The sequence below is a fragment of the Streptopelia decaocto genome (assembly GCF_964273445.1).
Source record: "Streptopelia decaocto genome assembly, chromosome: 3".
NCBI classification, from domain to species: domain Eukaryota; kingdom Metazoa; phylum Chordata; class Aves; order Columbiformes; family Columbidae; genus Streptopelia; species Streptopelia decaocto.
This window is the reverse complement of record NC_138656.1, coordinates 110,615,852-110,760,030: the sequence shown is the minus strand read 5'-3', so window position 1 is coordinate 110,760,030 and position 144,179 is coordinate 110,615,852. Positions and strand designations below refer to the sequence as shown.

The 144,179-nt window shown below is 42.2% G+C and overlaps 3 protein-coding genes across 8 annotated transcripts; 1 reads left to right on the top strand and 2 right to left on the bottom strand.

The window, feature by feature from the left end:
* Positions 1–13,358: 13,358 nt before the first annotated feature.
* RHOB (ras homolog family member B) lies at positions 13,359–15,753 on the bottom strand. Its single transcript, XM_082048469.1, has one exon. It carries the CDS (start codon positions 15,455–15,457, stop codon positions 14,867–14,869), a length of 591 nt encoding a protein of 196 aa, XP_081904595.1. The 5' UTR covers positions 15,458–15,753; the 3' UTR covers positions 13,359–14,866.
* A 26,592-nt stretch (positions 15,754–42,345) lies between these two features.
* LOC309437253 (b(0,+)-type amino acid transporter 1-like) lies at positions 42,346–53,608 on the bottom strand (the record flags this gene model as incomplete). The annotated part of the gene is made up of 6 exons (XM_082047426.1): positions 42,346–42,958; positions 45,097–45,184; positions 45,610–45,734; positions 47,902–48,031; positions 51,158–51,291; positions 52,865–53,608. The coding sequence occupies 6 exons, from the start codon at positions 53,606–53,608 to the stop codon at positions 42,725–42,727; spliced, it is 1,455 nt and encodes a 484-aa protein (XP_081903552.1). The 3' UTR covers positions 42,346–42,724.
* A 15,478-nt stretch (positions 53,609–69,086) lies between these two features.
* PUM2 (pumilio RNA binding family member 2) lies at positions 69,087–136,210 on the top strand. Of its 6 annotated transcripts, none has more exons than XM_082049555.1 (21): positions 69,087–69,174; positions 90,722–90,790; positions 95,684–95,789; positions 96,094–96,281; positions 96,921–97,093; positions 100,334–100,604; positions 100,882–100,975; positions 102,829–102,954; positions 104,139–104,278; positions 106,058–106,196; positions 113,502–113,645; positions 114,735–115,016; positions 119,792–120,028; positions 126,395–126,662; positions 127,218–127,347; positions 129,060–129,194; positions 129,451–129,588; positions 131,020–131,145; positions 132,073–132,194; positions 133,431–133,623; positions 134,317–136,210. In XM_082049555.1, exons 2-21 carry the CDS (start codon positions 90,740–90,742, stop codon positions 134,446–134,448), a joined length of 3,195 nt encoding a protein of 1,064 aa, XP_081905681.1. In that variant the 5' UTR covers positions 69,087–69,174; positions 90,722–90,739; the 3' UTR covers positions 134,449–136,210. The 6 variants fall into 6 exon arrangements, with proteins under 6 accessions (XP_081905681.1, XP_081905680.1, XP_081905679.1 ...); XM_082049554.1 differs by lacking the exon at positions 69,087–69,174 and adding an exon at positions 69,420–69,440 and having other exon boundaries at positions 129,060–129,188; XM_082049553.1 differs by lacking the exon at positions 69,087–69,174 and adding an exon at positions 69,420–69,440.
* The last annotated feature ends 7,969 nt before the right edge of the window (positions 136,211–144,179 follow it).

Sequence of the window (144,179 nt, the reverse complement as noted above, 5' to 3'; positions counted from 1 at the left end):
GATCACAGATCTGCTACTTTGCATTAGCACCTAAAGCCTCTCAGATTCACTTCCAAGGAATGTTCAGGGCCTAGTACAGTTCTAGCTAAATGCACAAAAATGGGGTGAAATCCAAAATGAAGGGCCAGATTCTGTCTTCCTTGTATCAGGTCGGGTTTCAGCACTGAATTAAGGGGTCCGAATCTGGCCCTGAGATCCCACAGATATTGCGAGCCAAGGCAGAAGAGGCTGCGCTGGCTGTACCCACTGCTAGTTTCCTTCTCATGCATCTCCAGTCATGCAGTGTTCCCCAAATAGAAGTTCATACCTTTTCACCTTCAGAGCTGGCCTATTTCTGCTCTCTGGTATTCAGAAATAAATCTCCTTCCTTCCTAGGAAGGAGCCACTCTATAAATACCTCCATGCGAGTTTCCTGAGTCCTAATGTTTCTTGCAGAAGAGTGGGGCTCCCTGTCCAGCAGTGACAAGCATGGCTGGATTCTGTAATGCCTTTAATAATGTCAGTGTACTGCTACAGGACAAGGGGTAATAGTTTTAAGTTAAAAGATCATAGAGACAGGCTAGACAAAAAGAATTTTTTTTTACAATGAGGGTGGTGGAACACTGGCTCAGGTTGCCCAGAGAGGTGGTGGATGCCCCATCCCTGGAGACATTCAAGGCCAGGCTGGACGGGGCTCTGAGAAACCTGAACTAGTTGAAGATGTCCCTGCTCATTGCAGGGGGGTTGGACCTTTGAAGGTCCCTTCCAACCAAAACTATTCTATGATTTTGTGAACAGCAAGCCCAGGAGCAGAGCAGAGGGCTCCTGACACCATACAGCAATGCACTAGAAGGCCACACTTTTCCTGCCTGAAAGGAGCTTTTTAAAAACATTAGGCAATAGCAAACTGCAGGGTTTTGGCTGCCTTACAGTGCCTGCTTAGCAGGTGCAGCTGTTGCTTAAACACAACTTCAGGCTGGCAGTTTGCAGTGCAGCATCCTGGCAGATGTTGGCAGAGCCAAATTTTGCTTTTAGGAAAAGAAAAAGACAAGGCTTGGTCTGTCACTGCCAGGGAAAGGGAAGAAGATAGAGAGAGACCTGTGGGGAAGCCCTGCAGTATCAGGGAGCATCGAAGTGAGGATGATCCTGGGGTGCTGCTGGTGCTGGCTCTGACCATCTTCTGCTCCCCAGCTAAAACCTCTTGGCTTTCTTGGGCTGGAGTTTGTGGAAGGGAGGCAGCTTGTGGTGGTGGCTATTCTTTGCCCCACAGCCACTGCCCCAGGTGCCTCTGCCTGCAGGCAGCCCTTGCTGGCAACCTCTGGTCCCCATCCAGAGCCAGGAGCTGAGCAGCAGCTGCCATGGCACCTGTTAAACTCTTGGGACACAGAAGCAAGAGGTGCAGAGGGGATGGGGAGGAGCAAATGCTTTCTACATCATGTGTAATTAACTCATTGCTACAAGCATCTTGGAGTCAGGCCCTCCGCCTTGTCTCCATGCAAAAATTGGCTCTCCAAAAGAAATATAAACCCCGTGCCGTAGAAGCAGTGACACAGGCATAAATGTGTTGTAGCTAGTCTCATATGGGAGGAAGACGAGCTGATGGGTGTATAGCAGCTCCGCACTCTGCGCTGCACTGATAGTGCTATTTCAGGGGGTTTCTAAATCACATCCTTGTCCTGAGCAGGTTTCACATGAAGCTAATCCCAGAAGTGGGTGCCAGCCAGGGCTGCCGAGGGGGATGAGGAAAAAAGCAGATGTTCAGGGTGGCTGAGGGTGTTGGGCACTTGGTTGTAATTGAGAAACATTTATAAGGAACATCAGCCCTCCAGCCTCACGGTGTGAAAATACTGAGGGGGCATCACCTGCCCAGCTTCTTTCTCCTAAGAAAAAGGTTTCTTCAAAAAAACCCCTTCTGAAGTGTCAAACTCTCCCACTGACAGCCCAATGTGAGCCGCCATGGCAGAGCCTGTGACTCACTGTCAGCATCAGAGACCCCAAAACCAGCTGCTGGATTAAATGGACTGTGTAGAAACCCCAAGTTTGGGTAATCCCAAGAAATATAAGCTAAAAAAGACTAAAAAAGATGCTGTCAGACTGTCAAATATTTAGCTGCCAGCTGGGGTTACTAAGGAGAGAGATGGCTCTGTATGTGTTGTGTATGGCAAGGAACACTAAGGGCATGATTTAAAGAGTCTGAAAGGAAGAAAAGCAGTCAGGGTGACAACACATGTAAGTATCAGGTGGACAGACACAAGTCCAACACCTTTCAGGCTGTTCACTTGATGCCATGGTGGTATCTCCTTTGCCTCACATTTTCTGGGTCTTCTAAACAGCAGGCACTTGGCCATCAAAAGGAGGGGAAGAAATACTGAGAGGGGAAAAAAAATCCTTTGTGAGTCAGCTATAAATGAACATGAGGAGAGGCAGGTGCCCCTGGAACCTCCTCGACCTCATTTACTTCTTATCTACAAGGGAGAAGATATGAAGAGGGAGAGCTGAGAGTTTCCTCAGCCGTAAAAAAATGACGCTAGTGAGGGACAAACATGGTGCAGTTATTGTCTGAGGCCAGATAAGAGCTGTGCAGAGATGCAGATAGAGGTGGCATTTCTTACCCAGTTATCAGGTGGTTTGGGATTTTGTCAGGCATGCCACGTGCTTGATGTGAAGGGAGGGCACTCTCCATATCCCCTCCACACCGGCTGCTCGCTGCAGGCCCAGCAGTGCTCGATAATCCTCCCCAGCCTGGGAAGAGTACTGCCGGCTTGGGAGGGGATGAATATTTCCCTCTGCTGAAAAAAATATATATATAAAAATAATAATAATAATAATAAAGCTCATACAAACTGTTTCCAGGCTGATTGAACCATTGAGCAAGCTTGAAAAGCAAGCAGTGCTCTACACACACGTAATCCATGAACTCATCTAGGAAGCATCTCTTCATCTCTTCATTACACCAGTGACTACAGCCTGAACGGGGAGAGGACACACACCTCGGGCTTGACGGCACAGTTTTGTAAGAATAATGTGTTGATCTCGCAGTATGAAGCTGAGCTACTGAGGGTGTAGGAGGAATAAATGTTCTGCAGGCAGTCTAGCTCCATCAGTGCTAATCACTAATAGGCAGTTGGAGGCTTTCACTGCTGTTTTCCCTTGTTTAAAGCAGAAAAACAAAGCTGCTTTCCATTGACTGACAGCTATGGGAAATAAAATCAGTTGTTTTGGCCACAAAAACGGGCAAAGCATGAGCATTGGCAGTGACTCAGCTCCCCCTCAGCTTCCCTACTTCTGGTTTGGGCTTGCTGTGCTGCAGACACCTCAGTTGTCCCCCAAAACTGTGGCTGAGCCTGGTTGCCTTTCCTGGTGGTGGGGCACTGTGCTTTATTTGTGTCTGTACTGTTCCCTGTGACAAAAGCTGTGTCAAATGCAGGTAAGATGGTTCTGTGCAAAGCCAAAAGAAAGGCTGGGGGCAGCAATCAAAATTCATAGTCCTTCCTTGCTCGTACTTACACTGGGAATTGTGGTACACATGCTGCTGCACCACAGGGATGATGAATTTCCCCTAGAGATGCTCAGGGGAAAAACAGAGATTGAAACATCTCCATAGGAGAGGTCCAGCTGAAAACTTTCCATCTCTCAAGGAGGGACCATCCATCAAGCCCCAGTTCTTCTAAGAACATTTACGAACAGATCAAAACAAGGTGCTTGCCAGGACAAAGGACATTTACCTTCTCTCTGAAAAAAATCAGACTCCTTTATGAAGAGTGGGCTGAGGGACAACAGTCAGGATCAGACAGGAATGACTGGGAAGTGCACAAGCAAGACACAAATCCCAGTGACCAGCACAACCTTCTCAGCACGGAGTCTTAAATGCTTCCCAATTAAGGACTGATTTGATCCAACAGCTCCTCTTGGTTTGTACAGACAGGAAATATATGTATGCAGTAATTTAGCAATATGGTTTTCCTATTCCAGGGAAAAGCTTCATTAATTTTGGCATATTAATAAATGGGCATCACTTAGCAAGAAACAAGCTGGAGATCAGACTAAAATGCAGGGAGGTGATGCTCTGAGTAGCTTTCTGATGCGAGAAGGAGAGATCAGGGAAGAAAAATATTAAAATCGGACTGACTTCCAGAGAGATTTTGATAATATGGGAAAATCACAGGGTATTTGATAATAGGGGAAAAATCACAGGTGGAGAGAGCACACAGATACCCCGGTCAGGATCCAGCCAGGGTCTGCAGCCAGGACTGGGGCTCTCGGGTGCAGCACTGCCCGTGAATGCCCCTGCAAAGGGGCAGCGCCTGGGACACCGGGGTCAGCCGTGGCAGGATGGGAAGGGGCTGCCGGGCTGGGGGCAGTCCCGGCCTCCATGTCTGCTGAATGGCCATTAGCCTGCCTGATCCCATCCTTCCCAGGGAATGGGAGATGCAGCTTGAACACATGGATCCCCGTCCAGACACTTGTGATGCTGTCAGCACTGTGTGTTGTGCAGGGAAAACGTGAGGAAAACAATATTACCTGGCAAAGCAGCAATCAAGTGAGATTTTGCTGGGTGTTTGTCTTCCATCCAGAAGACGAAAGCATCGTGCAGCGCATCTCAGTTTGTCAGCAATCAAAGCTGTATTTACACATTGGTAATGGGAAGTCACCCAGGCTCTGCTTACACCAGAAATCATAGAATTATACAATCATTTTTGTTGGAAAAGGCCCTCAAGATCATCGAGTCCAACCATAAACCTAACACTGGCACTGAACCATGTCCCTAAGAACCTCATCTACTTGTCTTTTAAACACCTCCAGGGATGGTGACTCCACCACTTCCCTGGGCAGCCTGTTCCAATGCTTGACAACCTTTTATGTGATGAAATTGTTCCCAAGATCCAATCTGAACCTTCCCTGGTGTGACTTGAGGCCATTTCCTCTCATCCTATCACTTATTATTGCGAGAAGAGACCAACCCCCTCCATGCTACAACCTCCTTTCAGGTAGTTGTAGACAGTGATAAGGTTTCCCCTCAGCCTCCTTTTCTCCAGGATAAACAGCCCCAGTTCCCTCAGCCGCTCCTCATCACACTTGTGCTCCAGACCCCTCACCAGCTCGTGTCCTTTCTCTGAAATGGACACGCTGCTGCCTGCTGTGAGGGCTCTGAGCAACTCGGTGTGTCCCTGACCACTGGCAGGGCGCTGTCAGCTGCACGGGCTGTGGAAGAGGCTCCAGCCATAGACATGGGCCTTCCTGCTTCACCTCTCCTGCAAATGCTGCCTGTTGTGACACGGAAGCACATGAGGTCCTTGGAAGAGCTGTATAGAAATAGGTGCAAGAGCATATGCTGTGGAACCATCTCAGTTTCAAATCCCAACAGTCAGTAAGGAAATGTCCTCCCAGTGCAGGACACAGCTGCAGGTCTGGAGAAACCCTGATCAGTGTACTGACCAAGCTGGGTGAAGGTCCTCTGCTCCGCACTAACACCTCAGTTCACTCATCTCCTGTCCCACGTGCGTGAGGACTGGATACTTTGGTCCTTGTTTCACCTGTGAAACTCACTTATCATCCCTCAATTTAAATAATGCCCTCAGAGTTTAGCAGGATGGAAAGACGTCACTTTTGATCATGTGGGCTTGGTGACTACCTGCATAAGCTGTAGCGTGGTGGGTAGGACAGTCACCATGACATCAAAGCTGTCCCTCAAAGAGGAATGATACATGAACACAGGCCTACCCAGGGAATAACAGGTGAAAGACAAGCCTGACCCCCTCCCAACTTTGTGAGTGACAGCTAACCCTCGATGTACAGAACCAGTGTAATTTAGGTTGGGAGGACCTCAGGAGGGCAACTGGTCCAAGAGTGGGCTACCATTGACCTTAGTTCAGGTGAAATACTGGTGTGAGTTTCTTCTGAATTCACAGGCAGCTTCTGGTTGATCCAGCCTCTGCTGGGTGGCAAATAACACACCCAGCAAAGAAAAAAGAACAACAACCACCCTGGCTCTAACCACGGGCTGGGCTTTGCTATTCAGTGCTCTGCTCCCCAGAGACACAGCCCACCGTCTCAGTATAGGAGCTTTGGGTCACAAGGAAGGGAAGGGGTTAACAAACCCCTCAGCAAATGAAGCATCATTAGAAAAAGCAGGACTGCTACTTTCTAGGATCTGCAACCCTTAGCCAAGGGATTCAGCTTGCTGGGAATCGGTCCCAGAACACCAGGGTAGCCAGGACTCAGTGATGATGTGATGCCTGTCACACCGGGAGATTTTTGCTGAAAACATCTAATGATTTCTTGAGAACTGCTGGGTTTTGTGGGTTGTTTGGATTTTTTTTTAAATTATTTTTATTGGATCATTTTAAAGCACAACAGGAGTTGTCTAATCCGAGTTGTTTAAAATATAAAAAAGGCTAATGAGAGATGTCGGGAAATTCTGCAGAACGGTCATGAAAGTCACAAATCCTGGAAAATTTAAATCCTGCTGATATTATGCATGAAATGCCATTAACACAGCTATTTGCATAGGATTTTGCGGACCTGCCTTTTGTCCAGAAAAATATCACCCATTTATGTTATCTACAGTGTTGCTGAGACACCTCGATCACCCTATTTGCAACAGCTCTCTTGCCCAGAAATACACATTACAGACGGTCTCAAATGCACCCAGGCTTTACTCTGGGTGGACAAAGACTTAAAATATTATTAGGTTGTATCTGTCCAACAACAATAGCAGACACCGGCTGTAAGGGCAATATTATTACAATTCCATAAATACTCAAATTAATACATCATCTAACAAGTGTTCCTGGAGAAGAAAGTGATCTTTTCGCCACCTTTGCTTGAATTTGCCTCAGTTTGTTGGTAGTATGTTTGAGAAGCTGGTGTTGTTAATTTTTAAAGCATGGCCACTGGATTGCCTTGCAAAATTAACATGTAAGAATGCATATTTTTCTTGGGTTTATTAAAACCATTCATGTACAAAATTAGCATGTTCTGACAGTGAAAGAGCTGCAAGTTCTGAGACCGGTGTGTGACTACTTTATGAAATAGCCATCTGGGAATGACTGAGAAACAATCACTTTTAATTTTAAACATTTGTTTCTAACAATAAGAGCAGCTGATGTGGCCCTCAGTCCTGAGCTCAAGCTTTGGTTGAGTAAGGACCGGCTGCAGCCTGAAACCTATCTTGTCTCGCCCTGCTTCTTTGCGTGCCAGTAATTCTAGCCCTCTGTGGCTTGTTCTGGCTGATTTTTCCCTGAAACTTGATCCTTTTTGCAATGGATCAAAGGAGCAAAATGAGAAACGAGAAACTTTTGCAGTGAAATTTCAGCCACTGCAGCTTGATCTGTGTCTCCAGTTTAATCATCGCTCCTGGCCAGCCGGCTGCTGCGTGCGGAGGAGCGTCCTGGTGTTTCCACTGTCCGGTCCTCATCCTGCTGGCACAGCTCGCTCCATGGACACTCCTACTGGGACGGGACTGCAAAAGGGCAGTGTTGCTCCTAATCGCACAGGGAATCTCACCAGTGCAACAACAGCCATACAATTACAGAATCATGGAATATTTTGGGTTGGAAGGGACCTTCAAAGCTCATCTAGTCCAACCCCTTGCAGGGACATCTTCAACTAGGTCAGAGCCTTGTCCAGCTTGGCTTTGAATGTCTCTAGGGATGGGGCATTTAGCACTTCTCTGGGCAACCTGGGCCAGTGTTTTACCACCCTCATTGCAAAAAATTCCTTCCTCATGTCTGGCATGAATCTCCCCTCTTTTAGTTTAAGACCATCACCCCTTGTCTTGTTACAACAGGCCCTCCTAAAAAGTCTGTCCCCATCTGTTTATATTATATTATATTATATTATATTATATTATATTATATTATATTATATTATATTATATTATATTATATTATATTATATTATATTATATTATATTTATTATCATCTTTTAAGTACTGAAAGACTGTCTCATAATACATAGTACCACTGCCATATGCATGTCAGTCTAAGCATCCAGGTGAAGCATCCTGTCATCCTTAGCTGCTTCCCTAGCACGAGGAAGAATCAGGAACATTCTTGGATGAAGAATGTGCAGATGTGCAGAGAAGGAATGGCTTTTTATTAAACAGCTAGATTATGGTACAGCTAGAAAATACAGAGAAGCCTTCAGGCACCAAAGATCTTCTTCCAGTCTGAAATCTTCCCTGCTAAATACAGGCTGAGAACTGCTGCTCTGAATTTCACACGACAGTGTTAAATCAGTGAGGCCACCCAAGAGAAGAGGCCACCGGTGTGTGGGAGCCCAGGCGAGCTGTTAGCAAGCAGCCCAAGCATTAGGCACACCTTTGCTAAATTCCTAGCTGCAAGGTAATTACTACGATTTGCTTCCCTTGTTACCATTTTACCTAGTGTGTCTTTGTCATGCCAGCATCTCGTTCTTGTAAATCCTTAAGAGTGTTTTGAGTGAAATGCAGAAATCGCCATCAATGCAAAGTGTCCTATTTCCATCAGGAAGAACTGAGCTCCTTTCTGTCCCTAGCTGAAGGGCACCCTGTTTGGGAATGCTTTGATAAGAGCAAACATGGGACTGACATGCATCCTCCTGCCCATCGTCTCACCATGCGGACACAGGTTGGTACAAGGCTGGTTTGACACAGGCTCCCTCTGGTCCATTCTCCTTGGTCCTCTAAATGTTGGCAGCCTTATTGTTCATCCCACCTGACTGTCAGAGAAAAATCAAAAGAAATTATGAGTACTTTTAGAGTAGCGTGAAACATGGAGTTCCTTCTAGATGCTCATGAGGGCATGGTTGGTTTAAGTCCAAAACATACAGATTATTTTTCCCCCAGGATTAAATATATATATGTGTGTGTGTGTGTATATATATATATATATGTATGAATATGTATATATTCATCTTTCAAGGTGGCTGTATAATTTCTACCACTGACATTCAGCTACGCTTGCACGGCAGGCAGTGATGTTCCTTGTTATCTTCAGGGATGAGGAAGCTGAAAGTACAAAGCACCCAGTTACTGCTGTAAGAATCTCGAATGCAGAAGGCTGGATTTTCATCTTTTTTGATTTTTACACAGATAGTGTGACTACATCTAACTATGCACATACATTGTGAAAAGCCCTGGTCTAAAACTCACCCTGCTCTCATGGGCAGAGAAAAATCAGCTGTCACCAGGAAGGGCCAGACTGCGGCCATCAAACCCCAGAGAATCCTGCAAAGCAGGACCCGATTCTGCTTGTTCTGCTGAGGTCAGAGGGAAGAGCCCCACTGAGCAAGGACTTTAGTGTCATATATATTTTTTATAAAAAAAACCACACCTACTGCACAGAAGCTCAGGAGCAGGAGAAAAGGCTTTTCCAGGGCTGTCCCCTGCCAGCCCCTCGGTCCCCACCTCCCTGGAGCCCTCGGTGGCTCCGAGCTGCCACCACTCTTCCCTTGCTGGAGGGAAGGGGACATTATCATGCAAATGAGCCCACCAGGAAATGCACTGTGTTTCCAAATTCCTATCTCCAGCCCTTTGAATGCAGAAGAGGATGAATGGCCTAAAAGCAATGGAATTAAGCATTTAGGGCAAAATCCCACCCACTGGTCCCCTTTACTTGGAAGCAAGATTAGCACACACACAAAAACCGCACAGACCAGCAGACAAGGCAGAAATGTACTCACACATTTAATACATGTTGTAGGCGCCTGTCCTGCTATGCCGCTCCAGTTCAGTATACGTATCACACCAATGCCTCCAGTTTTCCCCCCCCACTCCTACATCCCACCTTTTAGCGTGAGTTTGGTGTTTCAATCATGTAAGAAAAGCAGCTATGCCCATAGCTGTTATTCTGCTTGCTGCTGAATTATGGATGGATAATACGCTGCTGACACATATAGGCACCTCTTAGAGGTAACCGCAAAGCCTCTCGCTTCATGGACCCTCTGGAGAACTGGAGTGAGGTTTGTCCTTCTGCATAGGGCATGAGGGTCTGGCCACAAAACTTAACGTACCTGGCTGTCGCTTATCACAGACTGTAGCTTCCCATTGTCACTGGGAGTAAACTTGAAGACAACTCTTTGCTCTCAGCATGAACTTGGAAAAATTCAGTGGGGTGGGGGAGAAGAAGGAAGAGCAACTCATTCCCTTCCTGAAAAAATTGTTCATTCATTACATCAGGCTACTCAAATCTTAAAGACACAGAATCACATAATGATTTGGATTGAAAGGGAATTCCAAAGATCATCTAGTGCAAGCCCCTTACCACAGGCAGGGGCATCTTTCACTAGACCAAGTTGCTCAAAGCTCCATCCAACCAGTCCTTGAACACTTCCAGGGACGGGGCATCCACAGCTTCTCTGGGCAGCTGTTCCAGTGTCTCTCATGTAGTTCACACAGGTACATACACATGGTCTCCAGATCCTAGGTGTGATGATGTTGAGGCTAAAACCTTTCTCATGAACTATCTCACCCTAATCTGTCCTCTCTGGAGTTGCTTACCCTCTCTGCCCTAAACGCTTAATCCCATTGCTTTTAGACCATTCATCCTCTTCTGCATTCAAAGGGCTGGAGACAGGAATTTGGAAACACCTCCCTGCCCCAGCCTGATGCCAGCACCGGTGCTGGATGAGCCCCCACTGATCCAGCCCAGCCCACCAGCCCAGCAGAGAAACCTCTGCATCCCTGCAGGAGCACCTGGATGTGCCCAGCCAAACATGGGACCCAACACTGCTCTTCCTGCCAACTGACCAGGACATGGAAACAGCGTGTGTAGCCTGGACACCTCCTTTTTAGCCAGGTAAAATGGCATGAAAGCTCCCAGTGGGAATAGACCTGCAGGGCTGTGAGCCAGGCTGGTGGAAGGTGAGCGGGTGGTGTTGGCAAAGCCTGTATTACACGGCTCCACCTGCAAGCCCTTCCGGAGGGAGAGGATGTCCCTTCTCTGGCAGTGGAGAGAGGTCCCCTGGAGCTGCCTGTTTCTGCCTGCTGATGGTAAAGGGACCTTGGACAATTATCTTACATGAGATACATAACTTTGAGACTGCTGAGGTGAGCTGAAATCCTTCCTTCCCTTGGACTTGGCATCTAAAGATGTCCAGAAGGAGTTCCACAAGGTTTCAGAGAGACTCCTCCAGCAATTGATCTAAAGCCTCTCTTCAAAAGCTTCCTTGAAGTAGGTGCTTATCAGCTCCCTCCACGCCACCATTTCTGCTGGCTGCCTATCCGTGAAGAAGGCTTTGAGCTGCTGACCTGGAGCATCTGTACCTTCACACACAGACCGGGTTAGCCAGACCTGCAGACAGTTCTTTAGACCTGCAGGGGCGAATGGGGCAGGCACATTAAAGTGGGGCAGATGCGGTGGTGGGGTGGAGTTGCTCAGTGTGACATCCTCACACCACAGCTGGTGTGGCCTCGGCACAGCTGAGTCAAGGAGGGTGGGACAAGCCACTAAGTCATGTCCCCCTCCACCAAAGTGGTGACGCTAACACGCAATGAGGCACAGAGCAAAATGGCTCTGATCCCACTGTCTGACCCCGACGAGTGATCTCACTCTGTCGGCTTACTCACAGCTTCACAAGTAGCAGAGAAAGGTCACGCTCAGTTAAAACTGAAATGTGTTTTCTTACAGTTTTTTCCCCCTTGGGCCAGATGCTGTAGCCCTGACTTGGGCAAAGGTCCAACTGGAAATAATGAATGTAATTACCTTCCAAGCACCTTAGTGGAAAATATTGGTATAGTTAATTATGCGGGGGTGCAATGCTAACACATTTCCCAATGTTTAAAATACAAATATTAATGCTTTCTCCTTTGGGGCTTTAGGAAGATTAGTATTGCTGCAGTGTAACAGAATTTGTAAGTTTTGCAGCTATTGCAATCAGTTTAAGGAAAAGTTTCCAATGCTGATTTTAACATCACCTGCTGGCACTGCACAGAACCGGCCTTCTGAGTGTCTGCGCAAGAGTGAGATCTTTACCCGTGGCCCTTTAAACATTGGATTTTTTTCAAAAGATATTTTAGTACCAAAAAAGTTATTTTAGTATTCTCAAATTGAAGAGAAACTCATCTTTTGAGTGTCAGGAAAAATCCTTGGAGACCAAGGAATCCAAAACATGGGGCCTGGGGTACCTTTTAGGAAATCCTGGCTAAATTGTCTAACTGAAAATGCTACTATCTTCCATTAAGGATCATGGGAAACAACACAACAAACTCACAGCAAGGGCTGAGCACATACTCTAGTATTTGAAGTCTTCAAAATGCAAACCCAGGTTTTTCCACACTATTTGTAATGGGCTTTCCAGTTGTCAGATAAGAAGCCTGCTATTTCTATGTTAATCTGTTGAAAAAGCCCCGTTGCTCTCAGTCGGAGGCTGGCAGAGCCCTCTGCGAACAAACAAGCTGCTAAATGTGTTTTGCTTGCCTTGATGTTTGTTAACATCTCTGAACAATCCAGCACACCCCAGCAGATAGGCCAGAAAAAACAAAAGCCTCGACTCCTTTCTCGCATCTCTGCAAAAGGAGTGGAGAGGATTTACAAAAATATAAAACTGTCCTGAGATTTCCCCTTATAGGTATTGTGGGGAGTTTTTCAGGGGGGAAAAAAAGGGAGACTTCAGCACTTTGGGCATAGACCTTATCGTTCAGCAAAATAACATGCAATGTATTTTGCAGCAGGTTGCCTGCACCTGCCCAGGCGCTTGGTCAGTGGCCGGGAGCATCCTCAGAGCCCAGCAATGGCATCTGCTGGGGACCCCCGGGAATGGGGGACAGGCCAAGGCTTCTTACATTGCTATGGGAATTAACCAGGCCAGCAATTAGAAAATCCAGCCACGTACCTTAAGAGACATTTGCAGTGCAAGGGTAGCCTCCTGCTTCTGATTCAGCAGCCTGTCCCTACCTTGAGTATTCACTTCAGACAAAGGTCGCTAATAAAAACTGATTCAATCTAAATATTTTGTTTGGGGAAAAAAAAAAAGCAGCAGCACCCTATTGCCTGTGCTGCTTTTCAGTGTTCTGCCTGTTTTGTTGCTACATAAGCCCAAACCTCACTCCAGCCATCAACAAGCAGCAGGTGAAGGAGCATCAGGAGCCTGAGCCCAAACTCACCCTGCACAAGGCATGGAGGCTTCTGTGCTTAGCAGCAACAAGAGTGGATTAGTCACCACCTCGAATTTCGAATGTGCTTCCACATGCCATCTGTACAGACAAATAAAGAAAGCAGCTCCCCCAAAGGAAAGTACAGCCACCCTTCCTCTGAAAGCTGCCAGACAGGTAATTCAGCCAGCGGAGAAAACACAAACAGGACCAGGCAGTGGGCAAACTGCTGGAGTTCAACACCGTCCTGGGGTATTATTGCAAGCTGAGGACAGTCTCTGTAAATCACAACACCGCTCTCACAAATGTCAGCATAGAATCTTTTAATACTTTACATAAAAAACTGCATACACAGTTCATAATTTTTTTTGTAAACATCATGTACATCTCAGTTTTTGCCATGTCAGTTTATTAAAAACAAAATCAGAAACAGTCTCAGTACCACTGTTGAGGGAAGGAGAAAAGTAAACAAACATAAATGGATACATTTGTTCTCTGAACCAGAGAAACACAAGATTATTTTCACCCGGGTTTGCTGCCCTGTGAAAATAAAGTTTTAAATAAATCTAGATTCTTTAAATTGCCCCTTAGTATTAATGTCTGATGTACTCACTGCATAAGGAACAGCGCTTTCACACTTTTTTTTTCCAAGGCAGAGACAGTGGTTTTATTTCATCTTGTGTTGAAGTCACATTTTAAAACAAGACCCAGATGAGGTTACCAAGTAAGAATGCTTCCAATGCTAAAGCGTTGTATGCAGATGACAAGTGCATTGAGTGTTTAATTCAAAAAAACCCAAAAAATCCACCAAGTTGTGCAAAGAAATTTCTTTTTAAAATAAAACTTTTAAATAAACCCAAATCAACATACTTGCAGAAGACAACATTAAAGGAAGGAGCAGGCACCAAGATCATAATATGGCAATATCATCCCCTTCCCCCTTGCTCATGCTGCCTCATCCATGAGGAGATGTCCAGCAAGGAGGACAGAGCAGGTCAGCTTTACTTCCCAGTCTGGTGGCTTCTGCAGCTGGAGTCAGTTCAAGGCTCATGTTACCAGCAGGCATTAGTCACTCAGGGAAAGTTCCTTTGCACAACACAAGTCCCAGCTGGGCACCCCCTCCCCACCTCACTTTAAATAAGCACCCCCTGCACTACTCCCCGTTTGCACAAGACAGAAAAGGTAAGATATATACAGACTTCACTTGGGATGACCCTCCTCTCCCAGTCTCAGTCTTCAGGGCACTAACTTCCACAGCAGGTCAGGCTCAGGCCAAAACATCTGCAGGAGAGGCGAGGGTGCTGCGGGCAGTCCAGGGGTGCAGCCCCTTCCCCAACCTGCCCGGGGGGAGGCACATGCAGGCAGGAGGCAGAAGTCCCTTCCAGCATCTCAGCTCCACCGCTCTCCTCTTGCAAAAGAGAGGAGGCTGGCTGGGAGCTGGAAGCAGCAGGTGGTGGGCAAAGGGGAAGAACCAGCTGCAATGTTTGCTCAGTCCAGTCCTCAGCAGCTTTTTTGTTGTTGAGAGTTCGCAATTAACTCGCAGGGGCCGGTGGCAGGAGAAGGCTTCTCCCCACTTTAATCCCAAGACTCAGGGCATGCAATCCCACCCTCCCTCTGTCCCCACAGCTGAGCCAGCACAACCCCTTTTGGCCAGGGCTGAGGGAGCGCACTCCCGCCCTTAGCCCCCACCCCGATTCATCGCCAGCCCCAGCGGGGGGGACAGGCAGATGCCGTGTGCGTGCATAACCCAGCTCCTCTCCGCCTGCCAAGGGGTGACCCAGGCGCTGTGCCCAGCGCCGCGCTCCAGCCGCACCCTATAGGACTTTGCAGCAGTTGATGCAGCCGTTCTGGGTGCCGTAGCGCTTCTGCAAGGCTGCCCGGGTGGCGGTCTCGAAGACCTCCCGGACACCCTCCTTGGTCTTGGCCGAGCACTCCAGGTAGTCGTAGGCCTGGATGCGGATGGCCATGGCGCGGCCGTCCTCGGTGCGCACCGGCTCCTGCTTCATGCGGGCCAGCTCGTTGCGCACATGCTCGTCGTTGCGCAGGTCTTTCTTGTTGGCCACCAGGATGATGGGGACGTTGGGGCAGAAGTGCTTAACTTCAGGCACCCACTTCTCCGGGATGTTCTCCAGCGAGTCCGGGCTGTCCACAGAGAAGCACATGAGGATCACGTCAGTGTCCGGGTAGGAGAGGGGTCGCAGTCGGTCATAGTCCTCCTGGCCGGCCGTGTCCCACAGGGCCAGCTCCACCTGTTTGCCGTCCACCTCGATGTCAGCCACGTAGTTCTCGAAGACAGTGGGCACGTACACCTCGGGGAACTCATCCTTGCTGAAGACGATGAGGAGGCAAGTCTTACCACAGGCACCGTCCCCCACCACCACCAGCTTCTTGCGGATGGCGGCCATGGCCAGGCTCGCCAAGCTGGCCTTGCCGTGCAGCAGGACGATGGCAGCGCCCTCCTCCCCGCGGCCGCCGCCTCCCCCTTCCTCTCGCTTCTCACAGGGCACCGTGGCGAGCCGGGCCCGCGCAGGCAGGCGGGCGCGCTGTCCTCTCTCCTCGCACCGGCACCGCGCACTCCGTCCCCCGCCTCAGGGGAGCTCTACGGCCGCAGCAAGCGCCGCCGGTCCCGCCCGGCTCAGCCCTTCGCAGGGGAAGCACAACCTCCACTCCTCCCGCTCCGCGCCGCCACTGCCGCAAGCTGCGGGCCGGCGCCGCTATTTAAAGGCGCTCGCGACTTTCTTAATATAGCCGGCCAATGGGAAAGCAAAGAGTGAGGTCATCCCCGGCGGAGAGAGCCGCGATTGGCGGGGTGCTGCGGGAGGGAGGCGGGGCGCGGGGAGGCGGGGGAGCGGGGAGTGAGCGGCGGCGGCGGGGACAGGAACGGGGGCTGGGGACCGGGGCTGGTGACCGGGGTTGAACAGAGCCGGGCAGGGACATCGGGGCGGCTGGAGCCGGGCGGGGCGGCTGGAGCCGGGCTGGGCGGCGGCGGGACAGGGCCGTGAGGCGGCAGGCGGGGCTGAGAGGTGAGCGGGGCCGGTCTCCGCACGCCCGGAGGACCCGGGGCAGGGCTCCGGGCTGCGCCGTGCAGCCGGCGAGGAGCTTTCCCCCGCAGCGCGGCTCCAGCCGCCCTCCCGGCCCCGGGGCGGCGGCTTTGCGGCCGGTCCGGTCCCCGCCGTGCTCCCCGGCGCTCGGGGTGACCAGTCGTAAGACGCTGGGCGAGCAACCGAGACAGAGGGAAAATCTCCTTGTCCCGGGCGCCGTCTGTAAATCCCAGGCAAAGTGGAACTGAGGTTATTGCAGGCGGTTAAATAAAACAAAAGCTTTCGGTGGATATTACTGGAAAAAACCGCAGGACTTGACCCCTTCCTTAAGCGAAAAAATTCATCGTGTTTGAGCCTCTCTCCTGCCAGGTTTTGGCCAAAAGGGAACAGAGGAATTATAAAGCGAGAGAAGTAGCAGACTTGAACTGAAATGCCCTTTTGATCTCAATTCACAGAGACATCGGAAGTCACAGCCATGAAAAAATAAACGCGGAAAATAAATCAGTGCAAAAGACCGGAGTTTCAGACTGCTTCAAGTACCTTAAAATAAAAGCAATGGCTCACGCTGGGTGCGTTGATAAACCTGTGTATTGCGAAGCCTCTCCCTGCGAAATTACCGGGAGTGATTCGCTGTGTCGCTGTTGCAGCGATCGCTGTTTAACTGGGTGTTGTCTCAAGCTTTTTCCCTGCAAACATTTTCACCTCAGCCATGTCCTGTGGCTACTGCCTCCCAGCAGCACTGGCATTGGTAAACAGAGCAAAAACGAGTGATTTGAACAACGTCATTGTTATTAAAAACTGTATTTAAAAATATCCACTTGAAGACCAAATGCACCACTGAGTGTATCAAATTACCTGGCAAGTTATTATTACTTGCAGCAGACTGTTACACAACCGTGTGTCAATAGGGCGAATGGTTCACTTAAACCTAGACACTGAAATGTAATTTTCGGTGGGATTTTTGTAATTCCCACTTCTCCCTGTCAAAGCAGCATGTCCCTGGATGGTGATGGATGGGTTCGTATCTTCATCTTGCATAGTTTGTAATGCAAATTTTATGTGAACTGAACGTGATAAATTCAAACTAATGTTCAAAAAAAACCCACAAAGAACCAAAACAAAACAAAAACAGGAAAAAACAACAACAACAAACAAACAACAACAAAAACAACAAACAAAAAACCAGAAAAACACAAACAACAACAATAAAACCCAAACAAACAAAACCCAAACAAACAACCAAACAAACAAACCAAAACAGAAGTAAAATGTAGTCATAGGCACCGTGTTCTTCAGTAGCTTTGGCCTTTTAACGGGCTAATTTTCTGACTTTCATTGCCCCTTCACATCCTGATGTCATTGCTCACAGTTTCAAATTCTTCATGAAACAACAACAACAAAGTTACCTATGTGGAAGCCTTCTCCAAGCTATTTTGTTGAGCATGTAGACCTATTCTGATGGGCGGATAGAGTTAACTTGCTATATAAAGAAAGTCCTCTAAACAAATTCTCTGAGCTGGGTCTCTCAGCGGTGCTGGACCGGTGGTGGGTTTTTCCCTGGAGTTCAGAGCCACCTCGCGGTGGCCCCGCCGGTTTGGGCACCACCATCCCCACGGCTCCAGAAGAGCTGCCGGTGCTTCAGAGAGGGTGGGAGGTGCTGCTCCAACACGCTTTGGAATCCCTTTTTTATTTGGCTTTTCGGTGGCGCGAAGAATCATGCCTGGATATTTGCTTTTGCTTTTTCATGAGCAAAACACTTCCTTAAATGGAAAGAAAGAATCATCTGAATGAGCGATTGTGTTCACCATCTCATCTGTGCTGTGCCATGGATGCCGGGGAAATCTGCAGCTTATTCATTTCAAAGCGCATGGCTCTGTTGTTCACCCAGGGTGCTGCTGGCAATTACCTGTGTGCCTTGGCACAGAGAAAGCAAAGTACATGGCCCACATTCACACTTTTTAAGAGTTTGTAGCAGGGTGGCCTCGTCTAAACGCTCTACTGGTCCCAACTTCCAAATTGTGCTAAGGAAATAACTCTGCACTCCAACTAACCCAAGTCAAATCCATAGCAGGGGCTCTTCTTGTGATTGAACAGATATAGTTCCATCTCCCACTTACCATCTGAGCCAGAACCGCTTAATTTTCTAGCAAAGTCTTGCATCTGTAGTCTTCCACATAGTTACACTGAAGGCAAAGAGTCTGATGTTTCATGTCTCACCTTGCAAGAAAGACTGCAGCAAAGTCTATGTAATTGCTTGACCCAGGATTCCAAATGCTTTATATTTATTTTGGAGGCTTTATATTAGAAGACTGTCCTAGGGTACACTCCACCAATGGACTCTATAGGGAACATCTAAGTCACTGTGCTTATCACAAATTATACCTAAATGTGTAATTGGCCTGGGTTTCATACTTGATGTAAATCTGTTACATGCTACCTTTCTCCTGCAGTGGATTTAACCCATAAATATCAGTGCACTGTGTGGTACTTGCCCTAAGATGTCTAAGTGGAGGTGAAGAAGCCCTTAATGAATATTATATTTTACCTCTCTTCTCTGGAGCATTGTTTCTTCAGCCCATACATGAAAGCATGAAGTAAGCCAGTTTCAAGAGCAGTGGAAACCAGGAGTAGAGTTGTTCACAGGATCCTTTTCCTGCTTGAATCAATGCATCAGGGAAAATGGGAACCTGACCAGCAGTGCTGTAAATGAGCACGGTGGATAATCAGCTATGGAAGTGCTGAAGCTTCCTTCTCAGGGTGGAAAACCTGGAAAGAAAATAGTGAAAATAGTCTCTGGGATGAGGTGGCTTTTTCTCTCCTTAGGGGCTTTTGTACAGTATTCAAGCACAGTTTTGGTCTGGAACGTACCAGGGAATGCAGCCAGCTCACATATTTGAGGGTTGAATTTGAAATTTATGTTGTAATTTTTATATTTTCTGATCAAATTTGCATGCTACACTAAACTATACTTCTTCAAACAAGATGAAACTTCACTTCCAGTAACCCCTACATGTGCACTCTTGAAGCAGAGCATTAGTCCTGCTGCACCACATACATCTGTATGATTGATGAAGAAAGTATGAAGCAGGAGAAAGAAGATACCACTTCTGTGCTTTGATTGCTTCTGCTGGTGGTTTTGAGATTAAAACTCAGCCTTTTGTTTTTCACTTGATTTAATCCAATTGGCATTTTTTGTTGCTGAGAAGACAATTCCAGTCACTTACTGGAGATTGTTTCCAGATTATATTCCCCCCCGCCACCCTGCTCCTTTTCGTTAAACAGATTTTCTAAAGGGCACGTCTGTAACTCAGATAATTTGTGTTCAAGAACAAATCTGTGCTAGAAGCGTGAAAGCTCAGTGGGGAAGGTAATCTTTCTCCGTTTTGTCAATAAGTAGGCAAGTAAGTACATTGCCTGCTGTGGCATAATGTGCTGAGGGAGCCATATGTGCCAGTGCTGTATCCTGAGTCCTGCACGCTGACTTGTCCTGTAACACCAGCAGTAGCATCCTGCCATCCTCACACAGGCAAAGCTGAAGGAAAGTGAAGGAAAGTAAAAGCTAACTAAATATGAACAGTTCACAGGTTAGTGCTAAAAGGCTCTGAGTAGACAGAATCAGAGAATCACAAAATAGTTTGGGTTGGAAGGGACCTTCAAAGATCATCCAGTCCAAGTCCCTGCCATGAGCAGCGACATCTTCAACTAGATCAGGTTGCTCAGAGCCCCATCCAGCCTGGCCTGGGATGTCTCCTGAGATGGGGCATCCACCACTTCTCTGGGCAACCTGGGCCAGTGTTTCACCACCCTCATTGTAAAAAATTTCTTCCTCATCTGTAGCCTGAATCTGAACCCTCCTTTAGTTTAAAACCATCATCCCTTGTCTTGTCATAATAGGCCCTGCTAAAAAGTCTGTCCCCATCTTTCTTATAGGCCCCTTCTAAGTCCTGAAAGGCCACAATAAGGTCTCCCTGGAGCCTTCTCTTCTCCAGGCTGAACAACCCCAACTCTCTCAGCCTGTCCTCACAGCAGAGCTGTTCCAGCCTCTGATCATCTTGGTGGCCTCCACTGGCCCCTCTCCAGCAGGTCCATGTCTTTCCTGTACTGAGGGCATGGGAGGAGAAGCAGAAATGCTGAGTGTTTCTCTAAGCTGCTAAGAGTTTCTGGCACATATAGGAACCAGACCACTTGTTGGGTGTCACAGCAGGCCCATTGCTTTCCAGTGTCCCCAAAGAAAAACAGAATTTAACTCTCGCATCCCCTTGCGATCAGTGTTCTCAGCAGAGAAGCCACACTGATCTACCTAGAAATTGGAATGCCAAGGCACATAAAGAGAAGGTCAAAAAGACCTGGGTATTTTCATACAGAGGTTGATGCTAAGCACAGCACATATAAAAGCACACCATCACAAACAAGAAATGCCTTCATGATCCTAAAGGGCTGTATGGGACCCACTGGCATTGCTCTTCCAAGGACTAAGTGAGGCAAGTCAGAAGCTGATGACTTTCCTTTTGTCAAGCTCCTATGACAAGACTGTCAGACTCATATGGAACAGGACTCAGGAAATATGGTCCGGCAGAGTAAAATCAGACCACCACAGAAAAATAAAGTGGCCTTAGGTCTCCAGATGACTTCAAATTAAACAAGTTCCTCACCCTTAGTCTAAAATTTTTAGACCTAAAAATCCTCATGTCTGCTGAAGAACTTTTCTGTAGTTGTATGAAATAGGTGGGCTGACTACATAACTATACTAATCAGCAGTTACATATCTGCATCACTGATAATGCTTTTGGAAACAGTTCTCTCTACAGAGACCAAATTAATCCACCTTTGTTTCCCTCTCTTCTCAGGTTTTAGTGATTGCAGACACCTTGCAGTCTCTGTCTACCAGGAAAACTGAGGCAGAGAGAGGAGGATTTGTCCAATGACAAAAAGATACCAAGGAATTCAGTCTTCACCTCTGGAGTTCAAGATACTATCCGTAACACTGGACAGTTCTTTGTCCTTATACTCTCCAGTTGATAGACTACATCTCACTACTTTGTGGATGATCAAACGCTGGAAAAGATTGGTCGGAGAGGCTGTTGAGACTCCATCCTTGGAGTTACTCAAAACCCAGCTGGACACTGTCCTGAGCAGCCTGCTGTAGTTGATCATGCTCTCAGCAGGGCAGGATGGACTAGATGATCTCTTCCCACCGCATCCACTCTTTGATACTGCAATTCATTTCTCTATGATGCTTCAGAAGATCTGGGAAGGAGTGTCTTGTGGATCTGTCTGGCAGGTCTACTGCTGTTTTTCACTCTAGTGCTGTCAGCACCCCACACAAAAGTAGTTTGGCACACTCACTACTGAAATGCTCACTCAAGATGAGACTTTTGCAATAGGAAGAAGGACATTTCTAAAGTAAACATGCTGTGATTTGTCAATGAATTGTCTAACTTTCACTTTATTACCAGTAAAATAGGTTTCTTAAAAAAAACGTTAAGCCATCAGGTTCTCTTTGTAGATTGGTTGGCTATATTAAGAAACATCAACCTATTCCTTTAAATACTATAGTCATCATTATAGTCTTTGAAGAGTGGTGGTAAGTTCTCCTTGCAGGGGCACCAGTGACCTAAGGAAGCTGAGCTGGGAACAATATTAGAAGAAACCAATCTAATACTGAACATCAAGGAAGAGAAGAAAGTAGACGCTGGAAACTACTATCCTGTAAGTTTAACAAACTTTAATCTCATATAAGTTAACTGTGACTATGTATGAAGACTGAGAACACTTTCTTAACACCTGGCTGACAGCAGATCTATGAATGAAAGCAGCATGGACTTACACAGGATAGCTATCACCATTGGTAGAATTCTACCAGCAGACCACGGCAGGAAAATGTTGTCAATAAAACTGATTTGGATAGTTGCTCAGTACAGTGTTTTATACTCCATCTCACTCACGAAATTAAGTCATTCAATCTAGAAAATGAAATCTGTTATGGACTGAACACTGACCATAAACAACATCTGAGATGATAAAACAGAAATATAGAGCACTGCAGGAATATTGGTTATATCCAGACTTGGTTTATGCCTTCATTTTTTGATCTATAATAACAGTTAAGAGCAAAGTACTCACAATTTCAGAAGATTCTGATACCAGAGAAATTCAAAGGGGAAAAACATACGGAATGAAGGTAAGATAAGCATATGGAGAGAAAAAAAATATGAGTGGAAGAATTCCAAACTAACGGGATTTCCCTCCTCTTCTCCTTCTACCCTCCACAAGAAAAGAAAAAAAATAATCCCAGTGTGGGAATAATCCATTTTGTTCTTCATCTTGTTTTTCGAGGGATGGCTGCTCTTAGGAGAAAGGTAACCATAGTTGGAGACAACCACTGGGGTAAGATGTGCCTCCTCTTTGCATCGGGAACAGCTTCCCAAGTCTTGCAAGCCAAGTCTGTTTGACACTTATGCCACTGACACAGAGGTAGATGGGAAGGAGATGGAACTAATTCTCTTCAATGTGGCAGGAAAGAGTGAATTCAGTTACCGAAATCTCCGCTCAGTGTTCTACAGGGACACTGATGTTATTTTAATGTGCTTCTCCGTGGACAGGCCTGACTCACAGCAGAACATCCTTGATTTTGGGGTTCCAGAAATCAAACTGTTCTGCCCTGCAGTTCCTATTATTCTGTTGGCTACCAAGACAGAACTATAGGGTGATGAAGTTATTAAGAAGAAACTAACTTCTTCAGGCAATGAGCCAATTAACACTACAGAAGGAAACGCTCTAGCTGCCAGCGTTGGGGCACATGAGGCACACCTGGAGTGTTCTGCCAAGACAAAAGGTGTTGATACAGCCCCGGAGATTATTAGTCACTGTGCATTAAATGGGAAAAGGAGGAAAAAGAGACATGACAGACACTACCAAATTTTGTAAGAGAAGTGAACATTATTTTGTTGTTGGATTCCATGATGTGGAAAGGTAAGTAGATATCAATATGTGGGTGCTACAGGAGCTGCTTTTGTGTTATAGGAGGATAGAAATTCCTTATTTCTGCAAAGTGTCACACTAGAAAAGTTGGATTGGCTTCCTTCTCCATCTCCAGCACAGGCTGAAGAGCACAATTCCAGATTCAAGCTGAGTGCTGGTCTTGAGAAATAGAAATGACCAAGCTATTAATACATACAGTTCTTCCACAGAATTGTTTTGGTCGAGAAGTGCACAAACTAGGACGGGAACCTAAACCAGAACTATTGGCACAAGCACATGAGCATGTTTTTCAGTTAATCTAATCCCAGCCTTCCCAGCTGCATGGCTCAGTGGCTGGCAGCTCTGCTGACGAGGTTTCCCAGTATGCGCTCCCTTCCACAGGCTTCCTTGCAGGATGTCCTTGGGGAAGGGAGTCACCACACACCTATCCAGTAGTCTGCTCTGCTAACAGCAGTGGGTTTCTGACTGGCAGAACAGGTCTGGCTTTCTCTAGGATTCATTCAGCATAAATGCATCAGGAAAGCAATGTATAGCATAGGGTACAATGAAGGCAGTGCCATCTCCACTTCTTCAGGCACAGGTAAATAAACTCAGGTAAAACAGCCTGGCTTTGGGGTAGGATAATCCAGTTCTTGATAGAATTCCTGCCTTAAAAGGAGAGAAGCGAAAAGACGAGACATCCGTCTCTAAATCTCTTTGTCCTTATGGTCTGAATGTATCTTAAAGCTTTCTGTCTTTACTTAGCACCTGCAGGCAGAAGACATGAAGTAAAGGGAATGCCAAGAACCAGGCTCTCAGCTTTGTGAGTCGTTAACAATCTAGAAGGAGACTGAGACATGCTGTCAACCAAAGCAGAAAATCTGAGAGAGGCACAAGGATGGACCAAAACTGAAAGACTTGGAGTGCATCTCCATACTCCTCCCTTCTCTGAAGCACTGATTGCTGGCAGCCCAAGGAACTGGGTTATGGACTGACATTAAAGATGCAAGTCTGGGAGCAGGCAAATAATGTGACTGCAGGACTGGAAGGCACATGCTGTAACACAGTAAGTGGACAGCAAAACATTTTAAGGTAAACTCCTTTTGATCCTGAAGTAAAGGTACAGGGCTAATTGAGCGTAACTCTGATGAACTAGAACGTGGGAGTCTATCACTTTCTTTTGCAGACTTCCTCGGTGGTGGTTTCATTACACTGGCAGCTTGGTTACAGCTTCCCAGGGGAAACAAAATGAGAGTAAACACAATTTTCTGAACTGATTAAGCTACCTGGAGCTGCACACGTAGTAAACTAGGTTTTCCAGGTGAGAGACCTAGTAAAATACACATGAAAGATTTTTGCTTACCCATTCTTCCCAGCAGTATTTGTCTATTGATATTACCATGAGTAGAAATACTGAGATGGGCCAAGTATTTATTATTGGAGGGGTTTCTGCTCTCCTTTTACTTCATTTTTTAGCAGCAGTTTTGAAGTCCACAATCACACTGCAGCACAATAACAAACACTTCAAGGATGACACTTTACATTTCCAAAAGTACCTTTTTTCCAAGAATCTCTGAGCACTTTTCAACACGAATTACCAACTCATCTCTTGGTGACAAGTACGTGTTATTTCCATTTTAAAAACTGAGAAACTGAAACTGCTGCATAAAGTAACTGTGAAACATCTACTTCTTGGAGCTTTCTTGACTTGTTTTCCATGCCCTTTTCTCTTTTCCCTCTTGGACCATTCTTAAACTCAGTTTCCTCTCCACTCGCTCTATAATAATCCCCTCGATACAACCTGATATTGTACCCAAACGTGAAAACCCTTCTCTCCTGCATCTTGGACGTAAGTGTTCTCCTGATTCGATTCAGGTAATAACATTAATGCATTTCAAAGAGCTGTATTTATGTAGATAGTTTTAAATTGTTATTTCCATTTTATATGTGTATGTGTGGGTGGGGAGGATTAGACTGCAGATAAGTTAAAGAACAGAGGTGTCTCAGGTGCCTCTGATGTGGGGTATTGAATGGGAGGAAGGCAGTTTTGCAAAGATGCTAAACACTGACTGTTCCCACTGCTTGGAAAGTTCAGACCACTTTGGCAATTCTGGGCTTACACCGCCTGGTGCTTAGTAGGACACTGGTCAGCGTGTTGACTGGTGTCTGTTTTCAATCTAAATAAACAAGTATTTTCCTCCAGAAGGGTGCTTTGTTCAAGATAAGGGCAACTGGTTTCACTGTACATATGTCTGAATTAAACCGCTGCTACACTAATCTTAGTTTCTGTTTCTTAACATTAACCTTGTTATTGTATTTATGTGAAATAAAAAGTTGGCAGTCTGTTTCCACTGTATACTCCTCTGCAACTGGAAAAGAAAAACCCGTGGGAGGTTTTTCATCCTCTTTTTGTTAAAACTGTATAAATTATCTTTTTGCCACTTTTGCCAAAAAAATCCAAATGTTCTTTCTCTTTATTTGCCTCAGAGCACTTTTGCAAGAGCAGGTTGTTATGTGGCTGTTGAAGAAATCCATTGGACAGCTGTCCCCGTTTTAGGGCATCTGGGTCCCATGAGAAAACCACAGACTGGATAACTTCCTTTTTTTTTTTTTGTATTTTAGCATCAGCCTGTGGTTCAGAAAGCAGGGGATATAGCCCAGCAGTCAGGGTATTAGCCTAAGACATACGTGTCTGTGATTTGCTTCCCTATTCCACCACAAGCTACAGTTTGTATGACCATACAGGAGAGACTCTGCACATCTGCACTGTGGAGCAACTGGAAGGACACAGTCCCCCCCAAAACAGCATGGAGCTCAATGTCTGCTGCTTCATCCTTCCCACTGAAGATTGTGTATGCCAGCTATAGAAAAATGTCAGTCATTTATACGAAAATGCTATCAGTACATACATGCCCACAGGGCAGTCCTGTAGGGCTGATTAGTTACAATATTTGCATACAAGTTATATAACAATATTCTTACTAATGCTCAGTGACTAGGGGTCTTCTCCTGGAGCTGGGTGGCCTTCGACGAGCAGGTGTGTTTTTGTATTAAAATGATATTATAAAGAACAAACTATACTTTAGGTTGAGCGTGCCCACAAAATTTAGAATCATAGAATAGTTTGGGTTGGAAGGGACCTTCAAAGCTCATCCAGTCCAACCCCCTGCAATGAGCAGGAACATCTTCAACTATATCAGGTTGCTCAGAGCCCTGTCCAGCCTGGCCTTGAATGTCTCCAGGGATGGGGCATCCACCAGCTCTCTGGGCAACCTGGGCCAGTGTTTTACCACTCTCATTTAAAAAAAATTCTTCCTCATGTCTGGCCTGAATCTCCCCTCCTTTAATTCAAAACCACCACCCCTTGTCCTGTTGTAACACGTCTTTCTAAAAAGTCTGTCCCCATTATGTGGCAATAATCACTAGATGATCAACTGTCTGTGTTTGACTTCTCAGTTCCAGGATAGGTTTAGTTCTACAAATGGAAGTTAATTACTCCTAGACATCTCATTTGTCATTAGTATAATACTAGCTTTCTAGTAGGCCTCATGGTCAAGTCTTTTGGCCTATCTTAGCCACAGGCCTGCAGGGTTGTTGTACTCAAGCATGTGAAGAGCTTCAGATATTGGCCATGGCAGAGCAAGAAAGAATGAATGAGACTGGCATGCGGAAAGTGATGGATGGCCCTATCTCAAACCAGGAACAAAAATCAATAGCGATAAATCCATATAGAAGAAAGCTGCCAGAAGTCAATATCCAGGCTAGACTTGAGCCAGAAGAGCTCTCCTCCAATGCAAGTCTTTCTGTCAGTATCAAAGGAGAGAGGAGGGGAGAAAAAGAGGGATAGGGAGAGGCATGTCTCCAGGGATGGGGCATCCACCACCCCTCTGGGCAACCTGGGCCACTGTTTCACCACCCTCATTTTTAAAAAGAAGAGGGAGACAAAAGGAGAATCGCAAATGGTTTTATTAACCTTTTTTTTTTTTTTTTTTTTTTTTTGCTTTTGTGACTTTAAATATTAAATAGGACTTTTTATTAAGGAAAATAAGAAGCAAAGAAAAGGAGTACTGTGAGAGAGAAGATGGAAATTAACCGAACATTCACGGGACCATATCTAAGATTAAAGACACTGTTTAGTAAAAACATACCCGGACAGCACACAACACAGGGCTTTGGAAAGAAGAGAAGTTTGAAACTAAAAAAATCCCCATGGGTTATTTCCATTTCATTGCCTGTTTCACAAACGGAGTGGAGAGAGGATAATTCTTCATTTTGTATTAGTTTTCTATGTAAATATATCTTTCTAGTGGACAATCTATCAGTCTACTTACTAATTCGTCTGTTTACTCAAAATTATCATCAGACAGGAAGCATTCTATATTTTATGAAAATAGATTCTCTTAGGCTTTTGTCTCAGCTTTCTTCATAATATCTTGCCACTTAATCAAATTCGTTTTGTGAAATGTACTGAATCGGTTTTAAATAATTCATCATCTTAGAGTGTATCTCTGCCATCACTCAGAGAATGACAAAGTGATACAAGAGCTTGCAGCTCGTTGTTATGTTTGGATGGAAATAAGGAGCTGGATCATGGTATTCCTTCACAGCAGCTCAGAGCAGCATATGAAAAGGGAGAAGGACTGCAACTTTGTTTACCAAAACTAAATTTTAGGTGTCCCTCAGGCCTTGAAAGCCTCTTTGTTCAGCTCCATCTCTGCTAGTGGACATGTCTATCATTAAAACTACCTCCACACTGTTGATGTGTTCACATCTCAATCTGCTTGGTTCCCGAATACGCGCTTTATGCCAGCTACCTCCTGTGTCAGGATGAGACAGCTTTTGGGGACAACTTCCCTCAGCACGTCCCTTGGGCTGTGCCTGTTGAGCAGACAGACTGGTAGAGGAACATTCGATTCATGAATCACACCAATGACTGGCTTCTGAGCAGTTCCATGCTGTTGGAAGCCACTTTGTCACCTCAGGTATGTTTGACCCAAGCAGTTTTGCAAGGTGGATGTGTCCAGGTGCTGGGAGTAGGGGTTTTATTAAATAGCTGCCTGTTCTCATCCAGCTTTGGTTGAGAGGGAATTTGCAAGCTCAAAGGGACTAAAAAGATGCATCTTCTCCCTTTCAATCCTTTTGCTCAGGCGGTAGGTTAGTCTTTGCAGAGGCTATCCTTGGCTTAAACCCAACTGCTAGCCCAAGGGCACAGGTCATTGTCACCAAACTGTCAAATCCAATGGCCCAGTAGAGGCAAGGCTATTTACCCACAGGTTCATCTGGCAGCAGGGCTGAGCATGTATTCCCAGTAGGTGCATGAGCACAAACACACATATTCAACACATATCTACATATATACATGGCCAGCAACACAGAAACGCTCAACACACGGAAACACAACAGCACGAAGGGCCTCATCCTGCTCTGGTCTCTGGCTGATTAAGATGAAAGCCATTTAATGGAATATATACATATACATATACATATACATATACATATACATATACATATACATACACATACACATACACACATATATATATATATATATATATTTGTACCGCCACATATACAACATGGATCCCTCTAGCCACTGTCCCAAGACATTCAACCTACCCAGTATCTGGCCCCTGGATCTCCGGTTGACTCTTGCACAAACACACAGAACCAGGTCTCTCAGTTGACTTCCAGACCCATGATCTCCCCAGTAGGTGGCCAAGTCCTTCCAATAGCCAACGCACAGACCTCTGGTGGCCCCAGCACGGAGCCCAGGCTTATGGTTGCTTCAATACCTGGTTCCCAAAGCTTCTTATCCTATTCGCCAGCTAGTCCAGCTTGACATTCACCAGTGATTCACCCAGACCCCAAACACGTGTGTACACAGAGTAGAGAGTCCCTCAGCCCAAAAAAATATCTGAAATGGAATTCAGTGAGAAGACAGGCCCTGCTGACCAGGCACAGGACATGGCCAGACAGACATCCTGATCAGCCAACTCTTCACAAACCACTGGCCCCTTTTATCCCCTTGTCACTCAGTTTTCCCACACTTGTCCCTTCCCAAACCACACAGATCCCTCCATTTCCCCAGCCTTGGTCCCTCTCCTAAACATCCCGTAGTAAGTCCTCTGCAATCTCAGGATGCTCCTCCGTAACGTTTCCCACACCTCCAAGGCATTAACTTATGCCCCTCAGTCTGTAAGAGCCTTTCCCCTTAGCTCAGGGTGCTGAGTGTCCCCCTGGACCTTGCTCTGAGGCTCCTTTGGGACAACCCTGGGAGGGGCTGCATCAGGGGCTCATGTGGATTATTTGTGTTCCTCATCCTGCCTCTGAGCTACTTTGTGTTGGTGGGATGAGGCTTCAGTCACACCCCCCAGCCACCATGGGAAGACACCTTTGGGTTTGCCTGCTGCTGCCTGGCCCATCATTGACCGCTGTTTACCACCACTTACCCCTGGAAGGAGATGAAATGTGACTGTGATGAAGGCCTTTGGCAGGGTAAGTCTAAGTAAATATTTATCAACAGCCAAATGTAGAAAAGAGAGCTAATAAAAATGCATCTTTTGGAAGGCTCCCTGTGCAGCAGTTTTCTGCAGGAAGGTAAATTTAAATTAATGTTGCGCTAAAGCACTGCTTTGCTATTAAAAACAATGAATGGGTCCAGGTACATTTCCAGTGACCTGCTATAAATATAGTGTGTGCTGCATTAGTAGTAAACTGCCAATAGATGATGGTGCTCTGAAACAGGATGTAGGCAGCTCAGACCTTTGCTTCTCTTCATCCCAGTCTCGTTGAAAAGGGTACATGGTTTTGCCCAACAACTGGAGCTCAAGGCCCACCATACTCGGTCCTGCCATGGCTGTCAGAGCATCACCGTGCTCCCCTTCGCTGAGCCGATGCTTCAGCCTCCAGCAGGGCCATGGAGGGAATGCTGAGGGCTTGGGAACAAACAGCATCCAATGTCTCAAAACCAAACTTGTTATTTTCCTCTGCTTCTACCCAGAGAGCTGGGTTCCCATCACAAGACAGACTCGGCTTTATAATTAGACGGTACAGGGAAGTCTTATGGTAATATGCATCAGACTTTTCTGACACATTTGTGTGATAATAGCCACCCCAATCAAGAGGTAGGATTGCAAACTCAGCACCATCTTGTTGTTATGTGTTTTACGGTGCCTAACATGAGGGGCTGAACCACCCCAGAGAAGATGGAGGAGCTCCCACGGCGGCAGGGTTTCATGAGGTCCCTTGCTGCTGCCTGGCCACAACCCAAATGCTTCAAAACAAGTGCAAACCATCATGTCTGGTAAACTCTGCTTAACCGGAGATCTTCCCAGATTCTCCATCTGTCGGGAAAAGAGGTTAATCCAGTGCCAGCACCACAGTCGCTTCTCTACACAGTCATACACCCCATCTCAGAGACCCCTGGGGAGAGGAAGAGCCCAGGGACAGTCCTTACTCGCTGTGACTCATCGGGAAGCCGGTCCTGGTACTCAACCTGCTGCCCTAATTCAGCTACAAATTGGTGTTAGACATAAATGTTATTTACCTCTAATTAATTACTAAGGCAGTGTGTAACAGTACTCAAGAAATATCATATTGTTATGTGTCTGGATGCAACGCAGCTCTCCCTAAATCATGCTGAAAGCTCTATTTCCCTCCTGCTATAGAGCAGATTACTTCAGTCTCAGTGCTGGTACATAAGGAGAAAATTTGTTACCCTTCTGGAAAATCAATAGGCTCCTGGCAAACTAGCTTCGGTGCTGTTAATCATCTTGATGGCACCATCTGCCTACGTACCAAAGCACAGCAGGAAAACCACCCCACTGCCTGTTAGAAGGCCCTGCCACAGGCAGCAGCACTAGGACCTGCTCTGTGGCTGCAAAGCCCCAGCACAGCCGGACTTGCCCCGCTCCTGCAGCTGAAACGCTTCCAAACCCAGCTGAAGTGGCAGGAGGATCAGCGGACTGCAAGTACAGAGCTTGCTGGCAAATCCGCCATGTCCCTCCCAGGACTTCCATCCATGGCCTCTGCCCGATGTCCAAAAAGCAGCTGAATTCCCAGAAGAAAAGCAGAGGAGTCAAAAATGCTGAAAAAAGATCCAGCCACCTGCGTCATTGCTGCTGGTGTGTGTAATTCCTCAGCGCCTCACCAGCATGTGAAGGACGTGAGAAATCCCATGGCAGAGCTCACCAGCTATAGACCATCAGAGGCTGTTGCAACAGAACAAGGGGTGATGGTTTTAAACTAAAGGAGGGGAGATTCAGGCCAGACATGAGGAAGAAATTTTTTACACTGCGGGTGGTGAAACACTGGCCCAGGTTGCCCAGAGAGGTGGTGGATGCTCCATCCCTGGAGACATTCAAGGCCAGGCTGGACGGAGCTCTGAGCAACCTGATCTAGTTGAAGATGTTCTTGCTCATTGCAGGGGGTTGGAATATATGAGCTTTGAAGGTCTCTTCCAACCCAAAATATTCACTGATTCTATGATCACTTATTGCCATCTGAGGCTCCAGTATGGGGCATCCCCAGCAAGGCAGGGTCTCCTCCCTCCTAACGGAGCTCAGTGCTTCTCCGGCAGATAAAAGCAAAAAGTCACAGGAGGACCTTCCCTGCAGGGCCAGGATGGTCTGGTGAAGCTGGAGCCAAACCCAAGGGAAGGATGAAGCTGGTGACACACTGCAGCACGAGCAAAGGAGCACTGGCCAGGCTTACAGCGGACAGAGCTGTGGCAGAAGTCCTGGCTGCTGCCTCTGGAGATGTGTTCCCCACCAGCTGCTGCTTGGATGGGGAAGGGACCCTCACGCCATTGTGTGCAGCTTTCCCATCCCAGCTGCCAGGTCTCTGCCTTCCCCCAGCACCGCATGGGATCTGCAGAGAGCCAGGCTGGCTCCAGCAAGCTGAGGGGACACAGGCAGGAGCAAACGGCCGTGCCTGGCTTACCCTCGCCCGGTATTCATCAGTGCTTTTCTGAATCACAGACATGGCTTTGTCTGTGGGATATCAACTATGAGATTCAGAAATTAATTCAGCTTGGGAGCTTTGGATGACTCAGGCTGCTGTGAAAACACCCCAGGGCAGAAATGAGATGTAGGGCAAATTCACCCTAGGGGTACCTCTCAAGGGACTTTAACTGAGGATAAATTTAATTTGCAGAACTGAAGCATACTTTATTTACCCATTCTAAGTAGTATTTTAAATTGAAATATTCAACTAGACAATCAAGAGGCTCTTAATGGGTTGCATTTATTGAGAGTTTGATTTAATTTCCTCAACCGTGGAGTCCCAGGCATATTTTTTTTCCCCCCAAGTAAATTATCTGCTGAATTTCTCTGTTGTACTAATGTATGAAAATCTGAATTCATCAAATAAACAGACAAGATGGCACAGCGCTGATATTAGGTTTTCCGCAAACCACCCAGTGACCCTGCTGAAAGAAAAGCAGGATACAGTCATCATACGTGCTTTTCGGTCTTTGCAAAGACAGAGCTCTTTCTCATCCACCACTGTGCTCCCGAAGATGGGTCTAAGGTATAACAGCCCTCAGGGTTCATTCAAGTCTGCTACCAAATGTCTACCTGGGAGAAAAAAAAATACATTTCGGTGGTTGGAAAAATATTGAGGCAAAGGATTTGCAACACTGAGCCACATGGGCTCCTGCCTTAGCGCTTTCAGTGCAGCAATACTTCCCTGCAATCAATAAGCATTTCATCATCATTTCTGACACAGAGCAGGAAGGCTGTAAGGAGCCCAGGCTCAATTCTTGGCTCCACTCTCTCTGTGTGCTTTGAAGCATCATTTCAGGTCAATACAGAAGGACCTCAGTGCCGTGTCTTCTTCACAACAGGCAGGCTGTGTGCTGGGGGCTCCCAAGGAGGAATCACAGGATCATAAAACAGTTTGGGTGGGAAGGGACCTTCAAAGCTCATCCAGTCCAAGCCCTGCCATGAGCAGGGACACCTTCACCCAGATCAGGTTGCTCAGAGCCCCGTCCAGCCTGGCCTTGATGACTGCAGGGATGGGGCATCCACCACCTCTCTGGGCAACCTGGGCCAGGGTTTCACCACCCTCAGTGTAAAAAATTTCTTCCTCATGTCTGGCCTGAATCTCCCCTCCTTTAATCTAAAACCATCACCCCTTTTCCTGTCATAACATGCCCTTCTAGAAAGTCTGTCACCACCCTTCTTACAGGGTCCTTTTAAGTACTGAAAGGCCGCAATAAGGTCTCCCTGGAGCCTTCTCTTCTCCAGTCCAAACAACCCCAACTCTCTCAGCTGGTCCTCACAGCTGTTCCAGCCCTCTGATCATCTTGTTGGCCTCCTCTGGCCCCTCTCCAACAGGTCCATGTCTGTCCTGTGCTGAGGGCTCCAGAGCTGGACACAGAACTCCAGGTGGGGTCTCACCAGATTGGAGCAGAGGGGCAGAATCACCTCCCTGACCTGCTGGCCACGCTCCTTGTGGTGCAGCCCAGGATACGGTTGGCTTTCTCAAGTTGGGTGTGGGGCCGGTGGGGGGGTCCGGAGCAACTCAGAGTGTCTGAGAGGACCAGCCCTCCTCTCCCTGAGCATGGGGGACTGACAGGCAGCAGTCTGTGGCAATGGAGGGGAGCAGACCGTATTTTGGCTGTACCTTCTCCCCCTGGGAAGTCTATGCTGACGGCCAGGAGCTGACCGGAAACCAGGCAGCCGGCCGTCACGAGAGAAACCCCGACAGCAAAATCTGTGGAAAGGTCTGGGAAAATTCCTTCTGAAAGAAAAGCCTCATGTTGGAGGACACATCTGGATCCCATTTGCTCTCCGCCGTCTCTGGCGATGCATCAGACTGTTTGAAAGCTTCCCCTGGCCCACTCAGCCCATGAGAGACAGGGAGCTGCTCTGGCTGCATTTTCATAGACTGAAGTCTGGGACAGGACCAGGGTCTGAAACGCACTTGGGGGGAAGAAGTTCAGAGAGACCTCTGAGTCCCTCTGAGGGAGCTGCACTGGCCTTCAGAAGAAGCTCAGCAGTAAATGAAGGGCAATTTGGCCACGTCTGCCCCCAAAATGGCACTGCTGAAGCAGAGGAGTGGTTTTAAGGCTTGATGATTAAAATTATGCAGGTTTTATATCAGGTTCTATTTTCTTGCACTACTGATGGTTGTGCCTGTTCCTCCCCTGTAGTCCCCAGCCAGGGACAATGCAGCACGTGGCTGCACTGAGGGAACCAGACCAGGTGGCAGAGAGGACAACACAAACCCACAGGCCACAATCCTGCAGGAAAACAAGGGACGTGCAACATTCGCGATGCTCAGCGGAGATGCATGAACTGAGCCTGTGCAGGGTCCGCTGCAGCACCAAGCACAGGGCTCTGTGGGGGCCAGCAGGTGCACAGGGAGCACTCGAGGGACTGTGACATCCTCCCGCTGAGAAGTGACAGCGTGGCTCAGGTCACCTAAGCACATCCCCACACTCAGCACCCATCCCTAGCAGCATCCACCGTCTACCTGGGGACCTCAATAACGAACAACACGGCTATGAGGAGGAGGAAGAGGAGGGTCCAGAAGGTCCACTTGGAGCTCCCCAGGGGACCTCTTCAGTGTCATGGTAGAGAGCAGAAGTGAGATTTCCACCCCTGAAGCAGCAGATCACCGGGCCAGGACTGTTTGCTCCCTGTCTCATCACTTTGGAGGCTGCAGGCACTTTGGGGCACAAGTCCCATCACGGTGCCTGACTTCACACAGCAGCTCCAGCCTCAAGTGCCACATCTAGATGCTGCTTGCCAAGCATATAAGAAATCATGCTAAATACCACAGTGCTGGGCGGGAAAATGTCTGTATTCTTTGGTTCATCATACATAGAGGCAAAAGACTGCATCTCATTTGTACATCGAGTTGATCTTTCCCCTTTATTCCACTACTTCACCTTTTTTTCCAAAAAAATCCTTTTTCTGCTTCTATCTGGTAGCTCCAAAACCGAGTTCTCCCCAGCTAGCGGCATTGTAGGCTGTGGAGTTGTCCCTGGTTCAACAAACTTCTGGCTCTTCCATCTTTTGGTCTGCCTCTCACAGTGACCCCAAAAAGCCATCCAGGTTCACCCTCCTCCTGTGTTTCCATTTCTCCCTTCTTCTCCTGACCATTTCTTTGGGATATGCATTCACCACCAGCAAAAATCCCTTTGTTTTTTTCAACAAACCTCAAGACAGAACCCAAGTCTAAGCCAAAGCCACCCCCACAAAATGTTGGAATAATGCGCTGCACGGTGTGGATCCTCCCATGGAAAGATGCTCAGTGTCCTGGGGCAACAGGGGTCCTAGGGCAGTGGCTTGAGACAAGCCAGATAATGCATCATAACCCTGGAGAATTTGCTGCTCAGAGTAGCAACAAAGAAACATCATCATTACCATGTTGAAGTAACCTGCTAATATTCAAAGTGCTTTTAGCAAATTTGTTAGCTATAGCTAATACCTTTCATGGCTGGCCACTACATCTGCTGGGGACATTTTCAGAGCAGACAGCCAAAGTTTTTGCCCTTTCTGCACTTTATTTCTAGGTACTCTTACAAAAGAAAGCAAGTATATTGTTTTTATATGTATTTGCTTTGCAAACAGTATGATGTGGGTTACGTATCTCCATTTCCACATGAATCAGACATCTCTGTGGCTGCTGACATCTCATGAGTATGGACCCAGGGATTTCCTACAGGAGAGGCAGGGGAGGGAGATATGTCCTTGCAGATAAGCGGAGCTGGTGGGCTGATAACCCTGTTTTTCTTCTGCCCCAGGAGGAGTGTTCTCCCTCACCGTTCTACCTGAGGGAACGCTGGCAAAGGAAAACTGAGCTTGTTTGCCAGTCCTACCTCTTCTAAGAAAATGCTCCTGGAGGAAATTTCCATGGGTTATGCTTTGCACATGTGATGCAAAGTGCATTGAATTGCACAATAATTGGGGATCCAGAATATAAACTGCATCCACTGAAAACACAAGAGTGTTTCTTCTGTATAGTTCAGGCATTGTATGGTACAGGTATGCTGAGATGGTCTCTAGCAAAAGGCTTCATTTTTGAGAAGTCTTTGCATATGTACAGCACCTAGCAAAATGCAGGTCCTAATTCACAGCTACACCTTCTCTGTTATGGACCAACACATCACAAATCAATGTTTTCTTCCACCAAAGCACCGAGCTACAGAAAATTTATGTCTAATTGACCATTTGGCATTGTCCCATGTGTTTATCTGTTTGCGCCCACCTTGGACAGTGAAATGAAAAAATCAGATTCACTTTGTGCACAGTTACACAACTTGAGTCTTAAGTTTTACCCTGTGGGTTTACAGCAAGCCCTGAGTTCAGTTGGGCAGGGTCTTGCATGATCTGGGAGGCAGCTCCTGCTTTCCAACAGCTTTGATCCCAAGGCAAGACAGAGATGGGTTTTTTAAGTGCACTATAAAAGTATCTCTGGGGTTATCCAGCTCCAGCACGAAAGCATTTCATCTGGATTTCCAACATGGCAGGGGAATGGTTATGTTTCGAATACAGCCATGAATAATTCAGTTGTCATGAATCTGCCTGACTTCATGAGTACTCATACTGATTTAAGTCTGATAAGCTGTCTTCCTTTCTAATCACTACTGCTTTAAGCAAAAAAGCAACAGCCCTCAGGAGAATCCCCTGTCCCGGGGCAGGGAGAGGTTGCTGCAGGGCAATAGTTGCAGCCCAAGAGAAGTCTCCTTGATGCTGTTCAGGGGGTGGCTCTGGTGGCAGCTTGATCGTGGGTGCCCAGAGTGTCACCAAAGGGACAGATGGGTGCAGGGACCAGGAGGCCACTGCTGAGGAGGGCAGGACTTGTCCCCTCTCCCCATCTCACCTCCAGCCACAGGATACCGCTCTGTCTCACACCAGAGCTGACCATGAGCAAAGTTGACTGATCTCATCCACCTGGCCCCAAAATGAGCTTTTCTGCTCTTTCAGTGAATCGAACTGCTCTGTGATACCGCAGAGCGGGCTCAGGGTAAGCAGGGGGCTGCAGGCTGGCTGGCTGCGGCTGCACCATGCAACAATTTCCTTGGCGTGACAGCTGATCCCTTCCTTGGCCTCTTCTGCACACCCCAGCACAGCTTTGCTGTTTGTCCTGCTTTGCTGTTTGTCCTGCTTCACCTCTGTCTGCCACACGCACAGGGGAGAGGTTGATGCTACCGAGCTCTTCATCAGGCGGCTGCCACTGCCATCTGCCGACACCTATCGCCTCTGCAAAGCCATCTCCATGGCCCGGAGCTGCCAGACTGGTGCCCTGAGCTCCAGCAGCTGCCTCTGGGCAGTGGGATCCTTGCCCACACCTTGGGGACAACAGCACACCGGCTTGTCTGAGCTAACTAAGCTGAGGTTTCAGCCCAAGGCTGAGCAATGCCCACCCTTCCCACCTCCCTCCCCATCAGCCTCAGCTGTGTCATGGGTATCACCAACCACCAGACACCTGTCCTTAGCCCAAGTTCAGGTGTCCTGAAAAAAGTGGTTTGGTGTTGCCTGGGGGATCTTTTGCACTGAAAATCTGAGGAATGGAGAGACCTTATCGTGGCTTTTCAGTACTTAAAATGGGCCCATAAGAAAAATAGGGATAGACTTTTTAGAAGGGCCTGTTACGACAGGACAAGGGGTGATGGTTTTAAACTAAAAGAGAGGAGATTCAGGGTACAGATGAGGAAGAAATTTTTTATAATGAGGGTGGTGAAACACTGACCCAGGTTGCCCAGAGAGGTGGTGGATGCCCCATCCCTGGAGACATCCCAGGCCAGGCTGGACGGGGCTCTGAGCAACCTAATCTGCTGAAGATGTCCCTGCTCATGGCAGGGGTGGCACTGGATGAGCTTTGAAGGTCCCTTCCAGCTCAAACTGTTCTATGTTTTTATGATTTTTGCACGAAGTAAACTAAGTGAGAGTGGCAAAACAGGCAGGGTGTTGCTGGGCAGGGTGGTGGCACAGCCCTTGGGGCAGGGGCCTCGATGCTGGGGAAGGATGGGGTGAGACAACCCACTGCAGAGCTGATGAAGGCTGCAGGGGATGTTTTTTAAGCACCATTTCTTATCCCACAGCGGCTCTCTGTACAGGGATCACCAAGGGGATGAAAAGCCACCTTACACTCCCTCACCCACAATCACTCTTGTGCCTGCTACGTAGTGAGACTGACGCGAACACCCAACAGGATCCGGCCCAAACTCTTCAGCTCCCTCCAAGGAGTACAGCTCCCTGCAGGCATTGGGGATCCCAGGGATCTCAATCCGTGGGACATTTTGCAGCATCACCTGGGCACGTTCATGTGCATTCTCCACAGCCACCCTTGCTGCACTGTCTTGCTGTGCATGAGGCATGGCTCCTGTCTGCAAAGTGCCTCTGCTGCCCACATGGCCCTGATGGACTGGTGTCCATCCACGGACACAGCTCAGCTGGGGATGAATTACAGGAGTGGCCCTTCAGCCAGAATGAAACAGTGTGTATTTTCTACAGGCTCTTTGCGCTTAATACAGATTGTAGGTTAAAGAGGTTGCTTAGCCTAGGGAGAAAGACTATGGGCATTATTTGAACCTCCTGCTTCCTCTTGAGTAAAGTGCTTTCCTTTTATTTACAAACATGAGTGAATTAAGCTTCACAACAGCCCAGCAAGGCTTAAGTCTCATTAGTCTCCTTTTAAACAGGGTGGGTTGCAAGTGGAAGGGTGAGCACAAAGAGCCCTGGAGTGAGGCCACAGCCAAGGGAGGAGGACAGTAGGACCAAATACTCTGAGAGATGCCCAGGGCAGTTCTGAATCCTTAATTCAGCAACCGGGAGCAATGGGGCTGTGTGATGCCCCTTGTGCCAGGGCTCGTACCTTTGCTGAAAATCTGTATTCATTCTGGAGCTGTCTCTTCAGTGACAGTGACCTAATCTAGTGTGGAGAATAATGCTGCTCCAAGCAGGGAGTTAGACTAGAGCCTCCAGAGGTCAGTTCTAACCCACACTTCAATGGTCTGTGATTCCCTGAGTTGGTTGTATTCATTCCACCTTTGAAAACAGAAGCTCTACCATCCCCTCAGCGTGATGACCTGGAGAGCATGTTAGCACTGCTGACAGGGTCCAGTGAGGTCTTGGCTGCTCCCTGTGTCCCAGGAAAGAGCAGGAGAGACTGAACACCAAACCCTCTGCTCTGCACAGGCAGTGGACTGATAAGATAAACCCAGCCAACGCAAGCAACTGAGCTGTGTTTCTGCAATAGAGGAAAATTAAAGTTGTTATAGATTCTGCTCTGTCTCACCCAAGGGGAAATTTCTCTTAAACCACAGATGATAGCAGCAACTTGAACTTGGGCATGCGAGCAAGGCTTATCAGAAAATCACCAAAGGAGGATTTTCTGCACCCTCTCACATACTGGACCATCTTCGACTGTCCCCAGGTGTAGCCCATCTGTGATGCTTCTGAGGAAGTCAGGAAAAGACCCAGAATACACTCAGCTTTGTGGCCCACGGTAGAACTCCCAACTGGTGGTTGCAGACTGCCAGCTGGAGCATGGGATCCAGTTATACCCAGGGTCTTCCAGTGAAGGACAGATTTTATTATTACCCTGAGGGCAATGCTGATAGTCCAGTTTTCCACAGTGCCCATGAAGGAAGGGACTAAGCACAGGTCACAGGGATCTGGAGCTTGGGAGACAGACAGGACCAACAGTGAGGGCTGTACACACAAAAGCAGTCGTGGAGCTCTGCCTGCCATCACATTTGTTACCATGCTGTAGTAATGAACACGCTGCCTCTTCCTGACACTTCTATTGCAGATGTCTGACAAAGGAAAGAGATATTCTGATTTGCATGTGCTGGGGTTGAAATAGATAAGCAATCATTTTGAAAAATTAGTGTACGCGCATATAAGCACCCACACATGCAGTTAAAACCTTCCATCCATGGAGAGACGAGCCTGACGCTGATTGTTTATGTTCATGCAGTAAAATTTCTATGGAATCGTTTTTCTTGGATGAAAAACAGAAACAAGCACATCAAGTCACTTCATTTTAATGTCCATTTTATTATAATTATCTTGCCGTTCTCTGAGCTTTCAGTGTGTTATTTTGGCATTATAAATACCTGTGCACGCAAACCCTATGCAACATAAATAAAAATAACATCTTGTTACAACAATATCTATAGAAAATGTGATTGGTGCAAAATAGAATACTTGCAGACTTTCAGCTCCCCTATTTCCGTACACAAACCAATAACATATAAAGGCTACTTATCCAAAGTGTTAAGACTTTTTGTGTTCATTATTATTGTTCGTATGTCACAGGTGCACAGAGAGAAAGGATGCGCTACATGATAGGATGCTTGACTGGACCTTGGGAGAAAGAGTCACATTTTCCACACATTTCCTGTGTGACTTTAAACAAGCCACTTAATCCTTTAATCTTCTCATTATCTGTAATACACTAGACCCATAATACAAAACAGTGACAATAACTCCTGTTCCACAAGAATTATGTGCAGACAATATCAACCCTGATTGTATTTAGGTACACAAGAATTGGTGACTAAAGCCACAAATATTGTGCAAGTCTAACCTTTAAATAGCTTTTACATTCCCACTTTTTGGATATGGACTGTAGATCTTCAAAAGAGTGGAGTCCTATGTGGTAGGCTCCATAAACATGTGTAGAAAACCGAGATTGTTTTCATAAAATATAATCAGAGAAATATTATCCTTATTTTTAGATAAGTAGCTGAGATGCAGCTCCTTTAAGAAGCTTACCTGACATCAGATGAAGAGCCTAGAGCAGTGGTGGGAAGTTAACCCAGAGCTCCTGAGCTCATCAGTCCTTTAAGTACACACTCTCCACTGGTTTACAGGGAGGGAAGACCAGGTGGCATCCCAAGAATTTTCCATTGTCATGGGATTCAGGAGGGCAAACTGTTCCTTCATTGGCCTTTGTTGACAACTCCAGTAAAAAGCAGTGGAAATAAACCCTCCTAGACACTGTTTAAGCTAAGGATTTAGAAGATGAGCAACAACTAGCTGATCCCATTACCATACCTAACACTTGGAAAAGAAGACTGTAGTGACTGGTATCACCACTCAGAGGAACAGAAGGGGTGGCATTGCAGAATGGGATTGTTATCAGATACACAGTTCTGAGATCGGCGGGAATTGTCCCGGAGGATCAAGTGACCCTATTCCAGGAAAGCAGTGTTAGGTACCGATCTGCAGAAGAAATGCTGACAGAAAGTTAACCTGGGTAATACTTAGTACTTTGAGACACAACAAGACACTTTAGGGACTAACATCTAGACCTTTTCAGCCTATGACAGGGTACGTCCCATCCAGGAACAATCTGGACAAATGGAAAGAAAGCAGCATATAATGTCTCTACTCTAGAACAAAAGAAAAAAGGTTGAATCTTAGGGTAATGGGAAACAACAGTGACTACAGTGTGTTAGCTGTGGATGAAAGCACAGCCCCTTACTTTTTTGTGCTATGCCTTTAGAGTCATGGAAATTGGTGGAAATGGCTGTGGTGGAAAGTGTACAAGAACTGAGATCTCACCACCTTCCTGCACGCTGCTCCAAGGTTGCACAGCCCTCACAGTGAAGAAACTTTCCAGAATTCCAGCCTGCACATCTCAAGCCACAGCTTGTGACTGCTGCCCTTTGTTGCCACTACCAAGAAGAACCTGGTTCTGTTGTCTTCACAGCCCCCTCTTGAACAGCAGGGCCCAATACTGGACACAGTATTTCAGGCGTGTCCTCACGGTGTTGAGTCCAAAGGGACTCAATCTACTCAGTCCTCAATCTGCTGGCCACACTTCTCCTAGCATAACCCAGTATGTGGTTTCTTTAATTTACAAGGAGAATATCTCACAGGCACATACGCTGTAGATGATGGGGTTTTTTTGCTCACTTGTCACAGGATGAATTATTTATCTTTGGGGGAATTACAGGAGGAGTATTGGGTGATTGTTGGTACTTAAGTGATGTTGCCTGTGTCCTCACCATGAATGGGTGGATCCCATATGACAAGTGCATTCTCAACTGAGTAAACTGGCAGAGCTTTAAAGTACTTCTCATCTCATGTCGGAGATCTTTCTATTGAGGCTGAAATGTATTTGAACCATGTACTGAGACAGAGGAAGGACTGTTGTGACTGTGCACCTGGGGCTGGAAGGAACAAGGGAAAAGCAGGCTCCTAGAGCAAATTCCTGAGTGGAAAAGGTTTTTTTTTGTTGTTGTGAACATGGTATGCCCATGCTTTTATTTATTTGAGAAACTCTGAGGTCACAGTGCGCAGAACTAGGTGGAAATAATTAAAAGCATTGCTAGGAATGGCTTAGAGCCATATCCTGACATAGGAATAATATTTCATTGGCAGCCTTTTGTTGCCTGTTGCCTTGAAATATAAGAGCTAAGATTTTGATCAACAGCTCTTCTTGGGATGGAAAATGCAAAAGCAGCCATTCCTTTTGAATCTGCATGTAATCTGCCAAGTCAGAGCTGATAATGGGAAAAACATGTCCCCAAAGTTTTAAGTAAACATGAGGAGTCATGGCTCTAGTCCCTCTCAGCTACACATTTTAGTGACACTTTCATTCTACTCATTCTCCTTTACAGCAAAATACTTTCTGGGCCTTGAAAACCATGGTACTGGGATAAACCATGAGGGGCAGGCAGCCATACACCAAGAGGATGTTATCTCAGTTTGCATCCCTGGTGGTTGGAGCAACTTCCAGGAACAACTGGAGATGTAAAGTGACTCTCTGTAAAAAGCGAGGGTGGTACTTGAAGTGAACCAGTGGGAAATAAAGAATGATGCCACTGAAAATGAACAGGACGATGTAGAGGATCTCAATTTGGGGCTGATCAATGATGGGAGCTACCACCAGGTACACAGCTGCCACCAGCACAATTATAGGGATGACAATTGGGACCTGCAAATGCAAAATATCAACGTAAAGTTTAACGCAATCCTCGGTTACTGTGGGCCTGAACAACCCTGACATTTGTGAAGAAGGCTTTGTAGATTAAACCCTGCTACCTCCTGAGGTTTTACCCAGAAATCTGAATTAATCCAGACATCCTGCTTCCCAGCCCACCTCCACTCCAAGGCTTGAACATCACTGCAAGAGCTACATCATAGAATCATTTTGGTTGGAAGAGACCCTCAGGATCATCAAGTCCAACCATAACCTAACTCTAGCACTAAACCCTGTCCTAAGAAACTAATCTATACACCTTTTAAACACCTCCCGGGGTGGTGACTCCACCATCTTCTGCCATATCACTGCCACACATCCTTACCCCTTGGTCTTCCCTGCCATCCTAGACCTGAAGATGAAAACTGCTGATTTTAGTGCCAGGTCTTTTCTCGCTCTCTCTACTACCTTACATCTGAAAGCTGAGCTGTAGACAAAACACACAGCAACGTGCACAAATCACAGAACTCGACCTGAACACCTTTGGGCAAAAAGGTTTATTCCTGTCTTGACAGATATGTGGACAGGCACCTCAGAGGCTATTTCTATGAGTCTGGTCATAAAGCACTTATATTTGAAGCTAAACTCTCTCGAAGGCTAGCAAATGCACAACACAAAACGATTTCAAAACAAAACTGAACATTCTAGCTGGGATTTTTCAAATGTTACTTTTGTGCCTTTTGTCCAACACAAGGCCACTGACATAGATCAAAGGAAATGTTGTTCATGGTTAATTGGAGAAGACGTTGGTTTCACGTGCCTTAGTGGGATGCTCCATTCTGCTCCCTCCCCCCAGTTTCTAACAGTTTTGGCACAATGATAATAAAGATATTTTCAAACCAAGGGAAATCTTACCATAAATATGAACCTGAAACATGCATACAGATTCTGCAGAACATCAGCCATACATTGTCAGTTGACCTGGAACCTTCAGCTGCTTCTAGTTAAGAGTGAAGCCATGAAGCCAAAGGCTGCAGCAGGCTGACATCCTCAGGCAACTGACGGGGAATTTTATACAGTGTATAAAACACTATTTCAGAAACACAGCTTCTAGATATTAGGAAAAAATTCTGCACGGAGAGGGTTGTGAAGCAGGCTGCCCAGGGAAGTGGTGGAGTCACCATGCCTGGAGGGGTTTATTTATATGAGATTCTCAGGGACATGGTTTAGGTGCTAGAGTTAGGTTGTAGTTGGACTCGATGATCTTAAGGGTCTCTTCCAACCAAAATGATTCTGTGCTTCTTTAAAGCTCATTCAGCCAATGAGTTGGGTGAATGTCTTCATCCAACATCCTAACTTCAGGACAGAGCCATAGAAGCCAGTGACTGGAAGAGCGAATAGAGCAGTGTTCTTCTCCTCTATGCTAAGCCCCATATGACACTTGATATTGCTTCTCACAGCCTGGCAGTGTCAGCCTGTCATCTGTCTCCTGGAGAAACCCCATGAAAACCAGGATGTTCAGCTTGTCTCAGAGAAAAGTCACTGTTGTATATTCATGACCTCATGATCCTCTTGTCCTTAGGATTTCTTTCTGTAAAAATATTTCCCTCAGTCTCTGAGGAAGCACTGCAGTTCAACTCACTCCTGGCTCCAGAGGGACGAACAGGTAACTCCTGATTTCCTTCCATTCAGCTGTTTTGTGGGGAACAAACATGTCCCCTGGCCATCTCAAAGGATATGGGCCGTTCTGGGTGAGTTTTCTGTCCTCTGCAAGGCTCTTACGCCTGGGCTGCCCTCGGAGGAGTGTGACTGAGCTCTGAGAGCATCAACAGGCAGATGTGTTGTTGATCAGAATCACCCTTCATTTTCCTCTTACTTCTCTAAGAGGATATGGTAGATATATTTTCCACAGTGTGGGGGCAGTGCATCATTAGCTTATCAAGACAGAGAATTCAACCTTGACTTGCCTGTATATTCACACTATCTTGCCCCTCGTTGACTTTGCTGAGTCAAAACATGAAATTAAAAAAGGAAAGAGAACCACTCTAAACCTGTAAGCACCCAACCCCACTGCTCCCTTTTTCTCATAATGCTCTTTTTGTCATTTAGGCAATAAAGGAGAAGACATTGAGGTTTTTACATTATTACTTCACCTTGTAAGATCTTGGCAACTCGGGTTTCTTGATTTTTAAATACAGGAGACCAGAAATGGTCATGCCATAGCAAAGCCATGCTATAAAGCTGGAAAGAAAAAAAAAGACAGCATGAAATTTGGGGTGAGATCATCCAGGAATGCCAGTCCTGCCTTGCAGATCCCAGATATTCGTATCACCAATTAAAAAGTAGAATATTGATATGAATGTAGTAGTTCTTCCATTCATTTCCTTTCCAGCTCAAATGATGAGAACTTTAGAATGATCTGAGTATCACAGATTCATTTCAACATGAGGATGAATGGCATCCAGTTAAGCATACAGTGACAGAAGCACTCCTGCACTGCAGTGATGCTGGTTCTGAAGCTCTTTCTTTCCTTTCTCTCCACTCCTCCTCTCCACAATATTGGTTAGAAAGCAATAGCCCAGGCTCAAAAAAAAAAAAACCCAAAAATTAAATACTTCTAAAGCAACGTCAAAAACCAGGAGCATAGAAACGCTACACATACATACCTGAAAAAGTTCACGATACTGGTGAAGGTTCCTGGTATTATCATTATTAAAGCCATAGCAGATGTGAACAGCAGAGCAGGGGAGGGCGTGAGGCATCGCACATGAGCCATGGACAGAATGTCTGGCTGAAAGCCAAAGGACAACAACAAACCATCATCTCACGTATGGCGAGATCCTCATTCATCCCCTCAGCTGCTGGTGGGAGTTCTGCCTGCAGCCAGAGCCACTCTTAATTCAAAAAATAAGCATCATAATACAAAAGCAGTTCAACTCTGAAGAGTGCAAACATGGACACCCCCCCTTCCCCCCCGCAAGGATATTTTTATTGTGTCTCACTGATTTCATATCATATGTGCGCAGTTTAGGCAGACAAGATGAGGTTTTCAAACTGCCAGTGTGATTGACTAAGGCTGTGCGAAACCAGAGCTTTCCTGACCATCAGCGGGACCTTGTGAATGGTCCCGCTCTGCCCTCTGTCACGTCTCCCTGGGACTCGACTTCTCTTGGGCTGTCTGGAAAATGAGACGAGGGCTACTCCTGAAACATTTATGCAACCAACCACAAAGTAAACCAGGATTTGTTCCAGAACACAGAGAGAATTATTAGCCTCTTCATTGCTTGGTTCATTGGGAAAGTTTAATGAGAAAGGCTTTTTTTTTTTCTTTACAACCAAAATAGCATGCAAGCACTTCTGCTAGAGCTGAGGGTCTGAGAAATGGTACAAACATCCAGCCCTTATTCTGGTATGGTCAAATTCAGACCATCTGTGAACTGCTCAGCACAGAGTTTGCCACAATACAGCAGATGCTGTCATCAGTAAGAAACGTTGTGGAACTACCCTGCTTCCCTGAAAATAAATTCTACCCCAAAAATAAGCCCCAGCATGATTTTTCAGGATTTTTGAGGATGCTCAAAATATAAGCCCCACTCCACAAACAAACCCTAGTTACAGCTCATTTAAAAAGTCAATTTAAATAGTGTCCAGACATCTATACGTGTAAAAAAGTAATTAGTCTTGGAGCAAAAATTAGTATAAGACCTTGTCTTATTTTCAGGAAACAGAGTAGGAACCACCAAAACCAGTGGCCACCAGCCCAGTAATCTCCACAAACCTGGTCATTCAGATACATAAAAGATTCCCTCCCATGTAGAAGGAGTGGAACTAGTGTGGACTGGTGTCCTTCGCACTGAGAGCAGAAATGCCAGATGGTGCGGGGAGGAAAGACCAGAGCAGCAGAGAGGTCCAGGAGGAACACAACATGCCCCCTCAAAACAGAGGAGGACAAACGTTGAAGCACTGAGAGGGGGGAGAAGTGTGGGTTGGTGTGGCAGTCTGTGTCTGGGCAGGGGGGGTGTCTGTACCAGCATTTGGAGTGGAGAAGCAGCCTCAGGGGCTTGTATGCACAGGTACCAGCAACTGGTGAGACTGGGGTCGAGGCACAGCTGTCTGCCCCCGGCTGCTGGAAGGACCCACACTGTACATATGTTTATACATATATTTCCCACTAACTGACCACTGATCAGCCATAGACGGGAACAACATAAGGCTCTTGATGCTGTTTGTGTTTGTGTGAGCATTCACTGTGTCTGTATGTGTAGGTCTGTGTGGCCTGCTGTCTGTATATGTATATATACATGTGTATGTGTGTATATTTATGTGTGTTTGCCTACTGGGAACACTTGCTGAACTTACCATTTGGACCACGGAGCACAGGGCTGCAGCAGCCTGACCTCCGCTGGCCTACCAGATTTGGCCCCACCTAACAAAACCAATTAAAAACCCCAGCTAGGGCAGATGTAAGGCTCGGTGTCACCTTGTATTTGTTATGAATCTTGAAGAGCAGAGATATCCTACTCTGTATCTGAACTGGACTACCCCATGGGAAGGCTGGAACACCCCTGAGAGCAGCTTGAGCAGTCAGCATTGCCTGCAAAGGCAGCTCACCAGTGCTGGGCTACCTTCCCAGTGGGAGCAAGGGTGCCTGACAAGATGCAAGCACGGTCAGATTTATTGGCTAATACTTCAGTATTTCAGCTGTCCCTTTCAAAACTGTTCTTAACATTCAGGCTAGGTGTATCTTTCTGAAATTACCTGGTTGAAGAAGAAAATCTGGAGACAACACATACATTGCATTTGAAAAGATGGGAAAGAAACTCTTTGAGCAAGAAACAAACCACCGAAGAGCTACCACCCTGTCAGTTGAATATACACAGTGTTTTCCTCTCTGCTTTAATGTCACAAGAAGGTAAAGTTGCTCAAAAGAAGCCAGACCCATTGTCTTCTGTCCTTACCATATGGCCTTCCCTTGCAGCAATGTAGCACACGCGGCCTCCGCTAAAGAAGGTGCCGTTCGATGAACCAAACGTAGACAGCGCCACCGCCAGGGACATGAGCCATGCCCAGCTGCCCAGGACTTTGTCCCTGAGGTGGGAAAGAGTTCACAGCACAACATCCAGCTCACATATGTACCAAATACTCATCGTGAGACCAGACAGGTTTCTTCCCTCCATTATTCCCACTGTTTTTTTTTTTTTTTCCCAGAGGCTTTCTAATGATTTAAAGCCACCTTCCAGTTGCTTTTATTTAGTCACTGGTAACTTTGCCTTTGTCCTGCCTGGTGTATATATATCTACATCCGTCTACACTGCAATGGTGGACAAAGCTCTAACAACAGGCAAAATCCCCTTTTTCATGTACAGATGCTGTGGTGCGAATCCTGAAGATATTGCTATTACAGCCAACGATATTAGCTTGGAAATTGAAGAAGAGCTGTTCCCATCAGACCTGAAAAAATATCCTATGTTATAACCTCTTTTCCAATATGCATAAGAATGTAACTCTTTTGCCCCATATGCACATGCTTCTGCTGCTCTGTGAATCAGGCTTAAGCCAAAGCAACTGTTTGAATTCCAGAAATTGGTGGTACAAGATGTTCAGATATTTATGGTTTGCTTTCTCCATAATAGAAGAAGTAGCAAGGTTACAAACAGATTTTGAGGTAAATATCTGGAAAATAAGATAATATTCTCACCTAAAAGTGGAGCTTGTCTTCTGGAATGAAGCAGCATGAACAATATTAACTGACTAATAAATACTGATGTTTGTGATAATTATCACATACTTGGACACACACAGACGGAAACAAACACACTGTTCATCTAATTGGCAAAATCCAAAATTCAAAAGTTTTTTAGAGCACTTTCTATTTCCATTTGAATTATACGGCTTTAAGCCATATGTACTCTTTTTTTTTTTTTTTTTTAAGTATCACCTCTCCCAAATGTTCAAAAATTAAGAGTTGAGCTTTCCAAAGTCATGGCAGGAGCTTATCTACCCCAATACTATGATAAATGTAGTTGAGAAGCTTAATATCTGGGTTACTGTCTTACAAGCTTCCAGTTACTAAGCTACTTGCAATAACCAGAACTAATTCTTTTCCATTTTTCAAAATGGTGGAATCTGAGCATCTCCTCTGATCGTGTGACTCCATAACCACGAGATCTCAAGGGAAAACAAAATATATCACAAAATCAATCATAAAATCTTTAGCAATTGTGTATTTTGGATTTATGAGATTGGTGCTTTGCTGTTTGGACTTTGAAAATGAGCTACAGGGGTTATTGCGAATAACTTCTTACAGCAAACTGAGACCCGCAGTTGCTGTTAAATCACTGGTATCAAAAGAACACTGGGGATTGTTTCAAGAGCTCCTTTTGTGGCTGCATCTCTCACCACTGAACTACGTGTCTCTCTGGCACTTTTCTTCTTATATGGGAAATAAATGCATTTAAATGTGATGTGTCCTCCTCTGGCTTCTTTATACACCTCCTGTCCTTCCTTAATGGCCTAAATAGCTGCATCTCTTGCTCATGAACCACAGCCCTTGCACCCTCCTGGGCCTGCGGCTATCAACCTGTCCGCCAGGCTTTGCAGTGTCCATCTTTTGGGTTGCTAGTTCATTGCTTCTTCCTGAATTGCACTCTCCGGGTGAAAAGGCTAATCAGGCAGGAAAAGGAGATGTGTTAAAAGGGAGGAAGCTCAGAAATAGCTTGTTAATCAGGAATGATGGAAAAGGAAGTGCAGGGAAAGTTCATGATGCTGCAGCTTAGTGAAGCTTTGTAACCTGTTCAAAGAAAGCACGAGACCTCTAAAATCTCCTGCTTTTAATGACATGAAAGGCTATTAGAGAACGCATCTAGCAAGAGGTCAGTCAGGACTTCACACTGGAGATCCAGCAAAAGGCACCCAGAGGCAAAGCTGCTCCTGACTTTTGAGGAAGAGGATGAGCAGCAACAAAATCTCTGGACATGCTGTGTCATTATTTCTGCCAGGTGACTCATTTAGGACTGTCATGATTTCTGTGTCTTTGGAAATATTTAGATTGAGGTTGGATGACCTGGTGGAAGATCATCTGGTTAGAAGTCACTGTTCCCTACATCTATCATAACGGTCCCTTACTTCTCTTCCTAAAATCCTTGTCCTGAACAGGGGCTGTTTGATATCACCAAACACTTCAAGATGATGGAAGGTACAAATAGTTTCTGTGCAACTCTGGAAAAGCACAAGCCAACTTAGAGATACAACTACCAAAGTCTACCCAACTCGTGTATAACACTTCTCCTCAAAACGTGTGCTAGAGATCAGTCTCATTTCCCGTTTTCCACTATTCTGGAAATACCTAAAGCATGGGACACCTCCCAGTCCTCATGTCTGGATATGAACCCTCACTGCATCCTCACTGGCTGGGGGGGGATGCTCCCAGTGGGTGCTTCAGTCCCTCTTTAGGACACTTTCCATGGGGAAAAACATGGACTGGTAGGGAGCCACAGGTTCCCAGTGGGAATGAATCATAGAACAGTTTGGGTTGGAAGGGACCTTCAAAGGTCATCTAGTCCAGCCCCTGCCATGAGCAGGGACATCTTCACCCAGATCAGGTTGCTCAGAGCCCCGTCCAGCCTGGCCTTGAATGTCTCCAGGAATGGGGCATCCACCACCTCTCTGGGCAACCTGGGACACCACCCTCATTGTAAACAATTTCTTCACGTCTAGCCTGAATCTCCCTTCCTTTAGTTTAAAACCATCGCCCCTTTTCCTATTGCAACAGGTCTTGCTAAAAATCTGTCCCCATCTTTCTTATAGGCTCCTTTTAAGTACCAAAAGGCCGCAATAAGGTCTCCCTTTCTTCTCCAGGCTGAACAACCCCAAGTCTCTCAGCCTTTCAATAGGAACAGGGAGTAAGGGGTGTGCTGCAGAGCACCCTGTCTTGGCAGCCTAGGTGCACCTTGGAGACTGTGGGCCAGACGGGGCTGGTCAGCCTTGGGCTTTGGTGGGGGAAGGCTACACATTGCTCTGAAGATAAGAGACTGGGGACACATTGCTCTGAAGATAAGAGACTGGGGACCAGCAGCAGTTTTCTGTAACATGACCTGACAGGTCTTCCTGGCCTAACCAATGCTGTCACTCCCACTGGGAACAGCACCTACATCTCCTGGAACTCAGGAGGGAACTTGTGTTTCACTGCACTGTGGTGCCACCAGCAGAGCTCACCCCCAAGTGACGGCCACAGCTCCTGAAGACAGCAGTTCAGCTGGAGTCATGGCTGCCAAGTAGCTCACGTTTACCAGCAAATACAGGCAGGTAACCAAGGGAATGGCAATCATCACCGCTCTGGGAAGGGTCACCTGGAAAAGGGATGACAAGAGTGTTATGTGCAGCATATTTGTGCCTGCACTGGGCTCTTTCTGTTTGTTTTTTCTTTGCCACCACCCACATCTCTCAGTCAAACTCCTCCACTTGCTAAGCTTTTCCACAGAACAAGACTTAGACCCAGATTCACATGGCAGTTTTTACACCAATCCTCCAAAGATGTCAGGCAAACAGGAAGGCTGTACATTTCAAAAGCTAGTCTTAAAAAACAAAACAAAACAAAAAAACTACAACCAAATCTTATTAAAAATATTTTGGTTCAGAGCTGCCCAAGATGTCTGCTGCGTTCTTCTTTATTACTTTAGCACTGATTTGTTACTATTGTGTTATGTCTTGTAGTGTGCTGCATCATCCCATGAACATCTCACCATCACTCAAGGAGTACCAGTGTGTGTTGCATCACATTTAATCCTCTACAGGCTAAATCAAACAGAGCAGCACAAACAAGATTTTCTCTGGGTAGGAACTATTTTTCTTTTTCTAGTGGCATGGTGCTATCTTGGAACACCACACATCATTTTAAGGCTCAGTAAAATCAAAAAACACTACCATATGCAACTGAAATCTCTGGAAAAAAAAAGCAGCTAGTAGGGTGATCACAGAGCAACTGTGTACATCTAAAAACCTGGAATATCAATTTTTGCATTCCCCATTCCCACTGTATGACAAGATACAGCAAGTCCTTACATTGTTGCCTCCAGTCTGCAAGGGTGTGAACATCAGTGCTCATGGTCTTGTGGGAGACAGCACCATATGACCCTAAGATCTTTGCTGCCTGCCATTTAGGTTAATATTTAACTGTGTATTTTCATTTAAGCTGTAAAATATTGTGTGCTGCACACTCTAAACACTCTAAACACTCTAGACACTCTGTACCCATAGAGCTCTTTCTAAAAAAGGGCTGCCTGCTCCTGTAGTATCTGATCTGTGAAAAGAGGTAACATGGCACAGAGAAGGCTGGTGTGAGATGCAAGTGAGCTACCTCAGTGCCTATAGCATGGGCAGAACGATGCCTGAAAAGCAGATGTTTAAAGACATCTGGGTCACTCCGAGTTAGATTCCCTCCCCAGTGGGCCTTGGCTTGCTCTGAAGCTCCCCCTCCAGGCATTGGGGAGAGAAAAACTGGTTTTTTGATGCATACGTTATGGATCAAGCCTTTTAGGGAATACATGGTGTTAAGAAACCTTTATGGATTATAGCAGAGAGTGTTTTTCTCCATAAACCTAAGAGTCTACAGTGAGATCCTCTGAACACTAAGGCAAAACTTTATCTCCAAAGCATCCAAGTGCTGCCTAATAGCTTTTATTTTTTTCCCAGTCAAGGGGGTATTTCAGTGCTTTCTTGTAGGCAGGCTGTTATTTTGTTTAGAGATCTATTTTTATCCTTTCTGCACACATCCGTAGGTGTCTTGCCCCAGAAGACAGAACAAACCAGGAGGAAAGCTCAGTTGCCTTTTCTCAATGCTCTAATCTCTTGATTACTGCTCTTAACACAATCATACGTATTAGTAGCAGGATTAAGGAAGTAAAACCCAGCTCAGTCACTCACCTCAGGCTTCTTCAGCTCCTCGGTCACATAGTTCAGGTTGTTCCAGCCATCATAGGACCAGAGTCCCTGGTAAAACGCCACTCCAACTGCCCCGATACCTGCAGTCGTGTTTTGGAAGGCGTTTTGAAAACTCTGAGTTTGTCCCTTGGCAAGCAGCACCAATCCACCCACCACGATCACCAGCAAAGCCAAGAGTTTGGCAGCTGTGAAAATGTTCATGATAGACGTTGCCAGCCTCACGTTGAGACAGTTGATGATCGTTAAAAGCAGGATGCAGGCAGCAGCTGCACATTTGACGACAACCTGTGGGGATGAGCATCCTGGGTAGAAGGGCGCAACGGCGTATTCGGCAAAGCTCAGACAGACAGCTGCCAAACTAGCTGGTCTCACCAGGATAACAGAGGTGTAGGCGAAAAGGAACGCAGGAAAAGAACCAAAAATCCTCAAGATGTAAATATATTCTCCTCCAGACTCCTTAATTATGGTTCCAAGCTCAGCGTATGACAAGGCTCCAAACGTGGCCAGGAGACCACAGGCTGCCCAGATGAGCAGGCTGCTGGCGGGGCTCCCCATATGATGTAGCACCCACTCAGGGGACATAAAGATCCCTGAGCCTATCATGGTACCTGCAATTAATGACACTCCGCTAATCAGGCCCACCTCTTGCTTCAGTCTTAATTTCTCCTTCCCTTCACCCAGATCTGAGGACGTATGAGGTGAATCCACTGTCTTCCTTTTCCTCATTGTGGAAATGTTAGGAGATGTTGTCAGGAGAAAATATGGAATGACACTGCAGCATTTGAATAAGGGCTATCTCAGGCTTTTAGGGTTAAGTTAATAATTACAAAAGTCATGCTGAACACTTTCAAGAAACACAAACCTACCTTCAGTGTTTTGCATTCTTTCACTACCCGTGTTATCTCGATAATTTATTACGGTTCAGATTCTGCCAAGACTGATTATCTTGGACTCTCATTGCAAGCAATGGAAATAGCATTCAGCTCCACCTCAGAATCACTCAATACCTTACTAGACTGTGTCCCTGATTACCCTTCCTTTAAATTATGCTTCAAAGGGCATCTGAAATAAGGATCAGGTAAGCAAAATCCCTATGCAAACCTGTACTTTATTCTTTGATTAAATGTGAATGCTCGAGCACCTGCTTTAGAGCTCAGTCATATTTTCTTTCCCCACTATAAAGGATCAAACAAGCTTGTCACCCAACACGCTATGGCTTTGCTCAACAAGGAACATTTCCTGTGTCTTAATCAAAGACAGAAAAATGTTCTGCTAAAAACAGTCCAGAAACTGTTTTTCTGCTCAACAGTAGGGGGCAATTCCGGCTTTTTCAAATTTTAGAAAGTGCAGGAGAGGAATAAAAAGGCTTGAATTACATTTCAATGGCCCCTTTTTGCCAAGGTACCTGAGATATGCACATTCTTACCAGACTATGATCTTCAAGAGCACTTTCTCACTGCTCATCATATACATGTTTCAGTGCACACCCAGGAGAAATAGAGACTCACAAGCTTTTGGAAATGCCACTGACCCCTTCTTAGATACCTAATACACAAAATTTCAGACCTTGGGGCAGATTCTGCCATAAATCCAAATATTGTTACAGTGCACGAGGGTGTATTTTGTGTTCTGTAATACATACGAAGTATTAAGCAGAAGGGAATGTCCGTATGGATTCCTTTGAACTTAAAGTAAACTTCACTGATTGCAACTGCAAAGAAGGAGAGTTTCTGTCCCTGGTGGTCTCTTGCAGACTCCTGCTGTGATAAGTACCAGAAAACAGGAGCGAGACCTTCCTCAGCCCTTCATGCAAACAGCAGACCTCGAATTTTTAAAACTATCTGTCTTACTCGACCATCTGAGCTAAAAAAAAGCATGAATATAAACAGAAAAGTATTTTTACTGTTGGTCTAAAATTTCCTTATCTTCTAAATAATTTAGCTTTCTCTTTCCTTGCCTTTTTTTTTTTTTTTTTTTTAATAATCTCACTAAGCTTTGCCGTTTTCTGCAAGAAGGGTCCATGGTAATGCTTGGACTCTTACCAAAACTCATGGGCCCATAAGAAAAACAACATATACAACTCATGTAATTTCTCACACTAAGACAAATAATGTTGCACAGATTTTAGCACTGGGCTGAAAGCCTTAAATTTCTTTAAAGAAGCAAAAAAGGACTGAAATCTCATTAAATAGCTGGGGTTTTTTAACAGTATAAATCTTACTAGATGAGGAAATAAAGAGAAAAGCTGGGGGGGGGGGATTGTAAGGGATACTAGAATATGAGCTATTCCTAATGCCAACTCACTTGTATTCAGTAGGAAATGCATGGCAACTGGAATTCTCCTAATTTTAAAGTCACCAAGAAAAAATCACAGCTGACCAAGCCACAGCTTTAACAAGAGCAAAATGTTACTTTATCTATATCAAGCAGGTTTTTTAAGTCTTACTTGCAAAGATGTGAGTTCTGAGAACGAACATCTGCACCTTCTACTGCAAGGATGCAAGTTAACGCGTTCCAAGTTAATGGTTTGCGAAGTGCTTGAGAACTTCGAGGGAGACATCTCGGTAATGCAGAATGTTTTGTTTTACTTCTACCAAGGAACAGTGCTCTTCTTGTCAGCTGGTTTAGCTATTTGTAGTGTATTCTTTTTTAAATTGCTAATCACAGTGTTAGGCAACGCTGGAATCCTTCAGAGATCTGAAGGTCTGGATTTTTTCTGCACTATAGATACCCCTGTGTGCATCCATACACATGTTATTTGCACCAATCCTAACTGAAAATGTTTTCACAAAATACAGTTAAATCAATGCTAAAGGAAAAACTAATATCACTACAGGTAATTAAGTGTCCTTCTAGTAAGGTTATAGATATTTCCAGAACTATTATCCTATTTTAATGAAGGAGCTTCTTTTCTAAAGCATAAATGCAAGGTTCTTGGAGGGCATGAGAGGATCTTTTCAAAGCTTTACAGTTCCTGCTCCAAGAAATTAAGAACTTTCAATCTAATGTTGTAGAAAGAATCAGAATTTCTTCAAAGTTGATCATGTAAAAAGAAATTCTGTAAGACCACTCAGATAACAAGGATTAATTAACTGTACATCAATAGCTCCAGGCAGTTCCTAAAGGAAGATCTATTTCCAATCCCAGGATCATTGTTACTCAGTTCTAACTGCTTCTACCTAAAGTAATAACGAATCAGATTAATCATGATAAGAACTTCAGGCTATTCCTGTGTAAGCTAAGACAGAGTGATTACTTTAGAATTCTTTTTTCCATTGACTTGTTCTTCTTTTGACTGGTATCGTAAGATATTTTAATCAAATGAGTTGTCACAGTTATAATTTGTCAATACTGGCTTGGCAAAAGGGCAGCTCACTGCTCTCCTTCAAAAGATGTGTATGAGCAGAAGTAAAAATAAGGTACTGCTTTGTTCTTATGTCAAAGCAAAGCTTTGTTGCTCGGGCTGTCATAATAAATCCCTTGCCTAAGCAACTCTCCCTTTTCATTTACCTTTGACATTGCAATGAGTGGTTGCCATCTACTGGTCTCAAAACAATAAGGCAGCTTTGTCCAGTGAAACACGGCGCACCCTGCATTTGGTTTTGATATTTTGCATTACTGATTAAAAAGAAACCCTACAATAAGTATTAGTTCTTCAGTATTAAGGTAACACAGATAGAGAGTATACTTGAGTCGTGAATGAAAATTCTCTTTAATGTGTTTAGTGCTATTTTTATCCCAGCAACAGCTACAAGGGCTAGAGAAAGCTAATTTAAGGTAAAGGCCAATGCCAGTGGTAAGAGCTAGTCAAAACATGTGGGCAGATATTTTGCAATATTTAATTTCAGGTCCCAGGAGTGATATTTGGAACACAGTTATAGGCTTGGCTTCCCTGTTCCATGCTTGGGAGAGGGTTACAAATCTCAGAATGGGCTTTAAAAATAACCCACAGTCTGAGGGTGGACCAGTCAAAGCCATTCCCAGTAACTTTCTTCAGAGGTAGACACCAATATTACGCTTGGTAAACTGTGAAGGGATCGAGACACCTTCTCACATCTGAGCCCCCAAACAGCTTTGGGTCCCCATTCCGCGGGAGATGACCTGGACCCACCACGTCCTCTCGTGGTGCTGGCAGCCCCCGTGCACCATGGGGACATCAGAGCTCGCTTGTCCCCAAGGGACCAGGGCCCCCGATACACCTGGGAACAAAGACCTCTGGCTGGAACTATAAAAATGTCAAGGTAAGACCCACCACCACCACCAACATAAAACCCCACACCAAAACATAGAACAACATAACAAAACAAAAACCAAACAAACAAACAAACAGGTTGGGCTGCTGGGAACAGGATGGGGAGGAAAAAAAATGCATTTCTTAGGATGCAGGACAGCCATAGTCTTCACAAGAATAATCACTAAAATGGAGCTTGTTTAAGTTTGGACAGTAACTGCCTTTCCCTGGCATGTTACAATAGCAGATCTGAGCCCAGGAGATTAAGAGGGAATCTAGAAAACCGGAATTTACCGTAAGCTGAGTTAGTGTTTCCTGTCTGGGTCTGCGGGCAGCCAGGGCTCAGCATAGTCTGGTTCTGCAACTGTTATACTCTGAAAGATTTGCTTTTGTTTTACAGATATTGTGCAGGAAAAATGTATTTGGTATGCCACATGTTGCTAATCAGATACTGAATATTTTGTTTGGTTATCTTACCATATCCAGGAGGAAGCCACCAGTGTCACATTGCATGTTCTCTGGGCTGCTCTGTGGAGCTGGGCATGGGGCAGTAACCGTCCTGCTGCTGTACGTTGTTTGGGTGTGCTCTTAAATAGAAGAACCGTTACGGAACATAGTGGTGGAATAACGCAAAACAAGAACCATGGCAGAAAATAGAGTAATTACAGCTTTCATGAGTACTGATCCCACCGCTGCTTGCAAAGGTCAGGAGTTGTGACTGAAAGTTCAGTTTGCCAACATTTTATTTTTATTAGAAAGGTTTATAATAAAACTAGAAAAGATAATGCTGCTTCTGACACTGCTAGAGTAGCTTTCTGAAGCTAAACAGGCAAATAAGGATTGCATTTTTGCCACTGGACACTGAAAACATTCAAAACCAATACAAAAGAAGATCCTAAGCAAAGAATAAATATTTAAGTCCCAAGACTGAGAGAAATAAGAGTATCCATGCTAAGGTGGAGCAGTGACATTGCTTAAAAAAAAACCCAAACAAACCAACAACAAAACACACACCAAAAAAACCCCACAAAACCAAACCCAAACTAAAGCAAACAAAAAAGCAAACAAACAAAAATAAAAATAAAACTACAAAAAAATCAACAGTCTTAGACTGATGCTGGCTCCAGAATTCCACATGTTGGCACTGCAGGCAGCTACTGTACCAAGCAGGATTGCTACATTTCCTTTTGCCCACTGAGGGAATATTATACAAATTTCCTCCTTCATTCCTGTTTACATCCATATTTCCTGATTTTATGGCTATACACAGTGTATAAATATAGGTGTGTATACATACAACATTCCAAACCTGTCCTATTTTTTATTTTCTGAGCAGTGCTTTAAATAAGCTTCAAGAAATTCTTTTGCATTTGTTTATACTCTTAAGAACTTCTAAATTTCAGAATTAACTTTTAATTTATTTATTAGGTTTAATTCAATATTAGATTATCTTGTCCTATATGAAGTCTGTTTTCCAGACTCTTTATCAAATGAATGCTATAATTTTATACACCAAAATACAAATAAACATTTTCATTAAAACTTTCAACCAAGCATCATGAAAAATAGAATTAAAGCATGGCTATATTTTCAACTCTGAAATTCTGAATAATCAGTGAAATGCATTCCAGCATCTATGAGTATATGTATAAAAATACATTCACTAACACTAAGTAGTTTTATTATTTTTAAAATAAAAGTTTACAACACATGTTTAGAGCTTAACCTATAACTTCACATTCACTGTGTTAGGTATCATTCTATAATAAAATAGTGTCCTCTGTATGTTTCTTGTCAAAAATATAATAACACCAGCCCAAATAGTTCCAGTTTTTCTCAGGTGAAAAGGGATATTGTAAATGAAGGTACTTAACTTAGTGATTTCAAGATTTCATCAAAACTGATACCTAATTTTTAATGAAACCCTGGACCAGAAGTGGCACTTTGGGCCCACAGAAGGCAGCTCCTTTCCCCAGCCTGCCCTACTGCAGCTGCAACAGCATCGTCCTCCCAACAACCAAAAAACAGAAGGTTGTTTGTTCTCCTGCCTCTCTTCTTAATCGCTGGGCCAACAGGGTAGTGAAGCAAAGCAGAGGAACTGTATGGTGAACTAGGAATCATAGAATCAGAGAACAGTTTGGGTTGGAAGGGACCTTCAAAGCTCATCCAGTCCAACCCCCTGCCATAAGCAGGGACATCTTCACCCAGATCAGGTTGCTCAGAGCCCTGTCCAGCCTGGCTTTGAAGGTCTCCAGGGATGGGGCATCCACCACCTCTCTGGGCAACCTGGGCCAGTGTTTCACCACCCTCATTGTAAAAAATTTCTTCCTCATGTCTGGCCTGAACCTGTCTTCCTTTAGTTTAAAACCATTACCCCTTGTCCTATTGCAACAGGGCTCTCTAAAAAGTCTGTCCTCATCTTTCTTATAGGTCCCTTTTAAGTACTGAAAGACCACAATAAGGTCTCCCCAGAACCTTCTCTTCCTCAGCTGAACAACCCCAACTCTCTCAGCCTGTCCTCACAGCAGAGCTGTTCCAGCCCTTTGATCATTTCTGTGGCTCCTCTGGCCCCTCTCCAACAGGTCCATGTCTGTCCTGTGCTGAGGGCTCCACAGCTGGACACAGGACTCCAGGTGGGGTCTCACCAGAGCAGAGCAGAGGGGCAGAATCACCTCCCTGACCTGCTGGACACGCTGCTTGTGATGCAACCCAAGATACGACCAGCCTTCTGGGCAATAAGTGCATATTGCTGCCTCATGTCCAATCTCTCATCCACCACTCTCTAAGATGCTTAGACAACTGCAGTCAGGAAGAAAAACAGGGTAACACGGCTTGCAGCAGCTCCTGCAAGTTTTCTGTGCTGGCGCTGCAGGTTTGCTTTTTCTCAGACACAGTGTGAAGGGCAGAGCGGGACTGGTTGGGCTCATCCCTGCACACACCGACTGCTGTCAGCACATGTGGGGCAGGTCATGGCCACTGCTCTTCCTCATGGGGTGGGGTGGGATATGCCTGGCATCAGGCTTTGCTCCTACATGCCCAAAACATCTCTTTTGTGGAGACGGTATAGGCTGTATAATGGGCTGTGGGCCATACTTAGAGCACTGTGATCTCCGGGGATGAGCTTAGTCAGGGACAAGGGGGCTCAGCCAGTTTCCCTGCCAGTTACTGCCTAGCTCCATAAAAAGCTAGGACAAGGGATTAATTTTAACACTCTGTTTAACTATAACCTCCCTTTGACTCTGTCAAATATCAAGGAAAAAAGGTTTACCTGGAAAAGTCACTGAGGTTATGACACTCTCTTATATCTCTGGTTGGTGATTCATGAAGTTGTAGCAAACATGTATTTTGAAGCTAATGCTTCATCTTGTACCATTTTACCAATAGAAAAACTAATGATCTCGGGAAGACAGTAATGTGTTGAGACTGTAATTACTCCCATCTGTATGCTTTGCTTAAAGTTATAAATAGATACAAATAAAAGGAAGGATGAAATGGATTACACATACTCTCTTGGTCTCCCAGGGAAAGTATGTGAGGGAGATGGGGATTAGGTTTTAATTCCATTTGGTAAATTTTTGTTTGCGATTACATGAAGAAAAGAATTGCGCTTAAAGGCTTGGAGGATTCTTTCTGGTCCTAGCTCATAGCTTCCTAATTGCCCCCACCAGCGATGCAGTCAGATGATAAATTCATGATGTAATGATGATGTCCAAGAATCGCTCTGAAGTAGTATTGTTCTCTTGAATGCAAACTGGATGAATCTACAGGTGCTGTCTTCTAAGTCTTAGCCTTTAGCCAAAATTAGTGGAAAAGCACTCTTATTTACACATATGAGCTTCCTGTTTGCAGTCCACTAACAGGATGTATTACGAGCGAAGAAGTTGTTTTCCAGCTGAAAGAGGAAAACAACTTAAGGGGAGGAGGGGCAAGTGCTGAGCTCTTCTCTCTGGTGACCAGTGACAGAACCTGAAGGAATGGCAGGAAGATGTGCCAGGGGAGGTTTAGGCTGGACATTAGGAAAAGGTTCTTCACCCAGAGGCTGCTGGAGCACTGGAACAGGCTCCCCAGGGAGGTGTCACGGCCCCAAGCCTGACAGTGTTCAAGAAGAGACTGGACAACGTCCTCAGACACATGGTGTGAACTGTGGGGCTGTCATGTTCAGGGACAGGAGCTGGACTCAATGATCCTTTTGGGTCCTTCCAGCTCGGGACATTCTATGATTCTATGAATGAATTCTATGATGAATTTCCAACTGAAGCCAGCCCAAGCCAGCAGGCAAAGCAAGCCGCAGGTTGCAGAGTGTCATCTGGTGCTTCCCTTTCCTGTGCCGGGGAAATGGGAATTGATTATTCCCATTTGAACAGCTAATCTCTGCTTCCCACTTGCAAAGCTCTTTGCTCCCAGGGTTACAGGAACAGCAAAGGAATAGCTGGGTAGGTCACAGGTTCCTCCCCCAGCAGCTCCTGCAGAAAAAAAACGTGCTGCTCTTCCTTCTCGCCTTGTCTTTTCTGTTTTCTGCTGCAGACGCAGGCTCACCCTTGGGTCCCCACCCCAGCACTGGGGGTGTAGAAGCCTAAACGGCTGTTGGGTCCTGATAGGAGATCACTGAAGACAAGGGTCCTGTAGGGCAAGAGAGGGAGAGCTGACTCAGAAACAGAACTTGAATTTTGTAATATTAAAAAATCCATTAGTTCAGTTTGATGATTTTTTTGTTTTGTTCCGTGTTTCACTATGTGCCTAGGAAGAGGGATGCATTGAAAACAGAAGAGGTACTTTAGAAGTCTGTAAAACCTGCAGATGTAATTAAAGGTAAGCCCACATATGTATGAATACACTGTCGCTATTTATGTAATACTTTATGCAATACATGGATAACATTGACACCTACTTTTCAGTATTACAGTGTTCAACCATTCTGTTTATGCTCAGGAAGCAAGCTAGGATTTCCTTTCCTGAATGTATCTCCGGCATTGTATATTCACTGTGCTATACCTTGTTGCTCTGAATGCATGTTTGGCGTAGAATAAGGTTTGGGTTCTCTATGTGGAAATGGGGGCCAGTGGGTACGTCTTCATGCTAAGATGGTGACTCAGAACGGTGCTCTTAACTAGCTCTGAGCTATTGTACTATGGCTGTGCTGTGTTTTGGTATCTAAATGATGTATCCCATCATGTAGATGTATCTTGTTGCTTGTGGTCAGCCCCCTTAACACTATATAAGAACAGGAAATTCTGGGGAGCTTCTGGTATGGTTACGACAGATGAAAAACATATAGAAGTACCTGCTGCAGTAGGAGGACCAGTATTTCATACAGCAATAGTTACAAGAGTGTTGATGAACCTAGGATGAGAAAAATGATATAAGCATAAATTACTGTTGCCAATCTTTCTTCTAGTTTATCCTCTATTACAGCTCCTCATTTCTGAAGATACAGAGAATTTCTAGTTTGTGCAAGCTAAGTTGGTGAGACTTTATGAAAACAACATTAAAACTTCTGGATATGCTTTTAGGATTCTTAGAATATTTTTCCTCAGGAGAGAAAAAAAAAAGCCTTCTTCCCACTCTCCCTTGTTCTGCTATTGCTGAACTATCTTCTTAGTGCACAAAAAAAATATCACCTTCCAGAGCTCTTGTGATCGCTTCCACTGCTTGGGATATTTCCTTGAACTTTTTTCCCTTTTTAGTTATTAAAGTGTTTACTCATTACTGCTTAAAGTATGAAATGAGTGAGAATCCATGTGATGCTCACCTTTGAGGTTTCGCTCTTTGTACTGAGTATAGTATTCAATCTTCAGGTCTAAGAGCCACAGTCTGCTTTCAGCGTGAAATGTTCCTGGAACTTTATTCTGCACTGGAAAGGAAAGTATACTTCTGTTGAGACACATGGGCTTTTTTCTTAAGATAACCATCAACATCCACTTTGTTGTGGACAAGTGAATGTGAATCTAAAAAACAGCTGGCATTATCTTTGCCTTTGCCACTCCAAAGCTATTTACATTCATGCACATGAAGTGATGCCATTAGTTACCCTTGTTCTGTTACAAGGACTGCTTCTGGTGGTTGTGACTCTCAGGTATGTTTATGAAGCTTGTTTGTACCTCAGACACTTAAGAGGGGGTGAATGACTCAGGGACGAAAGCCGTCTCACTGGTGAAACAAGTCTTCGGCAGACACCTTCTCTGCCATTCTAGCACAGGCTTGCTTGGACACTTGTTTCTTGGGACAAGTTCATGAAGACAAGTGCTGCAGGGCTGCGCACTCTGTCCACTGATGTCTCTTCTCATGCATTTTCTTTAAACCTCTTGCAGAACAGCTTACTTGGAAAAGCCAATCATGTCTACAGGAGCAATGACCATGTAACTGAATGGCAAACCAGTATCCCTGTGTTTTAAAGCAGCAGTGTAGTAATGAGTAAGTCAAAATATGGGATTAGTGACAAAAATTACTATAAGCCACCTGTGAATTTTCTGTTGGTCCTAAACTGAACAGTTCTTGCTTGCATTAGCTCAGTATGTTATGCCAGTTGCTAGCTAGTAAAAAAAAAAACAAAACCAAAACCAAACCCAAACCAAAACTAAAATCAAACAAAAACGAAAAACGAACCAAAAACAACAAAACAAACAAACAAACCAACAAACCACACACCAACCAACCTACCAAAAAAGCAGAATAGATGGTCTTCCTCGAAGAAACTTATAGTTGCACAGACAAGTAGGGGAAACAAATGGAAACAGTACCACAGTTTTGAGCAATAGAGCAGACTGGGCTTTCAGTGCACTGTTGTCAAACAGTTTTACTGGAATCATCCCAAAGAAAGATAATTTTGTACTAGTTTTTGTGTTGTTAAAAGGAAATTTAAAGGATGATAAGGTAACTCAGGAGAGTTCTTCCCACATACAGAAAAAAAAAAAAGCTTAAATATGTGTGTTTAAAACACTAAAGTTGGGGTTTGGATGCAGTTGCATATAGTGGGTCAAATGTTTCTGTATTGGAACAGAGAGGGTTGGGACAGGAGTAACTGTAAGGCTTGTAGGAATTAAGGCAATAGCACCAGTACAATGAGATATGGCAGGAGCCATGTTAATGAACAAGTTACATGGTCCAAGTAATAAAACAGAAGAGTGAATGCTGAGTTAGCACAGCGACTGGTTAGGGCAGGGAGAGGCTGTGTTTGTGAATCAATGGTGGGGCAAAAGGATGAGTGGATGGGAAAGTCACTCTGTACAGAGAGTTTGTGGCTTGCAAGCACATTTCTCTGAGGCCCTGGGGAGAAGCTAGCCAAAGGGGACGCTTAGGCCACTGGGCCAGAGTTCTCATCTCAGTAAACACTCCTATGTATTACAGCCACTACTGGCCTAAAACGTGAAACACCAACCGATTCCTACAGAAACACATTTAACAGCAAGTCTTGTGAATCTATTGTTTCAGGGTCATTGATTTTTTAACTAATTAATTGTATGTCTGTTGACAAAGTAGAATCCAGAATTGTGCACTGGGTGTCTTGATTTGCTACACAGTATATGGGAAAATTAATAACTTCAGAACAGGATCTGCTCCAGTAAATGCACGAAACATACGTCTGGGTAAGCATATCTTACAGAGATATAGGTAACAAGGGGCATGCTAAGGATATAAACCACCATTCCATAGCCCTTCTCCACAACATGGAACCTGTGAAAGTGGTAGGTAGTAAACTGCGGCTGTGATTTCAGAGAACTGAGCAAGGCTCACCAATTTAGGACTGCTCCTCTTAAGCAGTAAAATGGTTGTTAGACTGGGGATTAGATTGGGGGCAGTCAGATGTGGGGGTTGGACTAGGGGATCATTAAAGGTCCCTTCCAACCTAAAACATTCTATGCTTCTGTGACTGGCCAGCAAGGCCATTCAGTAGAAGCTTTAATTCTTCCCTGCAGAACAGCCCAGCTGCAGCAGAGGGCAGCCAAAGTCATCTGCTGATTTTCAGAAATCTCTCTAAGCAAGCCAGACCTGTGAATCATAGAATCATTTTGGTTGGAAAAGGACTTTAAGATCATCGAGTCCAACCATTAACCTAACACTGACAAATCCGCCCCTAAACCATGTCCCTGAGAACCTCATCTATGAGTCTTTTAAACACCTCCAGGGATGGTGACTCCACCACTTGCCTGGGCAGCCTGTTCCAATGCCTGACAACCCTTTCCGAAAAGAAATTTCTCATAATATCCAACCTAAACCCTGGTGCAACTTGAGGCCATTTCCTCTTGTCCTGTCACTTGCTACTGGGAGAAGAGACCAACACCCTCCATGCTACAACCTCCTTTCAGGTAGTTGTAGACAGCGATAAGGTCTCCCCTCAGCCTCCTTTTCTCCAGGCTAAACAGCCCCAGGTCCCTTAGCCACTCCTCATCACACTTGTGCTCCAGACCCCTCACCAGCTTCGTTGCCCTTCTCTGAACTCTCTCCAGCACCTCATGGTCTTTTCTGTAGTGAGGGGCCCAAACTGAACACAGGATTTGAGGTGGAGCCTCACCGGTGCCAAGTATAGGGGACAATCGCTTCTCTAGTCCTGCTGGACACACTATTCCTGATACAAGGCAGGATGCTGTTGGCCTTTTTGGCCACCTGGGCACACTGCTGGCTCATGTTCAGCTGCTGTCAATCAACACCCCCAGGTCCTTTTCCTCCAGGCAGCTTTCCAGCCACTTTTCCCCAAGCCTGTAGTGCTGCCTGTGGTTGTTGTGACCCAAGTGCAAGACCTGGCACTTGGCCTTGTTAAATCTCACACAACTGGCCTCAGCCCATTGATCCAGCCGGCCCAAATCCCTCTGTATGGCCTTCCTACCTTCCAGCAGATCAACACTCACACCCAACTTGGTGTTGTCTGCAAACTTACTAAAGGCTCACTCGATCTCCTCATCCAGATCATTGATAAAGAGATTAAACAGAACAGAATCTTGAGCAAAGGGATCGATCAAATCTGGCTGCTCCCCAGTCCTGGGAGTAAAGGGAGTTGCACACTTTGTTTTCCAAGAATGCAACCTTTTGTAGGTACCTGCATCTTTCCTGAAGATGTTTTGAGAAGGTCTACCACATCTAGGTTTTTTTTACTCCCATGGAGGAATACCTTGGTTTTAATTAATACAGGTTAATTATTTGCTACCCTTCTAGATCTAATAGCACTATCCAAACTGCTGGGGGACATGGGTATCATGGCACAGCAGGACAATGTTTTCATATAGAGAGTCTTAGGTCCTGAAGTTTGTGGCTTTAGAAAAAGCAGACATCTTCAGGATTAGACAGTAGCTGAGCAAGGTAGTTAGGACTGCAGCTTTCAATTTCTGTGAGTGCTCTTCAGTTAAGTACCTTGCCCAAGGTCTCATAGGAAGGCTGTGGATGAGGTCAAAAGCATCCAGGTTTCCCATATCCTTGGCTGCTTTTCTAAACCGTAGACTCTGTATTTGTTCAGTATTTTTTGTTGAGGAGGCTTATTCACACACACACACACAAAAACCCAAACCAAACCAAACCAAAACTGTGTTAATTTATTTTATCTGAAAAGTTTGGACTGTAAGCAGAGCCTAGACAGCTGTTAGTGCCTCCTTAAAAATAGGAATAGCTAGGAAAAGCATTTTGTAATGAAATTTTGCCAAGTTAAACTATCTTAAGTACTTTCAAAGTTTCTACCCAGGACAAAGGTAAGCGAGGAAGACTTTTCTTGAACTATTTTAGCATGTGCCACAGCTTTAGTGCCATTATGAAATGGTGAGGTGTATGGTGGTGGAATTTTGGGGGGCTTTTTCCTTTTTTTTTTTTAGAATAATACTTTAGAAAATAACCAATTAATTGTATTTCTCGGATCAAATCTCAAACCAATTGCACTTAAACATTTTTATGTTTCGTGAGCAGGTTGGTTTTTTTCAGTACTGAGAAGCAAACTGATGTAGAATTCGTTCAAGCTTATACTTATCAAATGCACATTGAGTTCTTCCAGAACATTTAACGGTTTATACAAACACTGACCAGAATTATTCGGGACAAGCAGGGTCCCCCAAAGGGTCTGAGCTGGAGAGCTGGTGTCAGTGTTCGGGGTGCCACGGGGGTAACAGCATTTTCTTCAGCCCCAGCCCGTCTGCGTGACAGGAAGGGCTGACTTGGAGGCTGTGACTTGGAGGCCTTCTCTCCTCAAGTAAGCAAAATAATTGGCTTTTCAGCCCAGTAACTGGCTTTTCAGCCCTGCAGCCTCCCTGGAGACAGCCCAAAGGTGGCAGTGGGACAGGACACAGGGGATCACCAGGATTAGCCACGCGAGCAGCAGCAGACTGCAGGCGTCTGGGCACTTAGCTGACTAGTATTAAGCCAAATATATCATTTTCATTTCTCGGGAGAACATTTCTATCTTTATCAGGAGCTGGGAACTTTCATGTTTTTAACCATGTCTATAAATACTGGAAACAGTGAGGGTTTTTTCCTTCGAGACATCTCTGTTTTTAAGAACGTGGCTGGTAGTCACACACATCTCATCCCTCCAGCTGCTGCTCCCCACAGTAGCATCAGTACAGACCAGTAGAGTCCAGTACAATGGTATTCCTGCACCCGAACCCACCTGCTCTTCCCTGCCGTACCCTGAATGAGTTGCTGGGACTGGCAGAGCCCGTGTCCTTTCTGCTGACAGAAAACACGGCTGGTCACAGTGTTTTGAACAGTCACTGCAGTTTTGGGCCCTTCACTACAGGAAAGACATTGAGGGGAGACCTTATCACTGTCTACAACTACCTGAAAGGAGGTTGTAGCATGGAGGGGGTTGGTCTCTTCTCCCCAGTAGCAAGTGATAGGACAAGAGGAAATGGCGTCAAGTTGCACCAAGGGAGGTTTAGGCTGGATATTAGGAAAAATATTATTCAAGGAAAGGGTTGTCAGGCATTGGAACAGTCTGCCCAGGCAAGTGGTGGAGTCACCCTGGAGGTGTTTAAAAGACACACAGATGAGGCTATTAGTGACCTGGTTTAGTGGCAGTTAGGTTATGGTTCTCCAACCAAAACGATTCTATGATCTATGACTGATCACCCGGTTGTGTCTGAAGGTTTGAGCTGTGGATGGCATCTGTGCACTGTTCCCTCAGAGTACTTGCTAACCAGGCTCCTTTAAAAACTGGTAAAAAGGCAAAAAATAGCAGATTTCTTTGTGAAATCCGTATTTTTTGAAATGCAGAGCTCCCTCTCTTTTCCAGAAGCTCCTAAATCAGCAGGTTTGCTCGTATTGAGTGATGCTGTTAAGAACTATCAGTGTTTACTGTGTTCACCAACAGCAACCACCCAGCTGATCACAGATCCCGCATTTAACTCTCTCGAGGGAAGAAGATAATTGGGGACTCCTTCCCCCAAAATCATCACACAGCAACGATCTGCTTAACAATAGTTAACTAATAACTACGGTGACGCGCTTGTGTTTATTGTAAAAACAAGGTAACCGAAGCCCTCAGGAGCCACCGGGTATCATCCCCGAATACGGGCCTCGCCTTCCTCTTTGTCTCCTCGACCCAGAGCCTTCGGCCGGGCACCGCCTCCCGCCGCCACCCCGCCCCGGCGGCGAAAAACGAAAGTGAGGGACAAAAAACCGCCCAGAAGAGCCGTGTTTTGACCGCTGTGTGTGGCGGGAGGGAGGGGACCGCACGGTCCGGCCCCACTGCCCGCCCGCGCTGCCGGGCGGGGGAAGGCGGGCGCTCTCGGGGCGGCGGCGCATGCGCGGTGCGGGCGGAAGGGGCCGGGGCCACCGCCTCCTTGTCCCTGCCGGGCTGGGGCGCGCATGCGCTGTGGCGGCGGCAGGGGCGAGCGGCGGCGGGGGGAGGTTTGCCGCGCTCTCGCTGTCCCTCTCCCTCTCCCTCCGTGCGCGCCGGGCTCGCCCTCCCGCCATGTTGTTGTGAGCCCCTCGCGGCCGAAGGGGGGGCGGGGAGGCAGGAAGGAGAGCCGCCGAGAGGGAGGAGGAGGCGGAGGCGGGGGGGGGGGGCGGTGGGCCGGCGGGCGGGCAGGGGTGTCCCAGGGCCCGCTCCGGCTCCATCGCAGCGAGCAGCGCCGCCAGCCAGCCCGTGAGTATCCTCGGGGGCCGGGGCCGCGCTGGCTGGGCCGCGGGCGGAGCGGGCGGGCGGGCCGCCCCCCCCCGCTGCTTCCAGCCACCCCCCCTTCTCCCAGCCCCCTTTTGTCTCCGGCCTTGGCTGCGCGCCGAGGGAGGGGAGGAGGAGGGCGGGAGGGGGCCATGTTGTGGCAGGTCACCGGGCGGCGCAGGGCCTGCTCGGCGGCCGCCCGCGCCTCGCCGCCTTTGTGTCCTCCCGGCTCGCCGGGGAGCGGCGCCGAGGTGGGGAGGGAGCGCCGGGAGGGGAGGCGGCGGCGGCGGCGTGAGGGAGGCGGAGGGCGGGGGGGCGGCGGCTTTGTGCTCTCGGCGAGCCGAGCGGAGCGGGGACTCGGGGAGCAGTTCCTTCCCAGCGGGTTTTGCGGCGGGGGGCCCGGGGCCAGGGCCTTGGGAGGCGGTCGGGGGTGCGGGGGGAGCGGACCCGGGCGCGCACACGCCTGAGGGTGAGCGGAGTTCGGGGCAGGCCCGGGGGCGGGAGCACGGCGGGGTTACAGTGGGCTGGGGGACCTGGGGGCCTCGTTCCGGCAGCCCCGCAGACAGTTCAGTGCGGAATTTGGGTGAAATGGGCTTTGTTTAAACGGACCAAAAGCGTGAAAAACTTGTATTATTCTTTTCTTAGTGCTCTTAAGGATAATGACTGCTTTCTGAGGGTGGAGCGAGAACGCCAAATGCTTTTTTGGTAGTTGATGCCACACAATGAAGTGTTAGGTTTTAATTTTTCTTCAAACGTGTCTGCACAGACAACAATAACAAAAAGTTGAGAAAAATGCCAGCTGCCCTGAGTGAATCTTGCTTACAACTAACAGTTTGGTTTTTAATCTCCTTGGCAGTCATTGTGCAAAGATTTTTTTTTTTTTTTTTTTTTGGCATTGTTCTCTTTCATGTATTTCATAACTTCAGACTCTAATTCCTTGAGAGAAAATTAATATACTCAGGACTCTTGATATTATTCTGGCCTAGTGTTTGAAGCAAGATGGCTTAACACCAAAACGTGTAGCAAGTTTTATATGTGATGTGGTAAAGAGGTTAAATCAGCTGATTTTGGGATGCTTTTTTCTGAGTCATGTGGCTGTTCATGAGCTATATAGGTCATTGCAAATGAGAATTGGTAAAACTTCTTATATCGCGTAATTGTTGGTCACTTCTGTGCTACCTGTTACAAAAATACTTAGGAATTTATTTTAGCTTCTCTTTTACTGAACTCTTTGTTACATCTCAACTGAGAGATCAGGCTTTTTTTAATTACCATGAGTTGATAGTATAACTCTTCAGGTACGTGGCATATGAATACATTTGAAATATTATTACTACCCTATATTGCTATTTTTATATATTTTGTTATATTCAGTCATGTCTAGGTTTAAAACCAAGTCTTAACAACAGTTGCAGTTTTTTTGAGAAGCTGAGAGAATTATTGTCTACCTCCCTCTGGTCTACAACTCATTTGGTGTCAATACGAATATAAATATTTTAGGTAGGTGGCAGAAGGAAACTTGAATAAAGAGGGAAATGATAATTTAGTTGTGGTGTAGTTTGGGTTTTATGTGCAGAAATAACACTAAATCACCTCATAGTTTTCTGAAGAGTTCAGAGAGTTGAAAATTTGGAATTTGTCCCAGCAGATTGGTTAGTAGGTAAATACATGTGAGAAACTGCTTGATAGTGCAGATTCTGCAGTTTATTATGTGGATATTGCACATAGGAAAGTCCATGTTATTTGAATAGTATTTTTTCTGCATTAATAAGAAATGATCCTTTTTTTCCCAATATCACTCTGTAGTACCTAATATTTCTTTTCTATGTTAGGGATATTAGCACAGTGCTGAGGCCGTTATAATCATTTCTGGTATCCTGATTGAGCTTGTGGTACAAGAAGCTGTTGGCTGAAAAAGTTGGACTTGTCTGTCTTTTTATGAGAAGATACCTCTTATTACCACAGTATATATTTAGTCTTCTGTGGGATTGTAGTGCACATTGAAAGCCTTATGTGCTCGTTTTCCTCAAGATTTGTTCTCTCAGATGTTTCTTTGCAGTGTTCTTATTGGGCTAGATATTGCAAATGTTTGGGGCAAGTGTGTTAACAGGACATCAGCTTTTTGAATACTGTGAACTAGATCTGATTTTCAACAGCGCCTTCTAGTTCACTTTTAGATATTTTTCCCTCTTAATTTAATCATAGGTGAGTGTGTGTTGAATAATCAGTATATGTAGAATTTTCTAAAAGCATTCTTCTTGATAACTTTATTTTTTTCCTCTGTGCAGTGGTTTCTAAAATTATTAAACCAAGTTCCTATACACAGAAGCAAGTAATCCAGTGGATGGTTTGAATTCCTGCTTGTATATCTTCATGCCTGTTTTTGAATGTGGAACTATATAAAATTTCACTGTCCATTGCAGTAGAAAGGAACCTGGATTCTCTTGAATGTTAAATTCTCTCTGTTTTAGGAATCTTCTGTGAAACAAGCAATAATACATCGTATTTTCTTACAAAAAGTTTCTAATAGAAAATCTGTAAAGGAAGCAAAATAAAACTGTGGAGTAGACATGTTTTATAAATAACTCTCATCATTTGTATTATATATATAGGTATGAGAGTTATCAATCTCTCCTTTTCTATAAGTTTAGTTGAAAATGCTTACTTCATTTAATGTGAATTTTCCCCACCCATAACATAGCTGTTATCTTGATTATTCTGCACAATGCAACCATTCCAGTGTTGTCACAAAGCCACTGCCCAGGCTCTTCTCTCAGAAATGGGACAAGAAGTCTTTAGTTTAAAAGCTCATTTTTCTCCTACTGTAGCAACAAATACCAGTTTTATAGTGCTTTTAATAGTGAAGTTGGAGGCACTTCACAGTTATGTTGTGGAAAAGAGTTTTAAATGACATCAGAACATGTGAACATATTTAGTTCTAGCTGCTTGGGTGTAATTTCAAACAAGTTATGTAAAATTTATTTTATACTAATGGCTTACATACGGAAACTTTATAGCAAGATTTAGTTTGAATCCCACTCAAAATACCTGCTGTGACTTTCAGAGTAGTAGGCAAGAGCTTTTCAAGCTGGTATGTGAAATGTTTAGCTTACAAATAAAGACCAGATGTTGTCTCTAGCAATATCTTTAAAGATTATATTTCATTATTGGTTAACAGATTTTTTTTTTTTTCTGAAACATAGCTATTTAAGAACAGTTGTAAACATGTTGAAGAAAGATGTCTGAAGAGGTTATGACAACCATCTTGGGAGCTGAGAAGGAAATGTTAAACCCTCAAATGTAGCAAAAAAAATCTCTGTAATAATCTGTATTTCGCTTTTTTGCTAGCTGTTCTAAAAATTGATCTATTTTCATTGAACTTCAGAGTGGTGATGTGATCCTCTGTCCTGTACTGACTGTGCTCATATCACATCTTCAGCCTTTCTAGCAGTCAGATTTTTACAACATATACTTGTGTACACTGGACTAAGTAATCTGGTGTACCCTTTGTTATTTTATTTTCAATTTTAATTTTTCATACAATTCTGAGATAGGTTACCTCTTGTTTCATTTTTGCTATTGCTGCAAAATTGCAGTTACAGGTCTGGTCATCTTTGCATTATAAAGCTCTGGACATGTAAATCCTAATGGAAATAAGGATTGTGTCAGACCTGTGTTCATAACTTTGCTCTTAGATTTCATCCATGTTATTTTGAGGAAGAATTTTGAGTGATGTATTGAACTAGTTATGTACATCTTTTTTCTTTGGCTGGTCTGAAGTTTCATATAGAATTTTTTCACAAATCTTTTCAAAGGGGAAGTGAATTTTTAAATTCTGGGTTGGTGTGTTTAGTTCCGTAAGTCTTTACATGTGTGTATTGATTAAATACAAAACTAGACTTACTGGAGATGATTTTGTGTAGTTGAGCTAAAAATAACGAGTGTGTCTGGTTTTGACTCATTTTTCAAGTTTCTTGCTGTTTATTTCCATTACAATGTATATTGCTTAAACTTTAGTTCTGGGTGTACTACAACGATGAGTTAATCATGCAGTCTGAATAAGTTGCAGAACTGATGTTAGTTGGGTATTTTGACAATAAGCAAATATCTACTGTAAGTATTAATAAGACAAAGTATCTTTAAGGCTTATGTGTTGCACGTGAACCCAAGATTGTTCAAGATTATAAAAAAATCCTGCTACCATGTATCTATCTATATATTATATCTCTTCTTAAAGATTAGACATTCAGTAGTTGTTAAGGCTAGATTAAAAATGTAGAATTGTGTAGAAGGATTAGAGGATTGTGGTTTCTTTCGTTTACATCTTCAGACCTAAGTGTTTTATTCTGATTGAATAGCTCTCCATACATGTGAGTTTTTGTTGTTTGGACTTAACACTCTTGGTTAGTGTGAAAAGTGAGACATTTCCTGGACTTGAAAGTTATTTGCCACCCCCAAAAAAAGTACTTATTTAGGATAGTAGGGGATATGTTGGGTTTTATATATGTAGTCATCTTGCCTTACAAAGTTCATTTATATAGTAAGAGGTTGTTAATACATCAGTTATAGTAGCTGAAGAATATGTGTGGAGATCATTTAGTGTATGTGTTCAGAGACAGGTATTTTTTTCCTGCGGAGCAGTTTCTCAATATCAGAGAGAGATTTTTGCTGTTTTCATTTATGCTTGTTTCAAGCCAAGACTTAAATGCTTAAAAAATTAGTTGACAAACTTCATTTTAATCTGAGTCTGGAATCTTTGTTTCATGAAAGCCCAAAACCTGTGGATTAGAGAAGTTTAGTGTCAATGACTGGATTAGAATCTCACGTAGTTTAATGAATTTGAAAGAAAAGATGAGGTTGGCATGTAAGAATGAGCTGTAGTTCAGATAGGTAAGTTAGTTTTCTGTGCTACTTCATTCCATAGCCTACAAATGTATAAATCAGCCATAGCAGCATGGTGGAATTAGTGTTTTTACACATCATACTGAGGAGTAATGTTAAAGAAACTGCTACCATTATGATTTAAAATCATATTTTGATTGTTTTTAGTGGGTAAATGTGGACAAGCCTTTATGATATGTGAGAAAGCCTTTTATGTTATCGAGACTGTTTAGGTCTCTACATGGCATTCTGTGTGCTCTCCTAGGTATGAATGAAGTGGCCTGGCAGGAGACCAGAGAAACGATGCATGTGAACGATGCATGTGAATGTGGGTCAGGAAACCCGGGGAAAGCTGGACTGGGGGTTGTCCCAGCTGAAACAGTAGCTGGAGCAACTCCAGGGCCCAGCTGAGGTGGGAACACTCCTCACACTATCCCTGCAACTGCAGTGTTGGGTGCTTCCAGTGTCCAGGTACCACTGAGTCTGTGTTCTCAGGGTGATGCTGCAGTTGGATGTTTCTTCCAGAGGCTGGTGAGCAGTTGAGTGGTTACTCCAGCAAACGCTGCAGGCCTACAGGAGATAGCATTCATATAGATTGTTCAGTAGGTAGTTTATGTGGTTTTCATTGAAATAGTTCCTGTGTTTTGTGTTGCATCTACATCTTTAAGAAAGATATATGTGAGTGAAGCTATGTTTTCAAAGCCTGTAGTAACCCAAACTCTGAAACTAGTTTTGTTAAAGCAGTTATAATTGAAACTGCATAAAGTAATTTGAAATGTTTGGTTTCAACCATTTGTTTAAGTTGCATAAGCATTTTGTATTTCTGTGAGTACCTATTTTTTATCAGAATATCATCAAATCATTAGGTTTGAATTTATGCAAAGCAGTTGGTGTAGTTTCAAGAGGGACTATCCTCTGGTAGTCTTTATGACAAGTAATATGGGTTTAGCCCACAATCTTTCTTGTTATACTTACAGGTAAAAAAAAATACGTTCACTTAAAATAGAAGTAGTAGAATTAAGTGTAGATCAAAACTTAGTTTTCTCCTGTTGCAGACAGTAACCTAGAAGAAAAAAAATCCAGTTTTAAACTTTTAGTCTCAAACATTTAATTGATACAACTTCTTAATTTTTCTTGAAAAACTTCATTGTGAATTTCAGATAGGAATGGCTTTTTTTCCTCAGGACTGTTGCACTGTGCCACTTCTAAGGCCACAGGGAACTTTTTTCCCCTTCCCAAGTCCACGGCCTTATGAAATGTGTTCAAAAATGTAGTAGATACAGGAGCAAATATGAATAAACAAAATTTTATGACTTTAAAAGCAGGAATATTGGTTGTCTGTTTTTTTTTTTTTCTTCCGCTGTTTTTTTCCCATTCTTTAATTTCTTTAGGCATTTTCTTCTAGTTTTGCTTTTTTATTTTCTTCCTATTACATTGATCTACATAGCAAAATAAAAATTCTTTTCCCATGACATCCTGCTTCATGCTGTATCACATTCTGTATTATACAGAGACTGTAAAGCAGGTCTGTAAATATGAAATTCTACAATATTCTGCTTGCCCACTTGGACACAGATCCCGAGTATGAAAATGTTGGGCTTTTCCTTAAGAGCATTCAGTCTGTTATACAGGCAATGGTGCCAGTTTTCACTAGCGCTTCCCGTGGTTGATCTGTTGTGTAGATAAAATTATTTACAGATAAGTAAGTGCTGAGTAACAGTTGCATCTTTCTTCTGCCACCTGCTTTCCATCCCCAGTAGGAATCAGAGCCATGTCTTAATCAGCAGCTTTAATAATCAGTTAGGTGCCTTAAAACATTTCTGCAGTCCTCCAGCAACTAAATGTCATGAACCTTGTCTGTTTCCTGGTAACTTGAATGGGGGATGCATGCACAAGTTCTCTTGTGTTTTAAAGGGCTTCAGTGGCCTTACAGGTCATGAAGATTTAGTGAAGGGAAAAGTACTCTTTGCTGTGCATTCTTAGCCCAGTGAAAATAGTGTTTTTTCAGCTTGCTCTAATCAGTTCTGCCCATTTTCACTGCTCTCATTCTTCCTTAGTGATATGAACTAACAAAAATCAAGTACAAATCAGGAGACTTTTCCATTCCAGTTATTTGATTTGAGTGTTCTCTGTGTACCAATGTTTTTTGGGATTTTGTTAAGATAAAGTTAATCTTTTGCGCTTTTTTTTGCCTTCCCCCCCCCAAATAGACAACTCTTGAGTTATAAGTACTAAAGAAATGAGTTTTCTGAAATCCAAGTTAATGCAAACTGTAGAGTTGAGATTGTATTCTGTGAGTATTGGGTAGACAGAATCTCTGTGTATATGAATATATATATATATATTTAATACATTTAGAGAAATAATCCAAAGAAAATTATTAAATGCAAATATAGTAGATAAATATCACAGAATGGTTGAGGTTGGAAGGGTCTTCTGGAGGTCATCTGGTCTAATCCCCCTGCTTGGTAGTACCACCTAGAGCCAGTTGCCCAGATAGTTATAAACATACATATATAAGAAGTGAAGATACCAAAATCTTTGATTCAACATACATTATCTAAGCTTATCTTAAAAATGTGGATCTTACATAAATTTTAGTATGTCATAGTACAGTCGAAGAATGTAAGACAGTGCCCAAGTAATAAAAAAACATTTTAGATAAATACAGCAAGACTGAATAATTTTTTTTTTTTTTTATGAAGACAGTGAAGCCGTAGACCTGCTGATTCAATTGGAGCTTAAGACGTATAGAAAGTGACATGCGAAAGTGGAAAATTGTAAATTCAGCAGGGCTTTTTTAGCAACAATGATCACAGAAAGACATTTTCATTTATTGTCTTCTGGGAAGAAACTTGTATAAACCTGAGGCATTAACAGATAAATTCGAGTTAATACAGAATGTGCAAAAAACATATATTTTTTTCTGTACCAGAAGATACCTGATGCTTTTGACTGGCTCTTTGAGTGGTGTGTAGAAGTGGGTTGAAAAAAGAGTTGTTGGGAGCAATTTAAGAGGAACAAATCAACTTGGCTGGAATCACTGATGGGTTTTGAATAATCTTCAAATTAGGTGAAGTGCTGAAGAAGTTGAGTAACAGAATAAGGTAGTAAGTATACTTGATTAATTCCAAGGAACGAATTCCTGGGAAGACTAGGGAAACATCTTGGTCTTCTGAAAACCATCTGGCATGTCTTCAGAAGAGCTGAACATCTTATTAAGCATAAGCCAAGACTGTCTTTAGTATCGATAAAAATATGTCTAGTGAGATATTTAATTTTTACCCTGATTAAAAGGTAAGAAGAATTGCTTGTCTGTCTCCATCATCAGGGATTATTGAGAAATGAACTATGGGAATTATCAGCAAAGTCTCAATAGTTGGAAGGCAGTTTATGTCCTTAATAACATGCTTTAACTTTTAGCCAGCCCTGAAGTGGTCAGGCCGTTTGACTTGGAGGTCCCTTCCAGTGGATATATTCTATATTAATACACAGTAGCATTAGAGGCCATTAATAGCACAGGGAAAGATCGAGTGGGTTATCCTGGAGTTCCATTATAGTACTGATGCTTAATGTATTTTGATTTGGAAATTATCAAGACTGTGATGGAAAAATTTGCAGGTGCCACACGCCTTTGAGAGAAGAGCAAGAAGGGTCAAACACAGCAATTTGAATGGAATTCAGCCCTTAGCAGCGATGGAAAAATCTTCTGAATACGTGTGTGGTTGATTCGTTGGTGTCTTAAGTTAACTACCCGTTCTGACTCAAAACTGTAATCATTGGCTCATAGAACATTTTAGAATAACAGGCACAGAAATATGTGATACTGTTAGCACTCACATTCTGTCTGTGTTGTAAGGTTGCTTCAGCTGTGGGAACAGAAAATTAAAGTGATGGACAGTGGTTACTCAAATGGCAAAAACCTGGGAAAGTTGAAGTATTTGGCTGGCAGAGTGGGAGGTTATACAGAATAGTTGGTAGCGTAAGGGAGGGCAGAGGCTAGAGGAGCACTCATTTGCATGAGAGATGATATCCAAAAGTGTTTGAACGCTCAACTGAAAGGTCATGCATACACAACTCCTCGATACTAGATGTCAGATCCAAAAGTGTTAAATGGAGTCAGGAGACGGCCATTGTCACACTTCATATTAAAACAGCAGCAAATATCTAGTCGCTGGCTGGTGGGATTAAATATAGACTTCTTAATCTAGAAATAGCTGTCCCTGGGTCTCATTCATATTCCTTTAAAATACTTAAAGGAACTTTTTCCAATAGAACTTTAAATTCTTTCCAGTAATGATGAACTAAGTACAAAAACTATCTCGCTTGGGTTTTTGACATTTTTTTCTTTCCCTCAAGACTGAAAAAGCACATCAGGCTCTTTGGTAGCACAGTGTCTGAAGACCACACTGTCCACTGCAGCATCATCCTTTTGTTAGCCCATGGGACTGCAGATAGGTTAGTGATCTGTCATTGATTCCCATCACTTCTGTAACGAAGAACTGTGTAGGATACAAAGCCTTAGTGATCAGTGGTCAGTCCATAGTATTTGGAGTTACGGAGATGAGGTTTTGCTGAAGCTCAGGCTGTATTTTCTTGTATGTCAGAGAATTTGCAAATGTTCTTCCCATGTGCTGAAGATCTACAGCAGTGTGACATTGCCAAAGCTATTCGTTCCGTCTTTTCCCCTGTCTGCCTAATCTACTTCCCTCCCTTCTGGCAAAGGTACTTAAGCACTTCAGCAGTTTAAGCTGAATACATCAGGTTATTCATTTTAATGTGATGTTTGCTGCTTCTCCTCCTCTCTGCCTCCAGCAGAGGGAAAAGGGTAGGAACTGATAGTGAAAACATACAGAGTCCTGCAGCCAGGTCTGCCAGAGCCTTTGTGTCAGGTCTGAAGAAGCAAAAGTCGATAAGCAAAAGAATTCCAGAGAAGTGCTCTGGTTGTAGCAGCCTTTTCAAAGCATTTGAAGGATAGTGGTGTTATAAACAGGAAAACATAAATTGTGGTTTTGCACAAAGCTTCACTTGAGCTGCAGTTGTTGTAAGTCATTTGTGTTAGAATTTACAAACTTGTGGGGAAGTTCTCTGAATAGCTGCTGAAACTAAGAAAAGTCTTTTTTTGGTGGTTGGAGAAAACAAAGTAAAGAGCCTTACTGAGTTTGAGAGTTTTTTAGCACTTTTGAAGTAGGGAGGAGAAGCTCTATATATTAGTTTTTGCAAGTATTCAGCACTACTTCCATGGGGATCTATTAGAATTAATATAGCTATGAGAAAATGTGTGGATGTTGTTAAACTAATAAAATGTGCAAATGTTTAAAACTGTTGTCTCCAGGATGAAATTAAGAGTTTCTAGTGAAAAATTTGCCTTGATTTTAAACAATAAGATTTGTTTTCTTTGTTGTTCAAATAAGATATTCTAATATGTTTGTATAGTGGAAATTGGGAAATAATTTTCCCATAAGAGACCTCACAGTCATGTAGCCATCCCTTGGAACAATGAACATAATCTTATCATTCAGGTTGGGAACAACATAATCTGTTTTCTGACTTTAGAGTGGGAGTCGCATTTCCTGAATCATTAGTTTTTCCTTTTATAGATTCTACTTAAAACTGTCCCTAGAAATTTAAGTGAGCTTGCAGTCCATATTTTTGATTCCTGACTTTGTTTCCAACTTTTACTTGAGGTTAAAAATAAAGTATAACTGTGAAATATAGGTATTTTAAAGTGCTTTCAAAATACCTTTCATAAACAGATACTTTAAGACTTTTTCAAGTGTTAAGCAACTATGCAGCACATAAATTCTCGGCTTTTATTTTTAGTCTGTCGTAGTAAAAGCTCAAGTTTTACCTTAGCTGATGGATGGCTTGTAAGTGTTGTCTTTCTGTGTTTGAGTTTGCAGTGGTTTCAGTTTTTGATTTTGCCTTTTTCTTTAATGAATTACAGTAGCATTTAGCTCCACTTAACTAGGAACCCAGATTCTGAATGTCAAATACATGATTTAAGCAGCATCTCAAACTTGCAAATCAGTGAAAGTTTTCAAACCTCACAAACTAGGAAAAGAAATCTTTAGACTGGAATGATTTTTCCATTGTGTTTAGTGGAGAGCTGGGTGGAGGGCATTTGATTTGTGTCTTGGAAGATGTTGTATGCCCTGTTAAAACAACCTCGTTTAATATGTTCTTGGTGGGATTTTTTCCATCATACTAGTGCTGTATAGTTTGGAGCCAGTGTCGTAAGTTTTTCAGGTGAATTTTAAGGTGGTAGCTTTTTGTGTGTTTAAAAAAGTCTAAATGTCTTTCCACCTGCATACGTGAGACATCACCTCGTTACTTGCTTGTGACTTTCGCAGTTCTGGCAGCAGATGTAGCTGGAAAGAGGTAACATGTCTTTCCCTTTTATTTGACTTGAAAAAGCTAAAAAGGAGTATTTGTTACATACTGCAAAATGTTTACATGTAATTCAATTGAAAGAAAAGCATTGAGAACTTTTTTATGATATACTTCAAATCACTTCCTTAGCTAGAGAGAAGAAAATCACAGCATTGAGTTTTGCAGATTTGTATTTTTAGTAGTTTCAAGCACATGGAATAGACATCTCAATGTTAACTGTCATCAGGATAAGGAGAGTAATTGCAGTCACCTGACTAGTGCAAACAAATCATTCCATGTAACATCTGATCTGCAGAGACTTGTTTTCTTAATCACTGTGCCATTTTGATGCATCTCTGTAGTTTCTGACCTTTTCACCAACATTTCAGTGTGCAGCTGATAGTTTCAGCTCTTGAGATACTTGACCAATTCCCACCCACTGCTTATTGTCTCTTACACCATCAAGCTGTGAACTGCTCCCACACTTTGTGGATTGTAATATTAGTTGTCTTTGTTAAGTATATATTCACAAGCATACTTGTGCTTTCTTCAGCTTTTTTGTGCTGACATAGTTCTTGAGTTAGTCTTTAAATTTTCACCCTTTCTGACAAACTTCTTGGGTTAGTCCTTGCATTTTCACCTGCCTTGATGTCTCCAAATACCTGACACTCATGCATTGTTAAGTGTTTTAATGTGAACAACTCCTTAAATCTTAACTTTACCAATCCAGTTTCTCCTTGTATAGGTATTTGTAATTTGTCTGATGCTTAGATTGAGAGCTCTTTGAAGCAGAGTCCTCCTTACTTTAGTGCTTATTCAGTAATTAGCACAGTACTGCAAAACAAATGGCATGTGGTCAGCTGTGCATTATCTTCGATTTAAATACAGACAAATTATCCTGCATACCTGTGCAGCAATAGCTAGCTCTGTGTGAGGAGTTACTGACAGTAGCAGGAATCTGAATAGCAGCACTTCTTCTGGAGGTGATGGGGGCTGGAAGCTGCCGTTGTGGATTCGTGTGCCTTGGAGCCCAGCAGAAAGGGAACCAGAGACTTGAGCTGGCTGCTGAGAGAGCCAGTTGGAATTTCTTTGCATTTTATTCCCATGTGCTCCATGTTCTAGGTGGGATTGAGTGAGGCCTCATTCCAAACACAGTTATTATGTGGTTGTGGGATTTTGTCCCAAAGCTAAAACTGTGCCCTTGTGGCCAGGAAGGCCAATAGCATCGTGGTATGTGTTGGAAGGGGGGTGGTTAGTAGGTTGAGAGAGGTTCTCCTTCCCTCTGCCCTGGTGAGACCACAGCTGGAATATTGTGTCCAGTTCTGGGCCCCTCAGTTCCAGAAGGACAGGGAACTGCTGGAGAGAGTCCAGCGCAGGGCAACAAAGATGATGGAGTGGAGCATCTCCCTTATTAGGAAAGGCCGAGGAAGCTGGGTCTCTTTAGCTTGGAGGGGACTGAGGGGTGACCTTATTAATGTTTACGAATATATAACAGGTGAGTGTCATGAGGAGGGAGCCAGGCTCTTCTTGGTGACTACCAATGATAGGACAAGGGGTAATGGGTTCAAACTGGAACACAAGGGGTTCCACTTAAATTGGAGAAGAAACTTCTTCTCAGTGAAGAACACTGGAACAGGCTGCCCAGGGAGGTTGTAGAGTCTCCTTCTCTGGAGACATTCAAAACCTGCCTGGACACATTCCTGTGTAACCTCATCTAGGTGTTCCCGCGCCGACAGGGGAATTGGACTAGATGATTTTTGAGGTCCCTTCCAATCCCTAACATTCTGTGATTCTGTAAAACTTGTTTTAGGCATTCTAGGAGAGTTTTGCATAGACATCCAGGATAAGGTGGTGGGAGCCATAAGCTTGGGCAAAAATGGTTGCATATGGTAATTCAGACATTTTGCATTTGCAGTATATTTCTTTGTATTTTCTTATTCACTTCTATTATTCAGGGTGCCAGGAAAATAAAAATATTTTAAGTTTGGGTCAGTGTTTGTTATTTTGCCTAATCGAAGTTCTTATCTGCGGGTTTATAATGTGGTTTGCCTTCTTTTTTCATGTGATTAAAATTGGGGCTTACGAAAGTGTATGACGCTGCTTTATTGCACGGAGGAGCTACATTTATTTTCCTGAGCTACTTTGGTTTGGTACAGTTCACATGAAAGTCAGGGTGGTAAGGGCCCTTGTATCTTTGTGAAGGTAATGGAAGAATTATGTGAAAGCTTTTAGTGAAGACAATGGACGTTGGAATTCACAGGGAGCAAAGCAAAGTGGTGGCTAAATGGGTGAAAGGAAAGAGGGGGGCAGCACATATTTGGATAAATGGTTTGAGGGAATACATTATTTTGGATGAGAACAAATAACCTGGAATTTAAACACCTAGTCAGAAATTTTGCTTGTAATATCACCTCTTTATATTTTATTGGATGGTAATTCAAACGTGGTGGAGTTTTTTTTGTCCACAGTTACTGCTTCTACCTACCTTAAGTTCAGCTCTTTACGTGCTGATAGCGGCTTTCACATGTAAGTGCTCTTACATTTTTGTCGTCTTAAGTGGAAAAGTTGAAAAATTTGTCTTTAAATATGTCATAACACAGATTTATTAATGCCAGTGTTTGAAATAATTTTTTTGCTACAAAGCATCTATTACTTTGTTTTGAATTGTAAATAGGCTACTTTATTTCCAGTAGCTTAATTGTCATCAATATAAAGTCTTAGTTGTTATTTTAGACTTCTTTTACTTCTTTTGGAGGGCAGCTATGCTGGCCAACATTTAATGAGATATTAATGTCCAAGCTAAGCTTCTGCTTTTACTGAAGTAGAAATGAGGCTTATTGAATTAGAAGTAGTCTCTTTAGGTTTTTTTTTACAGTTGGCTGTTTTTTTCAGTTTTTAGGCAACTGTAGAAATCTATGGTTAGTTTAAATACACATCTTGTCCAAAGAAAACATCCTTAGAAAACAGCTGAAAAAACTGATAACAGCAATTTCATTAAGTGTCCTTTCCCCTGCTTTAGACAGATAAAGTAGAAAACACATATGCCTCCTATAGTAATTCTTTTAAAATGTGTTAGAAGATGCATTCCTTAGTGTTCTCTGGCTGTCTTGGTGGTTACTCAGAGTTTAAAGGCTCAAAGAATCAAGGTAGGTTTTGAAGCAGACTGGCATATATTTGAAACTTCTGGGTTTTTCACTGGCGTTTTATGCTGGTGATACAAAGAAGTTGTGTATTTTATCAGTAGCTTTCTTTAGACCAACTGGTTATTCTTAGGGGAGCGAGCAGTCTAAAAATGCTGAATTTCTTCTTTGTACTACCCACAATTCATTTCATTGCTAAAGACTAGGTAGCTCCATTTCTTCATCTCTGGTTTTAACACCCACGTTAAGAACATCAGACTGTGTTGGTGTTCCCTGGTTTCCTCTTGCCTGCTGGAGTAGAAAAAAGGAAAAAATAAAACCAAAAAACCCCACAACCAACCTAAGCAACAACAGAGCTTATTCAAAGGATGCTGGACTGTGAGGGAGGGTAAGTCATGATTGTAGAAACTTCTAAGCAGGAGAATTACTGGTGGAACTTCTGTTTTTGCTTCTAGTGTTCTTGAAAACTATATCCTTGAAAAAATAATAATGTTATGGGAAACACTGTGGCCATATTCAGGAGGAAAGAAAGTGAAAATAAATGCTCTGAAGAAGGGGATTGCTATATATCCAGAATTGCTGGGGGTAGGAGGAACTTTTCTGGTATCAGTGCTACAATAACACAAAATAAAACTGCTTCCTGGAAATCATCAGGGTGACTTTTGTCATTTCGTCAGCCTGACCTTTAATGGGGGGAAGGTGTGTGTATGGGTGTGCATATACGTATGTACAAACTCTTTTTCTTGGTATAAATTATATTGCTTATGATTCAGTTATGTTCTGTGGGATTCCTTAAAATCACATTGTTTTTAAGGTGATATTAAAAAAGACACAATTTTTGAAACAAATTTAAAGCTTTTTTTAAACTTTTTGGGCTGGGGGGAATGCTTAGTTCTGGATTCTCTGGTAGCAAATAGAAAAGTGAAAATAACTTAAGTACCTAAAGAAAACCCATCAGCAAAAAGAAGTCTTGATTGCAATGTAGAAAGTAAATTTATGGAAATTTTCACTTGATTCTGAGCCTGTACATTCTAATTGTTCTGATTCTTGTTAACACATGTGAGACAAGCTTGTTGACCCTCAATTAGAATGAAAGTTGTATGTTTTATTAATCTTTATAATACATATTGAGATAAATTATCCCTAGTTCCTGCTGGTGTGTAGATAAAATTTGGGTTTATACAGAGTTTTCGTCTTCAGAAAAAGCAAAGTTTTAAGCCTTTGGGTTTTTTTTAATAGCATATTGCCTAGAGGTCTCTCAATTTTTAAGTTTTTTAACTTACTAAATACAATTTTTTAGTAAGAGCTAATGAAGTAATGAGGGCTGATGTCTCAAAATACCAATGCGGCAAATTAATATCATGTTTTCTTATAGAAGCAGCTGTATAGTGTTATTGCTTTCAGTGTAGAATGGAACAATAATGGTTAGAAATTGGTCTTGTGAATTCCTCTAAACTTCTGTAATGTTACTGGTAGCACTTATTGCTCTGTTATAGGAAGGTGATGCAAGCTGGTGAGCTTAACAAGAAAAGTGTAGATTTTTAAAATAAGGGATTTGTGATGTACATATATTAAAGTAACAAGCACCAATTAAATAATGAGCATGTTAAGACAAGATCTGCTATTCAAGTTTCGTTTCACAACTTTGTTTTCGAACTTCTGAATATACTTCCTGTCTTGCTTTTTTGTTTGTGGTATATTTCTGCAGGAACATTGCAGTGAGAAATGCAGGATAATATATGCATGTCTTAGAGTGCAGTAGGGGAAAGGTTAGGAGTCTCACCAAACTAGATGGGATTACACCTAAACTATTTGACGTTGAAGATTAAACTTGTACATTTTCTTGTGTGAAAGACAGTTCTTCAGTTTGATTTACAAGCAGTAAAGGCCCAGTCAGCCCTTTTTTTGGAAGAGTTACCTTTTCTCATAGCTCATTTAAATAATAAACTAAAAAATGCATGATAAAATTATTTTAATAAATAGTTTTAATTATTTTTTAAAATAATTTCCTGTTAACAAGAACTCATTTTTATGGGATTTTACTTCGATTTTGTAAAACCATATATAAATATTTTATCAGTTGCCTCTTCTCAGACTTTTATTTTACAAATTTCTGCAACATCTCTCACCCTGACTTCCTCTTCTGTACATTTCTCAGAAATTCTTCTGAGTAGATAATTTCTTAGAAGATTAAAAGACTTTGAGAAACCTGCTAAGTTCTTTAGTATAAACTATATGCCCTACTTATGTTGGAATATATCACTTGAGCTCTTCTAATGGAGCAAGTGATGTAACTGTTATAAATAGCTATAAAATCTGGTTTCAGTACAGACATATTATTACTAATTTATGTGGGGCTGGTGATTCTGCCAGTATTTGACTGTAGGGATCAAAATCCAGAGCTTGAGGACACCTGAGAGTGGTTTAGAAAAACTGGTGCTGGCAGTTCTGCCAGTCTGGGGGCAGAGCTGGAGCTGGTTGGGTGGGCAGAGGGACACAGCCTGTGTGAGGGAGAGATAAGTTTCTTACGTGATGGTAGAGTTCATGTTGAGGGGAAACAAGTGCAATTACCTGTTTCTTGGAGCACGTTTCATTGCATAGCTGGGAGGAGAACCCAGGGTTCCTGAATCTTGTTAGGCCGATGAGCCATCATGGATCTCTGAAAGAGGTGGCACGATTCGCTTCTTTTTCCTTTGTTTTTCTTCGTGGGAGGTGCTGTCCTGTTATTCTTGCTCTGTATGGTCTGTTGACAGAAGGCTGTGCAAGTAGATATGTAGGTTACAAACTTGGCAGTGACTTGTGAGATGCTATCAAACATAATTTTATGTATATTTTTTATATATATGCTGTTGATAAAAACCTAGGAAATACTTTTTTCCAGTTGTATGCTTTCAGATTACTGAAACTCCTATTGAAAAGAAAGCAAGCAAAACATTTGGTCAGTGTTGTATATAAAAGTGTCAGCTCTTGTGATCACCTTGTCCCTTTGTGATTCAGCTTTTTCAGCAAATGGGACAGTACTTTTGCTGAGTATTTTTTTCCCCCTTGCTAAATGCTGCAGAAGCCCTACCTTGAAATCTGCCAGGCCAACTAAGTTAACAAACTAAATTTGTTTTGTATTAAGGGTCATATGGTGCAAAAGTATAACTCAATCTGAGAATATGAGTTAAGTAGCCTAAAATACAGGGACTGAAGAATTATTCACTTGCCTGTAAAAAGTTTGAGTTGCTTTTAGAACACTGTATTTTAATGCAATGAAAATTGTTAAATACTTACGGAGGGAAGATGTTACGCTTTTGAAACTATAACCATGGAAATGGGTTGCAACTTAAAATTGGTTGCGTGTTTTGTCAGAAATGCCTAACTTGTTTATTTGGACTGCTTAAGGAGGTTGGACATATTTGAGTATTTATTTACGTCTGCATTACTGTTCTGTATGGTCCTCAGAAAATGTTAACTCTTTCCAAAACACACATGCCTGTAGATTTTGAATTTCTCAGGAGCAACAACTTTTATTAACCAGTTTGGTAGTAAGTGAACCTTTGATTCCTTGGTGCTTCAAAGAGGTATGAGAAGGTGCATCTAGCCGAAGGCAGCTTTAATCAAACAGATGCCTTGTTTTCTCAAAATGTTGCACAAAATATTTAGTATTTTGTAACTAACTTGTGTACAGAACAGTTTGGTTGCAGTACTAGTAGTTGCCTATTCAGCTGCTTAACAACCTCTGTTATCTGGCTGCACTATTCTAAACCAAAATAAGGACATGTTAGGTAATTCAGCAAAATATATCTAGTCAAGTGTTTGATGGGACTTTACAAGACAGTGTTTAGCTTAATGGAGGGCTGGCAGAATTGCTATGTATTGTGTTTTAAAGTACAGCTGGTTTTGTGTTCTTAAATTACTTTAACTTGCTAATAATGCTACATCTCTGCTGTAAGCATATATCATATATCAGGTAAATGCTGCAGACAAGACACCTTGCAGAAAAATTACTAGAAAGGCGTTTTGCCTTAAAGTCATTCAGCAAAAGAAAAAAAAAGTTGAAACATTTGCAATGTAAACAGCATCTTCCCTTTCCAGTCACAGTACTGTAATTACAGGTGTTCTGTGTTCAATTTCTGTCCCGGTACCACAGCTTGAACTGCAAAATGTGTCCTCCTTTTCTTCATCAGGTGGTTAAGGAATTCACCTTGGAGGGGAGGGGTGAGATTCAGAATTTCTCAATGCAGAAAAAGTGGTTTTCTTTCTGGTCAGCTGCTTTAACCACTTTTTGTTTTATAAAATGAAGTCCTGTATTTCTCTTTCATATTATATTTCTTGTTATTATTTTTCTTCAACTCTTTTCTTCAAAGAAAGGGCTGATCTTTGCTTTTTGCAAGAAAATGCTAAGAAGCTTGTTTCAAGCAGGATTCAGGGTTGTTGGGAAGAGTACTTGTCCCTGGATCTGGGTGCCTGGATTCCAGAAACTGATATTATTTTAAGCAGTGTTTCTTGTGGTAATTCTCTATGCAGTCAACAGTCTGCCTTGTGAATTTTGTCCTGAGTTATGTCAGGACACTGTTTTGTGATACCGGTTTATCATCTCGTGCCACTGAGCAGGTGCTCCTGCCCCACCTTGCTCGTGATCAGCTGCTTCTTATTGCTTTCCCTATGTTGTCTCCTTTTCTAGTGGTCTTGTGGCTGTGGTGGTTGAGCCAGTTCAGCTGGCTGGTCTGCTGAAAACCTCATGCATGGAAAAAAAGAAGGGAAAAAACGTCTACTTGATGATGGAGACCAAGCCCATTGCAAAGGGAGTGGTAGAAGTTGTTGGGAGGGTGGAAGGAGTGTCCTGTTTGTCAGTAGCTCGCTGGATGATCTGGGGGTTCGGGTCGATGGCAAGTTGAACATGAGCCAACAGTGTCCCTGGCAGCCAAGAGGGCAACCGTGTCCTGGGTGCATCCAGCACAGCATCGCCAGCTGGGCAGGGAGGGGATTGGCCTGCTCTGCTCCGCGCTGGTGCGGCCTCACCAGGAGCACTGTGTGCAGGTCTGGGCACCACAGAATAAAAAAGATATAAAGCTACTGGAGACTGTCCAGAAGAAGGACACGAAGTTGGCAAAGGGTTTGGAGGGGAAGCCGTATGAGGAGCGGCTAAAGTCACTTGGTTTGCTCAGCCTGGAGAAGAGGAGACTAAGGGGAAACCTCATGACAGTCTGCAGCCTTCTCACAAGGGGAGGAGGAAGGGCAGGAGCCAAAGTCTTTGTTTTAGTGACCAATGATAGAACCCGAGGGAATGGCAGGAAGATGTGCCAGTGGAGGTTTAGGTTGGAAATGAGGAAAAGGTTTTTCACCCAGAGGGTGCTGGAGCACTGGAACAGGCTCCCCAGGGAGGTGTCACAGCCCCAAGCCTGACAGTGTTCAAGAAGAGACTGGACAATGTCCTCAGACACATGGTGTGAACTGTGGGGTTGTCCTGTGCAGGGACAGGAGTTGGATGTGATGATCCTTGTGGGTCCCTTCCAACTCAGGACATTCTATGATTCTGTGCTCAGCTCTCTGAGGAACTCAGTTTATTGCTTGAACATTGCAGCATTGCTGATTGAAGATTGCCTTGTGTATATAGTGTGAGATAATAGTGAAATATGGTAGAAATGAGGTAACTGGTCTTAGGAGTTTTGACAGACTAAAGGTTGTGTAGGCCTCTAGATTAAATTATTTTGTAAATTCCAGGTGGAGAGAGAAAGAGTGTAAATTTTAGGAAGAGAGAGACTGCCAAAAATATAACTTTACATTTGCTCCATGTTCAAATCTCTTTCCTAATGCTGTGGTGAAAAGTGGACTAATACTAGCTGGAATGTTGTACCCAGCTTCTGTGGAAGGGTATTGCTATGTCAAAGGAGATGTCGTGGATATGCGTAAGCCATTCTATCTATTTAACAGCAGCGTGTGAGGAATCATTATACCTTAAGACTCATTTGGTGTGTAGTATCCCTTTGTGTGTAATTTGGGGGCCCTGTGGAATGATCTGATGTGTTATCAGAAGTCTGGAGCTGTTGCCAGCTTCTCTCAGTTGGAAAGGCTTATTAGCATTCAATTCTTGAAAACTAAAGATTAGATAGCAACTAATTCCAAAAGCAGGTAGGTGGTAAATGGATAAAGAGGAGTCTCCAGAGTTATTTAGAGTAAGGTGGAAAAAAGAAAAAAGTAATCAAACAAAACCAGGAAAAAATTGTAAATGTTGAGCAGTATGTTTCCTACGTCTCTTTTATTTATACATTATTCCAGATGGCATGGAATGAATAAAAATAGAGAAAAATATTTTTGAGCGTTCTGAATTTGAGGTAAAAAAGTACATCTTAAAAATGTTTATTTCTGGAACATATGGATTACATGAATGTTGGCATTGAATTAGAGAAAACTAAACTTCCTGGTGGTACAGATGATCCCAACCAATGTTTCTCCTTCGGGTAGGGGGCTTGGCTTTATATGTAGTAGATCTTGCTGGGTTTTCACTATTCTGGATGGCTTTTAGTGATAGAGCTAACACTGAAGAAAGCAGATCTTCGAAAGAGATTAACGCTGCCTGTATTTTCCCCATTCTGTAAACTGATCTGTGAAACGTGTTCATGCTATAGGACAGGGTTTTGTGGGCTGCTCTTTTTGAGGGGGAACCACTTTGCTACAGTAAAAGGGCTGTATTATTCTTTCTATTGCTGCTGGTAGCAATAGATAACATTAACTTAAATGTCATGTTTGTTAGAGGGGGTACAGTGAGCACAATCTATGTTCAATGTACTGCAGTTTATTTAGAGTTTCAGCAAACCCCAGAACAAACAAGCAAAATTATACATCTTTCAAGTTTGGTTGTTTTTTAACTAACAGTGATTTGGATAGCGTTCATGGTAAATACAGTTTGGCAACCGTTAGTTACAAATTTCATTTAGAGATACTGTTAGAGCAAAACCACCTTTGAGACAGAAGTACCTAATTTACTATTTGATTGTAATTGAAATTAAAGTGCCTGACTTCAGCATGGGCAGTGGCTTATGGTAAAATAATCAATTCTCTCAGATTGTTAGAAATCTTGTGGAGTTGTACAAACTCAACTTTTGAAAATACATTTGACTAATGGATCACTCTCTTGTTTTTTCCCCCTTCAGGTTCGATCTGTGGATGAGATGAATCATGAGTTTCAAGCTCTTGCCCTAGAATCTCGGGGAATGGGAGAGGTAATTATTGAGAGCTGAAAATCCAGTCGGTGGTTTGGAAATGTTGGTAAAATTTAAGAAGTCTTAAACAATATTACACGAAGCAAAGAGCTTCTGTTAAGACCAAATTGATTTTTCAGGCAACTGAAGAGTTCTGTTCTAAGGCGAAGTAAAACTAAGTGCTTTCCAAGAACACTGGGATGGTTGTTGACTGGATCTACTGTTACTATATCTTAGTAGGTGATTGATACACTTGGGGAAGTGACAGGAAAATTTATTTGAAAGTTCGTGCAGTTCTGTGAAATGAGGCCTGTTTTCAGTGTCCCTGTATCTAAGCTGGGGAAGCAATTGTTTACTACCTCTGAGAAGCCAAGGAGACGAGGATCTGAAAAAGGTTTGGCTCCAGAAAAAGTGAAAATGGCATACTCTACCTAGCAGAAATGTGTGGTGATATACTATTTTTTTTTTTTTTTTTAAACTGGTAATTACTACTTAAAAGAAGATTTTTAACCAGGCTTAAGAGTGCTATTGTGTATTTTAGCTAGAGAAAAGGACTTTTTTGATTGGTGTGGTATGTTTGGGGTTTTTAAGTCAGTGTACTTTGGGGGTGGGGGGTAATTTGAGATCTTGGAGGATGACGTAGCTCTTCCAAAGCAATTCCCTGAACTGTTTAGAAAGAGATCAGCGTGCGTTGGGCTTACTTGTCCTGTCAGGACATAGTAATGAAATAAAATCACATTGAACTATGATTTCTTATAGCGATCCTTTTGTCTTGCTGGATATTTACTTAATTCAGTTGATAATTAAACGAGTGACAATATTTCAGCTTAACTTTCTTAAAATGATGATAGGACTGTGATCTCTACAGAAACCATAACTTATTGATGAAAAACAAATTCCATATTCTAGTTGCTGAACACTTCTGAGCTGGCACATGGCTGCTCTTTCTTGCTTTTTTTACTTTAATAAAGCATTTAACCAATCAGTTTGCTTTTCAGCAATTCTTGCTTCATCCAGGGTTCCATGTTGGCTTTCTGGAACCATCTCACATTTGAAAAAGCAGAAATAGATGAAGCCCTGTTCTTTAGAAAGCTGAATAGCCACATTGGATGTTCTTGCTTCCCCCTTCCCTCCTGGCTTTTAAAACTCTTCTTGAAAGGTAAAGCTGTTAGTAGGATATATGTGATAGAGCAGGTGGGTAAAGTTCATACTGGTGTTTGCTCTTTTGTCACCCACAAAGTGCTCTGGGAGACTGAAAGCAGTGAAAGTAAAGGATGACATAAATCCTGGCAATTAAATTGAGATGTATATGACTGCTCATACAGATCGTCGCTTTATGTTATCTCAGATTGAGGGAGATCATAATTATGGAGAGTATTTAGTTTGCTTTCATGGTATTCTGTGAATCTGTGAAAGCCAATGTTCTCGTACAGTAATATAGTATCAATTTCTGATGCCATATTGTGACCCTGCACTTATTAGGTTATGTGTTTCATGTCAACAGTGTCTTCCAGGTATCTTGAGGGTAATACACGTTCACATAGCTAGGTAGACTTACTCAGTAATTTTCTTAATGTATTGTACGACAATTAAGTAGTTCTGGGATAGATTCCATGGCTGTTTTAAACTTCTTTGTGATTATAACATTCCAAAATATTAAAGAAAATGTCCTTATAAATACCCTTGTAAGCTAGAATTAGTAATTGTATGTTCTTAACTTGCTGTCCTCTGTCTACTTTGAAAGGTGTGAAGGGGAGTTCATGTCAGGTGATCTAGCTATTGGGAAGTTGTTCTCTTCCTCATTTTCTCTGTCTGGATAGATTTTTCTCTGAAACTTTTCTTATTCATAATTCTAATCCTTCTCTGTCTTTTTTGTGTGTGTGTGTGTGTGTGTGACTGGGAATCAGTACTTGACATTAGGAGGCTGTTCATTGCTAAAATCAAGGCTGGCTGTGCATCCTGAGCAAGTTGCTCTTCCATGCACTAATGTAAAGGAGTAGAGTGTAAAGTGTGTTTTCATTGTACCATCATGCACTGGAAATAGTAGAAATGGGAAATGCCTCTGAGCTGAGCTTCATTCAGGTGGGACTTGGAATCAGTCACTATTGGGAACAGGACAGTGTAATGTGAGCCAGATGTACGGGTTCCTTGAGCTGTTTCTGTCTTGCAGTTCTTCATTAATTTACTCTGTAAAGAAAATGACTGAAGTTTTATTAGCAAGAGATCTGCCGTATTGCAGGCATCTTTTTCTAAATGTCATCTTTTAGCTGCTAGGTTGTTTAAACACAGGTTGTGCTTCTGGCTCCAGCTCCCAAAAGCTATCATGACCCTTGAGGCTGTGGTAATATTCTGAAGAAATACTGACACAAGGTGCCGTTTCTTTCCTCTAGGCATAGTGGGCCTCAGGATCGTTATTGTGACCTAATATACGTAAAATTAATTAGCAAACAGAAAACTAGATTTTTTTTTTTTATAATGTTTATTCTTAAAGAAACTTACAGGATCAGAGCACACACAGATTTCATTTATGGGGACAAGCTATCTATTTCTGGTGTCAAAATCTCATTCAGAGAGATTGTAGAAGGCTCTGATCTTAAAAATAAATTTTAAAATATTAAAAAATCCTTCATTCAAGAGCCAGTAATTGAGACTGTAGAGTTACTTACCAGAGCTGGTGAAGAGGCAGCTTTAGCATAATTGGTTATTATCTATGTGTAGAAAAGGGCTTTGTTCATCTGGCAGAGACATAACAGGGATCAGTGCTGATACTGAAAAAGACACTTTAGAGTACTGTTGGAAGAGATTAGTAAGAAAAATGGCAGTCTTTTCCATTATTTTAAATGAGGTTTGGATGTATCTTTGTAAAATTTCTCCTTTATTGAATTAGATGTAGGAAATATTGAGTAAAATGCACGTTATCAAAGGGTAAAGCATGGTGATTTTAGCTACTTGTATTAATTTGTGATGACTTCTCAATTAAGTCTTTTTCCAGGAGTCCTAATTAAGTGGGTTCTTCTTCTTGTCTGTTGTAGAGGAACAAACTTGTTTTGTTTTTCTGAAAAGTTCTCTTTTTTGAGTTCCATAATGCAATAGTTGACAGCTGCTTGGGCTGCTCATTTACATGGTAGTCAGATAGCTAAAACATCCCTTTAAAAAAGAGCATAGTCTGGGCGCAGAGTGGCTGGAGAGCAGTCAGGCAGAAAGGGACCTAGGGGTACTAATTGACAGGAAGCTCAACATGAGCCATCAGTGTGCCCAGGTGGCCAAAAAGGCCAATGGTATCCTGTCCTGTATCAAAAATAGCGTGGTCAGCAGGACAAGGGCAGTGATCCTTCCCCTGTACTCTGCATTGGTGAGGCCACACCTGGAGTATTGTGTTCAGTTCTGGGCCCCTGAGTTCAGGAAAGACATTGAAGTGCTGGAGCGAGTCCAGAGAAGAGCAACAAGACTGGTGAAGGGACTTGAGCATAAGACCTATGGGGAGAGGCTGAGGGAGCTGGGGTTGTTTAGTCTGGAGAAGAGGAGGCGTAGAGGTGACCTCATCACTCTCTATAACTACCTGAAGGGAAGTTATAGCCAGGTGGGGATTGGTCTCTTCTCCCAGGCAGTTAGCAATAGGACAAGGGGGCATGGGCTTAAATTCTGCCAGGGGAAATTTAGGCTGGATATTAGAAAGAAATTCTTTACAGAGAGAGTGGTCAGGCATTGGAATGGCTGCCCAGGGAGGTGGTGGACTCACCGTCCCTGGAGGTTTTTAAACTGAGATTGGACATGGCACTTAGTGCCATGATCTAATAAACGGACTAGAGATGGACCAAGGGTTGGACTCTATGATCTCTGAGGTCTTTTCCAACCCAGTCGATTCTGTGATTCTGTGTGATTCTGTAGCCATCATCTGTCCAAAAAAAGTAAATAATAAATAGAAATCACTTGCCCTCTGGGAGGCACAAAATTGTAAACTTAAAATTTTTACACAAATTCTCTCAAATATTTAAATAAATGGGTTGGGTTTTTTTAACTTTTTTTTTTCTATAAATCTGTTCGATCTTCAGTAGGATACAGTTTAAATTTATCCTCTTAGAGGTATAGATGATGTGTTATGTTTTGTGTTAGATATTCTATATTCCTTGTGTACTAGTGTGTGTGAAGACTTCAAGCAGTTGAATATATCTGTTTGGAATTTGAGAGTAGTAAAATAAATGCTGACTTTGAGGTATTTATGTTAGTGCGCTGCTTCTGTCACATCACACAAAGTTTTTTGTCCTTGAACACAGTATGAGAAGAGATCCTGATCTGACTTGAAACTTTCTGCTTTAGAAGTAGTAATGAGCAAAAATCCTACAGCTAATTGTGATGGTTGACATGTGGAACTTCAGATTTGAATGTCACAGATTTCTAAGCAGCAGATTCCTGTGGTCTAAAGGAGGTGACTTGCCACTGTGTGTGTTAGTTGCTTTCTGATATTTGGAACATGATACATTTCTAAGTGAACAGAACTTTACAATGAACTTCTGCTGTTCATGGTTATCATGGTAGTATTAACTAAAGGCCAAGCTTTTGAGCCAACATGCAAAGAAGGCCATGATTAAGTTTCTGAGAGGAATGACTTGGTTTAACACAGGGATTAATTTGATCAGCCGTTTTCACAACTGCTTGTATATTCTGTATCTCTCCTTCATAACTTCAGAATCTCAGTGTTCTTGGGGTCATCTGAGCAATTTATACAGCATCAGCTTCAGTAACAGAACATAACTTTTAAGTGTTTATAATTATTTCTTGGCAATGTGTGCTTCCTTATGTAAAGCTGACTTTGATATCTAAAATGAAGTACTTGTATATCTTCTTAATAGTCTTGCTGTTTCTTGCCCATCTCTAAGAATAATTTAAATAAAATGGTTTTCTGTTTTGGAACAGCTTTTACCTGCCAAAAAGTTTTGGGAACCTGATGATTCAGCAAAAGATGGACAAAAAGGGATATTCCTTGGTGATGAGTGGAGAGAGACTGCATGGGGAACTCCTCGTAAGTCATTGATGTACATGTATTGAAAAATGAGTCATGCTTACTAAATGTTATTTCGAAGTGAATTAATATGATAAAATTTAATTGTCTATTAAATTTTATTTTCCTTGAATTTTAATTGTGAAAATGTATACTGCACTGGTGGTTGTGTGCCAATAACACTTTTTGAAACTGGGGTTTGGAATTTTTTATTTAGTTTAGATTTGCTCATGTTTAATATAGTCACTGTAATGAAATGCAAAAAAACATTACAAGTGGTATTTAAAATGTACAATAATTTTTTTTATTTATTTGTTTTTAACAGACCATTCTATGTCCCAACCTATTATGGTACAGAGAAAGCCTGGACAGGGTTTTCATGGAAACAGTGAAGTAAATGCTGTATTGTCTCCACGATCAGAAAGTGGTGGCCTTGGAGTGAGCATGGTAGAATATGTGTTAAGTTCCTCTCCAGCTGATAAATTGGATTCCCGGTTTAGGAAAGGAGCTTTTGTAAGTAATGCAGCGTGTTAAGCTTTCATAGTTACCTACTATGGTCTTACTGTCTTGTATGGTTATATTTTCTACTTTGTCCATTTTCCTTTTTTTAACTCTTTTCTTTAGAAGGAAGTGTGTAGTTTCCATCTGTCTGTCTGCCTTGGTTGGAGGGGGCAGAAGAGGGAAGTGGTTTGGGAATCTTGGCTAAATAGCTGTCTTTAAAAAAGTACTTTCCTAACACCTTTAAATAAAGGTAGGAAAAAGATTGCAAATAGCTTAATTTAAAATGTGTGATGGGCTGTATTCTAGATCTTCCTGTTCTATGTTTCCATATGGGTTTGTTTTGTACTAGCTGTTGTAACTGTATGAAATAAACTTTATCTAATTCGAAGTGTTACTGCTTTAACAGCACCGCTATAGTTAAGGTTGAGTTAGCTCTTCCATTATAAATCTTGGCGTTCCTTTTCACCTTTTGGCAGTTATTAATTGGATGTGGTTTAAACTTGATGACCAAGTTACCCACCAAATGCAATTTCATTGAAAACAAACTGTTTGTATTGTTTACGTACGCTGTAGTGTAGAATTAGGTCACCTTGTGGTGCTCCTATTGTGTTCTGTTCAATATTCAGAATCAAACAGATTCTTTTTCCTCAGGGCACTAGAGATGCTGAAACAGATGGACCTGAGAAAGGAGATCAGAAAGGCAAGGCTTCTCCATTTGAGGAGGACAAAAACAGAGATCTTAAACAAGGAGATGATGAGGATGTTACTAAAATAAATGGCAGAGGTTTGCCAAATGGAATGGATGCCGATTGCAAAGATTTTAAGTAAGCCTTTAACTGTTTCTCAAGAAGACAAGCATGTCTCTTAAGGACATTATTACAGTTCTGGTTTGTGTGTCAGCTTTAAACATTACCCAGCCGCAGGCTGATTCCTCCTACCTAACGTCCTCCCTTTCCTGCTGTGCCACATGTTTCTTAGGATGTCATTAATGTGTGTGTCAATTCTCATGAGACAAATTCATCTTAATATAGTCATTACTCAAAGTAAATGGGTACTTTCAAAATGTGGTGAATTAAAGAGGGAAGACAACTTTAACCCTTTTAATTTCAAACTAAATTCCTTTCTTTCTGTGCTTCTTTTTTATTACTCTGTAACTTTTGCATCTGATTGTTGTTGTAGAAAGTCCTACAGAATTTTAACTTCTAATTTTGCTAGTGAATACCACAGCCTAACACAATTATTTCCCCACAAAAGTCTTTATAGAAACCATTTATTTGACTAAGTCGAAACAATGTATTTCCCTATTCACATAGTTAAATGTTACCTATTCACAGGATAGAATGGTGTTATGGCTTGATTGTTTTCTTAGGTTAAAAAAAAAAAAAAAAAAGAAAAATGGGACCAAGCTTGAGCTATTGAATGGTGAATTCCTATATGATAGTACAGCCAGTCTGTTTTTTCATAATACTGATCTGCGTTTTTAATTGGGTATTTTTAAAGGACTAACCTTTGTTTTTAAATGACTGTGATGTGTTTGTAACTGTCATACAGAAGAATTAACAAGATCAGGAAACTTGAGCGCTGCTCCTAAATTTGTATTATTGTGATGAATGTGACCAAATAGTTGTGGTTTCATTAGTTCATAATTGAACAAGTATATTAAAATGGATGTTTGAATCCCATACGTAAGTATTTCCTACCCTTTAAAAAATGTATTTTCCTAAGGCTAAGGAGGGATTTTTCAAGTGAATTTTTCAAGAAGTATTATTGAAAAGAATGTAATATCAGGCGTATTAGAGAGCTCAGATTAGCTTCTTTCGGATGCATGCTGCAATATGCACAATGAACAAATTTGCCTTCAATATTATGTGTAGAAAACGCAGAATAAATTTTGTCCTGCTTTTCTTTACCAGTATCTATTTGAGTTTTGAAATAGTTGCTTGCAAATTACCTTTTGTATTATTTAAAGAGAGGAATTACAAAAAAAATTCAAGTGCAAAAAAGCATCCAAAGCCAGTAAACCTCTCAAAAAAATAAAGCCATTTAATGTAAATGGACTGTATAAAGTGGTGGCATAAAGCCCTCCAAACAGAGGTTTATAATTGAAGCATTGACACAACTTTAACTATAGCAACAGAACAGCACTAATATATGGAGCAACCTCTATTAGATAAATTATTAACAAAGAAACTTTGTCCTGTCCTCTTCTTTGTATTTTTATTGTACTTACAGCTTTTTTTAAACTAAAATATGTACTGAAATAACTGCCTTTTTTCCTTTTATTCTTCACTTTATTGGTACTGTACGTCACTTGGGAAGAATAAGGAATATTAAATGGCTCAAACTCAGGTTTCGTGTGTTGAACAAGACATGGTTGATAGCTAGGATCCTTAGATGGTAGCCAACATATTATAGACGATTGTCATGAAGTTGGTTATTACATTTAAAAAAACCCTAGAGTAACTGCTTTATCTTTGAAGTGTTTTGTCCATAGTAGTAGTTTGTACAGTATTGTTGAATAATCTCACTGAAAGACTGTATAGTGGTACAGTCTTTAGAGTTGGTATCAGTAAATATATAAGTGTTGGCAGATTTCTTTGCATTAATCTTGTGCTTCAGGGAGGAACAGATAAGATACTTCAACTTTGGAGCCCCGAAGAAGGAGGAGAACAGGTAGTACTAAGGCTGCAAGGTGGTATTTTGTTTTTAAGCCCAGTTTTCACAAATAAAGCAAACTTAACCAGAAGTTGTATGTTTCCTGAGAAACAATATATAATTATGGAGTTCTGCCAGCACAATAATAGTGTTAAAGGATCATAGATTCTCTCACACAACTCCTTCCTAGTAGTTGACTTAGTAGTCTTGGTAGTTTTTAGACTTGGTGGTCTAAATAATATGGCCTGACACACGAGGTGGGCTACCGCTCCCAATTAAGGTGCCGTAGATTGAACCAAATATAGGGTTGGGAATATGCTTAGGATGTGAATCCCTTGACATCTCACTTCAGGTGTTTCCCTGTAGGTGTTTGTCAGTGCACAGAAATTCCCCTGTAGTCTGTGGGGCTGTACTCAGTTCAGCTGGTGGAGATGAGAGAACAATTCGGCTTTTACCCCTGAAGTAAACACCTGCTGACTGGTTAGTTGAGTTGCCGTCTGTGCTCTGTCAATGGTTTTGACTAAATTTTCATCCCCTCTGATGGGAATTTAACCACTAGTGCACCTGGAGATGTGTTAGGATACTTTTCTACGTCGCAATTGCCACCGGCCTTTCATGTTTGGAAACAACTACCAGGGGTTCGGCGCAGTAAACGATTTCAAGCTCCATATTTCTGTCTTACTGTCAACAGAAATCACAGACATATGTTTTGCTTCATCCTAAAGATTTTTCTTCTGGAACAACAGGCTGTATTTATTTTTAGGGAAACTGAGATGAGTTTATATTAGGAATGCTTTTTTGCCCTGTACCAATTATCTGGTGTAGTGCAGTCTATTACATGAGTTGTGTAGGAAATGAAATGTTTTAGTCAAATGCTAAATAAGGTGGTTATTAGTCCATTTTACTTAAGGTAAAAAAAGTATTGTTTGCTTTTGAAATATGAAGGATACTTGCTGTATTGTATGTTTGTCTTTTCCAGTTGAAGTTTTATTGTCTCTTTCTCTCCTTTGACATGAGATGCACTTAGCCATTTCCTTTTTACTTTCCTTTTTTAAAAATTTCTAATCAATACACTTTCTAATAATTCCTGAAGCTCCCAAAATGTAACAGACATCCCAAAAGTTACAGCTAACCACAGTACACTCCATTTCACTCAAAACAGCATCAAAGATTAGTTTGTTTTTCTCACAGTGATTTGAAGAAGTTTAAAAAATAAATAAAATTGTGCTTTGAAATGAAAGATGTCCTTTATCTTGAGCCGTCAATACATGCTGGTTAAAATTGGTCTGTCACTTCCTTTTGTAAAGTGTCTTGAGTTCAGAGATCCTTTTAAAATAGAAATGCTGTACTCTGTCCATGGGCAGCTTTATTTAAGACTGAAGAGTCTATCTTGAATTATTTCTAAACAGTCGTACCCCTGGAAGTCGACAAGCCTCCCCAACAGAAGTAGCTGAACGTTTGGGCCCCAATCCCAGCACCACAGAAGGATTAGGTCCGCTGCCCAATCCTGCCGCCCACAAGCCTCTGGTAGAAGAATTTTCAAATCCAGAAAATCAGAATCTAGATGCCATGGAACAAGTTGGTCTTGATTCTCTGCAGTTTGACTATCCTGGCAATCAGGTACAGATGGACTCTTCAGGAGCTACTGTAGGACTTTTTGACTACAATTCTCAGCAGCAGGTCAGTACTGGACTTGAAAACATGCCAGATTGGTCCTTTAGGTTGTGCATTATCCTCTTTGATAATCAGTCATTTAAGCATATAATGTATTTAATTTTGTCTGTGACTTGCTCAAAGGCAAATAAACATGTATTTAATCTAGAAGAATACTGATGCATAATCTTCTAGTTTAGTAACTTATTAGGATAGAAGCTTGCTTTAAAAGCTTTTGTAAGTACATCCCAGTGTATCATAGCCCTGACTGTTGAAATGCATCTTTTTTTTTCTTTTCCAATAGCTTTTCCAGAGGACTAATGCTCTGACTGTCCAACAGTTAACAGCAGCCCAGCAGCAGCAATACGCGCTGGCTGCAGCTCAGCAGCCACACATAGGTGAGGTTTTTGTGAACTAGAGCAGGCATCCCTGGCAGGAGTGGGTGTGTTGCTTTGTTGGAATCCTTTCTAGTTTTACCCACAGTACTTTAATTCAAATGGATACTGATCAGTTGGCCCATTTTAGTGGTTCTTCTGAAAACTACCCAGAATGATTGCGTAAGACTGTCCTGTCCCTAGAGAAAGTTTTCTGTTGTGCAAATTTTGTGTATTTTGAACTGTTGTGTACAAAGAAATAAAAACTATTTTTGCTTTTGTAGCACAGTAGTTGTATTTTATGGGGGAAAACGTTAAAAACTTTTCTGCTACAAGTACTGACGCGCCAGCTTTATTTACTATAATAACAAAAATATGTAATTCTGTTATTCTGTTGCAGTTTAGTATTTTTGATAATCCAGTTAAAAACCATTATATAGTAGGATTTTGAAAACAAAATTTTATGTTGATTAATTTATTCTTGTTAATGGCACCTTTTGAACAGATAGTCCTTTATTCTAGTGGATACCTTTCTTTGTGACAAAATTATTCTTTAGGTGAGCATTTTTTTCTGTCCCTTTATAGTAATTCAGTGAATGAATTAAATGCAGTTCTCGGTGTGCTGGCAACTCAACAAGGAAGCTGTGTTTCGGTGGCAAGAGTTTCATGTTTGGAATGAGGGAGGTTGGAATGCATATGGAAACCATTATTTAAGAAAGGGAGCTCCTCAGGTACTGACACCGTAGGACAGGTTTAAAGATTCCTGCCCTTGCCACTCTCCACCACAGGGCTATTGAGCTGTTTGCATCTGTCTCTTTCCTTTGTGAGGCAAAAAGAGTTGTAAGGATCAGAAGCAGGAAGCAGCACCTCTAAAGGAATATGTCTGTGTTCTCCTGCAATATGTTGACAGTTAAGTTTTCCCACCGTTTTGTTAAGCTGAATTGTAAGGTTTATTCAGACAGGAATTGGCAGGCTAAACTGGAGTTTAAAAGTGTCAGCTCTTTAGTGTTATGTAGCTAAGACACTAGGAGCATGGCAGATTGAGATGTTTGTGAGTCCACAAGTCCTGTCTTCTGGCTGTCTTTGACTTCTGGATTGTAGAGAAACCCCTACTTTGTACAGAGTGACTGAGCAGTCAGCTGAGTCTTGCCCCTTTGAAATGCAGCACCTTTGGATATGCATGTTAATAGAAACTTAGCAAGAAGCCTCCTATTTTGAAAGAGAAACGTAGTTCGATGGGCTGCGTTTGCTGGACTAGTTACTGCCTCAGTGTTGGAGTAAGTCCATGAACCTGACTGATGTGGGAAACCCTGGGTAGCGATGCTTCGATGACTCAGAGTTTCTTCAGTTGTCTCCTTGTGTTACAGTCCTGAAATTTAGATTCTTGAAAGTGAGATAGCATCTCATAACTGGCTGTTTAAAAGTCAGGTATTGTTATTTAAACTATCTGGTGAGATTTTTTTTTCCTATTGTCAGTGAAAAGAGATTTGTATCTCTAGCAGGTGATTCATTCTATCTGGCTGATTCGCTCAAGATTTGTCTGATACAGATTCAGTTGCAGAGACTAGTGTGACTTAGTTAAAGTTGGGCAAGGTAAATTCCACTTTGAATAATCCCTTGTATGTAAGGGTGGGTGGATACATATGAGATAATTTCCTTTGGAGTCTGTAGATCCAGCAAAACAAAGCTGTTAGGCCTTGGGATTAGCAAGAAAGGACCAGTGTTGATTTCTGTAGCAGCGTACCTGCTCCAAGAAACTTCTAAAGTACAAGCAGTTCTGATTTCAACAGAAACACTTTGTGATTTGATTGGTTTGAATGTGATGATGATGCTTGCTAAGTATGTTAGCTATAATTAAACTCTGTTTGTTACTGTAGCGGGCGTATTCTCAGCAGGCTTGGCTCCAGCTGCTTTTGTGCCAAACCCATACATTATCAGTGCTGCTCCTCCAGGTACTGACCCGTACACCGCAGCTGGATTAGCTGCAGCAGCTACCCTGGCAGGTAACCAAACACTTTCTGGTGTCTATCTTGAATAATTTTACTGAATTAAATCAGAAAAAAGCTGAAATCCATCCTGCTAATTCTCTGTAAATGTATTTCTAGGAAGGAAGGACTTGTAAGAAAATTAATATTGCTGTTTTGGAAAGTTTTGCAAAAATGTAAAGGGATTCAGTTTCTGTTACGTGGATTCTGAGTGTTTCTTTCCACTGGACATTTATATGCAAGAATTAGATTTGTTCTGTTCTAAAAATGTTTATCTTTAGTAAGGTTTCATCTGACATGAGTAGTATGTATTATTTTCGAAAGACAAGAAAACTAGTCTTTCCTTCTATGTTTTCACTCGGTTGCATTAATGTTCTAATTCCAGGTTTTCTCATTCCTAGTGAGCATGAGAATAAAGATGGTCTCCAGCATGCTAAAAGGCCCAGACAACAGATTAACCCCAACCCCAGGAAAATATCTTAATGTTTATAGATATCGCTGTGAAACATTACTGAGTATTCAAGTCCCAGCTAATGCTCATACTTGAGCATAACATTTGGAAAAAAAAAAAACACAACTGTATCTTCAGTTGGTGGTTTTACAGGAAAGGCAGTAAAAAGAGCCAAAATATACACATACATAATGCATTATGTGTATAACACAATGATGCAGAGAGCTCATCCTTCTGTGTTTTCTTTATCAATAGACAGGAAGAGGTAAGCGAGCCCACTCAGAAGAGTGTGACGTAGTACACAGGGGAGACAGAGGCAGTAGTTGTGTTTATAAGCAAAGGAAGCATGCAGAAAGGAGGAATAACACATGATCAAGGTTTCAGTCTGTCACTGTCAGAAGGATGAATTTGGTTCATTCTGTGATGTTCTAAAACGATCTTTTTATCCTAACCTTGGAAACCGATTTTGAGTGTTCTTTGGTGTGTACGAGCTTTGATTGCTCTTTTTCTTTGTCACCTGAGCCTCACAAGGGTACTTTTTTCATAGAGAAGGTATAATTTGATGTGAATTCTTTAAATTAACCCATGTGTGTCCATGTATCACTTTGGCTAATATGGGAATTAATTTCTCTTTAATACTGATGTCTCTTTTGACATTTAGAGGTTAGATCAATGAGGGATGCTACAAACAATATAAACAATTACTTTAACTAGCCTCAATAGATGGAATAATCATTGTTTCTGGTTTTAGGTCCTGCTGTGGTTCCGCCTCAGTATTACGGTGTTCCATGGGGGGTGTATCCAGCCAATTTATTTCAGCAGCAAGCTGCAGCAGCAAATACCACGGCAAATCAGCAAGCGGCTTCACAGGCACAACAGGGACAGCAACCGGTATGTTCTTCATAAAAAGATGTGCATTTAAAGCCTTACCTTAACATTTTCAGTATATAAGGATCAGCTTCTAGGAAACTTTACATAATTCAGATGTTGTGTTTTATCAAATAATAAATGAATAGTAAAAATTCTCAGTTTCCTTACATTGATCATAGCTTTAAAAATTCATTTACTGCATGCTAAATATTTGTCTTATTTTGCAATCCAAATTTTTAAAACAAAAAATATTTAAAATAATTTCTTTAATCCAGGTTACTTTGCTGTTATGTTTATGTCTAGATAATGCTGTCTGTACAGTTACTCAAAAAATAATGTAAAGTTAAAAGCTCATTTAGAAAGATAGCATAAGGAGATGAAAAGAGATGGTTTAACAATTCTAGGAGGATATTTTTCTCTTAAGCTTGGGAAAAAATAAACTGCGTTTTTATTAATTAACTGGCAAATGAAACGTTAGAATTTTTTTGTCTCTTTAAAAAGTAGGGAAATAAAGGTGTTACCAGTAGTTTCGTTGCTTCATGGGGAAGAAGGATCACCCTGTATATTTTTCTGTGACAGAATAACTATTGCAACATTACTATGTGCTATATGTTATTTTTGCCTTAGTAAATCACGTGTAAGCCATTGTCACAAGAATTCATTGACACTTCCCTTTTTTTTTTAAGTAACTTTAATAAAAAGCTAATTTTCTGTCGTTACCCTGAGTATGTTTGTAGAACCGTCATATGATCTTTCAGTATAAACAAATGGCCTTTTTCCACAAAGGCAAAACCCAGATCTTATCACGATCTTATGTGTGAATGATTGTGTGTGTGTGTGTGTGTGTGTTTGTTTTTCTGGCAGTGTAGTTAATTTCAGTGCCATTCATATAAATGTAACATGAGAAGTGGCTTTGAGTTATCCCGAAGTTCCAGAGTAGCTTCATCACTGTTTTAATATTCAGTCCTCCTGCTGATTGTTATCAGTGAGCTGCACCTATAACTGAATGTATATAATTTCTCAAGTGTTTTTATTTTTCTTTCTTTGTAAAATTAATATGCAACTTATGCAAAATCACATGGAAGATATTTTGTGGAAATATACTTTAAATTGTATTTCTGTATTATTTTGAACCTGGAAAAGATTATTTCAACCAAGAGGAATAGAGTGGTTGCAAGAATTTAGATTGGTTTTCGATCAGGTTCCCAGAGATATACTGACATAACATAATAAAATAAGCCTGTGTTACATGGTGATGGAGTTTTATGTGAATTCTTAAAACTTAGTGAGTGCATTTTCTTACAGCACTGTTGGCAGTGTAGCGTAAATTATTTAGAGGAGTTGCTACAAGTTCTAAAGTATTCAGACTCGCATCATTCAATTGCCTGAAAATAATGTAAAGAAATGCATTTATCAGGGAAGTACAGGTGTTCAGTTAATAAATAATGCAGATCATAAATGTACTGCTCTCACAGATTTTCTTCCTTACTTTATACTTATTACCGCTGATGGAACATACATGAGTTCTGCTGTCCAGAGCAGGGCAGGTATTTTATTGTCACATTGGTCAGCAAAATAGTTTATGCCTTTTGTTCTATGTGTCTGTGTGTGTATATATATATATATATATACAATGTGTATATATTACACATATACCCTTGAAAACAATAAGGTGGCATATTCTCAAAATGAAATTCAAAGCTAAGTGGCATCAAATATACAAAGCAACTGTTCTTGACCTTTTTTAGCATACAATGGGCTTGCTTGCTTTTGAAGGAATGTTGTATTGGTCTTTTCCAGGTTCTGCGAGCTGGAGCGACTCAGCGCCCGCTCACTCCCAACCAGGGGCAGCAGGGGCAGCAGGCGGAGTCGCTCGCGGCAGCTGCTGCAGCAAATCCAGCTTTGGCTTTCGGTCAGGGTCTTGCTACAGGCATGCCAGGTATGTATGTTATCAGCGGATTAAGAGAATCACTGGTAGTTAAAATACTGATGTTATTAGAGACCAGATTAACTGCTGTGTTTATGATAAGCTGCTTAGAATTGAGTTTTATGTAGTTTTATATTGTTCAGTTCAAATAAAATACTGGCACAGAATTCTCAGAGTACAAGAAATTCCTCTAGCATTTTTCATGTGGAGCATTTTGTGTGGTTTTCTTGTTACAAACATATGCACAAGTAGTATTGTAGATGTTTTGCAGGATAGTTTCATATACAATGAAGCAACTACATGCTGTCTTAAAGGCATGAGTTGTCGCAATGGGTACTCTGATGCAATGGGAAGTATTTGTGTTTCTAAAGTATTTTTACTTGTAGTACATAATACAATCTAAAATTCAGATTCCAAAATTAGGAAATTTAAAAGAAAACTACTGCTTAATCATCCCTGAAGATCACAACATGCTTGAAGTAGAAGCACTTGAAAGTTTTGGACCCTCAGACCCTTCCAGTATGTGTGGCTTCTGACTTATCCAGGGAATGGTTATTCTGAGTCTCAGTACACATGTCATAAAGGCACAATGGTTAGCTTGGAGTTCAGCATCACTTTTAAGTGTTTAGTACAATGATCTGAGCAAGAACAATTTAAGTGTACTCAGCCATTCTTCAGTACGAAAGTTAAGATTTTACATAGATAATGTTGATGGTAACTACAAAGGCATTTCATAGAATCATAGAATGTCCTGAGTTGGAAGGACCCACAAGGATCATGGAGTCCAACTCCTGTCCCTGCACAGGACAACCCCACAGTTCACACCGTGTCTCTGAGGACGTTGTCCAGTCTCTTCTTGAACACTGTCAGGCTTGGGGCCGTGACACCTCCCTGGGGAGCCTGTTCCAGTGCTCCAGCAGCCTCTGGGTGAAGAATCTTTTCCTAATGTCCAGCCTAAACCTCCCCTGGCACATCTTCCTGCCATTCCCTCAGGTTCTGTCACTGGTCACCAGTGAGAAGAGCTCAGCACCTGCCCCTCCTCCTCCCCTTGTGAGGACACTGTAACTGCCATGAGGTTTCCTCTCCCCTCTCCTTTGACTTGTCCAGGTTCTCTCCTCTGTCAGCACTACTTTGAAATGCCTCACAACCTACAGAAGTCAGTTTGTTGCTGGATGCTCTGGGACTGCATTGTGCATTTTGCCTCCCGTTATCAGATTTTACACCTCTAGGTACAGAACATACTGGTTCTTGTGTTTTTCTTGTTTGTTTTATAACTGCCATTTTTATTTTTTCTCATGCAGTAGTATCTTCAGCTTTTAGCATCTTTCTCTTTCACTTAAAATGAGGAATCAGCTAAATGTGCTGTCACTGCACCTGTCAAATCGTGTCTCTGCATCTCACCAAAGCACGGGAGAAGGCCTTCAAACAGTGAGGTGTATCTGAGATGCTATAAGCATCTTCACAGAAGCCTCAAAGGCTTAGCTATGCCTTTTGGTGTTTTGTTATGTGTTGGTTCTTGGTTTGGCCATGGAGCTTTAAGACTGTGGAGTGGTCTGTGCCTTGTAAAAAGCCTGTGATGTTTAACTTGAGTCAGATCAATACCTGAGACCTTGACCTAGCCCAAATTTGTGACTTACAGGAAGGTGTAAAAGGGGTGTTATTTTCAAAAATAAAATTATTTAGTTTAAGTAATTCAAAAGTAATTCTTAAAACCCACAAAAGGGCCCCCTCTCCAAATGGATGATTGAAAGTAGTACTAGGTGACTGAATACATAAACTCAGTCATGTAAGAGCCTGTCCTGTGAAGACTGGACTTCAAGCCTTTTTTCGTCCTCCACAAGCCCCGAGAGATTTTCTGTGAGGGCAGGAACCTTTTTACTCAGTTTCCCTTGTAAGTTGCTGCTTTGTCCCATCTGCTGCACACCTGGATGGCCTACGAAAAGCTTTATTATAAATGTGAACATATTTCAGACTGTTCTGTAATAGGGTTCATATACAACTGGCTTTCAGCCTTACTGACCACACTTTACAGGGAATGGCGCTCCAAATGTAAACAAAAAGAACATTTATTTTCTCAGTCATCATAAGCTGGTTTTGTAGTGAGTCACAGGGAACACTAGTGATGCCTTTTTTTAGGTGAAGAAGGACATAAGATGATGAAATTAATACAAGCTGTTTTAGATGGGAATCATGATACTGATTTAGATGTCTGTATTTGAGGTAAATACTTAAGGCTCCTTTTATAGCTAGTGAAGTAGGAACTTTTAGTCTCGTTTCTTCAACTATTTTAGTTACCTGATTTAGGATGAAGTGGATTTTGTTCCGGAGGTGTCTTTATCCCTTCGCTTACTGCAAAATTGAGTCGGCATCACTAAATTACATCTAGATACTAAAATGCGATTAAATGAATTCCAGGTAGAAACCACAGAACCACACATGTAATGTAATAAATAAGTGGAAAATGTGTGGAGTTCTTGTTTCAATGAATTTACATGTTTTACGAGGAAGTGTAAGTCCAAATTGAGTTTCAAGCTTTTGAATATTTTTTATAGAGAGAATATTTGTAGTTTGGCTCCACTGTGAGCTAATAAATGAGAGTATGTTATTCAGCTTGTCCATGCTTCTGTCTTTAGGTTGTTTTAGCTGCTTTCTCCTTGTACAGCCTTCATGTTAGATGAAATTCATGAAATATCCCAACTATGGGGTTGTTTTGCTTTTCTTATTTAGGGAGATGTATTCTTGTAGCACTTAAGGCACGTATCTCACCCTACCTCTGAAGAGAAAGTGTCTGAAATCCAGGTTACTTTTCATATAATGTTTTTGTTAAGTCTCTTTTCAGAAAAAATCCAGTTCTTTTTTTTTTAAAAACAGCAAAAGTGGAATATATTTTTCAGTGATGTGCAGTTGCATTTTAAATTCTTCCAGTCACAATTTAGCAAGTATTCCAGTAAAGAAGGCTTCCTAAAAAACAGATAGTTTCCAACTGAATAAATGCACAACACAAAGCCAGAGGGTACTCCCAATTTCATTATAAGATGATCAGTATAGGTTATTTTTTACAAATAAAACCAGTCCTTATCACAGACCAACGGCTGGGCTCGGTTCAGTCATTGGAATTCAGGAGACTGTGTGGCCTCAGTTGTGTGAGGAGCCCAGAGGCTGCAGAGCTGCCCAGATTGCCAGAAAATAGGTGTCGGGGGTGGCTCAGCCAGATCCCTCCAAGAGGCTTCATTGACTGCCTTGGTGAGATCAAGTGCAATTTAGTTTTATTGAATTTATGCAAATGAAGCTCTTAGCACTGACTTGGTGCATCTAGCATGCAGGTGGGCATGCAAATTGAATTGTCTGACAAATATGTAGAACATAGAAATCAACAATTTCTGTCTTATTAGCATTGCATTTTTTATTACCTAATAGAGGGATTTGAAGTGTGACATTGCAGTGGGTGTTTCATTCCATGCCTCCAAGTAGTATGAAATAGAAGTCTAATTGTGGCAGACGTACAGGGAGTTACGGTATTGGCGAACTTAAAATGATTATAGAAAGTGTAAGTCACTTGCTGGTAGAATGGTGAGTTCTCAGTTTGATTTGTGAGAAGACAAGTGCATATCTGTCACAACAAATGGAAGGTTATAGTGGTTCAGGTTTTGGTGAGCTTGGGAGGCTGAAGACTGCAGCACTTAAGGAAAGATGCAAGATTAATGCTGAATACTTTTTCAAGTCTGTATGCAGAGGAAAATAATTCAGTCTTGGGGATGTTGAGAAGGGAGAAGCTGTAGATTTGGACGAATGGACTCTACAGTGAATTTCAGGTTATATTCCTGCGTGGAGAGGGAGGGAGGTGTCAGGATGGTGGTGTTAAAAGGGGCAGATAATTGAGTTGGCAGTAAGAAGTGTCACATCTGTTGACTTAAATTGAGTAGAGAGAAGTGACAAACTGACATACATTTGGGTGTCATCAGCCAGGGAAGTTGCATGGAGGGAAGGGAGTAGGAGATCTGGGCAGAGTTTTGTGGTATTACATATAAAAATGTGAGAAGAGAGTGTGAAGTATCTAGTGGAAGACACTGAAGAAATTACTGGATAGATAAGCACAACACTAAGAATGGGCTGCGTGAGCCAAGAGAACAGATTTCTTCTCATTCTTTAAGAACATTTAAAGTTTGTGTGAAAAGAATCCAGAAAGTTTTCAGAGTCTGTGGTTTTGGAGACATTTACAAATTATCCAGCAAAGCACAGTAGCGTTAAACCAGATTGTTCACTTATATATTCCCTGCTGATCTGGGGACAGAAAGTGTAGATAGAGCAGCTGAATTCTAAAATAAAAGGTGTGATTAGGAACTGATTAGGAAGCAAAGAGCATGTTTTAGTTTTTTGGTTGCAGTGGAAGACCACAGTAAGCTTGAATGTGAAGGCACTAAAGTGAGCTTTGATGGTTGTTAATTTGGAGGGGAAATTGCCCAGTCGCAGGGAGGTGATGGTGTTACGGAGAGGTAATAAAAACTGAAACAGGAAGAGAGAAGGAATTATAAAGGAGAAGATCTGGCGTGTTGCCATAAGAGAGAAGGCTGGGAAGTAGTTTTTGTCTTCATCTTTTTATCTCTTAACTTTCTGGGGTGTGGTGACTGTAAAACACAAGTTTTCCTATGAGAGCTGTTCTTTGGTTATTTACTCTGTTCTGAGATGATCTATCTGAAATTGTATTTTTGATGTCAAAGCAAATAATTTTATACCATTGAGGCTGCAGATGCACTTAGCGAGGTCTCAGCAATTTCACAAATAGTACTATGTTGCTTTGTTTTAAGTAGATTTCTGTAGAAAGCTGAGAGGTCTCCTGTTCCAGGTCAGATGTATTAATTTCAGCGATCAGGAACATAGAAGCACCCATCAGTTCTCATTAATAGCTTGAACCTTCTGTGATGGTATCTCAATGCTAATGACCTACCTTATTATTACTAATTTTGGATGACCTGTTTTTGGTGGCATCACAGATAGGATAGTGGCAAGGAAATAACAAGAAAAATTGGGCATTTTGTAATGAAAAGAGCAAGTGCAAGTTGCTTCCATTTTTTAATTTGGCAGTCATAGTAGTCAATTATGTTAGAAGAGCTAAAATTAATGTATTAACCTGCATTAGTATTCCCAGTAAGTTTGATTTATACAGTACTGGGTAAGATGCAATACTGTGTAAGCTTGTTTGTCTGTTTGTTTGTTTCTCCCAAGTATTTTGCATTGGAAAATAGGCTTGTTTACATTGTGGGCCTGAAGTTGTATAAAATGCTGTATATTAGTTTCAGATCAGCACATGGGTGTAAATATAGGATCAGTCCTTTTTCATACAGCTGTAGCATTATCTGTGGGTTTGAACATTTGAAGAGAATAGGTGGACAGAGTAAATACTAGTAAATATTAGCAAAACGTTCTGAAAAAGTGGTTTTATATGATACAGCAGTAACAAAAGGCAGGACCGACATGGTGTTATCAATTGAATGTTGTATGAGTAGAAGTAGAAATTATGTAGGTACTCGAAATTAAATGTCACTAATGTATGCAGGAACGTATGTGGTATTATAAAGAGCTTTCCTACTGTGTCACTGATGTTGTAATATTTTATACTGTGTTGTCTAGAGAGCTACAGTCAAACAGACAGCAGTCATTGTCACCTTGCCCTGCCTTGGGAATGTAGCCTTCATTGTATCTTGGTGCTGTAGGTGGTAGAAGCAGTGGCATCTCTAGTGAAGGTTTCCTAAGCAGTTCCTTTGTCAGAACCTGTTTGGGTTGGTTTTAACTAGCCAGACTTTCAGACATTCTGTGGGGCACAACTGTCTTCCTGTGCTGTTGGTGAGAAAGGAAAAGGTAAATGCACCTGGAATGCAAAACAAGTTGTGAGCAGTGAGAACGGGTTTGGAATGATGGTAATGACAGGTTTTCATAACCACTACAGTGTGTTTATCTCCAGAACTATGAATTGAACCTAAAGATCTGGGTTTTCATCACTTCCCTCCTTTTCAGTTAGTGAGTCTCTTTCATATCTTCAGAGTTTCTTAGTGTGAGAGAACGTGGACCTGTGTCCAGCTTCCCTGCAGAGAACTGTAACCACCAGGACAGTTGGCAAATGGTGCTTCCAGTTCTGTTTTTGGCGCAAGGCATCTAGGCAGTAGAGATTCCACAGATGTATTAGAAATTGAGTGGGAGAAAATATGACTTGGAAGCCTGGTGTTTGAGGTGCTCACCTGGAATTAGAGGCCCAGGTATTTATGTTCAGGTCCAAATCTATTTCAGAGACAATTATGGTTCTGAATGGACATGGAATATGACTTAAAATAGAATGGAAAATCTTGGTTCTTACACGTACAAAAGCAGATGTGTGATTTTTGCGATCTTGACTCTCTTAATAGCATTAGTATATATTTGAACATGGGAGGAGTATTGAAATTCTCTTGAGTTTTAATGCTTTATAAGAGTAATTGAGCTAAAAATCAGATGGTGTCATGTTTTCATTGTCAGTACCCTTTCTTAGATTATCCTAGCTCATCTTACATTTTTTAGGGATTTTTATTCCAGTTCTTAAAGTGTCAGAGCTTTGAAATTAATTATCATGTTCTTGTCCTAAATAAAGGTTTTTTTGTTTTGCCCTTTTTACCCTTTTGCTTTCCTTCATTTGTATCTTGTATCCTGTTTTCCATCCTACTACTTGTTTTTCTCCTTTTTCTCCCCCAGTTCAGACTCTCAATTCAATGAAGTTACACTTGGATTACAGTCTTTTTTCTGTGAAACTGACTGATCCCCAGGGTATTCCTGCCCACAGAGTGCTCCGTTCCTAATGTGTTTTTGTAGAAGGACTTTTAAGTGTGGTTAGGAAATGTGTGGAATTGTCCAACTTACATGTAGTTTAGCCCTTCAATTGTACAAACTTCAGTCGCTTTTACATGTACAAAGGAGTACAAGGGAAATGCAGAATATTTTAAATTGCTAATGAAATTGATTCAATAGTGATCCAAATGTGACCAGTTGTGTTGTTCCTGTACCTTTTCACTATGGTGTTAGAAACGTAATGTGTTAACTTGGAAATAAGATTCAACTATTAAATTTAGCTGTTCTAGTTTTGAAAAATAATGTAGAATGTTCCTAAATAAGATTTTGTCACACGGTGTTATATTCACTGTTGGGGTTTTTTTTATGTCCAGTTCATGTTCTAAGGCAATATGGCAGAAATGCTGTTTTCCTCCTTGTTTGTTGTCAGAAAATTTCAAAGAGAGAAGAAATGATTTTATAAGACTATCTGTACTACTAACTCTTGTGTTCTGTGTTGTGTAGGCTATCAAGTACTAGCTCCCACTGCCTATTACGATCAGACTGGTGCCTTAGTAGTAGGCCCTGGAGCAAGAACTGGCCTTGGAGCACCAGTCAGATTGGTGGCCTCAACCCCTGTTATCATCAGTTCTGCAGCAGCACAAGCAGGTAAGTGGTTGGTCTTGCGTGGACATTTCTTCCGCTTTGTATTGAACCTTAACAGTGATTTTGTTGATCAGTATTTGATATTGTTGGTATGTTTTGTACACATCTGTGAAGTTCTGTAGTTGTGAAGGATATACCATACATGCTCTCTATCTTACTCTGTCACCTCCCTGTTTGACTGTTGTTTCTCCCTGTTGTTTCTTGAAGAGATAGCTTTTCTTTTGTAATTCAGATTTACAGTACTCCCCCCATACATACACAGGCATGTTTCTGCTAATGTTGCTTGTCAGATATGAACATTTTCCCCTTTCCTCTCCCCATGCATATTACATGCACTCCTCATCAGCCCCGTAAATGGTGTCCTCTAGAAAGCATCAGTTCATTGCTTCAGCCTGGCAGATGATGGAGCGCTCTGGGGCCTTGCTGTGCTTTTCTCCTAAAGTATTTTGTCCTGAAAATTGTGTCAAGAAAAAAAACTGGAATGGACAGCAGAAAAGGAGAATTAGTTATATCAAAAGCCTCTAGTTTTCTTTTTTTATCAGTGATAAGGTCTGGTACTACTTTAATGAACCATTGTATTTATTAACATTGTATACAATGTATACATTGTTAACATTATACAATGTTAACATTATTAACATTTGTTAACTTAAAGTCTAAAGTACTGGGTTAAATGAATGTGTTCAGTAAATTAGATTTTCAGTTGATCTAAGCTTCTTTATGCAGAACTTTCTTCTGACATTGGTAGCTGAAGATGTCTTTGCGTGACTCTCAGCTGCAACTCTGCTCTTGCAGCTTCGGATATAAAAGTACACTTCAGTAAATAGCAATGTCTGATACGTTTACACTGAAAATTCCCTCCATTACAGCAACAATTCTGCAGCCTTGATTAGCCTACAACCTATACTGTCTTCATTTTCTTCCTTGAGTAATTAAGACTGTGTAATACTATGAAGTCTCTCAGTTCTTTAATATGGGAATTTCTGCTTGTTTAAGAGGGCTTTGAGAAAATACGATTTAGATCTGAATAGTCCATTTTCAGTCAGAAATGTTTGAGAGAGTTAATTATGATTGAAAACATGTGTTTTACAGCTGCAGCTGCTTCAGCTGGAGGAACAGCAAACAATCTCGCGGGAGCCACGAACGGTCTTTTTCGGCCACTTGGTGCCCAGCCACAACAACAGCAACAGCAAACAAATAGTAGCCTCCAATCCAATTCATTTTATGGCAGTAACTCTTTGACCAGTAACTCCCAGAGCAGTTCCCTTTTTTCCCATGGCCCTGGCCAACCAGGAAGCACATCTCTTGGCTTTGGAAGTAGCAGCTCTTTAGGAGCAGCTATCGGCTCTGCACTTGGTGGATTTGGCTCATCAGGTAGGTTGTTCATATAGTGAGGAAATTCTGTGAGATTCTTGTGTTAAGCAAAAAAATGTGTCTTTATCCAGTCATGTTATATGCGCATACATTTCTAAAAAGAATGCAAAAATAGGTTGAGTTAAGAACAAATTATAGGGGAACAAAAAGGGTTATTTAAAATTTGTTTGGGCTCTGTATACAAGATGGATTTTTGAAGAATATCCTGTAGTCATAGGTATCTCCAAAATACTTTTCCATACTGAGCACTGTACTGCCCCAGGAGTTTATCATTTTTAGAAAGCTTTTTTAATTTTCTAGGAAGTCTTCATTCTGTGTTTAAAATAACAATTGGTGATGTTCAAGATACGTGTTCTTTTGGTGTAATTTTCATGTCAGGAAAATTCCTAAATTTAAAAAAAAAATAGCATATCATTTTCTAAATTGGAGCTATTATTAAAATGTCTGTTTAAAAACATTTTAGTAGGATGTATAAAACAGAAAGACTTAATACCCGAAGAATAGTCCTTGTTAACTCTACTAGGTTTACTCTCAGATGCAGTTAAGTCTAAATAGTTCTGTGCAAGCTGGGGCCTTAAACTATTTCAACAGACATTATCAAACTGTTTCCATTCTTTAAAAAAAAAAGGAAAAAAAATCAGTGTTGCCATTATATTTCTGCACTATTGCAGAAATTTCTTATTTGCACAGTTTTTAAACATGCAAGGTAGGTTTTCTTATATTTCCAATTTCCAATTAGTATGGCAACTGATATATCTTTTCTAAAGAATCTCTTAAGTTACAGCACTGAATTGCTAATTATTATTTTAATTAAGTCAGTGGAGCTTGTTTAGAATCTTTACATATCTTGCAGATCGTTAAAAATTTGGGAAAACTTCTGTACTCTTAAGTGTTATTTTTGAAATCAAATGCCCCATGCAAAATAATTGTTAAAAAAATATGTTGAAAGAAATGTGAACAGTCAAGACCATATACTAAGCTACCTTGTAATGGAAAACCAGAAGGAAATCGGAAGGAAAAACACACTCTTCAGTGTTAAAACATGATCCCTGTTATTTGGTAATAAAGTGGAAGTGAATAGTGACAGCAAATATACTGCATACCAACACAGAGATTTACTCAGTGTTGTTTTTTTAAAAAATAATCTGAAAAGTTATATAGTTTAACAAAACTAATTCTAGGTAATCCAGAATTGAGTTTTACACCGATCCTCTCCAATATCTGATTTTAAAGAGTACACTAGGAGACTCTAAACATATCATCTTAAGAAAAAAAAATGCAGAGGCTACTCAGTTGTGTAGGCTTTCTCAATTTTCTATAATACCACAGCAGGTAGCTATTATTTGCAAAGTAATTGTGCTATTCAAGCATTGTATTTTGTAATATAATTTGTCCTGAGCTACTTGTAGGATTTCAGTGAATACTTAGCAGCTGTGTCTCACTCTAGGTGCAGTTTCATTTCATCAATGGATAATGATCCTAAGTATATCTGCGTATTTCATGCATTGCACCCATTTTAAGTCTCTAGATAGAATAGTTTTAAGTCATAAAAGTCTTTATCCAGCATTAGCACAAGGACCTCCATAGAATAAAAATTTCAGTTGTGTATCTACTTGAGAAGAATCAGCGTAGTTCTTTCTGTCACAGGAGATGCAACCTTTTTTCTTGTAGGAAAGGTCAGTTCCAAAGCCTTCAGCACAGTGTACACTGAAATCTTGCAGCAGTATCCTGGGTGATTTAATTAGCATGGGAGTTTCCACAGGGCAGGAGGAAGCCTTTGCTTTTGCAGTTTGAGAAGTGCTGATGAAAGGTGCTATCTAAACCTGAAATATTTTTAGTAGTATTATTGAAATAAAAGTATATTGAAAGTGCCCTTCTGCCAAGTATAAGTTGTACTTGCCATAACAGCTGCTTTAAAAATGCTTCCTCAATATTTTTAAATAGTTCCTGAGCTGTATGTATATATTAATTGAATTACACAGATGAGTACTTATATAAATGGGTGTTCATGCATGTTGAGGCAAATTAAAAACAAGTTTAATTTTTTATCTTAAGTTCTAGCTGCTTTGTAACTCTACTCAGCATGTTGTAAAGGTTGAATTTCAGTTAAAATACAGCCGTGAAGATTGACAGATGTCAATACAGATCTTGCCTTTATGTTTTCAGTTGTTGCAGGGAAAAAAAAATAGCTCTGCAAAAAATGCAAAGGTGAACATGTTCTAGCTGAACAAGTTAACAACAATGTAAATGCAGGAATAGGCAAGCATACAGTCTGGATGGCTGTATGCACTTTACAGTCTCTGCTCTTTTATAATAAAAGTTATTCATACTCCATTTTAAAGGTTCAGGTACATGACAAGTTACTGCAGCTTAACAGGTAGCTAAAGAATTAGATCAAGTACGGCAGCTTTCCAGGTGCCTCCTTCTGGCTGGGACCAAGTGTAAAGTCATTGCATTAGCTTACACAGTGGTGAGGAGCGCCACACAAATCCAAATTATCTTCTGGTTTTCGTGAGCTTTGCTTGTGTATGTGTGAAAATGCAGCTCGGCTGGTTCGTGGTAACTTGTTAAGCTGCAGTAATTTAGCTGGGTAAGAAACCCGCAAAGAAATCTGAAGTTTGCTTCACTTTTTTTCTAGTTTGGAAAATAGCAATGCATCATGTAGCATTGTATTGGCATTCACATGGCTCACTGCAGAGCCAGAACCTGTAGAACTAGTCTCAAATCTTGAGATTTCTTTCAACTGTTGCCTTAATTTGCTCTTCTGATTTCTTGTTCTCAGTCTCCTCACCTAGTTAGTCCAGTATCTCTTCCTTCTGGCTTCTCCTCTAGTATGTCTTCCTTCACAGTGTCCAGGCAGCATTTCCCTCCCGCTTCCCCTCATCCTCCCAAACACGTTTCTGTTTCTGCTTGCACTGTGCGATGTTCCCATCACCAGCTCGCTACTCCAGCTGTTTTGCCCCACAGTCACATACACCTTCTGCAGCTTGACTTGCCTTCAGAACTGCGTTCTTTTCATCCTCAGTCCCACTGGTTTCAAAAGTGCTTGCCAGTTTTCTCGCAGTCTCCTTGTTGGCTCCTTTGTCTGACCCTTCTCTCCTCCTGCTTCTGTTTTTTCTATTTTTGTTTTCTTTTTCTTCCTCTGGTCTGTTTCTTGTGTTTGGCTTTTGCCTCCTCTGCATTTGAAGTGGAAAACTTCATTTCCACACTGCCTGATGGGCCTTCCAAACACAAGGTGGGATCTTGGACAGCAGTTTCAGAGGCCATTTTTTCGCATGACACACAGAAGCCCAGAAGTCAATTTCAGGAGAAACCTTTATCAGCCATCTCAGTTGTGCCATAGATGGGCAGGATTTTTAAGTTTTCAACTGTGAGTCTGTAGCAGATCTGTGCTGAAACTGTATGATGCATGATTTTGCTAAGATTTTTAGCTCAATCCAATAGAGCATGAAAATAAAGGTCTCCTGTTGCTGGCACATCGGTCTGAGTACATTAAAGCATTAACTCCTCCAATAATAGGTAGCTGGATTATTTTACTAGGGATAAAGCATCTTTTTTCACCTGTTTTTCTAAAATGGCAGTGTTGTTTGGGTGGAACTTCTTTGAAATATTTGGTCCAAGCAGGTACCTGCCATGAAAAGCGTTTGCCAAGTTGCTAATGTTAGGAGGAAACCAATTAGTGTCTTAAAATGGCAAGTGTCAGACACTCTTCAGATTAGGCCATGCTGCCAGCTGTAGTAGGGAGGTACTTCCAAAGGTAAAGATTATGGAAGTATAAATAAATTCCGACCTTTTCCTTTTAAAGTTGGAGAACAATTTTCCAAATTCAGCTTAAGAAGAATCTTTGTTACCAAAATATCCTCAGTCTTGGTTTTGCTCATAATACCATCCCAGTGTTTAAAATAGACACTCTAGTTTAATATTTCACTAGTATGCAACAGGTACTAGAATTTTAACATTGCTAAAAGCTCTTTATTGTTCTATTGTTATCCTAAACTGTCCATGGCCATGCTGAATGATGCTGTGCAGGATAACCAGTCCTTCACTAAAACACTGTTATCCAAAGCTTCCAGTCTAATTTGACTTTCAGAAATACTGGTAGCAGTATAATTTTTCAGTTTCTCACCTTAATTTTCTATTTCTATTGCACTTCTCGTCTTCTTAGCCTCTTCCTTCTGTATATCTTTTCAAAATACTTCTTTGAGAACCATAATTCTTGTAGGGAATTTTTAGTGATTTTTTTTCCTGCAGGTGCGGGGTTCACAGACATAAGGAAGTTCAGAAACAGCTGAACAGCAACATAGATTATTTTCTGAACCCTTAAACAACAACAACCAATTGTCTCCAGCCTTTTTCCTAAAATCACGTAACGCTGTCTGACTAATAATTTAGGGTGCAAAAAAATTATCCAAGAGTTCAGTGGAAGTATTTTTAGAATCATTTATTCTATAAAGTGAGAGTGTAATCTAATTCATAAATTCCATATTTGTCCCAAAGCCTGAAGCCAGACAATTAAAACAGAGTGCTGCAATATTACTGTGAGAAGTCTAGAATGAAATGTTGAAAGACATGGGCATTGGTGAAATTACTTATCAGTGATATGTTTACACCCACTTAGATTTACTTAAGAGCATGTGTGGTTATCACAGTAATTGTCTTTGTCATAATGATTGCTGTAATTATTGTGATCGCATCTGTTATTGCCCAGCTGTAGTTGGGGATAGGTTTTATTCAGTTGACACTGTGTAATTAGGGTCTTTTTATTTCTTCTTCAGTTGGCAGTTCTGCAAGTAGTAGTGCCACAAGGAGAGATTCTCTATCTACTAGCTCTGACTTGTACAAAAGATCTAGTAGCAGCCTAGCACCCATAGGGCAGCCTTTTTACAATAGTCTGGGATTTTCCTCCTCTCCAAGTCCAATAGGCATGCCTCTGCCAAGCCAAACGCCAGGACATTCACTTACGCCACCGCCATCACTTTCATCACATGGATCCTCATCCAGTTTGCATTTAGGTAAAAAAAAAATAAATCGAAAACAAAAAAAAAAAAAAAAAAACCAAAAAAAAAAGCCACTTTTTGTTTGTATGTGTGTATGTATTTCTATGTGTAAAATATATGTTGCGTAAGAGATGTCACGTTACCTTTGCTGTTAAACATTTTTGTAATGAGGAGGGTCTGTTCCATTCTCGGGTGCTCAGAGATTTGACGGTGGAGGGCACTCAGCAGCTTTTTGCATATCGGGCCAGCAACTGATTTTTCTTCCCTTGCAGATGCCTGATAGAGAGCCCTGTAAGACTTATTGGTCCTTTTTGCATTATGTTTCCACAGTATATCAAGCAAAGGTGCATTATTTTTGTTTCTACTTCAGTGTATTACCACATTAAGGACGTTCTAAGATGACATTGTATTTAACAGTGAAGTGACTTTCACTACTGCCCCTTACCAGGATAATATAGAAAAGTGAGCAAAGATCTCAATGTAAAATGTACTGAAAGGTGGTTTTTGAATCAGTGAGTCTACTACATCATGGGCCAGGAAGGCAATAGTTCATCACCAGGCTGGTGGAAAAAGAGAAAATGCACTTGTGAAGGAAATAGGAATAGGAATGATGATACTAATTTTTTAGAAAATTTTAAGCTAGTTACCTGACAAAAATTTAAAATTTAAAGCAAAATCTGAAGAAACCCCACTATAGCCTACAGTATATTTAGAAGAGAACGCCTCTAACCTGAGGTTACTTGGTAAACTTTCTCTTTTGTTTCTGCAAAAATTTGTGGTCATTCAGCTTGGATGCTAAAATCATACAGTGAAACTAGATCTGATTTCAAGATTGAGTTGCCTGTTGCTTCACTAACTATTCCATGCACAGTTTTGTGCATGTAATAGGCAACCTCATCCCCTGTACTTCTGTTAGCGCAAATAAAACTGGAAAAAGTTTAAAAGTACCTGCTAAAATGCACTTGGAGTGAGAAATGTGTGAGTGGTTTGTATAACAAGGTTAAAAGTAAATTAAATCTGTTACAGTTCAGTATCCCCTTCATGGTTAAGTGCTGAATACCCAAAGTAAAACTGGGCGAGGGGATATTTCAGCACATTTTATTTTTTTTTACTTACCTTTTTTCCTTTTTCAGGTCTACAAAGTGCACCTTTGGGCTGAGACCAAGCATGGAAAGTTTCAGCCCAAATGGAGGCTTTTGAGAAAGTTCTGAACATCTGACAATGGGGTTATCATGGAAATCTTTTTCTTTCTTTCTTTTCAAAGTATTCTCACAATAGTTTTCATATTACTGAAAACTATACTTCAGCCAAATTTTGGAAGGCATTATCTAAAATTCAGAACATTCAAAGTTTTGTGCTGTTTCACATTTGATAAATGTTAAATAGAAGACTTTCCAGTTCTGAGAAAGTGAGTTGTGATCAGTATAGAGGATTACCTACATCAGCAGAAATTGTTAAATACTGATCTTAATCCATTTTGGACTGTTTGGCAGTGTGAACTAAGCATAATAGTTTGTTAAAATCATGTGCTAGATCAGTGTGTAAAGACCAGAATGTACAGTTGTACTCTGAAAATTGAGACAACCTCAGTGGCTTCCATGTGTCCTGGTGAACCTCAATTATGAGGGAACTTTGCTACTTCACCAAATCAATCTGAAATTTGGAAATTGAGGTCTTCAGGATTTTTGCTTTCACAAAAACGCAGTAAATTTTTTTCTTAGCATTTCCTGCATTCAACACTTTGTAATATCTTTGTGCAGTTACCTCTAAGATGCACCATTGCAAAAAGTTGAAGACTGTTTCTGCAGTTAATTGTCTTTTCTGCTAAATTTATTCTGGTGTGTCCATCAGCCACTCTTGGAAGCATTTATTTTGTTCTCACTTATTTAAAAAAAGGCAAAGCTTTCTCACCAAGTGAGAAGTTACATTGGAAATCAATCAGGGAGTATATTTTCAGCAGGGTATGATTATCTTGTCGTCACTTTTCAGAGTAGAACAACGTTGTAAGTTCATGTCTGCATGCAGTTTCCATTGGTGTTCTGATAATGCCTGTCAAATGCAGCCCTCCCTCCACCTTCAAAGCTTGTGGTCCTGCCTCCTTACATCGACAGGTTCAGCTAAGTTTAACTCCTGCTTTCAAATGGGCATCAAACTCAGTTGCTCCTGTTTTGGCCACCAGAATACCCGAGCACAATCCTGGGAAAGGGTGCATGGTTTTATAACCCCTTTGTCAGACACTGCTGCCATTTGTAGCTTAAAAGACCAGTTTCCCTTTTACAAGGAATTTGTGATATTTTACTGTTTTTTTTTTTTCTTCTCACCAACTCTTGTCCAACATCCTAAAATAGGAATGTGCTAATTATTTTGTTCTAGTGTCAGTTTTCCTGTATTTGAAGGGATTTGTCAGTTGTCTGTAACTGCTGCTTTACTGTCATCAGCTGGAGCAGTAAGGTCATGAATTTGAACTACCCTTTCACTCCCAGGGACAAAAAACTGCCAGAGAAAGTATTTTTTCCTGTGTTTTACAAAATCCTTTTAGATTGGTACTGCTTATTCTGTTTGGTAGATTTTAGCATTGGTGTAGAGTAGGATTTTTTCAGTCTGGGCTCTTGGAGGTAATTCTTTTCTGCGCTTTGCAAGCCAAGCTTGTTAGTAGTTTAGATTGATGTTTTATCTTAGGAACGGTCATTCTGGGTAGGAGTAAAGGCCCCTTGGCAAGAGTGCGTGGGGAGCTTTGCATTGCCTCTGCTGGGGATGTACTCTGTAGGGCTTCAGTAAACCAGGCGTAATGGCCACTTGCATTGATTCATTAAAAAAGAAATACATATGTGTACATACATATGTAATTCTGTTTTCCATAGGAACATGAAGTTTTTAGCTTAGGATGAGATGAAGCTACTTTTTTTACAGATGAACAAATACTTTGTAAAAATCAAGCTAGAAGTGCTTATATACTAGCAGGTACTTTACTAGGAAATAATGTTGCTGACTGATTTAAACAGTTACTGTGCAGTAGATCTGTTTTATGTCTTGGTTAGAAATGATTGAAGAAATACTTTGGTAATAAGTACTAACAGACTAATGCTATCAAAATAAATGCGCCTAGATCTAGTTTTTAATATTTTTTTCTTAATGTTCTCCTTTGCCTTAAATATGCTACCCATGCTAAGGAGTTAGTGATTTAACATGATTTGTGTCCTTCAAGCTTAGTAAGGCTATTTTAGGTAGTCCAATATCCCCTTATACCTCTGTGGACTAGCCACAGGGATTTTAGGTTCAGTTAAACTGTAAATCAACTTAATATTGTTCATTGCATCAGAGATCTTTGTTTTGCCAGATCAGAAGTGGTAGCTAAGTGATTGTCTGAAGAATGAACTGCACGCTTTATTCCCCATCGGTTTGTAGCCGTGTGACTCTACTGATGCCCAATACATCTGAAAATTTAAGAGTTTGCAGAAATGTTTAGACTAGATACTTTATTCAGTAGGGCATGTTCCCCAAATAATCTGTAAAACCTAAGCTGTTACCTTTCTCATTTGGAATCAGTATCTGTAAAACAAGTGTCCTGAATTCTTGAAGAGCACAGGGATGTGGTAGAATAACCAGGAGTATTTGAGTAACTAGAATTCAGATTTCAGTTTACATTTCTAAGCTGTTCACACTCAAAATCTTTGGGAAAGAGACCAGGTGTCCTTAATGTCCGCACTAACACTTTGGTGGTTTTGGACTGAGAAAGTAATGAATACAATATTTAGGAAAGTAGCCCATTGTATACAAGAGTATATCTGCATATAATAAGTACCCGTGACAATTTGCTTTTATTTTGGGGGGGGGGTTACTGTTTTTCAGATCTGCCAAGTTGCCACTGAGCTATAACGCTGCTGTCGTAATGAAAGGTTACATAAGAAAAAAGAGCTAATTACCTATTAAATTACTGTTTTTATAATAGCATCCAGGGTTTTACAAGCTTAAGCTTTGTGTGCTGTTGAAGTATGACAGGTTCTTCTAGGCACAGTGGATATGTGTTCAGCCTGCCTGTGTTATCGTCCTGCTTAACATGATTGTCTGAAGTAGTTTCACAGGCTGGACAGGAATCTCCCAGTTGCAGCACAGTTGTCTTACAAGTCTTAAAAGGGAACGGTTCCCAAATTAGACTGAAGAAAGGCTTGATAATCCCGAGTGTGAAATGTATTGTATACGTGCAGTTCTACTGCACATATATAGCATGTTTGTTGGAAGCTACCACGTTTTTGCTCAATAAATTATCACATGTAATTTATACTTGTATGAAGGCTCAGTTTAAAAAAAAATAAATAAGAAAAGCAGAAACAATTCCTGCAGTTCCATGACAGTGGATGCTAATTAGAGCCATGCTAATTAGAGCCATGCAGTTTTTGAACATACGATCAAAACTACCCGCTGGTTTCTGGCACAGAACTGAGCATGAGACCAGTGGAGCACTAGAGATGCTACAGAGGAGCTTGCAGGAGTTCCTTTTAAACGGGCTTTGCTGCCCTCTCCTGGCATTAAATAGTGGTACTACACAGCTTGACATTCATGTATTAAATAAACTAGATGAGAAATTTCAGGTATGTGAGTTTTTGTTCTTTGGGAGGCTCTTCCTGGAGGAGAAATGACTGTAGGGTGTCACTCTGCATGCTGCTCCACCTGCAGAATGTTGGGTTTCTTTTTTCTTTTGGTCTGCTAGGATCATGTTGCTGTCGGTTCTTTTCTGAAAGTAGTGGTTGTCAATGGAAACTAGAAATTATAGTTTAAAAAAACCTGATCTTTTCCTGGCTGTAAAGAATTAAGAGGCTTTAATTTAAAAGAAAACCTAGTGTTTTCTAAAAGGTATTCTGGGGCATAAAGTATTTAGTGATTCTTTACTGATTCTTAGCACTGAATTTTGAAAACTAATTGTAAAATAAATACTAATTACTTCTATTTTAGGGCATAATCCTATACAGTGCAATAAAGTTGATGCTTGATATGTCTTGCAGAGCACTAACATGCCAGACTCTGGTATTTTGATTTGGCCTTTCAAAAAAGATACTTGACCATTAATAAATTACCAGCCCACTGTAACACTGTTGCTGCCTGGCCTTATAAATACTTGGAACCAAATGAAGGCTTGGCTGGGGCACTGTCAGCTGATTCCTATTTTTTTGCTTTTGTTTTCTTTTTTTAAATTAGTTTTGTACTAGAGCACCATTCAGACAGCACATACTGCAATTTTCTGAAAATTCAACTGTAGATATTTCTTTTGACTCTGAAAGGGCTTTCAGTTACTGTATCACTTTCTAGATAATTTGTAGGGAAATTGAAAATGCTTTCATTTTCCAATCCATACTCAATCATTTTAGGTTTGGGTTTTGTTTTGTTTTTAGTAGTAGAGTTGAGGTTTCTAGGTGGGAACTGTCTGAATATTTCTGCTTGCAGTATAGTAGCAGTATCCCTTTTAAAATCATACTGTAGTTGAGAAAGATGCTTTGCATGCTTACGATGGTAATTGCTGCCTGTTTAAAGGGAAAGGGAGAGAGGTTCCAAGTGACATAAGCTGACTGAGAGCAATATATGAGGAGAATTCACAGGACTAGAGATGATGATAGCGGTAGCAAAAAGGACCAGGACCTAAACATTGGCAGTTCAGATCTTAGAAGTAAGGAAATAGGAATTGTAGGGAGAGTTATGAATGTTCTCACAGCAAGGGAAAGTCTTCATGTTTCTAAAAGGAACTTCAGTTTGATATATCTCTGGTTGGTTTAGAATTAAGTAGATCATTCTTAGTTCCCTGGTCTGAAATTTGACATATTTAGGGCTTATAAGAGGTATCAGATTGAAAGCCCAGGATGCTGAAGTCACCAGATACCCTGCAGAACAGGTACAGCGTGACAAGAGGCACCACGTGCCTTCTCAAAAATGCCCTTTAGCACTGTCAGTCGGAAAGGTACCTCAGCAGGGACTGAAGGGTAGTTCAGATTTCATGGTCTGTTTTGAAACAATTGGCTAACTTTGAGACTTGTAACAAGAGCACAAGTCAGCGTTACTTGTAAAGTGGAAATCTGCCCACTGAGCTAAGGCCCATCTAATTCTAAAGTACGTCTGAGTGGGTGCTCACTTTACCTGCTTCGTTATATTCTCCTAATGACACTTATTTTCTTGGTGCCCTTCACGTAAAATAAAAGTGAGGAGGAGAATGGTTTTATTTATTGTAAGATAAAGCTATCTAACTCCTCCAACCGTAACGAGGTAAATGTAGATAACAAGACAACACTGTTGTTTTCTTTGGCTCCAGGGTGTATCCCTAGTTCTAGTACACTGACTGTTTTGCTGTTGCTTGTTTTCCCTAATGCTTTTACTGACAGAACTGCTTCCTTGTAGGAGGACTGACAAATGGTAGTGGTCGCTATATTTCTGCAGCACCTGGAGCCGAAGCAAAGTATCGCAGTGCGGCAAGTACCTCCAGTCTTTTTAGCTCCACCAGTCAGCTCTTCCCTCCTTCGCGCCTCCGTTACAGTAGGTCTGACATTATGCCTTCTGGACGTAGTCGATTGCTGGAAGATTTCAGAAACAATCGTTTCCCTAATCTTCAACTAAGAGATCTTGTTGGACATATTGTTGAATTTTCCCAAGACCAGCATGGTTCCAGGTAATTATCATAGTAAATTAATAGCTTAGTAATATTTTACTGCTTCCTTATTGCTAACATCAAACATTTGAATGAGCTGCTAGTCATCTTAATACAAAGCATGCCTTTAGTTGTGCTCTTAGGCTGACCTTTTCCATCTCTAGGACATTTCACTATAAAAGTAGTATAAATTTAGCTGTTTGTAGAAGTTCTCAGTGTAGAAATGGCCTCATAACTAGACTTGTAAACTCTAGTATTTAGGTATCAAAAAGGTGTTGGTTAAGAAAACAAAATATTTGGCATCTGGAATGTAAAACCATTTTTCAGCAATACATCATCAGGTACTTAGGTATTGTTATTCTTTTCATCTTTAATCCTTCTCAAATGAAAGGTTTTAAGTATCACTTCACTAAAATGTATCCTTTTATATGTAGGGGTGCTACTTTCATTTTAATAAGTTTTTTTTTATAAATGGTGAATACTTGCTTTAGAATTTTGAGGTGTCTCATTGAAATGGTGTTTGAGAGGTTTTCCTGTTGTTTATGTGAAGCATAATGTACCTTTTTTTGCACTTAGATTTATACAGCAAAAGCTGGAGCGAGCTACTCCAGCTGAGCGCCAGATGGTATTTAATGAGATCCTGCAAGCAGCGTATCAATTGATGACTGATGTGTTTGGAAACTATGTAATACAGAAGTTCTTTGAGGTAAGCGTCACACCAACGCTATGAACAGCAATGTGAATGAAATGCTGTAAAATCTGATTAAATTTAACGGAGGTTTTTTTCATAACATCGTAGCGAAATTCTACTGGACTTTCACCACAGAATGCAAGTGTATACACTGCACATGTGTTTTCTGTTCGTTATCCCCTGCTTTTTTCGTAGCAGGCACAGTTTTTCTTTGTGCTGGTGATACGTTTGTTGGTGAACATTGGTGAATGTACGGGCTGCACATTGAGGTTTACAGGCCTCTTATCATAACTTACAGATACTTTCAGATTATGTGGAACATAAAGATTTGAAGGACACTTTTTAATCCTTGCTATATATGAAGAAATGTGTACAAAATGTATTGAGGCAGAAGAATTTTGAGGAAGAGATGTCACAAGATACATCCAGTATTACTAGATTTAGAACAACTTTGTGTTTTCTTAAAACTGCAGGGTAAAAATAAAAAAATAAGTGTTATCAAAGAGTTACAAGATTTAACTTACAGAGAAAAGAAAAAGCAATTCCTGTGTCCTGGAAAAAGTTAAATGTAGGAAAAGATACCTAGTGTAATGTACTTTAAATCAAGGACTACATCAAAGCATCTGGGTGGTTAGAAGGTGAAGCTGGAAAGATGTCCAATAAGAAATAAGATGGTTGATGTAAACAGGAATATAGTTTTTAATGAGTAATCTATGAAACAAGGTGTTCACTTTTTTTTACTTGATATTCTTTTTTACAAATGAAGTATCTCCTGAAGAGCATGGCTGACATGTGCTATGGAAGATCTTGCTCAAGGGTCATCAATTGCCATTTTTTTTCCATAATGTGAAGTTGGATGTCTACATACATCATCATTGTCAATTGAGGGTTTTAATCTTAATTTGCAGAAGAGTTCTCAGGAAAAAAGTGCATTAGGCCATAGATGAATTAAGCTTTTCCAACTCAGGAGCTTGTGTCGGGGGTCTGAGAAGAGGGTTACGTGTATTATTATGAAGCCTGACTGGCTTCTGCTCTGCTCACCAGGGAGCAGCACAGGCTGCAGTGGCACCATGGAGGGGATGATATGGACAGGAATCGGCTGCTGCTGAAAAACATCGATTGAATTATACTCTGATACAGCTAGTGTACAAAACCATTTTGATTTTGCTCTACAAGGCCCAAGTATTTCTAGGTTTCCCGAAACACCCATGTTAAGAATGATCCTTCAAGCCACGTGAAGTTACCAAGAAGCTACTTCAGGGGTTGAGATCTCCCCTGTGCCCTCCTCCTCTTACAACTTGCTTACTGCATGCAAGATGTAAAATACACTGACCAGTACAAATTTGAGACATCAGAGAAAATCTGATTTGAATTAATATGTTATAGTAATCTGTAATTAATGTGCCTGGTGTAATTTTTCTGAGTAAGCGAGTTATTGCACTTACATACTCCTACAGACAAGTATAAAATCTTTTGATTTCTTAGGTTGTGTTTCAAGGTCATGCATTTGATAGCAGGTATGTGAGTGGAATGTGGAATATTACAAAATGTTGCATTTAGAAAATAAAAGTTTCTGGTAAATACACACACCAAAACTGCAAAGGGAAAAATAATTCAAGGCATGCAGTAAACCTGTAGAGCATCATGAAAGTGCTTACTCTGACATGTGAATTCCAGCATGCTGCGATATGTCTTCATTTGTTAACAGCACATTTATTTTCTTTCAGTTTGGAAGCCTGGATCAAAAGTTAGCCCTGGCAACACGCATACGTGGTCACGTTCTACCGTTAGCCCTGCAGATGTATGGTTGTCGTGTTATTCAGAAAGCACTTGAGTCAATCTCACCTGACCAGCAGGTAATTGTAAGTTAGAGCAATACTTTTTAAATATTATTTCTTTTTATTTCATATGTCGTTTTACTTCCTTAAAATGTTGATCTTTCCCTTCATTATGAAATGCCCTAGGGACTAAAATAGTTGTTTAAATTAGAATTCTGAGATACACAAGTAAACCACACACGTATGAAGATGGGACAGTTAGGATGAAATGGAATATTCCTTTGAGGGGAGGGAAAAAAAAATCATTGTAAAGACAAGAATAATCTTTTCTTTTTTCCAGAATGAAATGGTGAAAGAGCTGGATGGTCATGTTCTGAAATGTGTGAAAGATCAAAATGGAAACCACGTTGTCCAAAAATGCATTGAGTGTGTTCAGCCCCAGTCTCTCCAGTTCATCATTGACGCGTTCAAAGGACAGGTAGTGTCAACAGTTCGCTTCCTTTTCCGTAGGGTTGCTTTGATTTGCAGATCTTTTTCCATCATTTGCGTGTAGAAGATAGTGTTTGATACTTTGCAGTCAGCTTTTTTTAGCTAGGATGAAAAAGGGATAATAACATGGAAAAGCTGTTAAAGAGTCGGTTAACATGGTGTAAAAAGATGAATCTGTTGGAGATGAGGTTCTACAAAGACCTGTTTGGACGTATTATCAATACCAGTAGAGGTATTTGGCTTCAGGCCAGGTTTCCCGATTGGGTTTTGTGATATGCCATTTCAAATTTCCTTCAACATCAGCATTTTTGATGTAATAATAAAGTATTTGCTCTCTAGCGCATCTTTTTCATTGCCATTTTTGTTTTCTCTTGTTGCTTATGGTGCAAGTCTGTCTTTCGGTGTTTCACAGTTGATATCTATCATTAAGGAATTACATTGAAGAAATACGTTAATCCGGTCCCTACATATGGGGTAGTGTTAAGTGAAGCGGGGGTGGTGTTCACTTATTTAAGGTTGGAGTTTTTGTTTTGTTTCCAAAAAAGTTATTAATATAAGATTGATATTGTGCTGCAGGCTAAATAAGATTTTAATACTCTGAGACAAACATGTACTTTTATAGTCTTGAGAAGCATTGTAAAAATCTTACTAACTTGGCTGTGTGACTAAATTTTACTTTAATGGATGGCCAAAAGTATTTCTTAACAAAATGTACAATATCCTTTGCTCACATTTTACACAACACCAATACCTGAATTATTGTTGTACATTGTAGTAAACGGCATACCAGGGTTTCTAGGATCAGGTCTTTTTGACGTAAAAAGTGTGTATGGAGTAGATGAGATGCGGTTTCTAAACTGCAAACAGAGCCCTTGACTGAAATGTGACTGTGTTTACTGGACATTCATCCTCAGCTCCAAGTAGTTATATATATACAGATCTTAGCTAATCTGTAGTGGCAAATGAAAAATACCTCACTATAGTCATGTCATGTAACAGGAGGTATCTCTTCCACCTGCCTGCATCATTTGGATCTGTGTCTAATCACACAGGATTCTGTGTGCAGTTTTGACCAACATCGACTCTTAAATCTTCTGAATTAATCCCTGAAACACAAACCTGGCTGCTGGAGAAACAAGCAAAAGGAATAAGCAGGGTTTTGACTGACAGATACAAACTTTGTATCTGTACAAACTTTGTATCTGTATCAAGGAGCCTGTTGTGTATGCTGGAATGTGAAATTAGTGAAAAGAAGTCAGAATAATTGACTTCTACTGGAGATGGAATTCTGATATTGGCAGGCAAAACCTTGTTTTTAATAGAAGTAGCTGGAATATTCACTTCCATTTCGAACATGGTAATGTTACTTACATATGTAAAGTTTGGTTGGTTTAACTTCAGTTTGCAATCCTGTTTCAAGGTATTTGTACTTTCAACTCATCCATATGGTTGTAGAGTAATTCAGCGTATTCTGGAACATTGTACCGCTGAGCAGACTTTGCCAATCCTGGAAGAACTGCATCAACACACAGAACAGCTAGTGCAGGTTAGTGTGTATATTCGTTTTATAATGCACTGTAGAGCTCTTCGTTGTTGTCGGCACAATTTGTTCCTATTTCTTAGTTTAAGAAGTAGTTTGAATGCCTCTTTTTTTAGTTTTGTTTCTTTCCTTACGTAGTTTTAATAAAAATCAATTTGGAAGTTGGGAGGCACTGAAGATATAAAAAGCTTTTTCTTACACGTTTCACTGTGGCTTCGAATATACATTGTAAGAGCACAGAATTAGTATATTTTATTGCAAAGATTGCCTTTTTGCAGTTTATTCACTCGGGTGTCCTTCAGATAAATTCTGATAATGTCTAAACACAAATACATTGTCAAAAATACATGTTGCGTATTCTTACACAAAAAAGTCATCTGTTTCAAAGGAAGGCACAGAACATTATACAAGGTGATTTCTTGTCTCGGTCTCAGACAAACAAAACAAGCGCTAAAAATGGCTTTGAAACTGAATTGGTGTAAAATACTGGAAGGGACTTGGTGTTCAGTAGGAATTTCCACACAGGAGAAGGCAGGAATTGCCTTTTGCTACATATTCACAGTGGAGTTTGTTTCTCAGTGGTTTCTTGTCCAGTTAAAACGTAACTGTTTTGGTGAACCAGTATTCATGAAGATACTATGGCTGTTAAAGAATGATGATCTTAATTTTGAGGGCTTCTTTCTTTAAGAGGATAAAAAATATATTGTAGCAAAATGCTGGTTTTACAGGTTATTTACATTTTGCATGTAAATTTTGTGGTCCATTAAGTAATTCTTGATGCAATATTTCTTGCATCACTTTGTTTCTATAATGTTGACATTGTATTTTTGTATCTGTGCAAACAGCAATTTGAAAGTTTATACAAATACGCAGAAGCTGTACAGATTGCTCAATAAGAACACAAAAGAAAATTGAAGTAAACTTTTTTTTCAGGATCAGTATGGAAATTATGTTATTCAGCATGTACTGGAGCACGGGCGTCCTGAAGACAAGAGCAAAATCGTTTCAGAAATAAGAGGAAAAGTTCTAGCTCTGAGTCAGCACAAGTTTGCCAGGTATTGCACAGCCTTCATATATTAAAGGTTCACTAACCTTTTAAAGTTGTAGTATTGGATTTATTTATTGTGTTATAAAAAGGACATCGTAGGGTTTTTTTCTGTTGTGTGACTTACTTCCTGAAACTCCGTATTTTTATAAACCCTATTGGTATTTTTATACTAGATTTGGAGGAGAGGAAGGGGAAATGCTGTTCTGTAGCAAAACAAAGACGATTCCCCAGGTTTATGGGATGGTTTTTGTTCACCTTGTGCAGGGAATGGGTTCCAGGTGTGTGTGAGGATCCCTGGGCCAGGTGAGCAGCTCTCCTGGAACGTGCTTGCTGACACTGACTTGAGACTGTCTGTCAGTCCAGCCAAGCGATGTATGTGGATAAAAAGGCTTAAGCAGTGGTGGTTCGGCCTGACAAGGATTTCATGCATTAGGAGGTCTCAAAGACTATTATAGGAGTCCTGAGCTACTCTGAAATTAGAGCCTAAAACTCATCCCTCAGTGCTTTTTGCTGAAATATAGATTATGTGCCTTTTGCTAAGGAAAACAGACCTCAGGATTCATCCTGGATGATTTAGTGAGACTAACCTTGTCATCAACATTAAGTAGAAATGCATCGTGACATCATGGGGGCATTTGTTTTAAAAAGTAATTGTATGGAAACTAACAGGTCTATCTGGAATTTGTTTTTCTTTGCCGAAATAGAGCTGTTCATAATCCTCTCCTTGGAACTTGCTTGATTTTTGAAGCACAAACTTAAGACCAGAATCGCTTTGTTGTCTTATAGGCATTGATGGCCTTTCCAGCTTCTGAGGTATCTGGAAGGTCAGAGACTTCCTCTACAAACAGAAATATTTGACAGAATCTCTGGTCTAGGTGTGTTCCTGAAAAAGCAGGCAGCCTTGTGTCTGGCTTTCTCTGTTTTGTCTTAAAAGGACCCACAGCCAAAATAGATGTACCATAAAACATCTGCAACCCGAGAGCCGGTATACCTACTGTAGGTCCAGTGGAAAATCTCTCCTACAAGATAAGAAGTATCAGAAAATTACTTTTTTTTTACATGAGGAGTGTAAAATCCTTTAACTTCCTCAGTCATTACAGACTAAAGATTTTGAAATGGGGACTTGATGCATTTACAGTTTGCTATTTAGTGGTGTTAAGACACTTGAACTATTCAGATAAATTTTAAATTGCTACTTAATGTTACCTCCGAAGTCACAGAATGTATTTGTCTTATTTTTCAGCAACGTGGTAGAAAAATGTGTAACTCACGCTTCTCGTGCTGAAAGAGCCCTGCTGATCGATGAGGTCTGCTGCCAGAACGATGGTCCTCACAGTGCCTTATACACCATGATGAAGGACCAGTACGCCAACTACGTGGTTCAGAAGATGATTGATATGGCTGAACCTGCTCAGCGGAAGATAATAATGCACAAGGTACATTTGTATATTGTTTTATTGGTTCAGAAAGCATTATCCATACTAACTTTTTTGCTGGAATAACTTGCTCTCTAGATGTAAAACTCGCTGGTTCTGGAATCTAGAGCTTCATGTATAAACATCAAATTCAGTGGAGCTTTATAAAGTAGAATATATTCAGGTCTCAAAGCACAGAGTTAAAAATGTAAATCTACAGAAAAGTTACAGAAGTTGGATTCCATATCCTCTCTTTGTGCCAACTTCTCTGTGAAAATACTCCTACTATAAAACCGTAGTATCTTTATTAATATAACAGAAAAAATACAGGTTTGTCATTTTAGTTGCTGCTATAAATCCATTCTGCAGTTACCCCAGGAGAGATTCCCACACTCCCTAACGTACGGGCACATTTTCTATTTAAGAATATCCAGACTTGGACAGAATTGCCCCCGGGTGTTAGTGCAGAGCCCAGTATGTTCTTGCTGGAGCTCTGCTTCCCCCAGTCACCACCAGGGCACTCCCGCAAAAGGGCTGTACCCCCCTTTTCCACTTGTCGGAGTCAAAATCACCACTTCTACATCTCTCCAGAAACTTTTGAAATACAGGATTCTGACTTTTTTTTTTGCATAGTATTTTTAAAGCGTAGTTTCCTGTGTTTAGAATTTTTGAAGGGGGGAGGGGGCAGAAAAAATAACGGGTTTCTTCTTACAGATTCGACCCCACATCACAACTCTGCGTAAATACACCTATGGCAAACACATTCTGGCCAAGCTGGAGAAGTATTACCTGAAGAACAGCGCTGATCTGGGGCCGATTGGTGGACCACCAAATGGGATGCTGTGAGAGACAAAAAGGAACGGAAGAAAAAACGGAATTGTGAATGATCAAAACATACAACTTAACTATAAATGTTCTGATTTTTTTAAATCTATTTATTGACTTTGTTCATCCATTTGTAAAATTTTTATTCTTGTGTATATTTTTGGGGAGTGAATTATTAAAAAAAGAAAAAAGAAAAAAAATAATCTCCAGCCCTGATCTGGAGACCTATCAGATTGGACGGCTGGCAAAGCACAGAATGCCTGTATATGATGTAATTGTATCAAAGTAGCTGTCACATATTTTGTAAATTTTTACCTTGTAAAGTCACTGAAATAGTTTTTAAAGGGAAAAAGTACAGTATTCTTTTAATACACTGGCTTGCAATCTGGTAGGTCTACCCAGCATCACAGCACAACAGGTTTATAGAGTTGTATATAGAATTAATCCTTATTTTTCCCTTTTGTGTGAAGTCTTTTATACCAGATTGAAATTGATCAGCTGCATAAACATTATTTAACATGTCGAAAAGTTAAGTTGTATTTTGGTGGTTCACAACATACTATCCAAATAATAAACAGGGCACAGCAAGTTCAAGTAGGGAATAACGATGGAAACCTTAAAAGCCCAGATTTCGTGACTTGCTGTGGATACAGGTTTGTCGTTTGTTTTTAAATGGTGCCCTGAGGTTTTCTCTAGTGATGTATTAAAAATAAAAGTGCTGTATATACTTATATATTTAATTGTTGTACAAGGTAGAGGGATTAAAATTATGATGGCGCTTCTGCTCAGTGAAGCGCGCCGTTGGAAAAGGAGTGAACCCTGTATTAACTTTACAGTCAGTTTTACCATGCAGGAGGAGTAGAGATTTGTATTTTTTTATTTTGCATATAGAATTGTAAGGATTTGAAAGTGTTGAGCATTTATTTTGCTTTCTCACTGTAGATGCAAAAATAGGTATTGATGAAGAGAAAAGGGGCCACTGAAAAGTAAACTTGATAGCTCAACATTTAAGCATGATTGATTAAATATTCAGATAGCTTTTTTGCTTCCTATAAATATCTGCATTGTATACGTGTAGTTAATAGGTGTAAGTTTACAGTTTGAAAACAAATCTCTCGTTTCGATGTTTATTACAAGCCTTGCTAATTTAGTAGTGATGCTTACCTTGGTTGTACAGATGTACATTTGTAAACCTTCATGCTGTAAATGTAATTTGTTTTACCCCTTTTTGGGACAAAAATTTGCATTAGTGTATATTCATATCCCCATTCCCTTTTCTCCCCCTGGCATATAGTGTTGTATAATGTAAATTTATTTCAGCAAATCAAGAGTGATTTTTTTTTTTTTTTTAAATTCTATCTTTATATGGTTTCAGAAATATGAACCGGCTTTCTTTTTATCTATTGTGAGAAACATTATGTTTTGTTTATAACATAGCTGTTGATTCTGTCAATATGGACACTTTGGGAAATCAATCTGTTCAAATTTTAAGTCGGGATGATAAGCGTAGTAAGAAATGGACTGAAACCAATGCTTCCTCCATCTTAATAAATGTGGCATGATTTTTTTGTACAGAAGAGTACTGTATTTTTGAATAGCCTTCTCCCAGCGTAAAGCAAATATGTATGATACTGTCAATTTTTTTTCTCTGGACATATGACATTGTAACAGTAACATAAAGATGATGTACATTTACAAGCGGCCTTATGTACATTTCCCAATGATCTTTTTAAGGCAGAATTGTGACCATATGTGTATAATTAAAATCCTTTTTAATCCTTTGCCTATGGAAATATTTTGGAAAAAGCTTACTTTGTATGTATATTCAGTTTCTGAAAGATAAAGAAAGTGCTTTGTATGTTGTTGAAGTAAGTATTTTGTGTAAAACATTTGTTTGGATGGCTTAACCTAAAGTTTTGATGGACAAGAGAGTTTGAAGTCGGTGTCTCGAGCATGGATCAAAAGAAAGGCTGTTAGGTAGGGGTCTGATCATGAGGAAAGAAAACAGGAGCGGTGTAAACTTGTATAAGGAATTCTGTTGTATTACCGTTTGTATCAGGTTTACATAAATCTTATTGAGGCATCCATCCGAGGCGCTACTTTTAACGGTAGCGTTAACTCATTAATAGGCAAATGGGAAGGTTTGTTCTGGCCTGGTTCCAGTTCGGAACCAGTGCTGTGTGGGCCTCGCTGTTGTCAGCAAGCACAGTTCGAGCTGCCATGTAGTTCTTTGCGTGGCAGTTCACAAAATCCCCCTGGAGAGGTGCCGGCCCCGTCACGGGAGCCGCTTCCTTGGGCGAGTTAATTCTTGGTGACCGTGGTTCTGTGTGGTAGAACCCACAGAGCAGACGTTGCCTTCAACGTGTAGAACAGCACGTTTGGCTTTTAGGGATGTCCAGGCAGGAACTGATCTTGTCCCGGTGCTTTGTCCCTGTAGCTCTCGTGCCAAGGCTGAGTTTAAACAGTCCTGTCACTGTCACCCTTAGTGCTTTCGGTACCTTGAACATAATCTTCCGCTTGCTCTCCTGAAATCGTTTTGCACAAGTTGTGTCCAGGAACATGAAAAACATAACGTGTGGCTTTTTTCTTTCAGCTAGACCACCAGACTTCTTCTTGCTCAAGTGTCGCTTTTTGATATAGATTGTTTATGGACCAGTTTGATCAGGTTTGACTCCAGGTGGCTCATATTGAATAATGTAATGTTCACATGTATATACTGTAAAAACAACAACAACAACAACAAAAAAGTGTGAATAACACTGTGTGAAATACATCTGGTCTTGTGTTTTTCCTGTAGGAAACGAGCCATTCTTCATATTCTCAGTCACATAACTTGTCTGCTTTCCGGAGCTCAGCTTTGTACAGGTGGTCATTCCTGGTGAGCTGAAGAGAATGAGTCAATTACTGAAGAACTCTGGTGTAGATCATTCAAGTTTCCAGAGGCCAGTTCTGAGCAGCTAAACCTTCACATTATCTTAAAGAAAAAACCTCCATCGCTGTCTAGTTATGGCTGCAGCCTCGTGACAGTTTCCTCATCACCGCTGGGCCCAGGCTGAGTTCTCCAGCATTTGTGAGGGTTGTGGTTGGGTTGGTGGCTCTGTGGCACCATTGGATCCACATTCGTTTCTGTTACTGCACAGGATATTTTCAAAGAACCATTTTTAGCTGAGGGGGAGTGGATCTGTCCTTTGGTGTTAAAATAACCCACCCGAGTGGCCCCTTATGGACAGAACCACCACAATCCTGTTGCCTCCATCACTGACTGATAGATCTGCTGGTACTTCTTCATCAGAGTGTGGGGAAGATGGAGGTTTCTGCAGACATAATTTCCAGATGCCATAGAGGGCTGATGGCGATTCAGAAACCGATTTAGTGACTCTTCCTCCCTCTGCTCTTGGGAACAGGCATTTGAGGAGATGCTCATGACTCACTGTGTAGCAGCATGGTAATGGGGTTTTGTACTAGTAGCAGGAAAATGGGTAAACAGGTGACAGCAACTCCCACTGTGTCATCCAGGGAAGTAAAGCTGAGAGAAAAATTGCAAAGTGTTTTAATATCTAGTGACTGGTCATTAAAATTGCAGATTACACGTAAGTCATGCGCCTGCGGAGAAAGCCCCGTGCTATTAACTCTGCGGAAGCGATTTGCTGCAGAATGGTTGCAGCCAGGTCAGCCCCGTGCTTGGATGCTGAATTTTACAGAGAGTGGTGGCTGGTCTTCCGATGTCCCAAGAGTGGCACATCCTTCTGTAGCTTTGCTCAGCAATGATGTGGTTTGTGTTGCTGCTTGAGGAGGGAAAGAGGCAAACCATGTGCTGTGCCTGACCTCAGCTGCCCCAGCCCACCTCAAGGTAGGGGCATCGTCTGTCACTTGGGCACAAAGGTTCACATCTCACCAAGCTATTGGTAGCACTAGAAGTGACCTCAAGGTCTTGTTGGTCTGTGGGCAAAGCTGATGTTTCGATGACCATGTGCTACAGGCAACACTTTGCTCTGCCTCAAGAGTTTCAATTTGAAGTATTCTCTGTGATGGGGAAAAATGTCAGAAACACTCACAGGCACTCACCTGTGCCCAAAGATCGTGATTTGAGCACGTCTTGGTTGGGGATGAGGAAATACGGGTTTTCCGCTTTTTTTTTTCTTCCAGGGGAGGTTTAGGTTGGACATTAGGGAAAGGTTCTTCACCCAGAGGGTGCTGGACACTGGAACAGGCTCCCCAGGGAGGTGTCACGGCCCCAAGCCTGACAGTGTTCAAGAAGAGACTGGACAATGTCCTCAGACACATGGTGTGAACCGTGGGGTTGTCCTGTGCAGGGACAGGAGTTGGACTCCATGATCCTTGTGGGTCCTTCCAGCTCAGGACACTCTGTGATTCTGTCAGGGACAGCGTGTCCCTCTCAGGATTCTGCCTCCAGGCTGGTGTGCAGACTCGGGCCAGGGAAGTTTGGCAGAATTTGGTAAATGTAGATCCTGCCACCCAGGAGGAGACTGTTCAGTGCTGCAGAATGAGCCTGGGGTGTCAGCACCCTGTGTTGCAGAGCAGCCCAGGCCTCCCCAGCTCCATCATCCAAAGGGGTTGGAAACCAGCACTGTTCTTACGGAAAGACCAGTCACACGGTCCCTCCTCCCTCGCAGGAAGTACAGAAGGACGTCCATCAAGCGCTGACAGCATTCTAGAGCCAACACAGTACGCAGGCTTTTCCCCGCCAGCCCAGTCCCCCTGCTAACAAAAGGAGGCAACTGCTTCATCCAAGAAAGTGAAGCAAACCCTGATGTTAGTTCTGGAACACAGAGGCTACCAGGAAGCTTCCCGCCTGCACTGGGGGCAGAGAGCCAGGAGGGAGGACCAAGCTGACGGGTGGAACAGAACTGCTAGTGTTCCTCAGCAAGGTGGGGCAGGAGCGCTCCCTCCACCAGCCCTTTGGATGGACCTGCTTCTTTTGCATGCTCTGTGGTTAAGGAACTTGCCCAGCAAATGAGATGCTTGAATTAGTTCATCAGCCTCAGGGTTTTGAACCCACCTCCCTCACTTCACAGGACTATGTCCCAACCACGAGGAGCTGGGCGGGTTCACTTTCTACTCGTGGATTTGGGCTGGGCTTTTAGCACAGCCTGAGCCGTCGGTTGCATCACAAACAGCACAAGATGGAGCATGATCCTCAAGCACGCAGGTGGGAGTGGGGAGGTTCTGCTCTCCAGATCCTTGTCTCCACCTGGATTCTCCCAGACTCACTTCATGCAAAATACATCTTGGGAGCGGTGTTCCCCCATCATTAACAAACTGGAAATGCCCCAGAGGCTTTTTATACAGCAGCTGAAATGTAGGAAGACCTAAAGACCCCCTTTGTTTCATTAGTAAGAGCAAACATAGGAATAATATGTTCACCTTCTCACCAGCGTTAGCACTTTGGGCACGAGGCCTTTAGCTTCTTCCTCCTCTGCTTGCACAGCACCTGCCCAGCCCTAAAGTGTCTACATCTTTGAGACCGAATCTGGAATATTGTGTCCAGTTCTGGGCCCCTCAGTTCCAGAAGGACAGGGAACTGCTGGAGAGAGTCCAGCGCAGGGCAACAAAGATGCTGAAGGGAGTGGAGCATCTCCCATGTGAGGAAAGGCTGAGGGAGCTGGGGCTCTTTAGCTTGGAGAAGAGGAGACTGAGGGGTGACCTCATTCATGTTTATAAATATATAAAGGATGAGTGTCATGAGGATGGAGCCAGGCTCTTCTTGGTGACAACCAATGGTAGGACAAGGGGTAACGGGTACAAACTGGAACACAGGATGTTCCACTTAAATTTGAGAAGAAACTTCTCAGTGAGGGTGACAGACACTGGAACAGGCTGCACAGGGGGGTTGTGGAGTCTCCTACTCTGGAGACATTCAAACCTGCCTGGACACCTTCCTGTGTAACCTCATCTGGGTGTTCCTGCTCCAGCAGGGGGATTGGACTGGATGATCTTTCGAGGTCCCTTCCAATCCCTGACATTCTGTGACTCTGTGATCTGCAAACCAGAGTCAGGGGCACGTTGCAGGCAACACAGCTGATGTTCTAGACCATAGGACAGAGAGAAACCCCTTCCTAAGCTGAGCTGAGCAGGCCTAATGAGCTTCAGTTGAGCTTAAGACCTGCCTGGAGGGCTCAGATTTCCTGGCAGCCGCACAGCACCGCAGCCCAGCCAAGCCTGGCTTAGCTGCCGGATCTTTCCCCAGCCAAGCCTAAGGCGGGGAAGGGAGGGAGACAACAACCCTTCCTCGGCACAACAGGGCTGGGCGGTGGAGGCTGTTTGCGGGACGCAGCCGGCTTGGCTGCTGATCACAGGGCAGCTCACACGCTGCGTTCTCTCAAACGCTTCAGTTGCCCATTACAGATCGAATCCGCAGCAGCACGGAGCTGCCACGTGCCCACTGCAGAGGGATGTCACCCGTGGGGACGGGTGAGGAATTGGCTGAGCCTGCTGATCTCCCTCTCCTTCTAGGGCAAGTTTGCTGTGGACTGTCCACTCCTGTTCAAAAGGCTTTGCACAATGTTATGGAAGCAGAGACAGTTCAGATGTCACTTGAAGTAGGTCCCAAAATGAAGTGAGATCCCCAAAGATGTATTATACAACTGCTTACAGAGAGCCAATGGAAATTGCAAGAGGTGTCATGGCAAGGGCAACACACAGGAAAGCGGTGGCAGGAAGCACCAGCGAGGGAGATGGTGATGAAAAGCACATTCACAGCTATATTCTCCCATGAGTGCAAATACAGGCACATTATTCCTTCTCTCCCTCAGGAGAACCAGAAGTTAAAGGTACTCTGGTGGGAATGAAGAACTCTCTTTCCTCCCCTTTATAGTCCTTATCTCTCTTTCTCTAAGAGCTGAAATCCAGCAGCAGAAAGCATTTGCAATCCTCCCCCAGCCAGGGTCAGCCCGGGAGGAGAGGTTTCATGAGACCATCTGCTCGTACAAGACAGGATCTTGGGGAAGGATTCAGCCCGACTGCTTCTCTGTTAGGCTCAGGTCTGGTAGGTCTGGCTCAGCACTGTCCCCTGCTCAACACCTTTGTGTATAAAGTGGCTCCCAGAGGCTGGTAGAACAGCCAGAGCGATGGCTTGTGAAGCAGGGATTACAGACGGCTGAAGCTGGGTTGAAGAGCTGAGGATGGACAAACTCAATGCAAGCCACAGAGTCAATCCCAACCCAGGGCATGAAGGGATGGGATGAAATGGAGCAGAGTTCCCCCTGTCAGAGCTCCAGGCCATACACTTACCAGATTCTGCTGGGCCATTTGGCTCTTAAAAGGCCTTTTTGTTTGAAAACTGACTATCTTAAGTACTCCAAAATTCACATGATGTCTCGACTTTCCTCAGAATGTCATGTGCCTCGTGAAAACCAAAGGTTTGATTATTCACCCCAGTTTGGGAGTCATAGGAGCTCTCACTTCCTGCTGAGAATGGGGCTTTCATCCAGCCCTACCCGCTGTGCCAGCCCCTCCACACGTGGGGAACCCAAAGCCCAGAGATCTGATCAGGGCATTAAAGGTCACCCACCCCACACCTCCGTGCAGTGCTGCACGGCTCCCGCTGTCCCCTTCGAGCAGGGACACTCCCACAATGTCACACAGACACATTCCATCAGCAAGGCAATGGGGGAGACACCATCCCAGTTCTGAACCACTTCTGTTTAGGTGTAGACACTTCCATGCAGACACACAGACTGGAAACAGATGCTGTTGCCCACCTACATGTCTGGTGCCGTTTGAAAGACCCTTGAGCACCCGAGACACCAGGACAGGGTTGGTGAATCACAGAGTCACAGAATGTTAGGGATTGGAAAGAACCTCAAAAGATCATCTAGTCCAATCCCCCCACCGGAGCAGGAACACCCAGATGAGGCTACACAGGAATGTGTCCAGGCAGGTCTGAATGTCTCCAGATGTGCCACACAAAGCTTAAACCCAAGGTGAAGCCCCAGCGCTCCCTTCCCCATAGACAGCTAGGTCAGGACTGCAGAAACCCACCCCACAGCCCAGCCGGGGCTACAGCCCTTGCTCCCCTCCATTCTTCCAGTTCCTCACCCATTTGTGTCCCCTCCTGTGCCCACTGCTCTCCTCCCTCTGGCCGGGCACTCGGCCTCCCACCTGGACAGTTGTTATTCCCGTGGCGGTGGTTGATCACCCATAACATGTGCTGATGGGCAGACGGCTCAAGCACAGCTTGGTCTCTGCTCCAGCCTTGCACCAGCTCCATCCCTGCGGCACAGGAGAACAAACCTACCCAGGGCAGGGGTTACACCAACCCCACTCAAAGGTGAGGTGACAACAGGAGACCTTCTCATGGCCTTTCAGTACTTAAAAGAGGCCTATAACAAAGATGGGGACAGACATTTTAGCAGGGCCTGTTGTGACAGGACAAGGGGTGATGGTTTTGAACTAAGAGGGGAGGTTCAGGCTGGACAAAGAAGAAAGTTTTTACACTGAGGGTGGTGAAACACTGGCCCAGGTTGCCCAGAGAGGTGGTGGATTCCCCGTCCCTGGAGACATCCCAGGCCAGGCTCTGAGCAACCTGATCTGGGTGAAGATGTCCCTGCTCATGGCAGGGGTAGCACTGGATCAGCTTTGAAGGTCCCTTCCAACCCAAACTGTTCTATGACTCTGTGATACCAGGACCTGGACAAAGACGTTCTCATAATGAATGCGTGAGAAGGTCCAGGATGAAGGATGAGACCGGATGGGTGGGGAATCATGGGGTGAATCAGCGCTATGACAGCAGCAAGGGCTGAGAGACGCGGGTACCGCCTGGGGGGATGCGGCACTGGAGTGACTGCACAGAGCCCTGAGACAGCCAATACCTGCGGGAATAGGGTAAGTGGCATCAAAATGCTAAATGAAGGATGATAATTACACCAAGACGCAACCTTCTGGTTAATCAGGAAGAAAACCTGTATGTTATATCATATCAGATTCATGGCATAGTCACGATTGGTAGCAAGAATAAATGATAAAACCTGAAGTTAGCCCAAGAGCAGCATTTGTCAGAGACCCACGCAGAGACTGGGGTCCAGATCACATCAGCTTGATTAAAATAATAAAAACCAAACCAAACCAGTATTTTTCAAAGTGTTGCAAATATCTGTTCTAACCAGCAGTTACTGAACTTGAACTAAAACCTCCAACGCAGCCTAACCCTGCGACCGCTCTGCTACAGCATCTGCTTCTTCCAAGACCACAGCTTTTTTTTGCGTACATAGGAGTATTAAACCTGCTTTGGGCAGAATTCCTGGAGCTGTACGTGCTTACTCAGATTCTCCATGTGGCAGAAACACCTGACCCATCATTTGGCTGCTTTAAAGTGACAGTGTGGAAGCAGACAGTTAATGTGTTTCACGTGGACTGAATACTTCTATATTTTGGTTAAAGCTCTTCAGTTTGCTCCTTCATTTGGAACTTTTTAACCAGCAGTACAGCACCGGTCTATGCAAAAGCTGATAGCTAACTTCAAGAGTATATCGTATATTTGGTACAGTCAGAGAGAAACAGGCACCACATCCCACAAGGAGAAGTTTTATTAAACTTTTATGTAAGATATCAGAGCATCCAGGAGCCTCTGTCACCAACAAGGACAGTAAAGGAATACACAGAGAAAATACAGGAGTCCTTTGATAAGAGATTACACCTCATTCGACCAGGAGTCCCCACGTCTCCCAGGCAAATAATGGGTCTCTGTGGCCCTGCCAGAGCCAGCTGCAGGATTAAAACTATGCATATTTTTA

Coding starts and splice junctions, on each gene's coding strand:
- PUM2 (XM_082049555.1), top strand. CDS start 90,740: ATGAATCATGAGTTTCAAGCTCTTGCCCTAGAATCTCGGGGAATGGGA. Junction 97,094..100,333: donor GCCGATTGCAAAGATTTTAA/GTAAGCCTTTAA, acceptor ATTTCTAAACAG/TCGTACCCCTGGAAGTCGAC. Junction 127,348..129,059: donor TAATACAGAAGTTCTTTGAG/GTAAGCGTCACA, acceptor ATTTTCTTTCAG/TTTGGAAGCCTGGATCAAAA.
- RHOB (XM_082048469.1), bottom strand. CDS start 15,457: ATGGCCGCCATCCGCAAGAAGCTGGTGGTGGTGGGGGACGGTGCCTGT.